The 144,179-nt window shown below is 38.7% G+C and overlaps 5 protein-coding genes across 18 annotated transcripts; 2 read left to right on the plus strand and 3 right to left on the minus strand.

The window, feature by feature from the left end:
- Positions 1-8,656: 8,656 nt before the first annotated feature.
- On the plus strand, positions 8,657-58,436 carry LOC134744288 (globin-like). 6 transcript variants are annotated; one of them, XM_063678046.1, is made up of 4 exons: positions 13,768-13,868; positions 21,253-21,417; positions 22,878-23,103; positions 24,287-26,302. In XM_063678046.1, exons 2-4 carry the CDS (start codon positions 21,263-21,265, stop codon positions 24,413-24,415), a joined length of 510 nt encoding a protein of 169 aa, XP_063534116.1. In that variant the 5' UTR covers positions 13,768-13,868; positions 21,253-21,262; the 3' UTR covers positions 24,416-26,302. The 6 variants fall into 6 exon arrangements, with proteins under 6 accessions (XP_063534117.1, XP_063534114.1, XP_063534116.1 ...); XM_063678043.1 differs by lacking the exons at positions 13,768-13,868; positions 21,253-21,417; positions 22,878-23,103; positions 24,287-26,302 and adding exons at positions 36,557-36,747; positions 51,554-51,714; positions 54,958-55,183; positions 58,198-58,436; XM_063678041.1 differs by lacking the exons at positions 13,768-13,868; positions 21,253-21,417; positions 22,878-23,103; positions 24,287-26,302 and adding exons at positions 49,497-49,620; positions 51,554-51,714; positions 54,958-55,183; positions 58,198-58,436.
- A 5,634-nt stretch (positions 58,437-64,070) lies between these two features.
- LOC134743994 (histone-lysine N-methyltransferase SETMAR-like) lies at positions 64,071-66,356 on the minus strand. The gene is made up of 3 exons (XM_063677626.1): positions 66,236-66,356; positions 64,776-64,957; positions 64,071-64,613 (listed from the first exon to the last, which is right to left on the minus strand). The coding sequence occupies exons 1-3, from the start codon at positions 66,354-66,356 to the stop codon at positions 64,071-64,073; spliced, it is 846 nt and encodes a 281-aa protein (XP_063533696.1).
- Positions 66,357-66,907: 551 nt separating this feature from the next.
- On the minus strand, positions 66,908-93,160 carry LOC134744290 (protein Gawky). 9 transcript variants are annotated; one of them, XM_063678054.1, is made up of 16 exons: positions 92,889-93,044; positions 91,940-92,036; positions 90,649-91,667; positions 87,275-87,376; positions 85,898-86,020; positions 85,190-85,359; positions 83,834-85,107; positions 83,559-83,715; positions 81,168-81,290; positions 80,187-80,321; positions 79,825-79,976; positions 79,123-79,258; positions 77,929-78,303; positions 75,568-75,687; positions 74,567-74,707; positions 66,908-74,518 (listed from the first exon to the last, which is right to left on the minus strand). In XM_063678054.1, exons 3-16 carry the CDS (start codon positions 91,433-91,435, stop codon positions 74,408-74,410), a joined length of 3,906 nt encoding a protein of 1,301 aa, XP_063534124.1. In that variant the 5' UTR covers positions 91,436-91,667; positions 91,940-92,036; positions 92,889-93,044; the 3' UTR covers positions 66,908-74,407. The 9 variants fall into 9 exon arrangements, with proteins under 9 accessions (XP_063534124.1, XP_063534122.1, XP_063534126.1 ...); XM_063678052.1 differs by having other exon boundaries at positions 66,908-74,707; positions 87,275-87,373; positions 92,889-93,138; XM_063678056.1 differs by having other exon boundaries at positions 66,908-74,707; positions 90,649-91,020; positions 92,889-93,135.
- Positions 93,161-97,845: 4,685 nt separating this feature from the next.
- On the plus strand, positions 97,846-107,457 carry LOC134744291 (transmembrane protein 104 homolog). Its single transcript, XM_063678058.1, has 5 exons — positions 97,846-98,052; positions 100,220-100,432; positions 101,811-102,055; positions 103,622-103,827; positions 105,170-107,457. Exons 1-5 carry the CDS (start codon positions 97,975-97,977, stop codon positions 105,928-105,930), a joined length of 1,503 nt encoding a protein of 500 aa, XP_063534128.1. The 5' UTR covers positions 97,846-97,974; the 3' UTR covers positions 105,931-107,457.
- Positions 107,458-108,947: 1,490 nt separating this feature from the next.
- LOC134744303 ((E3-independent) E2 ubiquitin-conjugating enzyme UBE2O) lies at positions 108,948-137,562 on the minus strand. Its single transcript, XM_063678076.1, has 25 exons — positions 137,214-137,562; positions 134,879-135,106; positions 133,758-134,000; positions 133,317-133,428; positions 132,839-132,970; positions 132,244-132,362; positions 131,778-131,950; positions 131,178-131,327; positions 126,744-126,945; positions 123,832-123,957; positions 123,342-123,442; positions 121,547-121,682; positions 120,948-121,034; positions 119,833-119,968; positions 118,950-119,128; positions 118,555-118,644; positions 118,202-118,372; positions 117,692-117,806; positions 117,184-117,289; positions 116,454-116,543; positions 113,905-114,011; positions 113,280-113,524; positions 112,940-113,137; positions 110,291-110,441; positions 108,948-110,047 (listed from the first exon to the last, which is right to left on the minus strand). The coding sequence occupies exons 1-25, from the start codon at positions 137,436-137,438 to the stop codon at positions 109,731-109,733; spliced, it is 3,939 nt and encodes a 1,312-aa protein (XP_063534146.1). The 5' UTR covers positions 137,439-137,562; the 3' UTR covers positions 108,948-109,730.
- Between the last annotated feature and the right edge of the window lie 6,617 nt (positions 137,563-144,179).

The following is a 144,179-nucleotide window of genomic DNA, read 5'->3' on the forward strand; positions in this document are numbered from 1 at the left end:
TTCTTATCCAAGAAAAGAATTATTAAAACATGTTAACAGATATGATCAAAATATCGTCTTGGCCGATGACAATTCTTTGTCCGAACGGGTAGACATTTTAATTGGGAATGATTACTATTATTCACTTATGCGTACTGAGAAAATAGAACTCGAAGAAAACTTGTATCTTGTGAACTCTGTATTCGGATGGATCCTCTCTGGCAAACCGAATGAAGGAAAGAATGATGAGCTGACGGTTCTCACATATTTCCAAACTTCCTATGGAAATAAACTGAATAAGCCCGATCCACCTTTAGATATGGGTAGTGTTAAGAATTTATGGGAATTGGAATCTATTGGAATAACAGATTCGCCAAATTCTAATAGGGATGAAGAAGCTATAAAAACATTTAATGAAACGACAGTGGTCGAAGATAATAGGTATGTAGTAAGTTGGCCATGGAATGAATATCCTCCAGACTTACCTTCAAACTTCGGTTTAGCTTACGGTCGTTTGGTAAGTCTATTGAATAGAATGGATAAGGAAACATTAGTGGTTTACGAACAAACACTAAAGGATCAGGTAGATAAAGGTGTGATAGAAATTGTCCCTAACAATGTTGAAGTGGATCATCCAGTACATTTTCTGGCCCATCATGGAATTTCGGCACCCGGGAAAGCTCTTAGGATCGTATACGATGCTTCTGCAAAAGTAAAAGACAATAAAAGCTTAAATGAATGTCTATATAGAGGTCCAATAATGTTAGAAGATCTAACAGGACTTTTAATCAAATTTAGATGTCACAAGATTGGAATGACAGCAGATGTCGAAAAGGCATTTTTACAGGTGGGACTGCATGACAAAGATAGGGATGTTACTCGATTCCTGTGGATTAAGGACATATCTAAACCAGCCACAAAGGAAAATCTAATAATTTATAGGTTCACACGAGTACCTTTTGGCATAATTTCTTCACCGTACTTACTGAATGCGACGATACGACATCATTTAATGAATTCCGATTCAGAACACATGAGAAAATTAGCAAACGACATCTATGTTGACAATTTGCTTACCGGAGCAAATAACATTCAGGAAGCTACACAAATATACGAGGATTGTAAATCAACATTTAAGCAAATCTCAATGAACATTCGTGAATGGAATTCAAACTGCAAGGATCTGAAAAATATCATCACCGACTGTAATAAAGATGATACAGTAAAAACATTAGGATTAGACTGGAATCTGAATAAAGATACACTGCAGATGAAAGTAAAGCTCAAGAATAATGCATTTACCAAAAGAGGATTGTTGAAGACAATAGCGTCAATTTATGACCCATGCGGATTTGCAGCACCCATAGTCTTACCGGCAAAGCTGCTTTTACAATCTTTGTGGAAAGAAAATAAGAAATGGGATTCACCTGTGTCAAATGAAGTAACGGAAAAATGGGAAATTATCTTGAAAGATCTTGACACAGTGAAAGATATATGTCTACCAAGACTTATGTCGAACAACAAAGATTGTGAACTTCATTGTTTCACAGACGCTTCAGTCGTGGCATATTCAGCAGTGGTTTATTTATTACATGAAAACAATTTAAAGTTTGTAATTGGAAAATCCAGACTAACTCCTATAAAAGATCAAGAAAACTTGAAAATAGCACGATTGGAATTACTAGGAGTTGTCATTGGAAATAGATTACTACAATATGTGGCGAAATATCTCCCAATAAAGGTAACTAAGCAAGTGCTATGGTGTGACAGTCAAATCGTATTAAGCTGGTACAAATCGAATAAGCTGTTAGTACCGTTTGTAGCACGAAGGATAGAAGAAATCAAACGTAATAAAGATTTGGATATGAGGTACATTCCATCTACATTAAATCCAGCGGATGTGGCAACGAGGCCTCTCAAGTCAAAAGAAGAATTAACCAAATGGCTAAACGGTCCAGCATTTTTGTTACAAGATCCAACTACGTGGCCAAGTTCACCCGTAGTAGAGAATACTCTTTTGACGCGGGAGGGTCTCTCGAATCATAACACACAAGCATCTGAAGAGAAGATTACAGAATTAGCAAGTGAAAAGGAAATAGTTACATCAAATAAAGAAGACATAATGACAGAAATATCAGATAAAGATCATCTTGCACAAACGAATATAAATAATAAAATAAAGTCAGAAGTACAAGAGATAATAAAAGTCCAAAAACAATACTTCCCGGAGGAAAGTGGTGGCAAAAGAACACACCTCACTAGAAACTTAGGACTATTTACCGACATAGATGGAGTACTTAGATCTGAAGGACGTTTGACACATTCAGACTTGTCATATGAAACAAAACATCCAATCTTATTACCTAGAAATTGTGAATTTACCAATAAGGTCATAAAAAGAATACATGAAGAAAATTATCATGTAGGAGTACCACATACATTAAGTAAAGTGAGACAACGGTTTTGGATTCCACAAGGTAGAGCACAAGTTCAGAAAATCATAAATAAATGTCCACAATGTGTAAAACACGGAGGAGGAGCTTACACTTTACCCAACACACCTGCTTTACCTCCAGAGAGAGTAAAATATGAGACACCTTTTACTTATGTTGGAATGGATTACTTCGGACCTATGGTAGTCAAATCAGATAAAAGTCAAGAAAAACGTTGGGTCTGTTTATTCACTTGTTTAGTGGTACGTGCCATTCACCTTGAGATAGTAAAAGATATGTCTACGGATGAATGTTCTTTGGCGTTTCGAAGATTTGTTGCAGCTAGAGGAACTCCTTCAATAATAGTGTCGGATAATGCACTTCAATTTAAACTACTGTCGGAAGTAGTGACTGGAATTAATTCATCATCAAAAGGAGTACAATGGAAATTTATTCCTCAATTAGCACCCTGGCATGGGGGAGTGTATGAACGCTTAGTAGCGATAGTGAAACATTGTCTTAAGCGAACCCTTGAAAAACATTTACTAGGGGACAATCAGCTGTTAACAATCATCAAAGAAGTACAGGCCATAGTAAATACTAGACCTTTGACTTATGTAGGAAATGATCAAGGACATATTTTAAAACCGGCGGATTTTCTGACACCTGGAAGGTGTATTAATATTGACAATTTAGAAGAAAGGATCTCATCTTCAAGTACCTCTACTAAGCAACAACTGTTAGAAGGTTGGAAGAGAGGTGAAATGATTATGAATGAATATAAAGACATGTTTATAAATCAATACCTACTGAGTTTAAGAGAACGATATAATCATTCACCAAAACAAGCTAGAGTAAAAGCAAAAATTGCGCCATGCATTGGTGACATTGTACAGATCAAAGGAGAAAGTAAAAACAGGGGAAATTGGAAAGTGGGTCGTATAACAGAGCTACTTAAAGGAATAGACGGATTATGTAGAGTAGCAAAAGTAAAAGTGGGTGAGGCAATATTCACAAGGTCTATTGCACATTTGTATCCCCTAGAAGCAGAAGAGTCTCTGTTATCTGAAGACCTCATGAAAGATCAATCGTGTATCAAACAATCGTTAAACTCACCATATGGTAGCAATAACCTAGATCAAGAATTGTCATTAAAAATAAGAGAACCTATGATTTCATCAGAGAATGAAATAGATAGAGCTATAATTAACGAAATGGATGTAACGAAGCATAAAGAAGTAATGGACGATACAGAGAGGCATGAGGACATAGATATGTTAAATGATGATGAAATAATGGATGGTTCAGATGAGATAAGCCACATGGACATCTCAGATGAAATGATAGAAAGTCCAACAGAAGTAAACGAAGTGATGGAAGACCATGAGCAAAAGGAAATACAGGAAGAGTCGATGACTGGAAAGGGAAACCATAAGAGGGCAGCGGCGGTTCAAGCAATGAAAAGAATAAAAGATTGGACGCGCCACTTAATGCTCACCTTAACTCAACATTAATTTTCCTCGACGGGTGTGTCGCGACATATCGCGAATCACCTACTATAAAAAACCTTCCTTCCGTTTCACACTGTCTATGGTAAGACTTCCTTCTGTTATATTATCTATGATAAAGGACGCTTTTTCCTGTTGCGACTGGTGTACAACTACTTGCTGTTATGAAAAAGTATTTCTTTGAGTGTGTCAATAAATATATAGTGAAGTACAAGACGCTACACTGCAAATTGAGAGCTAAGTATAATTAGTAAAAAAGATAATAATATAAGTCACAAGGGAAATAAAACAAATATGATTCCCTATGAAAGATTTGACGTTGATATACAAGTACATTATAGTTTCAATAAAATCGAATGATAAAGCCATGTACTAGCATAAGACGCCTTGTCTGCGGGAAGGCTGTCATGATAATCTTGCTTATATCAAATAAAGGAGTCTGGTGGTGGACAGACTCAAGTCAATATTTTACTGATTTCCTCTGGGTCGGGCGCTGTTGCGGTCGGAGGAAAAGCATGCCGGCCATAAGAACGCTCGACCAGAGATGCTGTTGCTAGCGCTGTCGGGGTCGAAGACATAAAGATTCGGTCGGTCTTGACAGCGTTAGATCAGAGATGCCTTGCGAGGTTTTGTCGGGTAAGGGGCATAGAAGTCCGCCGACTATAAGAAAGTTAATTCAATGGTGGTAACCTGCTCGGAGGAGAGGTTAATGATAATAGTTTCTGTTAGGAGCTAGCGCTACTCCTCATGGCTGACGAGCTATGAACAGACGATGTGTGGAGTCCAGCACAATAAATGGGATATTGTAACAAACAAGTTACTGTGTATATTACAATAATCAAATACATGAATGGGTCACGCACTACTAAGGTGCCTGATTGAGTCATGTACATACATAAACTGTTAATACATGTGCTTTGGTATAATAATAAATTCTGAGACATCTATAAATATAAAATCGTGATGTACTTAGTGACTATTGAGGAGTCAATGTGTACCTTTTACAATACAGGCCCAGCTGTTCTACTAATATGGTCATCACAAAGTACAAAGAGGAGCGCACATGGAGATTGCAGCCGTGGAAGTAAAATTATCAGGTATGAGTCATGTCTTTTTGCTACTGAACTGACACATATCGGAATAATAATAGAAGTAAATAGATTCCTTATTAGTGATGTTAAGATAGTTGAGTTACATCAGATGAATCTAGGCAAGATATACATTTTGTGGCTATCGTACTTTCCCCAGCGATGGGCACAGGGGCCACACTAATGGGAAACGCGTTAATTCGACGTTTTTCATTCGGCCACACTGGGATTATCGCGATCATCAACGGCGTTTCCCGCCGTTTCCCGTTAGTGTGGCCCCGGCATTAGTGATTGCATAGAAATCACTTTCTTAATTTTAGCTAACGGGTTTAAAAAGTTTCTCTATTCATAACATTTAGTCCTATAGTTGGTCAAACCAATTTGTCAGTCAGTAACAACCAGGAAAATTATACTCATCCCTTTCTTTTGGGCGCTAGTACTAGTATAAGACAAAGATAGTATGATTCTTTCTGTCTATGTTTCAATTGAGAAAGTCCTTTGACAAACTATAAATATATTTAGGAGAAAATGCAGAATTATAAGCCTAACGGTAAATAAAAATATAAATATAAACGTATTTAAAATATAAACATAAATTTTCAAATTAAAGGAAAAATGGAAAAGTTTACACCTCCGGCAGGGCAGGATTCGAACCTGCGACCATTGGAACACCAGTCCAATCGCTCCTGCCAACTGAGCACACCAGTTGCAATGTGCAACTGGCAGAAGCGATTGGACCGGTGTTCCAATGGTCGCAGAATCGAGTCCTGCCGGAGGTGTACATTTTTCCTTTAATTTAAAAATTTGGAGTAACGCTCGCAGAAGTTTTTGCTTCATAAAAAATAGTTTATAAACGTATTTTTAATTAATACATACCAATTTCCAACCCACGATTACCTAATTTAATCAAACCCTATAGATTTTCTTTTATTTAAATTCCATTTCTCCTTGAAGCGATCAGAAGATTCTAGGATGGAGTTAAAGTTAAGGTCCTAAATGAGCGTTTCTTAAAAAAAATGCCACTTATTAATTTTGTATGTTTTTTATAAATTTTGTATTATTTCTACTCAGAATTACTCTTTCGATCCTAATGGGATAAAAAATATCCCAAGGTTTTTTTTTCTATTGTGTTACCATTTCCCCATATACTTTGTATGGCGGTAACAAAAAGGAAAGTTTGAAAAATGTATGGTGGGACACTTTTTTTCTCCTATAAGGATGAAAAGGGCTCGTGATCCTGACTAGAAATAATAAAAAAGTGGCAAAAAAGGTCACAGTCACATCAAAAAATGGCAAAAAAAAGAAACGCTCAAATATATAAATAAATTTATGGAAATGCATATCGAATTAGGGCTCTACCTATGCTTAATACGGATAGGTAGAGCCTTAATGCTCTCAGCTACATAGGTAAGTTAGTTCTCTAGAGCTCGCTTGAGCCTTTTCTTAAGGCCCAAGACTATGCAGTTTTTTTGTACAAGAATCGGCAATTTTTGTATGTATTATTTTGTTTCAATAATAGCAAAGATAGATATAACTCCGTAATAGATGGATACAGTCTAAGGAAAAAACCTGCCTCGAAAATCAAGAAAATTTGATTCTCGTTCAGAGGGCGCTACTAGCTTTGGCCTACTGTCGTATATCGTTACTCGGCCAAAGAACCCGTCGGCGAATCGTCGGCGAAACAAAAATCGGCGAATTTTTTTTCGGCATACCAATAGGGCACCGTTTGTGGGATATTCGAAAATAACGATGTATAAAATGTGAAACGTTATTCGACTAAACATTGCTTAAACGAAAAGATTACTCTGCCAAATGAAAATCGTCCAGTAATAGTTCTGCTAATTTACACAGAAGCGAACTGAACTGTATGTGAACCAAAAGTCTGCGTAACGTTAGTCGACCAAAAGTTACATCTACAAATAAATCACTGCGAACCGATGTTCGGCGAATCTTTGTCTGCGAATCGATAATCTGCTAAAAATTATTCGAAGAATCATTAGGTACCCATGGGCCTTTAGAGTATGCTTTCTCTATCACCCTATTTCTACCTAGCAGAGAGAATAGAGTGTGTAGAGGGTTATGTCATAGTAAATTTTGTAGTCACAGCAAAGATAGATATAACTCCATAATAGATGGATACAGTCTAAGGAAAAAACGTGCCTCGAAAATCAAGAAATTTTGATTCTCGTTCAGAGGGCGCTACTAGCTTTGGCCTACTGTCGTATAGATGGCGTTGACGGTTTCGTTTGTTATTTAACAATTTTAACGCATATCAGTGAAAGAACATGCCTAAAAATCATAAAAATAATTAATGCAAATAAAAAACTCATTTATCCATATTTAAATACATTTTATCGTATTTTTATAAATATTTATTTTTAGTTTTAAAGTGTGTTGACAGATGGCAGTGAATTTACTGGGGTTACAAAATTTACTATGACAGTACCGCTCTAGTATAAGTTACTCTATGGTAACAGTAAATTTACTGCCATCTATCGACACAGGATTAAAACTAAAAAACCGGCCAAGTGCGAGTCGGACTCGCGCACGAAGGGTTCCGTACCATTACGGAAAAAAACAGCAAAAACATCACGTTTGTTGTATGGGAGCCCCATTTAAATATTTATATTATTCTGTTTTTAGTATTTGTTGTTATAGCGGCAACAGAAATACATCATCTGTGAAAATTTTAACTGTCTAGCTATCACGGTTCATGAGATACAGCCTGGTGACAGACAGACAGACGGACAGACGGACAGCGGAGTCTTAGTAATAGGGTACCGTTTTTACCCTTTGGGTACGGAACCCTAAAAATGAAAATGTATAAAAATGTCAAAAATGTTTATACAGGGTGTCCTTAGCCATTGGACAAAGCCGAAATGTATATGTATATATCATAACAACCGGTGTAGCAGTTACGAAGAAATTAACAAATTACGATTTTTTACTTTGGAGCAGCCTGTATATAGCTCCTGAGGTAAAAAATTGTATGAAACCTTCTTCGACCTTATTGATTATCTTTTTTATTTATGACATTAATAAGATTCTGACTTTTGACAAATGTCATCATTGCCGCACATTTTGTCAAAAACACCAATGATTAATACAGTATGTTTCTTTCTATTGTCGATCATTGGAATTAATTTTTGTTTGAAAATTAATTTTTTTATCTTGTTCTAATTAAAAAAATATTAACGTAGAGCATTCCTGAGAAGTAACCCTACGTGGGATTTCAGGGTTTTTCCAATGGTATACAGGGTGAGTATACCTGTTTTTTTTATATATTAAACAGTGACTGAGTATAGGTCAAAGGTATGGCGCCATCTATTCGAACATATTTTTTTCTTGATTTTCCGAGGCACTTTTTTCCTTTACTTATCCTTTCCTTTTCTTTTGTACTTTACTTATATATATTAGCTCCGTACATACTACCTAGTCTTTGCTACCTAGGGTCCATTACAGTGGCATCTTACTTCTACTGCTACTGTTGATTCCATCTCTCTTCCTTATTTCCTATAATAGGTTAATATACACATGCAGAAAAACCAGAGTTACATACATATTTCGTTTCCGAAACATAAGGATACTGGATTAAAGATAAGGATAATTTCTAACTTATGACTTATCGGGAATTAAAACCAAAATCCATTATTTTCCAGGATCGCCACTTAGAACGATGGGCAGTTGGTTGAGTTACCTGTTGTGGGGCGGGGACCCAGACGCGGTAAACTCGCTCTCAGGGCTCACACGGCGTGAGGTGCACGCCGTGCAACGCTCTTGGGCGCCCGTCTTTACACACCCAGTTGCTAATGGAACAGAACTCCTCAAAAGGTAACCTTAAAAAAAACTTAGAATATAAAAATTACCTAACACTTTTGGTAGCAACGATATTTTATTACATGATTCCGTGGCAAATCTAGCGCTACGTCCAACAGAGTTCCGAGTTTCAGTTCTCTAAGCATAACTCTTCGACGAGAGTAATCTCGGCCCAATTCGAACAATGCTTGTAAGATGTAACACCGATACGATACCGATCTGTCACGTTTGAGACTGACAGATCAGTATCGTATCAGTGTAATATCTTATAAGCATTATTTGAATTGGGCCGGTTATCGTGACATAAAGACATTTGTGTATGCAATGTTAAAAAAAAATAGGACCGGTTCCAAGCATTAAAAATATTCCTGTATAAAATCCATGTATTATACCTTTATTATATTCAACCGATCCAAATGTGCATATAAATATATTGACTGTACCTAATGACAGTTCGGCCCACAATACAGAGGAACCTTGGAGCCAAGTGTCACATCTTCTAATTGGTATTGAATGTAGTGTCCCCAATTGAATACAAGTCGATTCAATTCGCTCCCATTGAGCTGCTGGTTGAATACGCTTTGTAGACATGAATCAGAGTGGCAACTATACCTACTCGCATAGCTATAAGTTCCAGATGCCATCGGTAAACTCGTTCGATTGTTTACCATATTCCCGTGCAATAAATACACCGTTCCAATATGCTATGGCATATACCTATGGATATACATATAGATACTTAATTATTATGAGTGTTAGGTTAAAATTTTACGGTTACTATTACTATTTTACGGTACCAACAGCGAATGGACTTTGTGTTTGTTTCTCTTTCTTTTTCATTATTACCTACATACCTATTTAATATAGAATTTAATATAATCTCTCATACTTGGCAGCAGGTTTTTTCATGTATCAGTGAGTATGTTTGTTTAGGTGAATCCGTTTGCAAAATGGCAGACCTTACAGTCATATTCTCTGCAATACTTGTGAATCTTCATAATCTACTCTGGAGTAGTTCAACATGTTAATAATATAATATCAATTGGTCAAACTTACCACGTAATGACATAGTAAAACTACAAGTGGTATTAGTATTATAGACCGCATCAAAGCTGCCGACCGATAACGTGCAACATGTGCCTGCAACTTAGATCGAACTCCTTTCGAGATAGTTATAGTTATCTCTTATAAATATTGATATACATGCGTTTTAACCATAGAAACTGTACGATACTCAGCGACAACAAATTATATTTGGCTAAGAAGGTGGTCGTGTACGAACGCGTATGGCAAAATAGTTTTTAGCTTATTTAAATAGTTCAAAGGTAAAATCAAGAGCCGCAAAAGCGAAATTGATGTTTCCTTAAGTCGAATCCAAGGGAGTCAATGCAGTCAAATATTATGCAACAAGTAGGTATAGGTACGTACGACTAATTAATGACATAATGACTTTGAAACCTTTATTATTAAAGAAGGTACTTAATTGATTTTTACACTCGAACCATAATTTGTTTTTGCTGCATTCGTCAACAAAAATCAATAAGGACAACATTTTTTATTTTCATAGGTCATGAGGTCACAGATTTTTTGTTTTCTATCATCATATTGTTGAAAAGGTAATTTAAATATGAGGATGTGAATTTTTTGCTTTGCTTTGTTATAAAAATAACACCGATTTTTTTGCAGGCTATTCCGCGCCTATCCCGAAACGCGTGAGTTTTTCAAAATGGTCCGAAAGCTGCCGGAACACGAATACGAGTCCAACATGCAATTTAAAGCGCATGTTATCAACTTGATGAACTCCATCGATCTGGCGGTGGGACACATGAACCAGCCAGATATGGTCGCAGCTATGATGGAAAAAATAGGAGAGTCTCACAAAAAGAGGAAGATTAGTGAGCGACACTTTTTAGTGAGTTTTGCAATTTATCAATTGAACTGTATTTACGTGAGGTTAAGCACCTCCAAACCACGGGACCTAAATGTCGCCAAGTTGTAAAAGTGCACAGTCACAAAAAACTCGGGAAGTAGTGAGGTACAGTTAATGTGAGTGTTACCTACGATTTTTTAATTTAATATTATTGCAAAGTATTAAAAAAATACTAATAATTCGTTTACACGCATAATGCCTCGGCCAAGAAACGCACGCTTCACACGCTCAGAGCATGCGTTTCGGGTAAAAAACATAAAATCGTATTCCGACTATGAAAAAGTAAATGGTCACATTGGCTCCAGCCATTGATTGATTGATGCCAGCAAGTTGTTCAAATAGATCTATGCAAGTCATGTAACTAAACATTTTTTTCACCACGTTTTTGCTAATAATGTTTTCTTTTTCTCCTTTTTCCGAGTTAGAATACCTAAGTAATATGCTAATTAATTACCGCGCTTATATGAATCATCAGTACCTATATTTGTTTCACTCTGTAAGCATATCAGGCTGAGTTGAACAGGTGACCACTTTGCAGCTTTCATTATGCATGGGTTTTCCGGTCGTCCTGAAAACTAGCGCAATGACAAAAATGCTGTCGTAATTTGGTGTTTTTCTTGAATTGTAAAGAACTATCTTTCCCAAGAAAAACATTTATTATTCGTAAAAATAAATTACCTTTTTAAATATTATTTTGTGCCATGTTAAAATTTGTTAAATGGTATTTTCGAACGCCACTTACAATCGTTTTGTGTTGAATAAAATTTTGTTTTGTTACAGGAACTGAAAGACGTGCTAATAAAAATGTTTATTGAAGTACTTAAATTTGATGACTCTAAATTAGGCGCCTGGTCGAAAACCGTCGATTTCTGGTACAAACACATATTCACAAGCCTAAATTGATCTTATTCATGAATGACATAGAATCATAGATGATAGTAACTAGAATCCAGTGATATGATAGTAAAGCGAGTAAAGCAAACCCGACTTTTCTGTTTCTTAAAATTATTTATATTTTTTTATCTATGGAAGGTAAAAGTCCTAGTGCTCGACATGTTAGTGCCCAATAGGGAGATGACATCACTACAATGTAATCGTGCAGGTACCTGTAGTTAATACTGTAACAGTTATATTTTATGAAATAGTTTTAATTTGGAACAACATATATTATAAATTAAATAAACCTACAGTAAACTTATCACTAAAACTAAAACTAAATTTATAAAACATGCTCCCCAGGTCGCCTTTACGCGTTATGGTGTCCAGAAGGCTGGCAGCTGTACCTGTTTGGATGGCCAGGCTTTTTTTCTGGCCGAAGCAGGTAACTGCCAGCCCACTAGTCACCTGAGGTATCTGATCTATAAGGCGCTGAGAAGTCTCTTAATTGAAGATTCGCTGGGCCCCCACGGTCCGAGAGTTTCTTCACCAAACGTCGACACGCCAAATATATTTAGCCCCGCCGAGGACAGCCTACATATTTACGCCGTTTGTTCTGATATTATATTGTACCAATGTACACAATTATGGCTTTTTGTAAAATTAGGTTAGGAAATAACATTATTTTAATCGTTGACCAGTAGCAGTAGGTAGGTATTTTGACTATTTTGTTAATTTTGTTAAGGTAGGGTTTTGTACTTTGCTTTTTTTTTATAAAATGGCAACATCAGGTACAAATAAAATAATTTAATAGTTAAATGCATTTTTTTTTTGTCGACGTCTAATTGCCCTTTTCATCTTCTCATAAAACTATAATGGTATTTTCTGTATGACACTCCTAACTGATCTGAAACATATGACTGCCCAAGAAACTTAGTAAAGTACTCATTATATAATTCTTGATACTGAATGATAGTTATTTGTACAACAAGAGAGCAAAGTTTGATATATTTTCCAGTGCTTATTTTGAGTCCCGTGCAAGCGAAAGATCTTATAATAGAAAAAAATTAATTTAGAATCTTGAGCGTAGTAAGGGACTCAAAAGCGCACGCGATGTAAATAACTTTGATCTCGTGTAGTACATACAACTTTTCACCTCAGCAGTGAGAACATATTAGACACCCTGAAAAATGTAATCCTTCTTCATCACTTATTCACTAATGTTTTCTTAAGATATTCTAATAATTAAGTTTAATTGCCGCAATCAGACACAAAAACAAAAAGAAACAAATTTCAGTAAAATAATATGGAAATAACGAACATCAATTGACACTTCAATCGACAACTTTTTTTATATAAAAAAACTGTAAGATACGGGCCCTACGGGCCGAATTGCGGATACTAATTTGTCAACTATTGTAAAGATTGTTAAAAGTATAATTATTTATTTTGCGTGATAATCTGTGTATTTTTCAAGTTCATCATTTTAATTATACAATAAAATACGTAAAATATAGTGTTTTTATCAAATTTTAAACTTTATTTTCATTAATTAATTATTAAGAATTCGTACTCGTACAGTGCTTTGGAACGATGCGTGCAGATTATACTGACGTTTTTCAGGGGTCTATTATAATTATAAACCGTCAATATACCGTTGAATGTTGTTTAAACTTCTTTCTCCTAACGATGTGAAAGGTACAGAGAAAATAGAATCCGAGTATTTCGAACTTGTATTAGGCCCCGCATGTTGAAATTACATTTGAATATAAAGGTCAGTTAAATGTCATTTTGTCTCACTCAGTGAGCAAAATGCGATCCAGCCTTCACCACTGGAGGGCTTCATCACTTTTTCTTTAATATATGACATCTATTTCAGTTTATAATTTATATACAGGAGTGTGACTACTTAAAAACACAAATCAAAATATTTAATAAAATAATTTGATTTGTTCCCAAAGTTGTGTACTTTGTTCTTCTTGAAAGGTAAGTTAAAAATGGTAACTGCAAAAATGACTGCACTGCAAGTGCAAATATCTGTAGAGGACATATCGTTATTTGTCGGTTTACATGCTCGTAAAAACATAAAAGTACGTGATTATCAGCTATCCGCGATACACGGCCAGTATTATTTTTGTCACAGAGAGAGTCGCGCGCATTCTCTCCATTATAATAACCTCAAAATATTCCAGACAAATCGGGCGGGAAAAAAAGAGCACGAAAACAAACGTTAATCGAAGTGAGTATTTACACAAGCGTAATGATTACATGGATGTAATAAAAACTTGTTTACTGTTGAGGACGGTAAATATATGAGATTTTCATAAATAATGCGTCACTTGTTACAATAGATAATTTTCGATAGATTTATGAACATTGTAGTATACTTAGTTCAATTTGCCGCCAAAGAATCCTCAGGTCGAAAAGAATTGCTTATCCAAGCCTTTATCGTGAATGATAGAAAAGTGTTTCGTAAACAAACATTAAGGTCATATTAAATATATTAATGACGGGTCACTCATGTATTTTAAGTCGCAAAACGCTCGACATGTTTCACTCCGTACCGAGGAGTGTCTCACGTAGACGTAGGACGTAGGAGTATTATTAATATATAATAGTAGATTATAATTATATTATTGAGGGATTCAAGTGTGTTACGCCCAAGACGGAAATAATGTTGCTACCATGTGACACATATTGCTTTTCACATCACCTATGAGGTAATTATAATGTTTAAAAATATTATTTAAGCTAAAAAAATAATGCGCAAAATAATGTAAAAATTGTGTGCTAGAACAGAAAAGTGTTACTTAGATCCCTCCTAGCAGGGAAGAAAAGTGCCACTTTGATCCCTCCTAGCAGGAAAGAAAAAGCCCTTTTTCGAATTGGTGATGTGAAAAATATATCGCTCGCCGATCCCACTTGATTCGATTGTAAGATTGTGACCGATCAAATCAGGAGGTGCGGACGCAGTAATGCCGCATAAGTACTTAAATATGCGCGTACGGGGGATTTTTTAAATTTTGAGCGCTCGACTGCCACTAAGTACCTATAATCTAAAATTAGTGATTAAATTTTGTGGCTGAGGATACTAGATGAATTTAATTTCTGATCAAATGGTCTAAGTAGTATCTGGTTGTCCCATCTAGAATGGCTTTTACTCATATGATAGAGTTCATTAAACAATTCGAAGAAGCTCTTGTGTATCAAACTCGCAAATACCCAATAATAATAATAATGTGTTTAGTACTCGTAAATAGATTATATTTGGTAGGGTGCTTTACATAGGTATTTACTATTTAATATTATTTTAAAATCCTTCGATTAGGTAAATAGTCCGCACATGCTGAGCCGTGAACGGAGGTTGCATACGACGACAACCAATTCCATTGAAATTTAATAGACATTTAATCCGATTATCGATACTTCGCGCATTTGACGACGCATTTACGGCATTTACAATTGAATTCTGTTTATTTTATTCAAAGGATTCTGTTTATATTTATTTATTTTTATTTAGGATTATGTTTATTTTATTAGTAGCTGCCTTGTTTGAGGCAAATAGCAATGCGTATAAACGTAGATGCGGCAAACATTATGCAAATACGTATACATGACTCGTACATAATATGATAAACATGAAGCGTTATTCTGATCAAAACAACGAGTTTATCAGAAATAAAATTTTATAATCAGCTGCAAATATGTATTTAGTATGCTGTAATAGGGTATTTGACAACATTAAAAAGTATATAACGAATTGCTGTCATCCTGAAAGATAATAAACTAATAAAGTATATTTCACTATATTTGAATATAAATTATGTTTATTTTTAGGAAAATAAACGAATGAAAATTTAATATTTTTTTAAATTTCATCAGGGACGTGAACGCTCTGTGATTGGTCAACGCTCGGATGACGTCACACGCGGGTAAACATTCTTGATTGTATTGAGTGTTTTAACAGTTTGATTAGTATCTCCATAGTCCATACTGCACTTTAGTTTGAAAGAAAAAGTATGCTACTAACTACCTACTAATGCTGAAAGAGCTATGTTATGAGGTTATGTAGTAATACATCAAATACCTAGATCTTGTTTCGTTAAATAACAAAATCCGCTGCTTTAATTACCATATTTATTTACAGTTAAATATTACTTACATCAAAGTGGTCGTCACACATAAAAACATTTGTATGCGCTAAAATGCTCTTTGGGGTCTCTTCGCGCTAGTTTTAAACACACTTCTTTTTTTGGTATTCGTTGGAATGGAAACAAACGATTTGTCTGGATTTTTATAGTCGTACTTGAACATTGCGGCACTATACACCAATATATATCATTTTACAGTGAAATAATGAATTCAATGCACATAAACCATAAGATTAACTAAGGTCATTGACTGAGTTTACTTGGGCGTGACGTCACACGTGTCACGTGATTAGCCCCTTTGCAAAAACAGCGTTTAAGGCGCGTTCAAAATAAATAAACTTTAACATTGGTTTTTTTATATTTAATACAGGAAATTTCACGGAAATATCAATGTAGTGTAATTATTAAGTGATAAACAATCAATTAAAACCATTTTCAAAAATTAGTCAAATAGCCTATTATAGATATTATAAACATTCCACAAATCTTCTTAATAATGACTACTTTGATAAAAGTAGTTTCGCTAGTTATTGATGTTATTGTTTACGTTAGTAGCAATACTAGATTGTTAACCGAGGGATGAAAGGCACTCATTTCTGCAGAGGTAGTTTGGCGCTCGACCGCAGTGAGAGCGCCAATAGTCCGAGGCTGAAGTTATGCCTTTCACCCGAGTTAAACACTACCTTTCATTTCGAATACGAGGAAAGTAAAATGCATGTTTTTATGGTTCCGTACCTCAAAAGCGGAACCCTTATAGGATCACTCGTGCGTCTGTCTGTCTGTCTGTCTGTCCGTCTGTCACAGCCTATTTTCTCCGAAACTACTGGACCAATTAAGTTGAAATTTGGTACACATATGTAAGTTTGTGACCCAAAGATTGAAATGTAACGTAAACAAATTAATTTTAAACACGGGGGCCACTTTGGGGGGTAAATGAGAAAATTTAATAATAAAGTTTGTCAAACTATACATATCAAATGAAAGAGCTCATTGTGAGAATCTCAAATATAATTATATAATTTTAAGATAAATAGTTTAGGAGTTATTCAAGAAAATAGGCAAAAAATGACCGTTCCCCCCCCCCCCTCTGTCTCCGAAACTACTGGGTCAAAAATTTTGAAAAAAATCCACAAAATAGATCTTTATAGATCACCGGAAACCTATTAGAAATGTGAAGTCAAGCGTGAGTCGGACTTAATTACTTAGCTTTTTGATCCGACCGTTTTTAAAGACATTGCACATAAAAAATACATTGTTTAAATTGTGTAATGTACGGAACCCTTGGAACGCGAATCCGACTCGCACTTGGTCGGTTTTTTTTTAAACATGACTAAACTAGTATATATTTTTGTGTTCTCTCTTGAGAGTAGGTATGTACTTACAATTAATAATTTAGGTGAAAGTATCGTTATTTATGGAATGGGGAGTTAAAAAAGTATAAATACTTGTTTGTGGAATTCCAATCAATGGGGGGGCGCGACAAGAACACAGTATAAGTTTACTTTACATAGACCTTCTGTTAATTTGGCACTTTCCTCGAGAAACTCTTACATTATGTGCATTCGTATTTATAATAAATTACCTGACATTTTTAAGAATAATAATTTGAATATATTTAAATCACAAGTACATGCTTGGTTAATACAGAGATGTTTTTATAGTATTAGTGAATTTTTAAATAATGAAATAATGATTTAATGGGATTTTATTGTGTTTGACTTCGATTTTATATTATTTTATTTTATTTCATTCTGTTACTGCATGATGTATTAGGTAAGATTTTTGATTATGATTTATGGTTGTATTAATATTAATGCGTGACATCATTCATGTAAGAGTAGCATAGGAAATGTTTGTTTGTACACCTGTAAAGGTAGAGTCTTGGTGAGTCCACATAAAATTGTGGCATTAGTAATTACTGTGCAATGTACCCATTTCTCACAGACAATAAAGATTATGATTATGATTATGAAAAATCAGAATGGAAATTGTAGGTATAACAAATCCATTATAAACCAAATATCAATAATGAAAAAAATCGTACTTGGAAAGTACGAGTAAAATGCTCTAGTGCAGTAACGTATCACTTTCTGCACACTTTTTAGTACAACAATGACCCTCTTTGAGATGATGAGAAATGAAAATATTAATTTTTTTACTTGCATTTATTTCAAGTTCTTATATAATTTTTCTACGCAAATTAATAAATTAGAAAAAGTTTTTTGGTGGGTACTTACAGTGAATTTATTTCACATAGTTTCATTGATATGCTCTAGTGAAGAACAACATTTCTTGGTAACATGAGTCAAATACTACGATTAGTTGTAGGTAGCGTACGAGCAAAAAACCGGCCAAGTGCGAGTCGGACTCGCGCACCGAGGGTTCCGTACATTACATAATTTTAACAATGTACTTTTTATGTAAAACGTGAGTGAAAGGTAAATTGCGGTTTACGATTTATGACGTATTAAAAAAAAACTACTTACTAGATCTCGTTCAAACCAATTTTCGGTGGAAGTTTGCATGGTAATGTACATTAGAAACCTCAATATCATTTTTGAAGACCTATCCATAGATATCCCACACGTATGGGTTTGATGAAAAAAAAATTTTTTGAGTTTAAGTTCCAAGTATGGGGAACCCCCAAAATTTATTGTTTTATTTTTTTATTTTTGTGTGAAAATCTTCATGCGGTTCACAGAATACATCTACTTACCAAGTTTCAACAGTATAGTTCTTATAGTTTCCGAAAAGTGGCTGTGACATACGGACGGACAGACAGACAGACAGACATGACGAATCTATAAGGGTTCCGTTTTTTGCCATTTGGCTACGGAACACTAAAAAGTATGCGTCGCGTCGGATGTTATAGGCTACTAAATACACGCTGATATTATGATGTATCCACCGCTTAACGAGTTAGGCGAGCGTTCGCCTCGCCAGCATCTAGAGTAAGATAGCAATTTCTAAGAAGCATTGTACATTGTGCAGTAAGTAAAATTTATTATATTAGGTCTATAGTTTCACGACAACCGCAGAACTCTTTAAGCTACATACTTAGACTCAAGTTTACAATATTTTTACCTCCGGAGTTACACACAATATTTTTCATCACACTTGCAGAGAAAAAACTGAATGTTAGATCACAGAAGCCCCTTTTTTTGTGAATATCATGTAATTAATTCTGGTTCCACACGACGGCATACCCTACAATGCTCGATAGTGTGTGCCTTGACACTTTCTCGTTGGATTGAAATGTTAATTTCAAGTTCTTAATTCCGATTTAGGTCACAAGGTGGCAGCTCCTCCAACGTGTTTTATGCAGTTCGCCTAGGCAAAGCTTTCTTGCGCTCAGTAAGCAATAGGAACAACAGCCCAGGCTGTTACGCCGTTAATCCAGTAAGCTGCAAATTCGCAAGGTAATACCTACACGCGCCGGTTTTCCTCATTCAACCCATTCATTTGCCGTCTACGACGTCGTCTGCGCTTAAGTTATGGCTTAGAGTGGTATTTTGCGGTTTTACCGGTTACCCAGTTTGTTAAGGAGTACATTTAATTAAACAAGTATCAAGAATCGTTTTTAATAAAAAAAACTCGTGCTCTCAGGTTTTACAGCGGGTATCTTTATGTTTAGTAGGAGTTTGAGCATTCAAACAGTAATAGCAAATATTTCCCTTCGTGCCTGAATAACACATAGGTACCTAATTAGCACACATTTGTGTGTTCATGGGTTATCTACGGGTCAAAGGTCTTTTGTCCAGAATGGGACTATAGACAAACTGTATCTTCCTAATGCCCACCAAAAGTATTGGCAGTTGACCTACTTCGAGACATAATAATTCAAAGCGCCCATTTAGCTCTACCATCAATCGAATTTAAACTGTGTGTCGTGATACGTGAGTTAAACCGTAAAATTAGCTTAATGTTACCTCTACTATTTATTCGATAGAGCTCTTGAGAAATTATACAAAAGTTCCTAATGGTTTGAGCACTCAAACACATAGGATAAGTGACTATAGATCCCAATGGGTAGAAGTGTAACAGTTTGAGCACTCAAACACATAGGATAAAGTGACTATAGATAGATCCCAATGGGTAGAAGTGTAACAGTTTGAGCACTCAAACACATAGGATAAAGTGACTATAGATAGATCCCAATGGGTCGAAGTGTAACAGTTTGAGCACTCAAACACTAGGATAAGTAACTAAACTAACTATTAATAAATAATTTGACATCTTTACAAAAGTTTCATATTTCTTAACAATAAAAATAATTGCATTAATTAATTGTCCTGGTAATTAGCTCAAGTTACGATGATATTATTTTGTAAGTTTTGTAACTGACTTTTCCAAATAAAAGTATTGCGGAGAGAATATTTTGACACTTTTGACTTTTGACGACTAAAGTTCTGCCGCCAATGTAGCAGATTCACTACTTTACAATAGTTTCAATTTACGCCACTTGTAAGCACGAGTTTTTTCTTTGAAATTATCATTTTCTTATCTCGCCAAGACGAGCAAAGCGAAGCGCAAGGGCACTACAGTACCTTTTCTCGAAGCGCTTCGTCGTTTTTTGAACCCTCATAACTTGGGTTTCGATTATCGGGATATGATGTTATTAGTGGACTCATTAAACATAAAAAAACTTCAATTACATATCCCTTATACTTTAGATTTTATTCATATCTAAAAAAAAACCGATTTCGTCACTCACTCACTCACTGATGATCATCAAAACTTCCTGAAATCCTAGGAAGCTAAAATTTGGTATGTAAGATAGTCTTAGTATACAAACAACAGAAAAATGCAAAAACTTGAATTTTTTTGCCCCCAAGGGGGGCGAAAAGGGGGGTGGAATTTTGTATGGGGAATTAATAACCGCTGAACCGATTTAGTTGATATTTGATATGTATGTAGATTAGTTTTTGTTATGGGGAAGGATATAGAATAGTTTTTAACCCCAAAATCACCCCGTAAGGGGGTGGGAAAGAGCGTTAGGGGGAAAAGGGGGTTGAAGTTTGTGTGAGGAATCAGTAAAAAAAAACCGAACAATTGCGAGTCGCACTCGCCCACCGAGGGTTCAGTCTTTAGGCGGAGCATGTCACATTCTTAGGAGGTCAGTTTCGAGTTAGGACACGTTCTGAGTTTGTCATTTTCTGAGTACCTCACATTCTGAGTTTGTCACTTTCTGAGTTCGTCACAGTTTTATAGCATAGTAAGATTTAAGCGTATACCGGCATGAACAATGGATACCAGCAATCATAGTAGCTGTACTGACTAAAATGATTTACGAAGTTCGATAGAAATGGCATAACTCATAAGGCACAACGTAGTCTGGTGTACGTTTTAGACCAAATAAGAAATTGTTATGAACAAACGACAATATACTATTAATCAAACCCTATTTTACTATTCACTCCTATAAAAAAAAGGTTTCATCTGAATAAATATGACTGCATGTTCTCGCTACAGTTTCAGCATCATGGGGCACCTGTTAAGCCGCTGGTGGTGGGGCGGCGATCCTGACGCCACAAGCCCGGTGTCGGGCCTGACTCTGCGCCAGGTATACCAGGTTCAAAGAACCTGGCGGCCCGTGAACGCAGACGCGGGTAAATACGGAATAGAGCTGTTCTTGAGGTAAGTGACGTGACAATTCGATATTTTACAGCTCTAACCTCTAATATAAGAATGAAACTGAATATAGCTAAAGATTTGATGACACCTAATTTAAAAACATAATAGAGTTAGACCAAGACAAGTCAGATGTGCTAAATCCCTTCCCATTTTTAAAAATCGATTGAAACATATTTCGATTTAGACGTAATGTTTTTTAGTTTTAGGATATTGTTTGGGTTTCAGAATAAATTGTGATAATGATAATCCACAAATTATGGATTACTAGACTAGTCGGCGTCAACAATGATGTGAACTAGTTGGTCAAACCAAATTGTCAGTAAATAAGAACAAAAAAAACTATACTCATCCTTTTCTTTTGGGTGCTAGTACTAATGTAAGACAAAGATAGTATGATTCTCTCTGTCTATGTTTGAAATAAGGTACCTAGTCCTTTGACAAACTATAGGCAGATTATTTAAATTTAAATACGTCACATACAGTGAACGAAAAGTCACATATGACATGAAAAGACAAGGAAAGCTAAATAAAATGTGTTTTTTCTCTGTCTTCTTATAAAGGAACGCTTTTACAGTTTGAATTCCTCAAAGGAGGCCAGTGGTTATTATCAAACTCAAAATAGCACTTTTAAAAAAACATTAGGGGTCACTGACCTGTTCCAGTAAATTGAGATAGTGTGCGTGTTTGTGTTTGTAATGGGGTAATTTGACAGAATCTGAAAATTTTACCTCCTCTACCCCCTCTTAACCAAAAATTGAAGCTATATGTTCGTTTTCCCTTCGCGAATAAAGAGAGACCTTGGGCTCGTGTTCTACACAATGCCATTTTGCCACTAAGAATTATCGCATTCACGTTCTCGTGCCATAAAATGCGCACTAAATCGGGGCCTTTCGCGATACGGGGCAAAAGGTCAATGCCACCTGCTACGGCCCTTCATGAAAAGTACGTACGGCCCTTCATGAGTACTATTATTATTATTATGATCTTTGGTTATAAACCATGGACACAAATTGGACTTTTTTGAATAACATCGTAATGTAACCACCGTAAGGTTAGAGGGAACAAAATATTTTATTATTGTCCTAGATAAAAACAGTAAAACGTTATTAACGTTCCATGTCTCAAAACTAGGGCGGCAAATTAAAAAAAATACCGCAACTACAATTTTTTTATTTGACGCCACTACGAAAATATTTTACGTAGAGTGGTACCGAGCTAACTCTGCATGTCATTTGCAAAGTGTGGCAATGTCATCATTAATATCGAATTTCTATGAAAATACTGACACTCCCTTGTGTTATCTTTAAGTCGGTGGTAAGTCGGACTCTAGGCACTTATTAACTTTGATATTTTTATCTAGACCCTACCTTAACCTACCTACCTTAACCTTTTTAATCTTACTTATATATAGGTACTTGAGACTAGGAAATATTTCACAATTAAAATATCTAAACTATTCACAGGTTATTTCGTGCTGACCCAGAAACGAAGACATTTTTCAAAGCTATCCGCGATCTCGACGAGGACAGGATAAAAAACAGTTACCGGTTTAAAGCACACGCCATCAACTTCATGTCTGCTATTAGCCTGGCCGTGACCAACCTGAGGCAACCAGAAGTGGTTGTGGCTATGATGGAAACACTTGGAGAGTCACATAGCAAGAGAAAAATTTCTACAAAGTATTTTCATGTGAGTTTCAGTGCTGTGCCGACACAGTGTCGGCAAATGTTGTTAGTTCTCATGCTACACTTAATGTTATCACAGAAATGGTGATTTATGAGAGATACATCGCCAACAACTAAGGTGCAAAATTATGCGACTTTGTAGGTAGGTAGCTAAGTAACACTTTATTCCTTTATTCAATTAGATTGGCATACCGCGCCTCTTTGGACCTGCAATCGCGGCTCTTTAAAACACCCAAACAACTAATACTTAGAGGTAACCCCCTTTTGTGGTTATAGACCAACTTTTCTGGCTCCCAAAGTATAGCGTCTCGCTCACCCTTACCAAACTCCACAAAACCAGGGACATGCCGCCCGGACTCTTGCCGTTGACTCCAATAGAGCTAGCGTTGACGGTTGCAAGAGACCGGCGGATTTTGTCACTCAATTCGGATTGTGTCTAGAAAAGCGGGCAACACATAATTATATGTCTACATTCTAATTATATTATACAAAAAAGAAAATAAACTGAGGCCCAATTAAATGTTTGTCGTGTCAATTTCTACTTTGGAGAGTTTACTGTGCCAAAAATTCGTACCGATGCATTTTGTGTAATTTTTTCCTCTAGAGACCGCATAAATTTGACTTGTAAATGGCAGTTCGTGACATCGCGAAATGGGAGTGAGTCATTTGTGACAGTTCACAAATGATAAGTGACAAATAAGTGCACACTTTTAAAACCTAACTTATGAAAATGGATAACTTATCGTGGCAGAAAGTTATAATTCCAACAACGTAAAATAATAATAATAAATTATGGGGGCGACTCAACGTCCGCCGGAAATAGGCAGGCGTCCAGTTTTATATCCCAAAGATAGTCAATCTCTTTTACTTTTACCCTATCGGGCTATTGCCTAGTTCATTTTTAGATTACATCAACTCCCAATACTTAGTCCTTACACACTGGCGGGTGCTGCCTCTGCGTGTGTCCCATGACACGGGCAAGGGCAGCATCCGCTCGGTGTTCCTCTTACATTTCGTTAAAGTGTCAAAAGGGCCTCTACGTGTCCACGCTTCGGCTCCGCGCACGCCTCCCAAATGTCCGGAACACCATTGTTCCATGATGGGAAAAACGTACATTATTTTATTAATAATAACATTTCTTATTTTTAAAAATCCATCAATGCGTAATACGGTTTTTTTTATTGCAGGAAACAAAAGATGTCTTGGTAGGAATGCTGAAGAATGATTTAAAATTGACTAACGATCAAATGATGGCGTGGGAAACATTCATAAGTTTTATATACAATCATATTTTTGATAAGTTATATTTAACATAAGATTATTTTTACTGTTACTGACTGACATTTTTAATAAGTTTTAGGTGCTTTTGTTATACGTTTTAGTTTTTTTAATTACATTGTAGCTATTATAAAGCAAACACCCAAAATTCGCTAATGCAATTTAGAATAAAACAGCGTTATCTAATAGCTATAATATAATCATATCCTGCACCATAAAAAACTCGTATGAACGTGAAACAAAGACCTTAAATAAGTCTTGAGATGATTCTTCAGATTTTCATTAATAATTGGTGGATATGAAGAAGAATAATAATAAAATTTATTTAGTCAGGACGCATACAATATTTCTTAGGACTAAAACACTTGTAGTTAGTATAAAGTAGTTTAAGAAAATCAGTATGTGACAACACCACGGATAAAAGTAGGCCGTTTTGATAATTGTGAATTATTTTACCATTAATTAACCGATTGTGAAAATCAGGCATCTATATTTAAATCATAAAAATGCAGAATACAATGATGACGTTTATAAGATTAGTAACTAAGTAACTAAGGTGTGGTTGATTTTCTGTGAAATAAGACTATATTTCTTTCTTAACTAATATTATATTTTCTAAATATGGTGCAAGTATTAGGATGTCTCATTCCACTTACCTGTCATCAACATGTTTCTGTGATAGCTAAAAAACATTGCCACATATTTTTTTAATTCGTTGTTAAATTATTGCGCTGCAGAGTTTTCTTGGTCTAACTCTAGGTACCTGAATATAGTATTTCAACCGCATAAATTTCCCTCTAAAATAAAACCGATTTATAAGACCGAAAAGTGATCCCATAATTGTTCCGTGAATGCTGTTTTTCACCACACCAGCTGGTAAAGGCTATCTTGATTATTCAAAAACTGATGAGAAAGTTGCATTTTATTCACATGTGGGGCTAAATAATTAAATGTAAATTCTGAGTTGTTTCCTTATTTTGGCTGGTAGAATTGACTTTTAAATGATGGTTTTGAATGATAAAATTAAATATTTAATAACGTTAATTTTATTGATTTGCTTTGATTTTGTTTGATAATTTACAGAGAGTATTTTCCTTGTGTTGGTATGGTGAAAACGTTTGTGTTTTACTCGGTCGGCAAAATTTGTTTAACACTCGTGCCTTGAAACCCTCGCAACGCTCAAGGTTCCATTTTTCGAACCACTCGCTATGCTCATGGTTCAATTTTGGAATCTTTCGCTTGCTCGGGTATCAATATTAGCACGAGTGGTTAAACAACAACGCCTTGTAAAACAAATAACTATTGTGCGGTACACTAAATACTGAAGGGATTCAGGAAAAAGCAATACGTCATTCAGGAAAACTAGTATGGAGCACCATCCATGTTTTAAAAGTATGACATTAATTTCTTAGTGTATATCGTTTGCATGAATCTCAAATGGAGATCATATTTTAAAACTTGGCTACTACTTCAAAACGCCCACCGTAGCTACTATGTTTTATTTAAGAATGAATTTGTTAACCACATCCATTATTTATGAGGAAAATGTTACTTATGAATTTTACAAGCCTACCGTGCCTTCATCAATATTAATAGGACTGAGATTATTTACAACAGCTGTGGCTTGTCATCCAAAAATCATGTCACGCCATCGTAAATAGTTCAACAACAGAAAAGTTGAAAGATAGTCAAAAGGTAGTGAAGAAAGAAAGTCGGGCGCGGGCCAGCCCCAACCCCATCCTGCGTTTGATATCTAGCCGAAAGGTTTGACTGCCCATATATGAGGCACTGTGATGACATGCATATTTCTAGAAGGATTTATTATGTATAACCGCTACTTAGGTAGGTATGTACTTCTAGAAACATAACTTTAATTTGATTTCAATTTTGTTTTAATTTTAATGTTAATTTTATTAAAATAATAATTATATATATATATATATATATATATATATGTTAATGCTATATATATACATTTGGGCCAGGTAGGGAACAGTTCGGGACTTAAAAGGAAATTTTTGACGGGACTAGTTTGTGATTAATAAGTTTTTATACCTATATACTAAGTGTATACAGTTTAGGTTTAATAGGTTAGTTTTAATTTTATAATATTGTAATTTTATTTATTATAGTTTTTTTTGTTTGTTAATGCTTATGTTATGTTATGTTATGTGATTATGTTAATGTCAATGCTTACATTTATCACTATATATATATATATATAGTGATAAGTGTAAGCATTAACATAGATATAAGTTCATACTAACACAAGCTATGAGTCTGTAAAAGTTGCTCGAAATAAAAATAATTTAATTTAATTTAATTTCTCTTTAGCTTACAATTGTCATTTATTTTAATTGATAAATACACTTGTTTTGCAAATTTGTTAGAGATACAAGTAAGTACCTAACGACAGATTTACCCATCGTATCGTTCTGACAGATGTCTCACGGGACTCACGGATAAATCTGTCATTCCACAAAATTACGCACTGCTGATCTCTCAAATCCATAATTATAAATCACCTCTTTTATATTAATACTAGCTGTTGCCCGCGACCTCGTACGCGTGTATATGTATGTTGGTGGTTATATATTCTACATGAGCATAGAACATTATGTAGCAAAAGATAGTAGTTGAGACGGTTAATAATTGACAGTCAAGTGGTGAATTAAGTACTTATGGGCGTCACTAAGCACCAATGGACTAAACTTTTATGTATTTTATATAAGACCTAGTGCAACAGACAATTTGTATATGAAGTGATTTTGTAAAATGAGCCATACTGATCTTCGTAGACCTAACTTTGAATAATGCGTCACAAAATATTGAATTACTAGCTTTTGCCGGCGACTTCGTCTGCGTAGTTAGTAATTTGGGTAGCTTATTTTTTATCCAATCTGCTTTTTATAGATTTCCCATACGAACTTAACTCCCCTTTTCACCCCCTTAAATGAGGATTTCTGGGATAAAAACTACCCTATGTTGTGGACAAGGTGTACATTTAGTCACCTGCAATAATTTGCGGGCTGAATATATAGGTAATATTGAGCAACTTTTACTATGGGACCATCCCCGAAATCGCAAAAAAAATTACCCTCCGAAAATGAAAATGTAGAGGTCAGACAGTCAAAAATGTATGAAATAGCCAATTTTATTTTCGCGATTTCGGGGATGGTACCATAGTAAAAGTTGCTCAGTATGACCTACATATTCATAGACCCCGTAAATTATTGAAGTTGACTACATAAACACCCTTATGTGAGAACTGTTTAAAATTTTGTTATCATATTTAATATAAATAAAATGCGCAAATTGTAAAAGAACTGTATATTTACATAAAATAAGTACTGTGGATTGCCTTCCCTAAACGTAAACAATAAAATGTATTCGTCGTGTGATTATGGCGCGCAAGCTGAGGCTAATGCTAAATAACTGCTCAGCCTGCATATTCCCTACGCGTACAGATGTAGTGCATAATTAAAAGGCCGTAGTCGATTTTGGAGCAAAAATGTAAAATTGATAGATTTAGTCGTTGAAATTATACACGTTTTGTTACGTAATATCTAAATAACAAGTATTGATTTCTATTAGCACGTCTTCTCATCTTGCCTTTTAATAATGAGGTCGCGAGCGTGCGTCACCGGTAATGCATGAAGAGAAGGGGCAGTTTTTAAAAATTCATCAAAAAAGCATGGTGGTAAATTATACAAATTGATGTATAAGAATAGTTTCAGCAAATGTTGTAGATTGTTTAAGTAACAAAATTACGTTGAAATTAAGTCGATTTTTAGAGAAATTGACACTTGTTTTGAAGTAATTTCTGGAGAAAATTGATTTCGTCTAACTTTCATTTACACTACTTCAAAGTCATAATAATAAAAATGTAGTCTGATAAACGTCAAGTACAGGATATGTGTAATACAAAATTACCATGTTTAGCAGTCCAAACTTTACGAAATTTACAAATAAGAGCGACAAAATCAGTGCTTTACGCGCGTTTACCTAAACATCCATCAGAAAAGCAAACATTACTAATTTAGTGAGTCTGTTTTCAAAAAATTGATCTGATAAAAGGTAAGATAAGAAGACGTGCTAATAGAAACCAGTACTTTTCAATTAGGTAACAAAAGGTGTAAAATTTCACGGAATAAATCTATCAATTTAACATTTTTGCGACTAAAATCGACACCGGCCTCTTAATCCTTTACCATCATATTTTCTCGGAAACATTCGTATTTGTCATGCTACTTCAGTCAACCAGTGAGGACCCGAGGCCTTGATCAGAGTAGAGCGAAATGGGGAAAGCCTATAAAAAGAAAAAGGTAAAAGTTGCCATTTTGGCGCCCCCCTTGCCATCCGGCGCCTAGAGCGGCCTCTCCACTCGCTCTCCTAGATCCGGCCCGATACAAAAGTTCTGCACGAAAGTGGTGCGCTACAGTTATTAGTTTATAAACAACAAAACAAACTAATTTTATACAAACTAGTAAACTAATTATTTTTTCACGCATGTCACGCCTGTCCACGGCCTAAATACGCATATTTAAAAGTGTAACCTAATTATGTACTTTTTGTCTCGTTAAGCAGTCGTAATAACGGGAGTGTTTAGTATTCATTACCGAATGTCCGCCACGTTGGACAATGGGTCATTAGATGGTTCTTATCGATGCTAAACGCTGCATAATGTATATGACATTATGAATGCATATGCGTTATAATAAGATAAGTATTAACTCAATATCTTCAACGAAGCAAGTTATCATCTAAAATTTTCCAGTGAAAAACAATAAGAACATGGCTTTTTTGTTTTGTTTAACAATAAGGTCAAGAAGAATTGTCAATACATGAAGATGACGAAAAATTGTATTTTTTGGCTCAGAGAAACATTACCCACAGACTACAAACTTTTTTTTGGAACCAAACCTTGTTCCAAAATAGTTGAAACCATAAAACGTGATGAGATAAGATGAGACGAAGATGAAGACACCTGTGAACTTAAGTCTTTATAAATCGTTTATCAGCTTCTAACAGTGTCCTATCATCCTAAGGCCCATCAGCCATACAAGAAAAACCTCCAGTATTTGCCTAGTGAAGTTTGAACCTATAGTGTAGGAAAGGAAATATATTTGATTATGTAAGAAAAAAGTTAAAAACTTTGTACTGCCGATTTTCTGATGTCACAGTTATCCCACCACACTCTTAGAAAGTGACAAGTTCTTATTTCGTACTCAGTAGAGTCTACCGAATACAACGATACCACTTGTCGGTAGTATACTGTACAGTCACATTGAATGGTGTTTTAGGCCATCTGGCCGCTGTACTAAAACGCTAGACTCTGTAGTGTAGCGTTTATGCATTCGTTTTTGTCTGGTAGAAAACACCACAATAATATTTTTCTAATAACATGGTTACGTATAATATATAATATATCTAATTGTATATGTATAGATGACAACTTAAGTGGCTCCTGTGATGTTGCTTATGTCCATAGGCGACGATGACTGCTTCCCATCAGGCGGCTCGTCTGCTCGTTTGCTGACTATCACATAAAAAAAAAATATATATAGTGATTGGTGAGAGGTTTAGTAAATAATAAATCAGAGGTTTTTAATACTTGAATACTTATTTATTTTATATGAAACACATTATTTCGTGTACATTGAAAAAAAGCGGAGACAGAATGACAGGCAGATTCTACAGGATTCTTTCAGAGGATTCTTTCAATAGGTTGCGTTCAGAAACTAACTACAAATACTACAATTATCAAAATAAAATGTTTTTAACGTTTTACAGACTATTATTTAACATTCCCCCTTAATTGTAGATTAGTTCACAAACATTTTTAAACTTAACAGGCTCTAATGGCTTGGTTAGAATGTCAGCACAGTTATATGAAGTAGGTACATACTCTACACATAAATTACCTCTTACAACATTTTCATGAATGAATTTATAACGAACATCTATATGTTTAGAGCGTCTGTTCAACACTCCATTCTCTATCAGTTTTATAGCACTTTGATTGTCCACTTTTAAATTCACATGCAGTTTTATTTGTAACATTTCTTCTATTAAGCTTTTTAGATACAGCACTTCTTTACTGCATTCTGCAGCAGCTATATATTCAGCTTCGCAGCTTGAGAGTGCGACTATAGGTTGTTTCCTTGCACACCATTGCAAGGGACCTCCGCAGTACATAATAATGTATCCGGTAGTGCTTCTTCTTGATTCCAGGTCTCCAGCAAAGTCGGAGTCGCTGTAGGCTTCTAATTTGGTAAGGTCTGAGTTTGTGTCATAGCCGATATCTATATTCTTACTTCCTTGTATGTATCTTAGGGTTCTCTTTACGTTTTTCACATCAGTGTTGGTAGGTTTTTCCATGTTACGACTTTCAATATTAACCGAGAATGCCAGATCCGGTCGAGTCTTGCTACTTAGGTACATTAAAGAACCTATAGCTTCACGGTAGGGAAATCTCACATCTTCTGTATCTTCTTTGTCTTTTTCCTTCAGATCTTTTACTAATGGTGTCGGACATAGTTTAGAGTTTTCCATCTTAAATTTTTCCACTATGCTTTTGGCATATTCTTCTTATCCAATTCTTATTTGTTTTTCTGTTCTAACTATCTCCATTCCTAGAAAGGAAGTAGGACCTTCTACAAAAGTCATTTCAAAGTCTTCTTCAAGTTTCTTCAACAATGAGAGCATCTCTTCTTTATTTTCTCCTATGAGCAATCCGTCGTCTACATATTTATATTCCAAGGATAACATCTCCATTTTCTGTTTTGAAAATACAGTGATCTGTGTTAAGTGGGCATAATCCCTTCTTCTTTAGGGTCATTGAGAACTTTTGGTTCCACTTCAGAGAAGATTGTTTTAGTCCATATAGGCTTCTTTTCAGTTTACATATTTTTCCTTCTTCTTTTTCATAGCCTTCCAGTATCTGCATGTACAGATCTTCAGTTATCTCTCCGTAGAAGAAAGCAGTTTTTATATCCAGTTTCATGATATGGTATTGCTTATTTGCAGCAATAGCTAGCAAAGTTCTGATAGAACTGTTATTAATCACAGGACTGAAAGTTTCTCCATAGTCAATGCCAGGTTTTTGTTCACATCCTCTCACCACCAATCGAGCTTTGTACTTTCCATCACTTTTCTGTTTCAGGACCCATGTATTGCTCAAGATTTTTCTTGTTCCAGCTTCAGCTCTATCAACAAGTTCCCATACTCTGTTGTCTTTCAATGATTGTTTTTCAGAGTTGATGGCTTTTATCCATTCTTCTTTTTCAGAACCGGTTGTGGCTTCGCTGTAGGTAAGGTAAGTTTCATTTCATTTCATTTCTGTTTCATTTCAATTGTGATTACTCATAGAGTACGTCTGAATGTCTGCCAAATTAAACCAGTTTGACAGTACTGGCTTCCCTCGAATGCGGCTGACCCAAAATAGCTGAGTGAAATAGTCGTTTAGTTTTGCTGGCTGTTTTCTTATTCTTCCTGACCTTCGAATTGTTTCAGGTGTTTCTTCTTCGTCAATGGTTTCTTCTCTTTTCTGGAGGTTTTGAGTTTTGCTTCTTTCTTCTTTGTTTGGCATTTCTTCTCTTCTTTCTTGGTTTAGAGTTTCTTTTCTTTCTTCTTGTATTAGGTTTTCTTCGTTTCTTTCTTCTTCTCTTCTATCTTGGTTTAGAGTTTCTTTTCTTTCTTCTTGTCTTAGGTTTTCTTCGTTTCTTTCTTCTTCACTTCTATCTTGGTTTAGAGTTTCTTGTCTTGGGTTTTCTTCGTTTCTTTCTTCTTCTCTTCTGTTCTGGTTTATTACTTCCAGTTCTACCACAGGTTGTTGTTTTATATTTTTAGGTTGGAAAGATCTTTGTATTAGATTTGAGAAAATTACATCTCTTCGCTCTACGATACGTCGCTTTTCTTTATCCCAAAGACGGTATCCAGTAGGGGAGTATCCGACCATAAGGAATTTCTCAGATCTTTTGTCTAATTTACTCAGGTTTCCAAGTATTTTACTGTGAGCTTGACTTCCGAAGTAGCTCAGATTCTTCAGATCCGGTCTTTTACCAGTCCATAGCTCTGAGGGTGTAACCTCTTTTCCATCTGTAGGTAGTCTGTTGATTATATATGTCGCGGTTCTTGTCGCTTCACCCCATAGATATTTAGGTACGTTATTCTCATACAGCAAAGCTCTTACTTTTTCCAGAATTGTACGGTTTAATCTTTCACTCTTTCCATTAAGTTGAGGTGAATATGGGATTGTGTAATCCAGTAATATTCCCTTTTGTTTGCACCATTCTTTTATGTTATTAGAAGTGTATTCTCCACCATTATCACATCTTATCATTTTTACTTTCTCGCTGTGGGTTCTTTCCGCTTCTTGTATATATTCTTTCAGGTATTCAAACGCTTCATTTTTACTTTTCAGCAGGTATATTTTTGCAAAATGGCTATAGTCATCCATCACAGTGAGTATATATTTCTTTCCATCCCAGGTGTTGGGTGTTATGGGACCACATATGTCTGTATGTATAATTTCCAATTTTCTTTCAGCTCTTTTTCTCTGGGTATTAAATGGTAAACGGGTTTGTTTGGCTTCTAGGCAAACTTCACTGTTGATGAGTTGATCTATGTCGTTTTTAGTTATATTTATTCCATCTACTTTGTCTAGCATTTTTTTCAATGTTTCTTTGCCCGCATGACCAAGTTTTATATGCCAGTTTAATGCTGTATCATTTTAATGTGTTAATAAAGATGTCTCTTCTTTTTTAATTTGCAGTTTTATGAAGTACAGGCCATTTTTATTTTTCTCACCGGTTAACACTTCTTCATTGTTTTTAGAAATTATTACTTTGTTTTTAGTGAACAATACTTGTCCATCTTTTTCGGTGATTTCATTTACAGAGATCAGGTTTTCTGGTAGTTCAGGAACATATAGTACTTCTGTCAGGTTTACATTCTCCGAATTAATTACACCTTTTCCAGTGGATATTATCTTCTCATTTTCTTTAGCAATTTGGATGCTGGTTTCTTCTTTTTTAATCTCGGATAACATATTTTTGTTTTTAGTCATGTGTGAAGTACAACCTGAATCAACGACGAACTCTTCGACGTCAAGGTTCCTTGTTTTATTAAATGTTGTTAGAAATGCTACCTTTTCCTTAGTAGTAGTAGTAGTAGTAGTAGTAAACTCTTTATTGTACAAATATACATATTAAAAATTACATGGTACAAATAATAAGTCTTATTTTTCTTAAAGAAACAGTCTTTTTCTTCGTGATTTGTTTTTTTACAGATGCTGCATTTCTTTTTGTAAAAACAGTCTTTTTCTAGATGATTTGTTTTTTTACAGATTTTACACGCCTTAGTTTTGTTTTTAAATGCTTTGAAAGCCACTTTTTCGGATGAAGACGAATCAAGCTCGCTTTTGTTCAGTCTCTTTTCTTCACTCAGTATTCTGGCTTGTAGATTTTCTAGAGTTTTATCGGCAAAAGAAGTGCTTTCCCACGCAGTTATTAAGTTGTTATATTCGATAGGTAAACTTGATATGATTTTTGAGATAATCATTTTTTCTTCGATTTTTTCACCGAGCCCTCGTAGTTTAAATGACAGATTTTCTAAATTACCCAAGTGTACTGTCATTGAAGTGCCCTTTTTATAATGGCATTGAAAGAAATTCTGCATTAATTTGCACCTTTGTTGTTCATCAGATTTTTCGAATAGGAAACATAGTTTCTTATACATGTGGTAGGCACTTTCACATGTCATAATTAAGGTTAAGTGTTTTTTATCAATAGTTTGCATAATAATGCGTTGAGCTTGCGCATCTTTCAGGCTTTGTTGGGACGAACCGGCACTTTCGACGGCGTTTGTCGATGCGCACACAATTTCGTACAAACCGTAGCTTTTAAATAGGATTTCGACTTGAAATTTCCATATCGGGAACGATTCGGCGTCCTCCAGGCGTTGAATGTTGGCTAATTCCGCTGCCGTAATTGGTATCTCCATCGTTTTTCTTTATTTTAGCTTCTCTCAACACTGCCACATTTGTCACAGAGAAATCGTATTACTGTTGTTCTTGTTTTTACTTGTTTTACTCGTGAAGAACCACGGACCTCTGCTACCATGAGAGGTTTTTTAAATAATAAATCAGAGGTTTTTAATACTTGAATACTTATTTATTTTATATGAAACACATTATTTCGTGTACATTGAAAAAAAGCGGAGACAGAATGACAGGCAGATTCTACAGGATTCTTTCAGAGGATTCTTTCAATAGGTTGCGTTCAGAAACTAACTACAAATACTACAATTATCAAAATAAAATGTTTTTAACGTTTTACAGACTATTATTTAACAATTGGAATGGAATTAAATTCGTGTCTTATCAAGTGACCTATCATTTTGTCTCGTCTATTCTCTATGGTCCTCAGTAGGTTTCTCTTCTCTCCAAAAATTCGCAGCATTTCCTCGTTCGTTTTTTCCCCGTCCAACTTATTCTCTGCATTCTTCTCCACAACCACATCTCAAAAGCCTCTAATCGTTTCCTATCTTTCTCCCTCATTGTCCACGTTTCACACCCATACAAAGCAATGCTCCAGAAACAGTTGTCATTAGTTACTTTATACTGGTGATAACATTATTGTATGTATGTATGTATGTAACACATTATTACATATCCTCATTAAAAATAATTGCTTGGTTTTATTTTAATAACTGTTGCCAACCAGCGTGTTATTATAAAAGGGCAGTAGATTCACAAACATGTAAGTAGTGGTGGCAGTACCTTCTAAGCGAGGAAATACGTAAGTTGCTGTGCGAATCGCTGGTTCTCTCCAAGTTAAACTACGCAGATATTGTGTATGGGCCACGACTGTTGGAAAAAACTCGCCGTCTTATCCAAAGAGTCCAAAATGCTTGTTTCCGTTTTTGTTGTTCAATCTCGCCGAGAAGTCATATTACACCTTACTTAAACAAAGCGTCCATATTAAACATGTCCTCTCGTAGACACCTACATTTTGCGAGTCTGCTATTTGGCGTTTTGAATGACAAAAAGCCCGAATACCTGTTTACCAAAATTCGTATATCCTCTTTCCATAAACGACACGGTACTCGTTCCACCAGACGATGTCTCCTAGAAGCACATCCTCACAAAACCGTTGCTTTTACAGGCTACTTTCGGTATCTCGCAACCAGGTGTTGGAACAATATTCCTCCACCTATTCGTGTTATGAAAACTAAGCGTAGTTTCAAATTTCATTTCAAAAAAATCCTTTTAGAGAAGCAAAGTTTGGGAATTCCTCACGGTTACCTGGTTGTTGATTACCGAATTTAGTCTTAGTAATCCTGCTTAAAAATAAAGATTTTCTCTAAATCACATTTGACACTACATACATGCTAACCACACTGACACTTCTATGTCAACTATGTGCAAGCATTAAATGTCTCTATAGTTTAAACTGTGTTACTAGTTATTTATTAATAATTAATTAGGTAAGTACTAACTTTCGACTATTTCATTATTTTCCACTGTTTTTTGTTGACGTGATCAGGTCCTGGCAGAAAATCAGTGCTTTTCCTAATGGGTGAAGCGGAATATTTTGTGTGTATTGTTGGTAAATTGTGGCAAACAAATCAACAGTTTATCTATCTATCTATCTATCTATACTTGTTAACTGTTCTTTAAGCAGGTACTTACCCATATTTTGCCTTCCTACCATGTCTAAAAACAAAGTGAGGTCGATAACACTCTGACGCAGGTTATGGGCCCATCGTATGATTTTTACCATCGATATCATGAGAATTTCACCAAGGACAATTAGTGCTATATTTACATCCATTAGACATGACTCCTAAAAGTATTTAAGTGTTATTGGTTATTACTAACAAGTAGGTTAGTGTAAGTAAGTATGTATATTTCATTTCAAAATAAATTAGCGGAAAGCACAATTTATAAAGCTTTCTATAGTTAAAGATTTCTTTTCTGATCTTACGAAATGCCGTCGAATTTAACTTAACTTAATAATTCAATTAACTAGAATTAAATGTATTTTTATTTACGAGTAAGTAACGCGAGCAACGTATTAAGTTCGTATAAATTGCATCTACATCTAGAGCACATGGGATTCAATTTCCAGGTCTTAAATTGCGTCTAGACGTTATCAACTAACTTATGCATTCATCTAGGTTAGGTACTAAAGTGACGAGGCGATAGTACGGAGGGCGGGCGGCTGTAGTGAACAGCTGAGCTCAGTCTCTAACCACTCGCAACCTGAAACGCGCGTGCCTTGGCCCCGACCCGAACGACGAAAAACACAAACGTTGTCGTTGAAATAAGGGCGCCAAATTTTCTATCGGCTCTGTGGCGTAAATCGTAAGTAAATAGGTGCATGTTGTTCACGCGAGTTATGCTATCGTGTTTACGTTTAGTTTGTGCATTTCGCTGAAGATTTATGAAACAGTGACACGGTTCCGGCTTGAACGTGAACTTGACCTTGTATACCAGAAACATAAACAAAAGACAGCAGTATTTTTTTTATTCGAATTTGAATAAAAGTGTTGAATACAGTCTTGATAAACATCATACCTATTATAATCTACATATTCTATCTAACGAGGTACCTATAGTAGGAGATACGTTATATATGGTCGACCTTCACCGATACGTCTGACGGATGAAACTTATATTTTACTAGCTGTTGCCCGCGACTTCGTACGCGTAGATTTGTATGTTGGTGGTTATATATTCTACATGAGCATAATATAGAACATTATGCAGCAAAAGATATCAGTAGGGACGGTTAATCATTTGTTAATAATTATACAACGCATAAAATTTGTCTTTCACAAACTACGAAGTTTCAAGACCCTAACTGAAAAAAATTGTTCCCGATATAATCCCTCTCGACCCTCTTAAAAGATTTACAAGTCCACTATTTGAAAAATTTTCGCTCCCGAAACTATTAATACAAACTTTTCAAAAACGGTGTAAGTAATCAATTTTCGTCTATTTGGATATAATGCTCTTTTTACCAAGTTTCAAGTTTCTAGCTTAAAAGAAAATTTGTACCACATATAAACTTACATCCCCTTTTTAACCCCTTTAGGGGTTGAATTCTTAAGAACGTTGAAATAACTTTTTTGGAATCTTATACAATGCCTTTCTAAGAACTTAAAAAAAATGTTTGACCTCCATACAAACTTTCTACCTCTTTTTCACCACCTTAAGGGATGAATTTTCAAAAACGCTGAAATTACTTTTCTAGTATTTTAATAATATGCCTATGCTATACAAAGTTTCAAGTCCCGCACTCAAAAAAATTTATGATGTCCATACAAACTTTCAACCCCTTTTTCACCACCTTAGGGGATGAATTCTGGAAAACCCCTTCTTAGTGGATACTAACGTCATAAAAGCTATCTATTGTGAAAAATTCAGCTCTCTAGGTCCAACGGTTTGGGCTGGGCGTTGATTTAAGTGAGTCAGTCAGTCAGTTAGTCAGGACTTTTACGTTTATATATATAGATGAAAGAAAATATGTTCCTGAACATAAATAAATAGAGTTGCCTAAAGAAATATGGTCAAGGCTATCTTTAATAAATTTTTGAAAATATTTTCTTTTCTTCAAATTTCACCGATTTGTCTGACGAACGAAATAAGTTCCAATGGAAAGTATACAACTTGTACAACATGAATAAATTAGGTTGCCTATGTTTTTCCGGTCACTATTATGAGGTTGCCGTGTTTAAACAGGTGAGTTTAAATCGATAATTGCACCCATCTGTCTGACGCTTGAATTATATATCAAAATAATGGTAATTTGATTGCAAATACAATGGTATAGGGTTGCCTGCAAAAATCCGGTCACAAATAAGGGTTGCCAGGCTTTTAAATAAAATAAGAAGGAAAGACTTTTAGCGATAAAGCCCTACCCGGGCCGTGCTAGTGTGAGTTATCCTTTATGCCATTCATTTCTGTTCACTGTGGTACAATACAGCCGACTCTCCCCTATATCCTCTAACTAGATGCCCAACATGCAATGAAAATTTTAAAGAAAGAAAATACGTTTATTTAACGCCACAACATAGTACCTACATAAAAAAAGAAAGTCATGCAGACATAAAAAAACATTTGGACGCTAAATAGGATTCCCACTCAGCATAATGCCGCGGCAAACCGTGGCGTGGCGCTGGTTTTCTTGGCGACACGTACGTCGACACACAAATAAATTAACATTGATATAAATTTGAATCGATGGCATATAAATATGTAGCAAATGAAAGCAATTTACAACAAGTCAACCGATTCTCGTGAAATTTTGTGACCAGATTCTACGAGTAAATAGTTTTTTAGGGTTCCGTACCTCAAAAGGAAAAAACGGAACCCTTATAGGATCACTCGTGCGTCTGTCTGTCTGTCTGTTCGTCTGTCACAGCCTATTTTCTCCGAAACTACTGGACCAATTAAGTTGAAATTTCGTACACATATGTAAGTTTGTGACCCAGAGATGGATATCTAACGTAAACAAATTAATTTTAAACACGGGGGGCCACTTTTGGGGGGTATTAGACTATATATCATTGGAATATAATTGAAACTAAAGTTGAACCTAGAAACAAATTTAATAGCAATAATGTAATAACTAATAACAGATACAAATAGTTACCTTTGTAGTTGTAATACCAAAATTTGCATTTATCTTAATCCAGGTATATAAACCTGAATCTCATTTTTGTCCTCAATTGTAAAAATATCATTCTAGTTAACTCGCATGACATAAAAATGTACACCTGGTCTCCCGCGATACAGGCCTAGCCTAGTGCGGGGACTCCTGGAACCTCCGAATGTCAAGTCAGTTATGCACCAACTCTTTTCAATAACTTGTGATATGTACTTACTATGTACTACAATTGTATTCGTTCTGTGCAATAAAATTTTTTTTTAATCTCTCTTTATCTTTAAATGAGAAAATTAAAAAATAAAGTTTGTCAAACTATATCATGTTACATATCAAATGAAAGAGCTCATTGTGACACAATTTGTGAGAATATCAAATATATTTTTTTATAATTTTAAGATAAACAGTTTAGAAGTTATTCAAGAAAATAGGCAAAAAATGACAATTCCCCCCTTTATCTCCGAAACTAAAGGGTCAAAAATTTTGAAAAAAATACACAAAATAGATCTTTACCTTTAATATATCACCGGAAAACTTATTAGAAATGTGCAGTCAATCGTGAGTCGGACTTAAGTACTTAGTTTTTGATCCGACCCCTACGGGTTTTTTAAAGACATTTCACATAAAAAATACATTGTTTAAATTGTGTAATGTACGGAACCCTTGGAACGCGAGTCCGACTTGCACTTGGCCGGTTATTTTTTTTGTCGATCCGGTTTTTGGAAATGGCGGAGTCGTGATAGCTCGCGCCTAAAACAAATAGTCGTATCGATATCATAAGAGATTTTTCTTTTTGAGACATGTTTACGGAGTAAATGGTAAAAAATGCAGAAAATTTGTATCTCTGGTTTAGGTATTTAGATATTTAGTTTTTTCTCGAGAAAAAGTAGCCAAATTTCGTCAGCTTACCTAAGAGTTATCATGGCGCAGTTTGCAAAAATTCGCTTAAACCGAATTTAATCGAATTTAAATTCGTTTTATTTTTTAATTTTTATTTTCTTCTTCTTTTTCGACCTAGCGTTCTTCCGGCCTAGCGCCAGGGTCCGCTACTTCTCCACTTTGCCCGGTCTTCGGCATCCTCAGGAGTGAGATTGTTTTCTTGCATGTCCGCTATCACGACGTTGAGCCAGCGCTTCTTAGGCCTACCGCGGCCGCGTGATCTTTTATTTTCTAAATGAAAAAAATCGCATTGGTGATTGATCAAGCGCGGGCTGGCTAAGCGAATTAAAAAATATATGTAATATTGTCTTCGGTTACCGCGATAGTTACTCATGAAATAAAACTATGAAAACGGATTATATCGCGTATATTGAATTTATAATACGCGATATAATCCGTTTTCATAGTTTTATTTCATAAAAAATATATGTTTTTCTTTGTCATTTTAATTTTCTAATTTATTCTAAACGGCGGAGCCATACATTTATTCAATTTTAAGCTATGCTCGCGAGATCTACAGCTCACAGAGCCACTAGTACTATAGTTAGGACCGTGAGGTCCGTGAGAGTATGAGCGCGTAGATCTGATAATCGGATCTAATCTGATTAAATGCGGATCGCTCTCTCACCCGAGGGTTCCGTAGACGATTATTGTACAGTGTATATATTTTTTACTTAATTCCGTCTCTCTCTTGACCTTTTTTATCTATGTTGTTATACAGTAGTATGTTTGTACCTACTACCTAGTATGTTCATGTTCGATCGTTATAAGGATACCTACAAAAAAAAATACGTATACTGTATAAGGACTATTCATGTTATTATGTGTGTTATGGAAGTTGTCATGTTATTTGATTTATTATTTGTTGTGGTAGCGGCGATAGATATGTAATACACACTTTTTAGGGCATTTATTTGTGTGATGAACACAGATACTTGTTCCTGAGTCATGAGTGTTTTCTATGTAATTAAGTACGTATTTATAGATTATATATGTATATCGTTGTCTGAATACCCACAACACAAGCCTTCCTGAGCTTACTGTGGGGCTTAGTCAATTTGTGTAAGAATGTGCAAGTCAGAAAGTCAGAAGGGAGCTAGCACTCGTTACATATATCTTTAAGCTGCTTAGGGGTAAGATATACAATGCGGATATATTGGGGTCGGTGGGTATTTGTGTTCCGCGCACTTGCGGGGCGCGCCGTCAGCCCGGGCTGCTGGCCGTGCCGCGCGGGCGCACCAAGCTGCTGCGCGAGGCGCCGATGACGCGCGCCGTGCGTTCCCTGAACCTCATAGCCACGCATATAGACCTATTCTCATGTACGATGAGTGAATTCACAAAAGTAGCATAATTAAATCTTTGTTATATTGAATAGGTAGTTATGTAGGAAAAAAAATGATTTGTTAGATATAGGTACTTGTATTTTGTATGTTTATACATTTAATTTTTTGCTAAATTATCGCATTGGGTTCATCCCGTAATGATAATTGTATGTGTGGAAATAAAATAAAATAAAAAAATAAAAATATCTATTTATTTATTTTTGTATATATCACAATACATACTGTCTACTTTTTGGGGTTACTCAAGAGATAGAGCCCACGGAACGACATACATATTTAAAAAATCGCCAAAAAAATCACGGTTTTTGCCATGGGAGCCCCCTCAACTTCAAATTTTATTTCAATTTTATTATTGGTTGTAACAATAGAAAAATAAATCTCAATATAATATTATCTTCCTAAAACGATTTTTGAAATACTGCCCGCAGACTTGCACACGGACGGACAGCATAAGCTTATATCACCTAGTTAGTAAGGGTTCTGCTTATCACCTTTCGGATATGTAACCCTAATAAAAACTGCATTTGTAATTAGATATTGACGAGTGACAAGATACCAATGTAAAACTATGTATGGCGTTCAATCGCCTCTTTACTTAAACACTTTGAAGTGAGGGTTTAATAAATTACCTACTCTAACCACAATGGTATTATAAAAACAAAAGCTAACTAATCACAAAAATCCACTCGCGAAGAATAAACTCATAAAAGTTATTTATTTTAGCACTTAGCACACGGGCAATGAGTGAGCAAACAACAGACGAGACATTATCGGGGAACGCCGATCGTTATCGGCGGTCGAACTCTATGAGAAGATTGAGAAGTGATTAATTAATGTCGACAGATAAGGCGCTACTAAAAAGATGTGCCTGGTATAATATCAATTGGGTAATAATATAATTAAATATTTAGCGTTTAGGTTGTTACTATCACACGCGTTGTTATGACTCTTTTTAATTTATAGTAACTTACGTTGTAAGTGGTTCAGCAGTTTCCGTTTATTGAGGAACTTATAAATTCAAATAAATTATTTCTATGCGTTATTGCATTGAGTAGAACAATAAGCAGGACATATTATTGTAAACTGCCGCTGCCAGGGCTGCCACCGAAGACGGTTTTTCTGGTGGTGGTCATAGCGGCTATCACTTTGTCGTTTTAGAGTTTTAGCATGTCACTTGTCGTGTGTTGCTTGTCGAAGTTGACGTCGTGGATGTCTAACGGTGTCACTAGCGACAACTAACGTACGAAATTTGATATACAATATGCAAGTGACGATTAAGAGGAAAGGGTACGGCCGCTCCTCCATATAAACGCAGTCCCCACTTTCCTCTCTGGATATTGACATTATGCAAAACATTTTTGCATAACTTGATGTAGGTATATTAACCATAGCTATGCCCTAACGTTTGACTTTTTTCGATTTTTTCATTATTGAAAAAATTTGGAACGAAATACAGATTTCATACAAACTTTTTAAACGCTCCTAACTTATATAATAATTAAAAATTTGAAAAAATTAAACGTAGGGGATATCTGTGATTGATTTACAACAAATTGTGTCAAAATATTTTCAATAATGTCAATATCTAGAGAAAAATAAGGACTACGTTTGTATGAAAAGGCGATTTCGCGCAGGTCCTCCACTTTCGTCTTAAGCGACAGATGGCAAATACGTACTCCCTTTTGGCTAATATTTTAATATATTTTTTAGGGTTCTGTACCAAAAAGGTACAAAAGGAACCCTTATGGTGCGACTCTGTCCGTCTGTCACATCGCTAAATATCTCGAGAACTACTTAAAACTATCGATTTGAAATTTGGAATAGTCATGAACAACGCTAACCCAAACCCAAACACATCGAAAGTATTATTTAATATGCAATATTCCTAACCATGGCATGAAATCAGTATATCATACTCTGCTATTTATTTTTCAGTTATATCTACAAAAACTATTAAGAGGACTCTTAGTCCCTTTAAGCGCCATAATTTTACGACTTACATAAAATAAATTACAGTTTCACTCAAAATGGGCCCGTATCCCGTATCCCTCGTAGCACGTGCAAACCAGTCTAAAATTGTAACACTTAAAACGCCGAATATAACCATAGTCAATTATCATAAACGTTTACTCTGGTAGGTTTGACAAACTTCTTTGGAAATAGGCCAAGTCGTAATTTTGTAAATCTGGACGGTTTTAGCGACATTTTATGGAGTATTTATACCATTTATAGTGGAAGCCGTACGAACCCAATTTCAAAGAAAAACCGCAAATCGATGTACAGTTTAGCCATTTGGCACACTAGAGGTCAAAACAATATTTTTGACCCAGAGTTCTTAAAAAAATCCCTTAGGAGGGGAGTGCCGAGTAATTTTATTTGTATTGGAATTTTTTTTTTCAGAAACCTATCGTGTGTGGTATTATATGAAAGGGCTTTTTGAGGCGATTCTAAATGTTTTTTTTTTAAATTGCTTTCTTGGGGTTAGGTATGAGGGTATCACGTATGATATGTGCTATATTGTACAAGAAAAATCAGCCATATCGTATCAGAAGTCTGAAGGACCAAACCCAAACCAAACCCAAACTTGGTATGTTTTTAAAATTATTTTTGTTTTAATTGAAAAAAAATGGCTGAAATGTAATGATATGGTATGTTTTTAGAATCGCCTCAAAAATCCCTTTCATATGATACCACACATGATAGGTTTGTGTTAAAAAAAATCCCATAAAAAAAATAAGCAACCCTCCTAAGAAAAATTTATTTTGGAACTGCGGGCAGGGACCGGCCCGCTATCCCTTATCGGGGTTTTATAAGGGTATTGCATAAGGCTTAACTCACCATACCCTTTGCCAGACGAAACCCTTTGTTTTGGTTTTAAAAACCCTTATATAAAGCTACCACATTTGAGTAATCGGTAGCCCAAATACCCTTACAAAACCCTTATCATCCGCTCACCAACACCTTGCATATTGCTTATAAGGGTTAGCCTTATAAAGGGCTTCCCTTTTAGCATATAAGCGTGCTAATTTAAGTCGTCTACCTTGTTCATAAAGCACACATTACTTCGAATCCGAGCGATCGTCGGCGGCGACGGCGGCGTTCTTTGACTAGGCACGTATTTTCTTTCCTTTTCATGCACTACCTTAGATATATACTAATCCTGTCTCTTTCACGCAAAGGGAAACCTTTATAAAAAGCGCTTAATTATAAGGGTAACCCTTATTAAGAGCTAGCCTTATTTTTGGTTAGCTTTTCGGTAAGGGTTAGTCAAAGGTAAGGGTATGAATAGGCTTGCAGTTCAAAAGGGAAAGGGGAAGGGAAAGGGAAAGGGGGGAGGGTTCAATGTGTTAGCCGTGTTTAAGTGTCACCCATTGAAAGGGTTTTATCGCGGAAAGGGTTGTCCGGTCCCTGACTGCGGGTCAAAAAATTTGTTGTGACCTCTAGTATGCGTGTGCCAAACGGCTAACCTGTACATCGATTTGCGTGTTCTTTTGCATACAGCGTAAGCGTGACCGCGACAAATGTATATGATAGATAAGCCTTTTCTGTATAAATATGTGATTTTGTAAAGTTTGCTTATTATACTTTCAGTTTTTCAGGGCTTAAAACTTCAGCACCCTAAAAAATTAAAAATGCATACGGTATCGGCACTGAAGTACTTACTCGTAGTTAAAAGTTATTCTTGTTTATTAATAACAAATGACATAAATTCTAAAGATATATGATAAAAGTGAAAAACAAATTTTTGTTATAATTGGATACACAGTTGAAAACGTAACTTCATTGCGCTCAATTATTTACAAACTTTCAAAAACAAACATCCTATATTTCAAAATGAACTGTAGATAAGCAAAATAAGCAAGACCACTAATGTTCAATAAGGTAGGTACCTATACAGTCGTAGGTCGTAGGTGTAGTAGCAGGTTTAACAATCAGGGGCCCATTTCTTGAACGGTATATTAGTCTAATATTATTAGTGTGTTGCCATGGTAACCCATACGACTCGACAGTTTGTAGACTAATAATATTAGTCTAATACACAGTGATTACAACCCCTCTTTCTTAACAAATACAAGTAAATCAAAATCTTACATACCATTTAGACATACGCGTAATAAAATAATACCCAGTAGGTATATAGGTATTATAGATATGCCACATATATAGGTAATATAGCACTACAATATAACGCATATGAATGATAACAGGCGATGAAATAACTCGTAACGGTAAGGCCAGCTATTGAGCACAAAGGATAGTTCCTCTCACCAGTTCCAAAGGTTACTTGATACCGTTTAAAAGTTATAACTCAATAATAGAATATAAAGTGTCATATGTGGAGAAGAATATTGTTACTGTAAGAAAAGTTTTGACATTTTTCTCATCATACTAATTTTTTTATCTACTAGATTGTTCTTTATCCCAAATCCTCACTTAACGGGATGAAAGGGGGGAATTACTAAGGAAGTATCTTGCCCGAAGCGGTGAATTTTTTATTTTTTCCTTTAATTAAAAATTATTATAGTATCGTTTGCCGACGTATATCTTGATAAAAATTAATTGAAAGGTGGCTAAACTGTAATTAAATCACCTCCTCCGTAGCAGTAGCTTTTACCCGCGACTTAGTCATACACTTAACAAGTATGTTAATAAGCATAAACTCCATAATAATGAGCAGAGTAAACAATCATTTAACGTTTCCTGTTTAAAAGTTTTTTCCCTATTTGCAACGGTAAAACTCATAATGTAAGTAGCTATTTCTCTCATCGCGTCTGAATTTATTTCCCATGCGGATATGATATGATAGGTACCCAATAAAGGCCCTAAACCATGAACTAAAAAAGTAATTAGAGAATACATGTATACCAACATACACATAACCACACATACATGTAACCAGTCTGATTTTCTTAAAAAAAAAAGGTTTTATATTTAAATTTTTAGTATTGAGTTTTTGTCATGAGTGACACAGCATTCTGCAGAACTCGTCCCTGTCTGGCCAAACAGTCATGTCATTAAAGTTTCGCGCTTCAGGTACGTTTCAAGTTTTAGGGTCTAACTTTGATACTGGTGCTTTTGATCAAGATTTGAGAAATTCCTTCAATTCCTCATGGAACCCATCATCAGAACTGAACCTTGACAAAATTGTTTCTTAAAACCCTACTTGCTTATCAAATTTAACGAAGAAGACAAATCGCCAAACATGAAATACGCGTCGTTGAAGAGTTCCGTTTTGGTCTTCATCAGTTCTACTTCGTCAAAATGGCACCTTTTGAATAAAAATGCTTGATTTGTTGATGAAAACACAAAAAGCTCTATGTGTATACATTTGAGAAGTTCATTCAGTTCCTCATGGATCCCATCATCAGAACTGGACCAACTTGAAACTATACTATTGTATACTTTTGAACTTTTGAAAATATTTTTCTCGAGTTCTGAGGTTTTTACAAACAATTTTTAGTTTGTTAAAAATTAAATTATAATTATATAATTTCAACATAACGCGTTTTCCCTAGTTATAGTGCGACACTAAATAGTAGAAATTAAATAAAATGTAACTAAAAAAATCCATACCTACTAAATAGTTGCCATGTTTAAGTATTTTACGTCAAAAATCGATCGAATCGATTTGGTTAAATTTAGATAAACATGTTCCGGACTTCCAGATCTATATAAGTTTGGTGGCTTATTGACGATATTGCTTGTTTTCCCTATGAACGCAAGAACAATGTTAAATCACACCATATCTGATGTCTTGAACGAACCAATGACCAATGTACAGCCTCTTATCGATTTCCAGCCAATTTTCTAAAGTACGAATGAACGATATCGGGCTGCAATCGAATTAATTTACTTAGAGCTCCAGCACCAACTTACTTTGAATCAGCATGTTACAAAGTAAGAACGCAGGAACATGTGCATGCTGCATCAAATAGATAGTGAATGCTAAAGTGGCCACAATATATATAGGTATGGTATGGTACACACCTTGGTAACCATAAAAATAAGAAAGAGTTCCGATATACTTGGCTACTTTGGCCGTTACTATATCTTCTTGGTGCTGACTGTACCGGATTTGTCAAGTATGTTTTAAATTGCCAAAATGTCTTATATCTATTTTGATTTCAATCGAATATTCAATAGCAACAGTGAATCTGAATTAGTTTTGAAATTCCCAGATGGCGGTGACGAAGACATAAAACTCAATTAATTGACCGATGATCGACCAATTGCGTTAAACGAGCGGTCCCACCCCGCATAATGCAATTATTGGTGTTCAGGCGTGAGCACGAGGTCGCCGCAAACTCCAATTTAATTAGTGACCAGTGCCCGTGCCTCACTGTCAACCAAGGCGGTAAACATACGGAACCAACTCTGCGCGGAAGCCCGTTCAACTTTGTGTCATAAATTCGGGTATTCCATGACCATAGAGATTTTTCCATACAAAAACACAGGTGACAGACAATATCAGAATTTATTAAGATTCAGGCTCTGAATTTCTAAAAAAAAAATGTTCGTGTGTGATGTGCCATCGCAAAATAAGGAATTCTTCGCAAAGGATGCGAATCCACACGGCGCTCCAGCGAGGGCAGTGAGCGAGCGTGACATCGCTATATCCGCGCAGAGAGCTGTCTCACATACCAGAGCGGCGTGCGTATCCGCATCAGTGTCATAATACTGATGACCGCGTATGATAATCCATAAGGCGTAGGTATTTTGAGTACCTAGCCTATCTATTTATTAATTGACAGTATCCCTAAAACCATCAACACGTTTTACGTTGTTTTAAGATTTTGGTGCCAAAGTATAGTTAGGTGTTAATTTATTAAGTATATGCGTCTTTTACATAACAATATGAACATATAATTTTAAAAAAAATCGAATGACAGTAGATAAAGTAGGTTCAAATCAGTTCAAGGTCTAAGATAGAACTACACGATCCTAATATTCTGCCAATAATTATGTGATGCTGTTTACTTTATCGATTTTTTTATTTTATTTAAAGATTTACAAAGTAAACACACAAGTAAATCGTACCTGCTAAGAAATTAGGTCTCAAGTACATATTGTCTCAGTTAGTTTGCTTCGAGCATGTGATGCCGACTGCCGAGTTACTGCTCAAATATTATCTCTGCGATAAGTTTCAGCGAATGCTGTTTACCGAGAAAGGTATACATAATATATGAATGTGACCACACGTGCTTTTTGTAATGACAATGCGATTAAGTGCTAAATAGGGTTAGCTCTCGATCTCGAACAGATATGCTCGAAGTGTAGGTTTGTCAATAAATTATATGACAATTGCTCGAATCAAACCAAAACTATAAATTAAAGACAAAATTTCAGAGAGCCAGGTTAAAAGAACTGACAATTAACAAGATGGACATGCTACTACAAAAAAAAACTACAGACACAATCACAAAACTGGTAAATTTAATAATTAGGAATTAGGACTTTTCTCTACCGAAAGTATTCAACCGAATAGTTAAACGTCCAAAACAACTGTTACATGACGAATTAAGGGACGGCCCTACTATATAGGTAGCGTATACCTAGTAATAAAATGTTTACACTTAGATATTTTTATGGATAGAATATAAAAGAAACATATGACTAATATTCTTCAGTGTCACCTCCATCTTTTGAAAGGTCGGTAAGTAATAGAGGCAATTATTTTCTCCTTTTGTAAAGTTTTTTCCACCTCATAATTATTATTGTTTGCTTCCCTTCGTTATATAAGGGCTCGAATTTAATGAACAAAAAATATTGAGGATATTCCTGTTAACCGATATTTAATTTCAAATTTAGAACTAAGTATTTTACTGCTATTAATAGAAAAAATAAATTTAAAACTACGAAACTATTTTTATATTTTTTCATTGCTTTAATTGCAAAATCGGGGCCCACTTGCAGTATAAACATGACATAATTATTTTCGCGTATATATAGTCCCTAAAATTCAATAACATACATAGTAGTCATGCCTATGACTAAAGAATAAACAATGGAACAAATGCCTGTGTGTTTTACGCCAACATTGCATTCACAGTGTCACTCAAATTATGTTTTCCTATTTATTTTTGTTCCGTGATACAAATGATAAAACTGTTTTGAGAACACTATCGCTTAGTTAAATGTTGGACTTTCATACTTCATTCTAAATTGGTGGACACTAGAGAAGGCAGCAAGATGTTACTTTATGTGTATTTATCGTCAATCTTTTTTCTGTTAACGGCACTTGTTGTTTTAAAAAGACTGAAAAGCAGGCAAAAGGTTAGATCAAAGGTATATTACTTTATTCTCAGAATACAATTTTTAATCTTTTATCTATGTACTAATTTCTAATATTACTTACTTACTTACTTATGTATATACTTATGTAAACCATGTGACCATGAAATGTAAATAACTCATTTCCCATGCAAAATTATATCCCCATTTGTTAGTTTTCAGAATAATACACCTATATATTCTAATGTTAAATATTACATTATTAAATATAATGAGTACAAATTGAAAAGTTACTTTCATACCTATAGTTACCTATTTATTTTACTCATACATATTTAATTGGTTTGTGTTATTAAACGTTAAGTACAACTAGCAATTTCGTTACAAAATTTTACTATATAAATAATTAACAGTGAACTTTCTTTGATGTTATTTAAATGTTTGACATTAAAATTGTAGAGGCCTACGTAACGGCGTAGCACATCTACGAACTAAGTGCTAAGTATTTTTTTTAAACTGAATTGACATCTATTTAATATGAATAAGGTAAGAACACATTTATTACTGATTCTAATTGTCATAAGAATAATATAGGATGGTCCCACTGTTGTACAATTAATGTATTTAATAACCTTAAATAACAGTAACGTTCATTAGTCGTATGTTTATTCACAAACAATAAACATAATAATATGACTATGATCGTTACTGTTATTTAAGGTTAAAATACATTAATTTATTTAATAACCTTAAATAACAGTACGTTCATAGAACTTGGGGCCCGTTTTAACGAAGAAAAAGCTACCTTACTAGAATTAATATATTTACCCATGAGCTGAAGTCAATATTATTTGACTGAATTAAAAATAAAGGAGGGCTTGTCTAGTGGTTGAATAGTTAAAGTTTTCCCCAAACCGGCATGTCTAAACCGCCTTTCACGCTGATTCTATTTCTCACGAAAATCCGTTCATAATTAAGGAAATCTACTGAAAAGAAATTATTAAAAAAATAACATTTATAAATAAAGCATTCGCATATATAAGGTTTCATTTGGTGATTTGGAAGTGCTTAAGACTACACAATTACACATAAACGATCCATGGAAGTTTCTTGGAACTTGAAATAATCTTAATGGCATTTGAAACTGTTTTACGAAAAAAATATTTGTCATTTCTCATGCTCTGAAAGTGTTGTTCGGTCGTTGTTGTTCTAAAAAGTGTGCAAAAATTAAAATGATACGTCTCTGTCCTAGAGTACTGTACTTTCTGAGTATGTGTTTTTCTTTTTAGGGTTCCGTACCCAAAGGGTAAAAACGGGACCCTATTACTAAGACTCCGCTGTCCGTCTGTCCGTCTGTCTGTCTGTCTGTCACCAGGCTGTATCTCATGAACCGTGATAGCTAGACACTTGAAATTTTCACAGATGATGTATTTCTGTTGCCGCTATAACAACAAATACTAAAAACAGAATACCTAATATAAATATTTAAATGGGGCTCCCATACAACAAACGTGATTTTTTTGCTGTTTTTTTCCGTAATGGTACGGAACCCTTCGTGCGCGAGTCCGACTCGCACTTGGCCGGTTTTTTTTTACAATAAGCCAACTATTTAATATACTCTATGACGATAAGCAATTTAATTTTTGGTTTTAAATGAATTTGTTGTACAATTTCCAATGTGATAATTAATTCCCCATTCCATAAATGACGATATTTTTACCTAAGTAAATTGTTAATTGAAAGAACCCTCAATAAATACGAGTACTTAATACAGAAGTAACTGAGCCGTTTTTTTTAAAATGCACATGAATTTTACTTTCCTCGTATGCGAAATGAAAAGTAAAGTGTTTAACTCGGGTGAAAGGCACCTTTTCAGTCTCGGACTATTGGCGTGTTTTCTTTTCTTTTTTATTCTAATCCCCATTTACAATAAACAGTAAGTACCTTGATATTCAGTCAGAAGCCAAAAGTCACTTTGTTTTTACAGATAACAATGGGGGGCTGGTTAAGCTACTTGTGGTGGGGCGGAAACCCGGACGCAGTGCACGAGGTGTCAGGCCTGACGCGGCGCGAGGTGTACGCCGTGCAACGTTCTTGGGCCCCCGTCTCTGCAAATTCCGTTGCTAATGGGACGGAACTCCTCAAGAGGTAAACATCTAGAACATCCAACACTAAAATGCGGGCTTTCCACTAAAAAGGGTAATGAGCGGAAACGGAGCTAGCGAACCGAGCTGACCGGAGGAAATTAGCTGTGCATTTCCACTAAAAAAGAGTTTCAGCATTTGCCTTCCACTGCCAGCGGATTTTACGGAGCGAGCGAGGCTGGAAATGAGGCTGGGGTCAGATAAGCGAGTTTGTGAGCTTCCATTAGAAGCGGACTTTGCGGAGTAACGTGGCAAGCCAGTATCAGAGGGGTAGGGATGGTTGGAGGGGGCGGGGGTCTGAGCGGAGTCTGTTCAAAACTAGCGCACGACGCCATGACGCAGCGGACCCATTTTAACTCGCTCAGTCCGCTCCGCTTACTCGCACGCGATGGATGTACTTGTATGAAAATCAGTGTTGCGAGTCGAGCCGACTCCGCTCGACTCTGCGACCACTTTTGTGACTCTTTGAACTCGTTTAGTCCGCTCCGCTCACTCTTATTCAGTGGAAGCACTTATATGCAGTTCGCCATCGCGAGTTAAACGAACTCCGCACGGAGCTCGTCCCGCTCGCAGTGGAAAGTGGGCATAAACCTTGTATTAAATAAGTGAGCACGAACGCTGCATCGTCATCCGTTATGAATAGGTTTAACAAGGAGTAGGTATCTGCCACTTGGCCAAGTCAAAACGCAAGTCAGTTCGAAAAAATACATATATCGGCTAAGAAAACGTTTCAATTAATAATTTAATTAAAGTAATTTTATCAGAATTGCATAGTTCTTTACATATCCAATCAAAAATACGAAATTTCGGTACCGTACATGAAGAAGGTACTTTGCACATTTTCGATAAAGAAAAGATTTTCAATTCAAACTATACATGTAACTATATACTTAGTTTATGCAAAAATCTCGATCTTCGTTGCGAATGAAAGGCAAATCAACCGGCAACGAGAGACACGTCCCGCATTGATGCAAATGACAGATAGGGTATCAGTATAAAATTGTACTGTAATGACAGCTGCATTTGAAATAAACTGCGACGAAAACATTAAATGTAAGTTATAACGACAACAGGGGCCCATTTCTCGAATCCAAGTCTACTATTATTAGTGTGTTGCTATGGTAACCCATATGACTTGACAGTTCGTGGACTAATAATATTAGTCTAATACCGTTCGAGAAATGGGCCCCAGGTACCACTTGTAGTATACATACATAAATATACAATTTTGTATCTATGTATATTGTTGTATGTACTTTTATGCCATGTTCAAATGGTATTGATTTGATTATTCCAGACATTCTTAGTTTCTTGATAATGTTAATATGTTGTTGTATCAGCTTTTCTTACAAAAAGGGCATAGGTTCAATTTATTAATAGCTAATGTAAAAATTTAAAGCGAACATAATATATGAGCCATCACCTGTCAAGCTATGAATTTGATCGAAACATGGTTTACTACGGGTTTTACTGCCCGAACCGCCGTTCGGCGCCGGCGCGAGTGCTCGTAAAACTGAGTACAAACCGTAAAGTATTGGTATATTGGTGTATTTAAGTAAAATTAAAAAAAATATCGTTTAGAATTATGCATGTATGTGAATGCAATAAGACTAATTTCGTGGATTCAGAATGCAGATGCTGCCTTAATATAACTATTGTCACCTTACGAGGCTTACGAGTATTTAAAGTGTAGCGAACCGGTGACAAACCAAAACACAAGTAATGGTAATGGTAATCGGGTTGACTACCTCTACATGTTAATTTAACAAAAAATGAACGTTTATTTTTTTGGGAGTTTTAATCACCTTAAATTCTTTTACCAAATTTGTTTTGAATAGCTTAGTTTTTAAGTACAGGTACATACTTAAATATTATCTCATAATTTATGCGTTTCAAGGCGTTTTTTTTTTTCAAAGAGTGATGCAGAGATATTAAAATGCATATAGGCATCTTTACGGGCGAATGACACGTGTTGCGGTCGCCTTACACAATTTTGCTCTACAAACGGAATTTACTCACCACGCGTTAACTTAACACATTGTCGTTAAAAATAATTTTTACTGCATACTGGGAAAACCATACTACAGGATACGCTTTATAGAACTACGGGCGTAGCTCACCATTGGATAGCTTGTTCAACACTGAGGGCCAGTTGCACCAACCACACTTGACATACTGACCAACATCATTAAGCAGAGAACTATGAAAATTCCCATACAATAAAATTTAGCGAACGCTTTAACGATGACAGACGGTTTGGTGCAACCGGCCCTTAGAGTCCAAAACAGCCTCCTGATAATAGGTAAGTATAAGTATAAAGATATCCGTAAGCGATTGGCTCTAGCTAGGTACCATACTTCGCCTATATGTCGTTTATTTTGCCTCTAAGCAAGGAAGAACACGCTACTACGGGGAGCAGCTTAATTAATCCATTAGTATTCAGTTTGTTCGCGCATCGTTAAGCCGGAGCTGCTAATTGCAGCTCTCGTAATTAATTTATTGTCAAATTTCATTGGTTATGCGACTCAGTACAGCTAGAACCTAATTGGCGCCGGCTATACTGGACTTAATTAATTGTGCCTACTGATAATCTATTGGGCCAACGGAATCAATAGCGTTGCCATAAATGTTTTAATCAAGTGACGTACGGTTTTTTCTTACTGTTGGAATCAGAGCAGCATATTGATTGTTTTTAATTAAAATTATAATAGTAACGGTACACTAGCCTACTACCTATTTTCCCTTTTCCGATATGTAGGTACTTAGGTATTCATTAATACATCTGAAAATATGAAACAGCGCAACACTGTTTTTTAACTTTTATTAGATAATTAATAAAAACTTGTAATGCAAAATGGAACACGGGCACATAATATATGTATACTCGTAAGTAGGTAGTACTGCAAAAACTATCCATCAAGCACATTGTTTTGTAGGTTCAAAATGCTAATATGTAGGTTTTTATATTCTAAGTCTGGCCATATTATGGCGTCCTAATCGTGAAATGTTAATAGTAAATTCATACAGCATGACATTAAAATAATGGATATTATCTATTTGGTCGCAATTTCTTACTTTACATGATATATATTACACGTATAAATATAGAGAGATAGAGATCTTTATTTGCATACCAGTATGTTACATAGGTACATAATGGACCCTGGAAGGGTATGACAAAACATGGTATTCACTATAATATATTATATACTACTTATATAGACTAATCCGAAGCCCTCTTTCACAGATTATTCCGCGCATATCCCGAGACGAAAGACTTCTTCAAGATGCTCCGCAACCAGACCGAAGAGGACTTTTCGAGCAACATCCAGTTCAAGGCGCACGTCATCAACCTGATGAGCTCGCTCGACCAGGCCGTGGCCAACCTCAACCAGCCCGAGGTGGTCGCCGCCATGATGAGGAGGCTCGGGGAGTCGCATAACAAACGGCAGATTAAAGAGAGCCACTTTCATGTGAGTCATCAGAACATTAAAGAGGCATTTAGTGGTGTTGCTTATTATTATTGTTATTGCACGATTACGTAAAGTGTGCTGTTTGAAAATTTAATGGTAAAAATCACAAATCGGCCTATAGCTTTATTTTTCCTTTTTTTCGCCTTAGTATAATATACCTAATTAAACCCTTAGATTATTTTTACATGAGGCAAAAGACAAATTTTGCAGTGGTATTTTGTCAATTATATTGTTGCATCAAGTCAAGTGACACAAAAGTCTAGTCAAATTCTTTAAATCTGCCGACCGGTATGTCCACTAACCTATTTAGATATTTAAAAAAAAACGGCCAAGTGCGAGTCGGACTCGCGCACGAAGGGTTCCGTACCATTACGCAAAAAACGGCAAAATAATCACATTTGTTGTATGGGAGCCCCACTTAAATATTTATTTTATTATGTTTTTAGTATTAAATTAATAATTAACAACAACAAACACCAAACAAACACAGCAACACAAAACCCATTTTTTGATAAATTTAGTATTAGACCAGGAAATAAATGCCCAAAAAAAGGTATAGAGGGATATGCTTGGAACACAATTTTTGACTTCGTAGCTTTGTTTGGACTAGTTAGGAGGTGAACATATCAAAAGTCCCCGGCCATAACCCTGGTGCTGGGGGGGAGAGGGGGGTTTGAAGGTTCCAGTTTTCGGTTTTTCGATTATATCTCGGAAACTATGCGTCTGAGCGACTCGGCCACTTATACAAAATGAAAAGAGATTTAATTTGTTACAAGTTTTATTTAGTCAAGTTTTTCGATATTTTGTACAGTTTTGAGATATCCGCTCTTGAAGGTTTATTTAGGGCTCTCATTTTTATCTTGATTATCTACATCAGTGAAGCTGCTAGGCCGAGTTTGGGATCGTTTTCGTATAAATCGGGGGTGCTGAATTCATTTATCAACACTGACACCATTCCTAAGTAAAAACAAAATTTAAAAAAATTATTTTTTATAAAACGCCTCTTTACGCTTAAACCGCCGAACCGATTTCGTTGAAATTTGGTATAGAGATGGTTTGAGTCCCGGGACAGTTCATAGGATAATTTTTATAACCAAAATCATCTTTTAAGGGTGTGAAAAGTATGGTGGAAATTTGTATGGGGAATCAATAACCGCTGAACCTATTTAAATAATATTTGGGATGGTCTACATGTTTGATTTAGTTGATAATGATACCAAACATGACTTCAAATCTAAATTCAAATAGTATTAACCTCAGGAATTCAACTTCGGCAAAGAAGCTGGATTCCCCTCACACCAAATTTCACACCTTCAAAGTATGATTTTTGAGATAAAAACTATGTTATATCCTGTCTCGGGACTTAAAACACCTATTTTACCAAATTTCAACTAAATCGGTTCAGCGGTTTAAGCGTGAAGAGGAGTTAAAAAAAAGTTATTTGTTTAAAGTTTATATATTTTTACTTCGGAAAGGTGTCAATGTTGATACCATAAATGAATTCAGCACCCCCGATTTATACGAAAACGATCCAAAACCCGGCCTAGCAGCTTCACTGATGTAGATAATAAAGATAAAAATGAGAGCCCTAAATAAACCTTCAAGAGCGGATATCTCAAAAACTATACAAGATATCGAAAAACTTGACTGAATAAAACTTGTAACAAATTAAATCTCTTTTCTTTTTGTATAAGTGGCCAAGTCGCTCAGACGCATAGTTTCCGAGATATAATCTAAAAACCGAAAAATGGAACCTTCAAACCCCCCTCTCCCCCTCAGCACCAGGGTTACGACGGCCGGGGACTTTTGATATGTTCATCTCCTAACTAGTCCAAACAAAGCTACGAAGTTAAAAATTGTGTTCCTAGCATTTCCCTCTATACCTTCTTATTGCTTGGCCTATAGCTAGCGGGCGTATTGTATTGTACGTCGGGGATGTTCGCCGATGCCCGTACGGATGACTTTTACGCTATTATACGTAAAAGAGCGGCATCCCTATTGCATAGATTTCAGGGTAGCACCAAAGATAGATATAACTCCGTAATAGATGGATACAGTCTATCTAAGGAAAAAACGTGCCTCGAAAATCACGAAAATTTGATTCTCGATCAGATGGCGCCACTACCTTTGGCCTACTCTCGTATAGAGGGCGTTGACGGTTTCGTGTGTTATTTAACAATTTTAAAGTATATCAATGAAAGGACATAGGTTAAATCATATAAAAATAATGAATGCAAATAAAAACAATCATTTATCCAAATACATTTTATCGTATATTTATAAATCTTCATTTTTTAGTTTTAAAGGGTGTGGAGTGAATTTACAGTGAATTTACTGTGGTTACAAAATTTACTATGACAGTACCACTCTATCCTATTATATCCTCTTTGGTAGCACCAACGGTCTCCTAAACGCATATGTCGTCACTGGACTGCCCACTGATGAGGCGTTGGAACCAAGTCCATGAGCCCAGCGCATTATCGAAATAATTAGTGTTAATTAGTTTTAGGTATTTATTGTTTTACATATTGTACACACTAACATAGATATGGGTAGCATATTATAATTTTTGTACTAACACTATATGGGTTCTGTTCTATGCCTGAAATAAATATTTTCAATTTCAATTTCAATTGTGCTAGTCGAAAAGTATAGAGACAGATAGATAGAGATATTTATTCTTAATATCATGAAAATAACTACATCAGGTTTCCTTCACATTTGTCATTTTAAGCGTTAACGACGATATATAACTAATTTAGGTTACTGCTGAGGCCAAGACTTTTATTGGGGAAGTGGGCAGACGGTTGCGGGAGAGTGGTCATGACCCTCGCTCCGGGTCGTTCCTTATGCAAAGGTTGTCCATCGCTGTTCAACGTGGCAACGCGGCGACCTCCTTTGCATCTGGAGGGGCACGGGGCGAATTTTGTGAATAGTTTTTGTGTTTGTTAGTTTCTAGTTTAGGTTAAGATTTTTGTAATATTTAGATTAAACCTATATTATATCTTTTCCAGGACCTAAAGGACGTAATAGTGAAGATGTTCATTGAAGTACTGAAACTCGACGACGCTACACTCGGTGCATGGGGCAAGACCGTCGACTTCTGGTACAATCACGTGTTCGAGACCCTCAACGCCGAGGCTAGATAGCATGAGCTAAGCGGCTGAATCAACTGGGCTTTCAACGAATTCTGACTGATCATGTCATATTCGTACTGAAACACAAAATGTCCCGTACTCGAAAGTTAAGCACACAGGAGCCTATTTTGCGGCGTTCAGGTATTACGCGTAGTTTTAAATCAAATAGAGTTTACCTTTCGACTGCTTATTTAGATACCTTCTTCATTACACATATTAAATTGTCTCCAAAAGCTTATATTATGTACTTAATAAAACGCTAGAAGTGTTGTCTCTAAAAAACGACAAAATACTAACTACGCGCATTACGGTCGGCGTAGCGCTCTCGGTAAGCCGGACTGTTAATTCTTTAATTTGAAGAATAAGTTCTGCTAGGAGAGGAATCGATGCCATTCTTCTATGTCCTTAACTTTCGGGAAGTCTCGGGTACTTAGAAGTATAAAACTTTAAACTCTCGCGTTTTGTACACATAATTAGCATTTTGCTGGGACGTCAGTCTTTCGTGACCACTAGTGCAACCTAGCTGAAACATCGGAAAAAAGGTAAAATAATAAAATTGAATAGCGTTAGACCCGGTAATGACATAAATTACTTAGAAGTAGTGCACAAAGGCGTTCATTTTATGTTGAGACATCCAATATCAAAATAAGCCATTAAGTATATTCATTTCACTCAGTAGGCTCATAAATTGAAAATGAGGTCTAAAAGACTATTCTCCTCGCTCTATAGCAAGTATGGATGGTATAGATTAGATTATAGTCTCCATGATAGCAAGGTTGAGAAGTACATTACAAACATACCTACAGCTATAGTAGGTATGTTTTTGGAAGAACACTCAGCACACGTTGACCTTTTTTCTCAATCTTACTGAAACAACGACGCCTAACTTCGGTGTTTTAATTCGTCGCGTTTTCATTATTTTATAAAAATCGTGTATTTAGTATAGTGTCCATCGCCCAAATCTGTTCAGCCTTTTCAGCATAAATATGCAAACATGTGGTGTTCAAAACAACACACACCCTGCGGCGGTAGCACGGTCGCATTTTCATCACCTGTCACCATGCCTGTCACGTTCTAACAAGTATGTAAGTGCAAAATTGACAGACATAGTTACAAGTGATTTTAAATATTATTGACTTCTTGGGCCATTATTAAGATGTTTTACGATTATTTATTATCCAGCGGCGGTATCATGGTCGCATTTTTGTCACTTGTCATGTCATGCCTCACTTTAGCACTTACATACTTGTTAGAAGGTGACAGGCATGATGACAGATGATAAAAAACTGACCAGCTTAGCCCTACAGATGTTTTAAGATTTCAACATAAAAGATGTCTCTGATACTGGTACAAATTAAAATTTGAAAGTAAGTTTTTAAATTACGATGACGTAAAATAAATATTTTGTATTGTAAGTATAAATCAATGGAGGCTTTTTACACCTATATAGGGAGCTATTTGTAACTTTTATACAAATACTTAAATATCGAATATGAATAACCTTTTTAGTGGATATTTCGAATCATTGCAGAAAATAATTGTAACCATTTTTGTAACTACATATTATTCGCGCAATGGGGTTGGCAACTGTCAAAGGTTTGCATAGATGGCGCCATCATAGCTTGTTAGGGTTCCGTACGTCAAAAGGACAAAAACGGAACCCTTATAGGATCACTCGTGCGTCTGTCTGTCTGTCCGTCTGTCACAGCCTATTTTAACGGCGCACATGTAACGAAAACAAATGAATTTTAAACACGGGGGCCACTTTTGGGGGGTAAATGAGAAAATTAAAAAATAAAGTTTTTCAAACTATATCGTGTTACATATCCAATAAAAGAGCTCATTATGAAAATCTCAAATATATTTTTTTATAATTTTAGGATAAACAGTTTAGAAGTTATTCAAGAAAATAGGCAAAAAATGACCATTCCCCCCCCCCCCCCCCTTTATCTCCGAAACTACTTGGTCACAAACTTTAAAAAATACACAAAATAGATCTTTACCTATAGATCACAGGAAAAACTATTAGAAATGTGCAGTCAAGCGTGAGTCGGACTTAATTACTTAGTTTTTGATCCGACCCCTACGGGTTTTTTAAAGACATTTCACTCACGTTTCACATAAAAAATACATTGTTTAAACTGTGTAATGTACGGAACCCTTGGAACGCGAGTCCGACTCGCACTTGGCCGGTTTTTTTCTATGAGATTTGGCTTAAAGGGCTGGCATGCAGGCCATAAAATTCCATTAAAAAAAACAAAAAATTGACACAGTTCTAGGGATTCACAGGGCAAGCTATGATGGCGCCATCTACTAAATATTTCGACCGGCCAACCCCATTGTGTAGATGCAGGTAGGTGCCTACTAATGTAGTCTAACTAGTTAAGCATATGTACACAATAGGAATTAGGTTTAGCTATGGATAAAATGAAGTACGTAATATAAAAATGGACAAGTTTGTTACAAACGATTAAATATCGTCATTTTCAAAAAACATTTCCCGGTTTCTCGTTTTGTACAATGCCAATGCTAGGTAGGTACTTAAGTACCTATACACAGTAACGAATAACTTATGGAAATGTTTAGCACTTTTGTCTGTAGTGTCAACACAAATATAGTGTGCGTATAACGTTTAAAACTTTCGTTTTGAACACATATTAATATCCGACTATCGCGAATTTTGTTACCTTTATTTACCGACGTTTCGACACAGGTTTAAGGTTTTTACAGGTTAAAGGTTTTTAAAGGTAACAAAATAAATTTGCATTAGACCCGGTTGTAAATGTGATTTAATACATAGTATGCGTAGTTGTTACATATCTAAATATAGAATGGAGTCCGCGGCGGTAGCACGGTCGCATTTTTATCGCTTGTCACCATGCCTATCACGTTCTAACAGGTATGTAAGTGCGAAAGTGACGGGCATAGTGACAGGCGATAAAAATGGAACCATGCTGCCACCGCAGACCACTCACCTAACAACAGCAAAACAAGTACCTGGGTACTAACCTAGGTACTTGTTTTGCTCTAACGCATACAGTTACAGCATCAACTATTTTATTGACCCGCATGGCATATTTATGACCAATCCTTGTACTATAGGTAGATATACCTCTTATTATTATGACGTGTAAGTGTAAATTTGTTTAATCCACTCGCATAGCTGATATAACTGTAACTAAACAAGAGTACAGTTGTATCAGTTAAAAGAACTTTATTTTACAATGTTATAACGATTTATTTCATTTTTTTTGTAAATACTCCAATTTGTAAATCCATTCAGGATTGTAAATATTTTAAATATAAAATAGCAAAATTAAGACTAGCAGTTCACCAAATATGTAAATACATTTTCAGTAATGTAATTGTAATTTATTCAATAAATTTTGTATGAAATACAAATACCTACGTTTCCATTCGTAAATATTTTTAGCAATAATTAACGAATTATAGGTACCTCCTTAAAATTAATTCACTATTGTATGTAGGTACTTACCTATATAATCCCAACATATAAGTTTTATACCGCTATGGAGTTTCAATTACAGCCCAGGTAGCAAAATGACGTCATTTTGCTACCTGGGAGTAATATAAAAAAATAGGGTCGCCGCGACCAGTTATATAGGGGGATATACAGTCAGCAACTCAGCACCGATAGGTAGTAGCGAATGAAACAACCCGACAATAGTAGATTGTTTCACAAGGGAGCAAAATGACATATTTACGGCGAGGGCGTACAATTGAATCCTAAACGAAGCGAAGGATTATATAATAGAATCCTGAGCGTAGCGAGGGATTCAAGTGTTAATGCCCAAGGTGAAAATAATTTTGCTACCACGTGACACATACTGCTTTTCACATCACCTATGAGGAAATTACATACATATATTAGGTTTCAAAACATTATTATTTTAAGCAAAGATCGATACGGACAAAGTACGCAAAGCCAAACCGTGCCATAATCATAGTGCCATCATCTTTATTAGCAATAGCATAGCATAGCATAACTTAGTGCCTCAGATTTTGGTAGTGGCGCCCTGGCGCCCCCTACGCAGTTTCGCGTAATATTCCCTAAATAAAAAGATATCCATTGGATTCACAATGAATAGAGCTGCGTAAAACAAGTTTTAAAGTAAAAAAATAAAAATTGAAAAATAACTACTACCTACTCCACCCGTCCCTAACTTCGCCTTGTAATTTTTTTACCTATTTATTCCAAATCCTGTTGAACTACGTGGTAGGTCCCATAATGACCTAGCCGGAACCAAATATTATTATGCTAGCGAAATAATAGTTATTTGTTATACAAGGGTGCAAAGTTGTATTTTACCCGCGAGTGTGGAATTGAAACACGAGTACGCGAAAGGATTCTATAGTTGAACCACGAGCGAAGCGAGTGGTTCTAAAATAGAATCCTGAGCGTAGCGAGTGTTTTAACACACGAGAAGTAAAATACATTTGCACCCGTGTGCAACACAAAACTTTTCCCCTCACTATAGCGAGGAAAGTGCAACATCCACAGGCGTTAGATTATCTTCATCAACTGGAATCACTCATTTTTTAAAGATATTATAACAAAAAACTCTGGAAATTCTGTACTTTTACGTGAGAAGTTTTTAAGTAAAATTTTTGTTGACAATGTTGACATTTCTGACGTATGAAATGTCAATGATGCGTTTTGAAATTGCATCGACCTAACTTGTTCGTTCCGAATTATATTTAACATAATTATTAAAAAACAAACGTTTATTATGGAATTTTAAGGTTTATGACTCAAAATCAATAAATAAAACTAAATCTGGTATTTTTTATTAAATTCTCAAACCATTTATTTAATGATAATTAATATCGAACGAACCATTATTATGAGCGTTTTACGTTTTGTTATCTGTCAAGCTACTTAAACACGCTCCATCCAAGGTCAAATTACTTTCCCCACTAGTGGATAAAATGCGTTTTTCCCCGCTTGTTTTAAAGGATAAAAGACGGCTTTCCGAGCTAGTGAGGGGAAATAGTTATTTGTTATACAAGGGTGCAAAGTTGTATTTTACCCGCGAGTGTGGAATTGAAACATGAGCAAGCGAAAGGATTCTATAGTTGAACCACGAGCGAAGCGAGTGGTTCTAAAATAGAATCCTGAGCGTAGCGAGTGTTTCAACACACGAGAAGTAAAATACATTTGCACCCGTGTGTAACACAAAACTTTTCCCCTCACTATAGCGAGGAAAGTGCAACATCCACAGGCGTTAGATCATCTTCATCACTGGAATCACTAATTTTTTTTACGATATTATAACAGAAAACACTAGAAATTATGATTTTTACGTGAGTCGGTGAGAAGAACAGTAAAAATTTTGTTGACAATGTTGACATTTCTGTTCTGACGTATGAAATGTCAACGATGCGTTTTGAAATTGCATCGACTCAACTTGTGCGTTCAGAATTATATTTAACATCATTACAAAAAATGTAACGTTTCTTATGGAATTTGAAGGTTTATGACTTAAAATTATTAAATAAAGCTAAATTTGGTATTTTTTATTAGATTCTCAAACCATTTATTTAATGATAATTAATATCGAACGAACCATTATCATGAGCGTTTTACGTTTTGTTATCTGTCAAGCTACTTAAACACGCTCCATCCAAGGTCAAATTACTTTCCCCACTAGTGGATAAAATGCGTTTTTCCCCGCTTGTTTTAAAGGATAATAGACGGCTTTCCGAGCTAGTGAGGGGAAAAACTATTATTACTTTTCAATATAGTCGCCTTTAATGTCAACGCACTTTTGACATCTTTGAATAAGCATCTGTATTCCTTTATAAAAGTACCTTGAAGTTTTGTCTTCAAAATGACCTAAAACGGCCGCCTCCAGTTCTTCGTCATTAAAAAATTTTTTTCCTCGCAAGTCTCGCTTCAGGTTTGGGAATAAAAAGTAGTCACTGGGAGCCATGTCCGGACTATACGGGGGGTGGTCGACCTCAGTGAACCCGCACTCGCGAACTGCAGCCTTGGCCACGAAGGCGGTATGCACGGGAGCATTGTCGTGTAGCAGCAGTACCCCTTTGGCTAGTTTTCCTCGTCTCTTTTCTTTTATAGCCCGCAATTTATGGATCAAAGAAGCATAGTAAGCGCCATTTATAACGGTATTACGTTCTTTAAAATCGACCATCAGGATACCATGGCAATCCCAAAAGATTGTGCACATCAGCTTTTTGGTGGACTGGTGCACCTTTTCTGTAATAGGGGGCTTTTCGTTTTTAAAACGCCACTCCATCGACTCGCGTTTGCTCTAGGGATCATAATAAAGCACCATTGTTTCGTCTCCAGTCACCAGCCGTTCAATTATGCTTTTAGGGTTTTCGCCACAGAGCTCCAAAAATTTAGAGGCACATTTCACGCGTTCTTCTTTCTGAACAGCTGATAGAAGTTTAGGTACCCACCTTGCACTGACCTTACTCATGTGAAGATGATCGTGAATTATGCGGTGGACGGTGCTCTTAGAAAGCCCTAGTCTTGCTGCTATTTCTCTGATCTTTAGGCGGCGATCACTTAAAACTTTCTCTTGGACGCTGTTGATATTTTCAGGAGTGAGGACCTCCACTGGTCTTCCATCATGTCCCAGATCTTCGACAGCTTCCCGACCAAATCGAAACTCGTTTACCCAGTTTTTTACGGTGCTATAAGAAGGAGAACTCGCCGAATACGCCATCTAAACGATCTTTGATTTGAGCGGGAGATAATCCTTCTTTAAACAGGAATTTTATGACACTTCGGTACTCAATTTTGGACATTGTTAAAAATCTTGCGACAACCTTGACTTAACTTTCTCTAAAGCTGAAAATAAAGCGAACAAGTCGATGCTCTTCCGTTTAAAAACTACTGATTAGATGTGCTATCCAATAGTGCATAACATGTCATGACATGTTGCGCAGAAATGGGTCAGGCCAAGTCATTATGGGACAACCTGGTAAGTACTAAACGGCAAAACGGCCATGATGCAAGTTATACTGAAATTATGATTTAATGTTAGCTAAGGGTAACACGTATTTTTGCCAACGCTTATTTTCAATGAACTGCAAAATTGATGACGGGGTTTGTTCGTAAATCTTCTTAGCTAAATAAATGTGACGTTTTCAACCAAAAGGTACCACATTGTCGCTCGTCGATAAGGTTGATTTCTAATAGAAGCTATATGGAAATAGCGCCTTACTGACAAGCGACAATAAGTACCCTTTTGGTTGAAAATGGCACAAATAATGAATCTGCAAACCTTACCTACGTCCTAATAAGTCAATATATTACTTTATTGCCTGTATGTATACCAAAGATGTATACGAATCGAACTACTTTCGATTTAGGAGAAGGTTTTAATTTAGGTGAGGAAGAAAATAAAACCACGCATTTTTTTTTTTTTTTTTTACAATTAATCATATAACATACAAACCAGCCGAAGTATGGCTAAACCCATTTATTATCTAAACTTATGAACAATACAAGAAATTGATACATCTCAAATTCACCTTATTTTAAATATATAGATATATTATATATGCATTCACTCTACATATTAATCTACAACCTACTTAATCATAATCTACGTCTTGCATAAATTCAAAGTAAATATGCCCAAAAGAAATATTGTTGAACTATGAATATACATATAACTTTTTGGCAATTAATTGAGTATCATTTCTGTGCATAGCAAAATTAATTTTCTTTTAACATGTAACTTAGATCTTATTCATAAAGAGGCCACAAATATAACATGCGTTTCTGTCGTCAGTTCGATTACATAGGGACTTTTTGTTAAACATTATTTATTGCCTATATCTATAAATGTTACTCTTATGAAATGTAAGAAAAATATCCTTACGCAATAACTGAATTAGTCTACCAGTGCTGTGCAGTGACAGTCGAGGGTAGTGTCGAGGAGCGGCGCGGGGCGGCGCGAGCGCGGGCCTGCGCCTGCGCCTGCGCGTCGCGGCTCGCGCCGGCCGGCGCCGGCGCCGCCCCGGGACTTGTGCGTACACATTGCGCTAACGATACGATACGATACGATACAACACTTCACATAATGCTCAAAACAACTATTTTGTCATCTACATAAAATTTGCTCCAAATGTTTTTATATTAAAATATTTCTACTTATTGTAACTTCTAATTAGTTACAGCCAACTTTACAAATAATTGATACATTAGACTCTCAAATAGATCTCTACTAACTATTATTAATGGTAAAAAATAAAGAATAAAATACTTCTAAACATTGCATTTCAATCACATAAGGTTTAGTTTAATTACACATAATAATAACATCTTTTTAAAACCCGAACATAAGTATTACAAGAACATTGATATCGTTGAGTTCTGGAATGGAAAATAGCACACTTAAATTCACTAACTGTTACTTACATAATAATTATTGTTCTCCTGCTTTGTTTGTAAAATACATTGCTTTTAAGTAGTCCCAGAAAAATAACAGTAAAATACATCAACTAGTCATTACGCTGATAAGTCTGATGATGATAATAAACGCCTTAAATTAACTTAAGAGAGGTTAGTAATATGAGTGTGTACCAAATAACAGTGCAGTGCTCGTGATAAGTACGGAGAGTCGATAAATAAGTCTGATATAGGACACTAGGTGAGGTTATGCATGAGGTAAAGACGGAACGTGGCTGGCCGCTGCCGCGACGACGCCGCTACTCTATTATTTGGTACGGCTGTTCTCTGCGGAACATACAGGATGGATGGTGTACAGTATAGATTACAAGTATTACTAAATAAGGCAGCCATTCCTAAAACTTACTATTCGAACATCCTTACGCATGCCTCAATATATTACGATATTAATTGAGTTAGATCAATCAATTTTAGACACGAGAATACAAGGTTCAAATAAATACCCAAAATAGTTAATTCGAATAAGAACATAAGGAACACTAGAGCAGCAATCAAATTGCGAACACATTTGTACTACATAAAAATAATACACAACCTTTTGCGCGAAAAGACTGATAAGTTTAACTTTAAAAGTTACCATGAAACTGTTTCACTTTCGGCTAATACTAGATCTTTAGAATAAATTTTCCCATCACAGAGATTTGCACAGAAAAATCTCTTATTGTAAGCCTATTGATATTATAATTATGACGTAAATCTGTCTAATATAGTAAGTGTTCCAGTACATAGGGTACAATATATAACGAGGATCAATGTTTGGTAGATGCACGCGAGAGGAGACTGAGCTAGATATACTCTAACTTATCCTTAGTTACAGCTGATATCGTTACGATGAATACGTCACTGAGACGAGTTTACAACTACATTGTACTTTAACTCAAAGGTGGTACCGAAAAATATATACTTTTATTATAAAAACAACGCCAATCATTACTAGAGTGTCACTCACTACAAGGCATTTGATTTAGTACTCATTATTATAACACAAGGATTTCAATATCAAACTTAACGCATACCATCATGGGAATTACGGATATGAATAGAACAAAATTAATAATTAGAAATGTAGTAGATATGCAACGTTCAAAGATCAAATATTTAGGATAAATAAATTTCAGTTGACATCGGTGGTATTGACACTAGGAATATCAGTCTCCGGCGCGCCGCGTGTGCTCACGGCCGGCGCGGCCGGTGGATGTCATGAACATTCACTTACTAGTAATTATCTTTGATACACACATTGGGATAGCTACTTTAGACGTGGTGGGGTCATTGCTAGGTTAGCTTGTTCGTCTTTGTACGACGTAATCCAGTAACGGAAGTCATCCACTCGTATAATGCACTTCCAAATGTATACTTGATACATTATTAAGTAAAAAACATGCGAAGCGGTTGTCTTGTTACCTACATACGTGTCGCTGGCAGTAGGAAACCTCTAATAAAATAAATATTTCATCCGACTCACTGGATAATATTAAAAATATTTTCTTAATCACAGCTATCAGTCTGTCAAAATTTAAATTAAGTATATTTTCAGAATTGGATTAGTCGTTCCTCACTTACATAGGTTTATTATTCAAGTACAATGAAGGTACAAAAGTGACTAAATAACGAGCGCAGAGTATTGTCGACGCCGATACAAGTACGAGTCGGGGTGCAGCAGTAGAACTTGCACGGTATGAACTGTAAGCACGTACGTATTCTAATACGACGTCAAGTCGAGACCAGCACAGTTCTTTAGAGTACAAATGATTGAATATAAACAATTTCACACAGGTACAACAGAGATCTAATGAAAGAATAATACGAATATAAACTAGTTTCATATAGGATATGATTGATAATTATGCTCGATAACAAAAGCTTATTTAAAGCGATGTTTGAATGCGAGAGACTAGAGAAGCAGTGTTGTGTAGTTAGCGAGCAGCAACTGGAGTCTACTGCATCAATTAACTGGTGGTGGGGGGTTGGCCGTACGCGGTACATAACATATATTATTATACAACGATCCGCTCGTGGGACATACAACGCTACACAAATATAATGCAAGGACCGCGAGAGACCTAACAGATAATGGCGACTTACCGATCTACAACTATACATATAGCAGTTAAAAATATTCTCAGCAATCACATTCAAGTTAAATTACCACATTAAAGAGAATTTAGCTTAGTCAACATTTTTTTATCAATGGCCCTCTGTTTACACGTAAAGTCACTCAGTACATTTTTTTTATTTTGTATTAATCAGTTGTTAGTGTTTATCAAGAACACCCTTTTTCTTACAGCTATATACCAATAATACAAAAATCCATTCACTATAATTAAGGTAAATTTTAGATATTTAAACACTAAAATGTAAAATATTAAACATCCTAAATAAACTCTTGATATTCCAAATTTAGGCGTTAGCTCAATCAATAATTAAATATATGCTTGAGTGACTATGACAAAAGAGAAATAAATGCATATAATAATACTAGCCAACCATTCCCTTGTAACGTGTTCCTTTCCAAGCTGCTCGGGCCTCTAACATTAGCGCTAACACTACGTACGTCAAAGCCTTCGTTATTTTATATTTGGTATCTATCTCTTATGTGCACCACATAACAAGACTAGAGGAATGATTGCCTCTCTCGCGCCCCGCCCCGCCTCCACGTGCCGTAACGTCAAACAAGGAAGACTAGTTTTACAAGTAAATATCACTAATGTGCTTCTATTGATCGGGATCGGGATCGGGATCGGGACGACCCGACGACGAACTCCCTAACGTACAAAAATATTTATATATAAATAAATAAAGACAACAAGCAAAACTTTAACCTTATCAAATTAAAAAGGCCCTTCTGAATATTGTACACTATCACTATAATAAAGTTACGTTACAGTAAGTATTCATTAACAAGAGATTTTATGCGCTTGGAAAAACGTATTTAATATTATGGAAAAAATGGTTTTGTCTTTTAGAGGTCACCAAATTAATGCTCAGGCAGGATTTTTTGTAGAATGAGCGACCGCACACATATTTGGTCCCTTCGAGATGCGTGTTACACATATTTGCTGAGTTACAGTTAAAAATTCGCCAAAACACCGATTTCACGCTCTGCCGCTTGCCGCACCATAATACAATTATTTAATCTACAGGTAAGTGTAAAAATGAGATTGTAAATTCATGAGGATTGGCCGAATAATTAAGGCAACGTTGACTTAGCAAAATGTAAATATATATTATCTAGAGACAAAGGATTGTCTACGTGGAAACCATAATAAATGGTAAACTTGTGCATCTAGCAAGCAGCGCGGCGCTCGGCATCGTTCAACAGGTGACAGCGGTCTGACACGCAATCAGGCGGCATGTGTGATTTGCCACACAACACACAACTCTCGATAACGGTTCCTTATTACAAGAATTTTAAAAGCACTAAATAAGAGATAAACATAAAAATTAACAACAATATTATGAGCAAACTACTATTGAATACTTGAGCTAAAATAATACCAGAGCAGCTTGGAGACGCCCTCCGGCGGGCTCCGTTTTGTACGATCATACAGTATATTGTGATGATAGAGATCTACGTGGGACTATCTAAGAAAGTCAGTGGTCGTTATGTTTCAAATGGCAATTACACATAGACTTTGGCATAGTGTTATGGAATAGACGCAAATTTTGGATTGACATTCCACACGAGAGACAGACGCTAGACTAAAATTAAAAAGAAACAGATTCGAAAAAATTTAAATTACTTATTAATTCGGGTAAACTTCATGAAAAACAAATAAATAAACAGATAAAAATATTTACACATAGGTTTTATATAAAATATATATAACTATTAGATGTTGATTGATGACATAACACTTACGATAAAAGTAAAACATAGCTAAGCTCATTAATGATTACACAAGGCGAGGGCACGGGCCCCGCGGCCGTGGCCGAGTATAGACTGCAGCGCGGCCGAGCCGAGCCGTGCCGGACCGGGCCGAACCGGGCCGAACCGGGCCAAACGGGCCGGACCGAGACGGGCCGAGCCGGGGCTGACCCGCCGCCCGGCTCCCGCGCCGATTTCGCACAATTCATTATATTTCTCTCCAAGGAAACGTTTACACCTGCCATCGGTTACGGTAACGTACCACAGTTCATTGAGGCACAATCATTGGTTTCTTTTAATTGCTTCTTTTTTTATAGTTTTTTTTTGTTTTTTTTTTTTTGTTTTTTTTTTCTTACATCTCCTACCTATGATAATTATTATAATTACTTTTAGGTACGTAAATTTATTCTAAATAACAGAAACGAGTCACGAAAAATGTTTTTTAAAGTGAAAGCGTGAAGCGTATTAAATCTTTTAAGAATATAATTTCACAATATACACATATTACAGTATAGGTTTAAGTATAAATATACAACAACATAATAATAACATATACTAAAATTGCACGTGACGCAATCGTGTGCAGGAAATAATGATGCAGTCATTGAACCGAGAGGAGATTCAAGTGACGCGGCGCGCCGCGGGCCGCGTCTCACAACCTAGCTGCCGCCGGCACTCCACTCAGGGGGCCACTCGCGACCCTGCTGCCACTGGCACACCATAGGCAAACCGCGCTGACGCGACGCTTCTGGCGTCTACGTAAAGCGGGAAGGATGTGTACAAAACACAAGCGGGGGCGCCATGTTGGCGCAGCCGGTTTGCGAGAATTGCGAGTCTGGCGACAACGACTGGCTAACATAGTGCATGTTATGCGTCCCGCCCCCGCCACTCATGTGTATTGGAGTTTCTCAGTGACAGTAGGGCGAGTGCCGCGTGCGGCCGGGCGAGGCTGCCTCGGCGGCCGAGCCGCCCGGCATGCCGTGCTCACGGCCTATAACCCACACCTAACACCACTATAACGACGCCCCTACACTTACAATGTTTTATTACAATATTATACCCATTATTAAGTACTGATAACTTTTTAACTGACTAAACATTTTCAAGGCATGACTTCTTTCGTCTAAGTCTATGGACAACGTATTCTACAGGGCACTGGAACGTTATACTTTCCGTTATTGGCTTTATCTAACTTTAAAATGGAAAACGCTTTATAAAAATTATAATTATGTATGACATTTATTGCTGTATTATAAAAATTCACATTTGCACCAGAAAACTATTGCGATTGAGGCATTTCGAATTGGTGTAGACGTGGACAGAACAATTTCTGTTAAAAAATAATTATTTAAATTTAGTTAATACTTCAATAAACTGTTAAAAAGAACACGTTGATCACTTAAATTGAGCTTTACGACAATAGAATTGACGCTGATCTGTTGGTTGCGCGGACGCGCCGAGATAGGAACATCAGATCGATTACCCGTACCGCAAAAATAATTTCAAAACGATTTGGAAGATTGTCACTAAACGAAGAGATGCAAACCAATCGTCCCAGACACCTCTTACTTATCTTTGATACTCACTCTTTGGCACCTAACATTAAACGTCATGACATTGTCATAGTATCGGCCCCTCCGAGCCGACATTAAATTTGTAGGTCGATAGCAAAAAAATCATAATTTCGCGATCGTCGCCCGAAGGGGCTTAAAACGAAAGCTATACTTAAAAAAATGTTAAATTATATTGGTGTTACTTTACTTGTACTGTCAGTAAAAAATAGAACTCCGCGTCACACCGAGCTCGCGGCGGGCTATCGCCCTCCGCCGCGTAGGGTAAGTATAGGTAGTATATTTAATGAGAAATGCTGATCGTTTCCAATATGAACACATCACACATCAACACATTTAACACTAAACTACTACAGGTCCAAGCGCCTTATAACTTACTTCATTAATTTGTGAAAGAGTTCTCGAGCGTGCGGCTCGACAAGGTACAGCTTTACTTACACCTAACTTAGCACTACAATCGTTAATGTTTAATCGTAAGATCACTGGAAGATGCTCGAAATAGAATAGATAATGTACATTATTTATAACATTATAGTCAATCGCTTTTGTGATCGTAGGTCGGGATCGTAAAGCGTGGTGGGTCCGCCTCGCGACTTGGCTGTCCCGTAACGTATTGGTAATGATATATTTTGGCAGAGTATCTCTGTGGCACACCATCAATAAATTAAAAGTAAATAAAAATGTAAATAAATTTTATGATAACGAACATTTACACGTGCGATCGTTGCCGTAAAATATCAATAGTATGCTTACCGAAACCTACGATAGGACTTAAGTGTAATCTTATACCTACAATGATGTAATACCGAGACGCCTACTGCTACAATATATTATTAACAGAATATCTAAAGCATATGTCACTTTGAATAACGTTCAAATTGAGCCTATAGAAAATACCACAAATCTTTTATTAAATAGATATTGATATGGCTAAATTTAAGTTAGAACTTTATTCTTACCTATAGGTACACAAAAGTGTAATATTTTAAATTAGTGTCAATTATAGTACTTTATAACACTTCTCACAAATGTATGTAATATAAAATGATAAAACAATTTTCAATTTAATATATTAGGTTACCCTTACATTAATCGTATAATCTAGATAATCGTTTCATATATTAAACATAAAGTGGCACTTGAATCACAAATACTGGAAAAAATTTGGGGAAACAGTAGCATCGGCGGAGGCCGACCGCCGCCGGCGGCTCTACTCTGATACTCTCCAACAAAATAGATTATCCTTACATTAGGCAAGATACTTTACATCACAGGATTACTGGATTGCAAGGAGCGCGCCGCCCGGCCGTGATCCGTCGTCCGTCGTCCGACATCCGTCATCCGTCAGCACGGTAAGTACGGTAAGTACGGGGCCCAGCCGGCCGGGCCTGCCAGGCGGCCAGCGGCCAGCGTCGGCGTCGGCGTCGGCGTCGGCGTCGGCGTCGGCGTCGGCGTCGCTCGCTCTCGCGTACGTGTCTATCATTTCCGTCTCAGACTATACGGCTTAAAAGGAATTTACCACTACAAGAATGCACTTCGAATCTCATAATTTTCAAATTTTGTTATCTATAAAAATTACGAACTAATTATAAAACGTCTGTTAATCTGCGAAATGCACTTACTCATTTATTGCTGAATAAAAATATCACTAATGGAAAACAAAGGCTCATCGCGAGTGAGAATTCGAAACCGAATAAATAATTAAAATACGATCAGTATGTAAAACGAGAAGTAAAAACACGAAAAAAACTCGGAAACGAAACATCTCGACGGGCGAAACAGCAACAGCCCTCGAGCGCAACAAAATAAATACACACTAAAATAAGGCCACGGGACGAGTGACTGAGGTAGCCCGCGACGCAACTACTCTACTCCATGCCTAGCTCTATTTGGTAAGGGGACCGAGCCCCCGCGACCCTATCCTATATATACTTCATACAGGTATAACCGTCGATACATTATATGTCTGCCGTTGTATATGTATAATTCTTATGTACACTAAATAATCTACATGAACACTTACAACACAGTAGATAATAGTATTGTGGACAGTTGGCTACCGCGGGCGCGTCGCGGCGCGACGTGGACCGCGGCGCGACGCGGCCCGCGCGATGTGACTAGGCGATTAGTCCGTCCCGGGGGAGGGGACGAGAAGCGTAATTACAACAACTAGACGAGGGTCTAGATGGACTCGCCGCCCAGCAGGTCGGGCGGCAGGAAGGAGTTGAGCGAGGAGGGCGTGGCGCGCTGGTCGTGCTGGTCGGGCCACAGGCCGGGGAAGCCGGCCCAGTCCTTGCCGCCGCCGCCGCCGCCGCCGCCACCGCCGACGCCGACGCCGACGCCGACGCCGACACCACCGCGCCACGCGCCGCCGCCGCCGGAGCCCAGGTGCTGCAGGATCATCTGCACCTCCGACTCGGCCGGTGACTCCGCAAAGATCGTCGTGTTGCTCAGCACGCAATTGTTCAGCGCCATCTGAGCCTGTGCAACAATCGTACGTTCTACAATCCGTCCCTATTACTCTGCACACACTTTATAGTGACCAAGTGTTTTCATAGGATTTCTATTATTCTTCGTGAAGTTTCCACTGCAAAGTCTGTGCAGAGTTAGCTTGGTTCGACTCTCCCATCGGACATACTTACACAGGCGAAGAGTTGTTGTGAATTAAGGAAAGAAAATCATTGTCTGACAAATACACATAATTTAAGGTTAAGGGCTTTTTAAGCAAAACATCTATCTACTTTTACCAGATTGTCATTTTGGCCTGAGTGTGGGTTAAGAAATTCGACTTTCACACACTGTCGATTTTTAAGCAAGTATTCGACGATCCAGTATGAATAAAACATTAGGACGTTGAAGACATGTACGCGTATAATCGACATGCGACGGCTTCGCTACTCTTTCGTCACTTACCGCTTACTTCCGATTCACGTTCGTAGCTTCGCCGGAAACACGCTTCCATAACGGTCACAAGTCACTAAACAGTTTAGAGCAACAAGGCCCGTATTTATCAAAAAAATTAATTGAAATTCAATATGAATATTGTTGGTGACTGATGAATATTTCGGTTAATATGATTCAAACAAACCAAGTTCACGGGAGAATCGACCCGCAGATGCAGTTAGTTATATGATGTCCAATAGAAAAAATATTGTAAGAGAGAAGTCAATTTTTGTAATTGAGCGTCACTTACTTTCATTATAGACAACATGGCTGTTTAGCTTAGATTTACTTTTCAAATATATTGTTTTTTGTTTATTACTGCGCGTGTAGGTAGCGCTATTGAACTTATTTCAAAAAGATGAAACTGTTAGTAAGTTCATAATAGTAATAGTACTCACTTTAGCTGCCTCTTCGCGAGTAGAGTAGCGGGCGAGCGCGAGTCCCTGGTTCAAGTACAGGTGGAAGTTCTGCAGCGGCCCATGCTGCACGCACAGAGTCTTCAGCGTCGATCCGTCGATCTATTTCAACAACGTGTACAATATCAGCAAAAGAATAAATGTTTTATTTCATCGATAAGAGATACCTTATTTTCTATACATTAACAAACAAAACTTGCGTCACATTTTGCCGCCTTTTACTGCCTGCCTAACTGTCAAGCTCGTGTAAATTTCTTGAATCATCATCAATTTCGTTTAGTAGTACCTACAGTGCTGGACAAAAAGAATCATACACTTACACGAAAAGTTTACTTTCTTATACAACTTCTTTCGTGAACTTCGCCTCGTGTTGGTATATATAGAAAACTTATAGTACATGTAATGAGCTATATTAGTATTAAAACATATTTCAGTGATTATCATAATCTTGTCTTCTAGAGCGTGATTACTTTGACTTTGTCATTTTACTCTGGACAAAATAAACTGTAAATACCTATACGAACGCTTTACGAGAGATAATAAAATATACAATACAATAATTATTCTTGACAATTCTCAGCAATTTTCATGTATTACTTAAACGTTCAGGATGTCAGGAAAACAGATTTCCATTTATGTTCGCAATCTTTTTTTTTTATGAAATAGGAGGCAAACGAGCAGACGGATCACCTGATGGTAAGCGATTACCGCCGCCCATGGACACCCACAACACCAGAGGGGTTGTAAGTGCGTTGCCGGCCTTTAAGATGGGAGTACGCTCTTTTCTTGAAGGTTTCAAGGTCATATCGGTCCGGAAATACCGCAGGCGACAGTTCATTCCACAGTTTAGCTGTGCAAGGCAGGAAGTTTCTAGAGAAACGCACAGTTGAGGACTGCCAACCATCTAAGTGGTGAGGATGGTAATGTTGTCGCGTAGGGCGATGGCGAAAAGAAGCGGCAGGTATTAGTCCGAACAATTCCTCGGAGCACTCCCCGTTATACACGCGATAGAAAATGCAGAGCGAGGCCACATCTCTACGCAGCGCCAAGGAGTCAAGCCGTTCCGAAATACGCTGGCAGTCGACAATTCGAGTCGCTCTTCGTTGGATGCGGTCCAGAGGGAGAAGCTGGTATTGGGGTGCCCCTGCCCATAGATGAGAGCAGCATTCCATGTGTGGGCGAAACTGCGCCACCAGTGAGGGAGAACCTGCGCCACCAGTGTGGGCGAACCTGCGCCACTGCGAACCAATCTGGTTATACGTCATCTCTAGGCAAAAGAAAATTTCGTTTCGAAAAGTTGCCGTAAAATATTTAATCTCAGTTGGAGCTATCGGATAAAAGCATTAATAAAAACAGGGAACTGTGGCGAACTTGCCTAGAGCCGGTCGCAGGCGATCAACAAATCAATGGGATGATGCTAGTATTGTTCGATGCGTGCATAAAATCCTTAAATCATCGAGAGTTGTTAGGGAAACGATAGATCTTATTTAGTCAGTTCTCGAACTATACCTCACAGGAACAGAGAAAATGGTTTGAAAAACTGTTTGGCATCTAAGGAACCATTTATTAGCAGTACTAACAAAGAAAAGCGTCTTCCATTTGCGAAGAAACATATTTGAATTGGATTTTGGAGTACTGGAAGGCAATAATACTAATACGGACTGATTGAAGTAAATTTCAGTAATTTGGACTAAAAAGCCGATTTACGGTGTGGTGTAAGCCTTGCAAAGCGTTGGCAGAACGTAATATATATAAAAAACTGGTAAGCAGGTGGGGCAATGTTATGGTGTGGGGCTCATTTGCTTGGTCTGGAGTTGGCAGCTTTCCTCGAATTGATGGAATAATGACTTCTACAGGTTATATTAACAGTTTGCAAGAAAATTTTGATATCTCACAAGGATTCCCACTCAGAGCTCTGGAAGAAGCTTGAGGGAATTTTGACCCGGAACACATAAAATAATCATAATAATAATGGTCGAAAGCGTGCTTCGCAGATTAGCAGCAGACCAGCAGTGTTTATCAGGTTTTTTCTAATGCATAGGGTTATATAGGGGAATTCATAAAGTAGTACACATAGAAACTTTAATTTTCGTGCAAGTGTATGATTCTTTTTGTCCAGTACTGTATTGGTGTTGCACCGATCGTTAACTGTCACCAGGAAAAAGCATAACATTAAAATTTGTGTTCGCAATTCCTTAGGGTGGTATTCCCAATTCCAATTTCTTTGTCCAATGTGTATTTGCGTCTCACATTTTGTTGAGTGAAATTGGACAGGTGGAATACCAACCTTAGCGTGTATTTATACATTCGTCCCTCAATAAAAAGGTTGTATGTGTTGTGTACCTGCGCGGTAAGATTCTTGAGCAGCAGCCAGGTGGAGGCCTGCCAGGAGGGGAGGTTGTTGCGCGGCGGCTGCTGAGGCTGGAGGTGGTGCTGCGGCCAGGCCTTGTTGAGGCCGGGCGGCGGCGCGGCGCGCGGCTTGGCCCAGGCGTCCTTGCCGGCGGCGGGCGGCGCGTAGCTCCACGTGGACGACGACAGCGAGCGCTCGCCGCCGCCACCCCCGCCCCCGCCACCACCGCCGCCCCCGCCTCCGCCCGGTGGCGACGTCTTGCCCCCCAGCATGTCCGAGTCCTTGATGGCCGTGAGCGATAGCGGCGACCGCACCACGGACCCGGGCGTCATCGACGGGTCGTCCTCTACGTTTTTCATCTGGTTGCCCTGTATTCGTTATAGTTGTAGGTTAAAAGGAACTTTTTGTAGCGGTAATTGATAGGCTAGTCTAGTATGAGGACTGGTCGAATGAGCAACACTCTTCTTATGAAAACGGTAAAATAGAATCCTACTTGTAAAAACATTTTAACCTTTTGAACTCCAGATGGCGAAGGAACATGCCGTGCCCCGGACGACAGGCGATCGCGATTGTTTAAGCGAAATTGAACTTTACTGTAGCCGGCGTTGGCGTCCTTAGCAAAACTTTCCAATGACCCCACAGTCGACTATGGCGGTCAAAAGATTAAGCTATGATTCACACAAGTTATAATGTCAATTCCGGCATTCAGATTCAGATGTTTTATTGAGATAGAGATTATATCTGGCTTTTAATGTACCAATAAATAAAACAAGAATGTTTACCAATAAAGACATATGTCATTACAGATATAATAAATGGATTATTCAGCTTGATTAAACCTTTTGTATGCCTTTGTCAAATATTTGCTACTGAATTTATAACCTTGAAATTGTAAATTACAGTCCAAATTGTCGGGGACGTATACGGGACAGCCATACGAAAGGTTAAGTTAGTTCCCTCACTTTAAAAATTACAAAGTTACCTTTTTCACCTCTAACTAAGTCCACCAGTCAAATATTCCAGGGACATTCCAGGAATGTGCAAGCACGTTTAAAATAATCCAATATCATAAAATAAGGTAGTATTTTTAAGACAAGCTTTTTGTTAGTTATTTTAAATTTAAAACTGACTTTCTTCTGTTCAAAGAGAATGAAAGGGGTGTATATAGTGGCAACACGAACACCGACCTTCCAGGGCTTGCCGGGCTCGAACTCGGGCACCATGTCGAACACGGGCTGGTGCTGCGGGTGCTGCGGCCACGCGTCCTTGCCGTCCGCCACGTCCGCCTCGCCCCAGCCCTCGCCGCGCCCCACCGTCCATGTGCTGTACACGAACATATATTAAAGTAAGTCCATGCATTTACTTTGCGAAACGACTTTCAAGAATGTGTAGTCGCACAAGCACACAAGTCCTATGCGAACACTCAAAAACAAGAATTATAAAATTAATTCTTATGGTACCGTAAACCGTCTGCGTAATCAGTATTATGGTGCCTAGTCTACGTCATCATTTCCATACATTAATTAAGTTTGTATTAGCGTTTTCTATGAACGATTTTAATTTGGCTAGGCCCTCAGATATGTCGCTTGAATCACTCACGAATGTATTGTAAAATAGTTTTCAAAAACCGGCTTTTTCAGATATTAGATTTCACCTGATTCTAACTATATTTTGGAATAATTTTAATGTCTTACTTGAATAAATTAACGTAAGATAATCGAATTTAGCACGACGCTCTCAACCCTAAACAAGATGGAACAGGAAAAAACCTTTTAAAACTGATTTATCTTCCATGATTCGGGCAGAAACTGTTTTCCTCCTCATCATATACCGTCCAAAGTCTATATATGTATACTAAAGCTGCATAGTTGGATAGACATTATACTCACGGGTCGGGCTGCAGGCCGAGCTGGTTGAGCTGCGGGCTGGTGGTGGACTTGGCGGCGCCGGGCGCGCGCGGGAAGTCCGTGCCCTCGCCGTCCTTGTCCAGCGACGGCAGCTTCCACTGATTCAGGCGCGACTGCTGACCCGCGCCGTACGCCTGATACAGAACAAAACATTAAATAACTATAACGAAAATGCAACAATAAAAAACAACTAGTTTAAACCTTCGTTTGGTGTTCTACTAAATCGACTGAGACCAATTCAGATTAGTCATCTTAGGACTTTTAATTTAGTGTCTACATACAACAAATCTTTAAAAAAACTGCTGTCGACGTGTTTGGTTTTGTTAACATATAATATAACTGACGGCCTGCGAGTCCTTGGCGATGTCCATGTTTCCGAAGTTGTTCTGCAGCTGCGACATGGGGTCCGGGCCCTGCTTGAACAGGTCGCCGCCCGCCTGCTGCTTCATGTACAACGCCTGCTGCGTCGCAATCTGATTCTGTGACAACAAAAGTACCATTGTGAAACTGGGAAGACGCTAGTTTCTTTAGATCTAACCAGACGTTTTGATGGCAGGGTTACCTATGCCTTAAACTTTTTCTCACTTTTCCCTGACATCTCTGGAATTTCCCTCACTTTCCTTGACTTTCCATGACCATCATTGACTTCTCTGACTTTTCCCTGGCTTTCTAGAAAAATGGTCAATATTACCGGGCATTCTAGGGTCTGATACAATGTGACTCGAGGCCATTTGTTTCATCCAACAATCTTTTAAAATTTTGTCGTCTAAGGAATGCCTATTGTAGCTATATATTACTACTTAAGTCCAGTTACACCATAAAATATTGCGTATTTGAGCTAAATATTACTTTTACATTGACCTCATAACTTTTCTTGAAGTGACCGACTCAAACTACAAACATTAGTGCTAAATCAACATGTAAAGTTTTGAAAAATAACCTCATTATGCGCCGTTACGTCTCTCAGTCGTAAGAGGCACTTGAAAAAAGTTTATGATTGTTTAGATAGAAATAATCTTGTGACATAAGTCTGGCGACATTTTATGTCCAATAATATTGCACAATTACTATGTTTTGTACTGGTGCTGCAACTGCAGTAAAATACCATCAATATTTTATATTTTTTTGATAAATTAAGAGGTATTTCTAATTCAAAATACTAATGCATGTAGTAGCTAATAAGTCCGCGTCCATAAAGCAATATTTTACGATTTTAAAATTGCGACAAATTTGGGCCAAAAAAAGTCCAGATGAAGTTGAGGGTTGGAAAAGTGTAAATATGTCTATATAATAATGTAGAGACTGATTGTAAAAACACAACTTACTTGCAAAGCAGTGATCTGCTGTTTAGCCTTAGTGATCTGTACCGAGTACTGCAGTGCGAGAGACGAGTTAGCCTTCGATATGGCGAGCGTGTGCTGCTGCACCAATTGCTGCAATACTTTGATCTGCACAAAACAAGGAAATAATAAAGTGTCGCTTTTTTTTACAAATTATAATGTATTGTCAATTGAAGTAAACTAACTCTTACATTTCCACACTTGTTGTTATTACAAACTTGTAATACAAAGTGTGAAAATGTAGGTAATCATAGTCAATTTTTTATGAAAAGAAAATGTTTTTGTATTGGCTACACAAAAACACTTCAGTCAGAGTTAGCTTAGGATGGTATTGCACCCTGAGGCGGCAAAGAGGGGGTTTAGTGGGTAAACCACGGGTCTCATTAGCCTATATGGGAGTCCCACATAACCATCCCAGGCCTATCCCCGCGCCTGAGTGGTATGCGCAATGTATTCCCCCTCAATAAAAAAAAGCATGGTAATCCACTCACATTTCGCTTAATGAGAGAGTGAGACGCCAATACCAACCTTAGATGGACTCAAACAACATAACACTTAAAGTCGTTCTTCTATGTCTATGGTTTGTTTATGTTAAATATTAAAAGTTCAAACTTTTGCGTTTTCCTTTTATTTTTATTGTATGTAAGGTGTCTTTAGAGTAATTGTAATGTGTGTAATGCCTCCTTCACTCGCTCAAGGCCACGCGCTATATGCCTACCGCTCGGCGTATCGTCGACGATACAACCGACAGAGGGCCGCCGAACACCCGCCTGAGCGCTCGCACCGCACGTTTGCCGCGCTTACGCTTCAAAATGCCGAAACCACGTAATTATTGTGCAGTAGTCAAAAAACAAAGGAAAATTTGTCGTCTTTTCATTGCCGAGAGACGAAGAAAGGTGAAAATACTAATTTTAAATCTATCTTTATGAACTTTGTCACCATTTATTTCTTTGAACATAAGTAGGTAAATCGTAAATTAAGGAGTCTTTTGAGTCAGGTATTATTAGTGTTGTTTTTAAATATTTGATTGACTAATAAAAAATGTGGTTGACATTCGTTTTATTACAATAATCATCATAGGTACAACCCTAGCGCATTCTTACGATGACGCGTTGGCACGTGACTCGCACGGCGGGCAACACAGTCTCGACTCTTTGTGCGCGTACTTATGGTACATTTTTTCTCGTCCTGAGAATCAGGTATTATTAATAAGATTTTGTAGGCCCCCCCTGCCGCCACCGGCGTCCGCGCCGAGTCATCGGGCGCGGAGGGCTGCGGCCCGCAGTCTGCGCCGGTCCGTCACCGTCGACGCAAGCTCCTGATTACGCTCCTCGGTACGGAGTGAAACATGTCGTGCGTTTTCGACTTAAAACACGTGAGTGACCCGTTATTAATATTTTGTAGGCTATTATAGCGTAGGTATTTTCGTTTTTGTATGGGAATGATGTATCTGTTACGTAGTAACACTATACTATTTATTAATCTGTGGTAATGTTCTGTTTGTCGATATAATATATTTGTGGTGTCACATTAATTTTATTGACCAGCTTCTCGCTATAAATAAGTAGGCTAAAAGCATTGTGATTTTATTTACTTTAATAAAAAGGCGAACAGATAATTTATTTACTTTGAAGGTAAATAAAAGCAAACAAAAGTAACTATTGAGCATCTTTCGTGAATTTGAATTCTCGACAGTTGTACCTTATCATTGACTGCTTTCCAACAATACCAATCACAAATGATCCCTTTACAACAGCAATGATCGCGTAAACGAGTTTGTGAAGCGGAAAAAGACCGCTCGGTTGGGTACACAATTTCTCCGGTCGATAAAGTACAGCATGGGGTGAGTACTTTGTGACCTAGAAACGAGAGTTGTGTGCGTAATGAGGTTTTTAAATCGTAAATCTGAGTATACTTTTTTACTTAAACCTGCGTTTTTTTTTTGCTTTTAATTCCAACATGAATATTGACAGAAAATTAGGCCTTCTCTTTTAGGGTTGAAACTTTAGAATAGAATAGAAATTGTTTATTCGTTATAAAAACACAACATAAATTTGTATCTCAAACTTATACGTATTTTAAATAATTATAGTCAAACATCATAATTATACATATACATATATACATTACAATTTATTTAAATCTTAAACTATGGACAAATTATATTTACATTATTTTTTATTTATATCGACATATCATCATACATATTTATTTATTCATCGTCTTTAAATTAGGACAATGGGCAAAAACCACATCTAAAACGTCTGGAAGCCTATTTACGACTTCCACCCGTGACCACTTGTGTGAAAATCATAATTTGTTTTAAATGTGATGTGACACATTAGAACGTGAATTTTAGATGTTGCCTACACATACCTGCTGCAGCAACTGGTTGAGTAGCACGAGGGTCTGCGGCGCGAGCGGCTGGTTGAGGATCTGGTGGTTGAGGTAGCCGGCCGATACCGCCATCTGGATCTGCTGCACCAGCATGCGCAGCTGCGCCGTGCTCGGTTGGCCACTGTTGCCAGTTCCACTGTCACACGAAACAGGTTAGACAAGGAAAAATATAGAAATATATTTAAAAAATGCGAGTTGCAATACAACCATGTCTTAAAAATATTTGGTAACAACGCGTTGAAAATAAATAATACCTATTAGGATTGTAGGACTGATGATGATGCAGAGCCTGGGGCGGCGGCTGGTTAAGCAGCTTCTGCACGACAGCCGCGCTGACGGGCGGCACGGCGGGCGGCGGCTGGAAGGGCCCGCCGTGGTGGCCGCCGAAGTGCTCGTCGCGGCGCCAGCCGTCCCGCGGCGCCGCCAGCATCTCCAACGCTTCCTCGGCGTTCATGTCGCTTCGGCGCAGCGCCGCCTCCGCGTCCTCCTTCTTGTAACCCATCTCGACCAGGAATCGGAACTGCTTGCTGTTCCACAGCATCTCCTTCGGGATCTGCTTGCCGAGCGGCCCGCCGCCCTGCGGCGGCTTGGGGCCGGGCCACTCGCCGATGTCCTCGGGCCAGCCGCCGCCCGGGTTGGGCTTCGGTTTCGGAACGGGCCACAGGCCCGGGTTGGACGCGTCCGGCCAGGCGGGCACGTCGCGGTCGGGCCAGGCGGGCGTGTGCGGGTCCTCCCAGCTGCCGTTGCGCTGACCGTGGGCGCCCCACACGCCGTCGGGCTTGGTGGGGGTGGGCGGGATGCGCTGCGGCGGCTGCGGGCCCGCGGGGGCGCCGCGGCCGGCCATGCCCATGCCGCCGCGCTGCGCCCACAGTGACGTGCCGTCGTCGAAGCCGGTGGGCGCGCGGCGCGCGGCCGGGGGAGACGGCTCCTCCCAGCCGGTGCCCTTCATCGAGTCCTTGGGCCCCTGCGCGCCCCACTGGTTGACGCCGGAGGGCATGACCTTGTTGGAGGGCCCGTGCTGGTGGTGCTGGCTCCACATCTCGCCGTTGAGCCGGCCGGAGATGCCGCCGCGCAGGTCGTGCTGGCGCGGGTCGGCGGGCGGCTGGCGCGGGTCGGGCGCGCGGTGTTCGAGGCGCGGGTCGGCGGGTCGGTGGGGCTCGCCCCACGCGTTCCAGTCATCTTTCTTGGGCACGGCCCACTGCTGCGCGTGCTGCGGCGGGCCAGCGGGCCACTGCTGCGGCGGCGGCGGCCCGGTCCACACGTTGGCGGACTCGGCGGCGTCGTCGTCCTCGCCCCAGGTGCCCCCGATGTTGGTGGTGGGAGTGTGTCCCCATGGAGTCTTAGCGGCGGGCTGTGGCGGTGGTTGGCCGCCGTTCCTCAGGTTGGCCTCCCAGAGGTCTGTGCCGAGGAAGGCACCATTATTGACGTTCGGTTTCCAAGCGGGCGGGCCGCCGGCGGTGGGTTCCACCTTAGAGCCGGGCTCTGGTGATCCGGGCACGTCCCAATTCGTATCTTGGTTTACGTGTTGCTGTGAAAGAAATTGATTCATAATTACATGTTTCTGACAGAAAAAATATGACATTTCAGTTGGTTGAGGTGAGGTTACTTACACCGCCCCAGCCGTCCTGGCTGAACAGCGCCTCCCTCATGGAGTTGAGTTGTTCTATCTTAGCGGAAGACGTGGTATTCGATGTCCCGTTACCGTTGGCGGCGGGCGGCATGTTGGGGGCGGCCGAGTTAGGAGAGTTGCCGCCATTGTTGCCGTTGTTGGGGTTCGTGCCTATTCAAACAAAAAACATTTTTTTATATTGTTACCTATCATAGTATTAATTTACTTGATGCCCTATTTTCTCCATCATTTTAACGTAATAGATGTTTGGTTTTCAGCTTGCCTTATCAACGTGAAATATCCCCCAAACAGCCAGTGGAATACCTCCCTAAATTCAAATGTTTAATCAATTATTGCTGTGTTGCCTCTTACTAAATCTACCAATAAAAAAATTTATCCATGAATTTAGAATATCATCCTTTCTTGTACTTTGACCTCGATAGCGCAAAAAAATCGTATAATCAAAACGTTGTTTGGGAGATGTTGTTGATGCTACAATTTTCGAGAATTGCAGAGCGAGACGGACTTATCCCACTGTGTGGCTAGAATTACAGGAATGTTTACGATTCTGATATCATTCCTAGTCAGTATAATCGTTGGAGTTTTATAGCTAAGAATCATTCGATGAAAACGTCAGACAATGACTACATGTTTGTATGTATTGTTCAAGAGCACGTGTACTAAATAATTCGATCGGTATGCGACTAACCATTGCTTGGAGGCGCACCATTATTGTTTGGCTGTGCACTTGGCATGTTGGGGGGACTGCTCTGCCAACTCTGGGAGGCAGCGCTGGTCGGTGGCATCTGGGCGTTACCCTTGTTGCTATTCACTGCAACGAAAATCTCTTATCAATGCACGTGGAACGATTTGCAAGCTCGCCTGTAACCATGCGATGTTTTATGGCCTTTGATATTACTTCTTTATTGTTATGCGCAGCCTATTCGGTCTCTACGGAAAACGATAAGTATATTCTTACCGCTTAGTAAGAATTGAGACCCCGTTTGAATGGGTCTTATGTTATATGGTGATTACATACCCAATTTATTCACAATTCCATACAGTTCAGTCAAAAAAAAGCTAAGCCATTCTTACAAGCTCTTATTTAACTTGCCCTGTTAGTTATTTTGTTAGTGTGGGTCAAATCTTGGAAGCTAAAATTAACCCACTTCCCGATTTCCGATTGAGCTGAAATTTTGCAAACATATGTAAATCGGATGGCAATGCAATATTATGATGACATGGAGCTCATCTGATGATGGATACAGGAGGTGTCCATGGGAACTCGATGATAAAATAACGCAAATTAGCTATTAAATTAAATTAAATAATCATTTATTTCGGAATATAAATTTCCATGCTAGCTAGCTAGGTTTGGGGTTGTTAGAATTGTCTAGATAACTATTAGTTGCCTGTGGAAAGAAAAGTAGTCAGCGTAAAAAGTTTGTACCAAAAATGAATTTTTTGCCAAAAACTTGTTTAATTGCTATTGCCATTCTGTTTTTAGGGTTCCGTACCCTAAGGGTAAAAACGGGACCCTATTACTAAGACTCTACTGTCCGTCTGTCTGTCCGTCACCAGGCTGGATCTTATGAACCGTGATAGCTAGACAGTTGAAATTTTCACAGATGATGTATTTCTGTTGCCGCTATAACAACAAATACTAAAAAGTACGGAACCCTAGGTGCGCGAGCCCGACTCGCACTTGGCCGTTTTTCTATTTTAATTAGTTTAATAAAGTAAAAATAGTACGGCAAATAGATCGATACTAAAACACATCGAAAATCAATTATCGAAGGAATTGAAATTAGCAGATAATCGATTACTTAACCATAGATATTCATTTCCTATTAGGATATTTGATTGAGTGTAAAAAATGTAAACTTGTATTTTTACGAGTTCATAGAACACGAAGTCGCGGCCAGTATCGAGTTTGGTATAATTAAGCATTTTATTCATTAAGAGGGAAACATTGTATGGTAATTATGAGTTCCCGGTACATATTTAATTTAATCACCATCAATAACATAATTAGGTAGGTCGATTACTGATGCCGTGATGCCAACGTCATTTCGTTGGTACTTACTGTCAGCTTGAGAGGTGGGTGGGCGCTGCGCGGCGTTCCATTGCTGGTTGTTCGTGGCGTTGTTGGCTTGGCTGCTGCTGGAGTTGCCACCCCAGTTGCCTGCTGCCGATGAAAAAGACAATGAAGACGTGTAAAAAAACGCAAAGCAAGAGTTAAGAGGCATTTTCTAAGTTATGACATAAAATAAGAGGTTCTGGTTGTTTTTAGGGTTCCTTACCCAAAGGGTAAAAACGGGACCCTATTACTAAGACTCCGTCTGTCCGGTGTCTGTCACCAGGCTGTATCTCATGAACCGTGATAGCTGGGCAGTTGAAATTTTCACCGATGATGTATTTCTGTTGCCGCTATACCAACAAATACTAGAAAGTACGGAACCCTCGGCGCGCGAGTCCGACTCGCACTTTGCCGGTTTTTTTATATTTAACCCTATGTCTTTATATATCGAAATTAACATCTTTACTAATAATTAACACTAACTACTAACTAACTACCAAAGATAGATATAACTCCGTAATAGATGGATACAGTCTAAGGAAAAAACGTGCCTCGAAAATCAAGAAAATTTGATTCTCGTTCAGAGGGCGCTACTAGTTTTGGCCTTCAGTCGTATAGATGGCGTTGACGGTTTCGTTTGTTATTTAACAATTTTAACGCATATCAGTGAAAGAACATGGGTCAAAATCATAAAAATAATTAATGCAAATAAAAAAAATCATTTATCCATATTTAAATACATTCTATCGTATTTTTATAAATCTTCATTTTTAGTTTTAAAGTGTGTCGACAGATGGCACTGAATTTACTGGGGTTACAAAATTTACGATGACAGTACCACTCTAGTATAAGTTACTCTATGCTAACTACTAACAAATAAACAGCGTTTTCTAAGTAGGTATGATATATCTTGGAACTCATTGTGATTTATCATAAGGTGTGATTTGCAGTCAAATGCTTTCCTCCTCCCTATACCCCGCCCAAAAATATTTTTAACCGGCATACAAAATTATGTGATTGTTACATAGTTTCACTAAGCAGACCCATATAATTTGTATGGAAGTCGGAGCCCGCGTAGACCACCCCCAGGTGAGACTAGGGTCAACACCAACAGTTCGAAAACGAGTAGGTACCATGCGTTCGGTGATGTTGCGTTAACCTCATCTGGCAGAATATTTGTCAGAAATACAATTCGCATAACACGTATCGCAGAAAAACTTTTATTCGAATGAGTTTTTTATAGCCTTTTATCAGAATATGTGGTATCGTTTGTCGAAGTCGAATGATACTTTCGCATAAATATATACTTGTCTTAGTAGTCATTTCACATAATATTCATTTGGCAGAATTTTCTAAGTGGGGTTAGGTTAGGGTTTTCTGCAAATAATATTATGCGAAAAGAAATTCTACGAAGTAATATCATGCGAAAAGCAGTATGCCAAACGATATTTCTACCAAGTAACATTATGCAATAGGTACAAAATTGTAATGAAAAAAAATCTGCAACATATTATAAACCGGTGATGTTCGATATTTGGCGTGAGCGGAGTGACATCGGTGCCATTCATTTATTACGTAAGACAATTTAGGGGGCAGGGGGTTCGATCATGTGTTATTTTTTCTTACAAGGGGGTGGGAGGGGGTTTTGATAGTCCTTACGTAAGATCACAGAAATACACGAAGTAAAGATTATATTTTGAAAACCCATTGTTCCACAGATGTTCCAGTGGCAGATCCACTTTCTGAGTGGGTTCTGCGCCCCTGGGCAGATCAAACTCGTATGTAAAGACGAATGATAAAGAAAACTTTAAAATAAAACCAAAATAGATTCTTATTTTTTCTTATATAGGGGAGAGAGGGGGTCAAAAACTGGCAAAAATCGGCTTACGTAATAAATGAATGGCGCCATTTTGCGTCCTAGGACCTCGTGTTCGAACTATAATAATTGTTATCCATACTAATATTATCAATGCGAAAGTGTGTCTGTTACCTCTTCACGCTTACACTGCTGAACCGATTTAGTTGAAATTTGGTATAGAGATAGTTTGAGTCCCGGGGAAGGACATAGGGTAGTTTTTATCCCAGAAGTCATCCTTATAGGGGGTGAAAAGGGGGGTAATTACTAACTCCACCCACGCAGACGAAGTCGCGGGTAAAAGCTAGTAAAAAAATAAGAACAGGACACTAACGGATGATGTTTATACAATACGATATCGCTGCGGCCCAGTTAGTTTCGCGGTTTGTATACCTCAAACGGTGCCGACTCCGTTTCCGCACATTCCGCCGCGTCAACACAATGCAACAACAGCAATATAATCAATAACACTGTTGCAGGAAAATTATATTTATATAGTAACTCGAGATTGTTTATTTTAGGATCACATAGTTCAGACTTTATCCCTCATTATTATGCGAACGCCGAGCCTCATTTTGAGGCCAAAACAATATGTCTGTCGTAGGTAATGAAGTTTATGTTTACTAAGTTTGAGTTTGCCAGTTGGCTGAGAAATGGAGTTTAATGATAATGATAAATAAATTATGATAAAATAGTTAAGCTCATTTTCCACCAGAGGTGCTAAGCTGCATAGCTAAGGACGTTTATAATATTTATTGCTAGTTATTTAATAAAAGTTTTATTTTATTAGCTTAGCTAACTTTAACATAACTCTCGTGGGAATTTTAAAAAAAATCTTAGGTATGGTAGCACCAACCACAATAGGGGATATTATTGCAATGTTCTGCCACCAGAGTGCAGAACTAGCCCGTTTAGTAAACCATAGAGTAATTTATACGAACTGTGCCTTTAGCAGGTTTTTGACAAGTTTTCAGAGATAATAAAATATGACATTGATGCATCAAGGCGGTTTGTTTACAGAGAACCTACCAGAAAACGCGAATCCGAAATTTCGCTATCTGCCTCTTTATCGCTCGAATATGCAAGTGACAGAGATGTTAGATAACGAAATTTCGAATTTCTTGTTTTGCGATAGATTCTCAAGTTTCGCGTAATATTCCCTATTGACAGACAGGGCAGTGTTGCATAATAAACTACAACAAATATTACAAGCGGAACTCCTTTTCCAATAAGTGGAATTAGAAAAGGAGTTCCGCTTGTAATATTAGTTGTAGTTTATTATGCAACACGGCCCTGATTAACAACATCAACATACCTCAGCGAGTAATTAGGAGATTTCCCATGGAAAATAATTTAAGTTAATCTAGGTATTAAAGATTACTGATGGTTTGGTGCAACCAGCCCTGTACAAGGCTCTACCTCCGCGTTCAACAATCGACACATGCTATAAGCACAAGCTGTCAACTGCTGAATAAGACAGTCAACCTAGTCTAAACACGCCCTCCAGTTATTCAAAGAGACTTACCGTTATTATTGGAAGCGGGCGGGCTGCCCCAGCCGGAGGCAGCGTTAAGCGAGCTCTCTCCGCCGCCGCAGAGGCGCATCCTCCGTGGCACGCCCCAACTGTTTGTTTCGCCCATCTTGGCTTTGGTAACATCCTCGTTCCTCATCAACTCCAACATCGCGTCCAGTGTGAGATCACCGTTAGCAAAAGTCTTCAAGGCGGACTGAGAGTTTGATGTTACATCGACCTCCGAAACATTATTGTCATGGTTTATCCTTATAGACTTCTCGTCATTATTTATCATTCGAGTTTTCGTTTTGCATATCATATGAGCAGACTTTTCATTTAGTAGTCGCGTGTTATCCATGCAAGGCTCATCTCGTATAATACAAACTGAAGATTTAAAAGCGTAATCAGACTTGTTCATATACTTGGGCGCTCCAAACGCCATCTTATATTTTAAGTTAAAGCTACTGAAATACGGGTCACTGTATGAGATACCCTGGACTGTTATGGCGTTAATCGTTAAAGGAATGCAGTAGTTAGGCGTATCGCCAATCATTTGGTTTTGTTGGATACTATCAACAAACTCTACATTATAAATATTATTATCTACCATTTTTACACTAACTCGCTGACTCTCATTCTTCTCTTCGACTCGCTTCAAAGCACCAAATTTATTTGTGTTCGCCACCAGCATTGAGGTGGAGATTTTACATTGCATTGGTTCGGTAACAGTATAAATATTGGAGTAACAATTATCCTTAATTAGATGTGGAACACATAATATTACAGAAACATTAGACATCAGACAATTATCATAAATACCCTTAATAGAATAATTTTCTACAATATCCACCTAGAATTATACTTATTTTCACAGATTGCATATTGTTTCAATTATAGACTAAGTAACAATGGTTCGTAGTGATGCAGTCAATAAAGCAGGTAGCAGTGTTTAGTGCCTCTGTGGCAGAGGGCAGGTGAGATCACCGCTTGAAGCTGCTGCGGACTCGCCTCTAGCCCCGAGTGGCCCAGCCCTATAAAACACATCAAGTCAGCACAGCGCCATCTCTCGGCTTAACAAGAGCCTAATGACGTACAAATACAACTATTTCTACCAGTACCAGCTTCAGAAAACCTGCTGCTAAATGAAATAATTTAATTTAATATAAACTGTTAAGTACATATCAAAACGATATGTTGCTTTTAGGCATTGTATTCAAATTTAATCAAATAGGCGTTATCAGACCAACATCGTTTTCTGTAGCTGAGCAAGAAAGTATAAATTTTGATTTTTCGATTTACGCACCTTATAGGACGGACGAGAGGCTGAGCTGTATCACAGATAATGCGGGCTCGGCAGATCCTTTAAAGCAGCTTCGCAGTCAGCTCGACGTTCAGATTATCTGCAGAAAGCACAAAAAACCAATCTCATTACTGAGAAACTTCGAATGCACTCCTAAAAAAATCACCTAAAGTGCTTGTACGACAAAATTTGAGGTTATCTCAAGGACTAATAAAACAATAGTACGGATTATGTTCTTGTGCCAACCAATATGAACTTTATTTACGTATGCACGAGCGTTCGAGCGCGATAAGAAGCTATTCTACACTTTACTAAACTAAATCAAGCACTGGGTTGGATATCAAACGGTAGCTAGGTACCTACCTAGCTAATACGCCATTCGACAAATGGAAGCCTGTGTACTTGTGACTATAAAGATCAAGATTGCTCACCAGATAAAAAAACTTATCAGAATTTTATGTTCGTAAGAACCTCTACAACACTATTATGTTCTTTTCCAATGTATATCATAGATATTTGTGTATTTCGGCCTTGAGACTGCGACTCGATGTTATACCTGTACTGTATCTACGTATCTATTATAACATCCACAGTGTATATATATCTATATGTAGAGTGAAAGTTAGCACGACCTATATGAAACGATGGGAGTAGTCTACTTAAAGCAAAACATCATTACGTGAAAACAAACACACTATTAAATTGATCACAATAAACTATCACTTAGAATTTTTACTGCTAGCAAAAATACAAAAAAAATCTTACGTGACACGACCGAGCACAACGGTGTTATATTACTAGAATGAGACGGAAAATTAAACATTATGCTAGCTTTCCGTTCACTGAAGCGGGACAAAAGATACGCTTGAGAAAGCGATGCCATAAATGCCAAAAGCAATTGACCACTATAATGTTCACAATTTCTGATAGATTTAGATTTTTCAAGGCATACCTTCGTTTTGTGTACTTGTTGGCACTAGAGATTTACACAAAAACACTGTTTCAAACCCCCCGAGAAAACAGCTTCGACGGCTGGATGGAATGATTTCGTCGTCGATTGGGGTTCGCAAGATGAGCGGGACACGCGATAAATTTAAGAGGTCTGTTGAAGGCATTGTAATACATATAACGTCAGGACGTTTTATCATGGTCGTGTAATAGCAATTTGCTATATAGCTATAGATTCCTAAGCATATATGTACAGTTGTACCTATTCTCTACATACCTATCTATACTAAAAGGTACTTACAGTGTCTTGCTCTTCTATAGCATAGCTATAGGCGCATTATCGTGCGAATACAAGCAAGCAATACCAGCTATAAACGAACGTATAACTACTTAATACTTTTATATTGTGTGTGGTGTGTGTATTGTATACGACAAACAGAACACCAATCTGCTATAGGTACCTACCTATTCCACGGGTGTAACTAACTTCATCTTGTTCATTCTTAATAATGAATTGATTTAATAGACATGTAGTAGATACCTACCTACCTAGTGAATATTTGCTGCATAGATAATAAAATTGTTAATTAAATATTATTGGACTGAAATAGCCCCTCACATCACAACAACAATGATTTTTTGTTAGGTATTATCTTTAGATAATGATTATAGGTGTATATTAAAGTGGTGAAAAACAATTAAAAAAAACAGTTATCTAGTAATAGTAAAGTAAGTGGTATAAGATTATGACAGATCATTTAAGAAATACAATTTTATGTACTATACTTACATACAGTTTTTACATACATAATCAATAAAATATATACCTAGGTAATAAAACAATTTAGGTATACCTAAGTACCTAACTAATGATGCAATTTTAAACTGTACCTATCTACCATTATGTACAATTAGGTTCATATACCTACAATTGGCTTAAAATAATATGTTTTTAGTTACTAAATCAGAAAAATAGTCCTTGATTCAGATATTTTTTTAAACAATACCTATACTAATAAAATTGTAAATAACACAACTTTTTCTAAAGCTTAGCTTTTAAGCTAAGGCTAGGTACCTAAGGTCTTTCTTGAAGCTAAGCTGAATGCATGATCGTGGTCCCGGTGAAAGGCGAACGAGTTCAATGTTCCGTTCACTATAACGGTGGTTAAATATATAACATTACAAATAACTAAAAATAATACATTTTAATTTAGATTTTTTAAGACGGAAATAGGGAATTTAAAACTGTCATTTTATTTTATTATTGACGATGACTACTTAGGTCTTTCCAGACCGTTGTCGTGAATCACGGCCTATATATTATACTACTCTTTGAGCGAACGTATCCCGACGTTGACTTTAGTTAATAATCTGTGACGAGGGCCCTGGAGATGGACGAATGAGATGAGGGCCAGAGGGCTAAGCTATTAGCTAACGCGTATGAATTCGCCGCTAGGGGCGCTAGTGTAGTGGTCTTCGCAAAGTTCGAAATGTCAAATGTCACTTGTCACTTCAATGACTGACAGCTGTTCTTTAGTCTTTAAGACCACCATCGAGACTTCCGGTTCGAGCGCCATCTTGATAGTTAGCATCGTGATTAATTACTTTGTTTTTTGCTTATTAATATTGTTTAAAGTGTAATATCGATAGCTTATTATACAGTAAACTAATGTGGTAGTGTGCAGTGAATGGAGAATTAATTTTGAAGCGCGTTTAACCACCATCTTGGAGTCAACGGCCGGTAGTCCACGTGCTTCTTGTAAAGACTAGCTATCGATTTACAAGAGCTAACAAATCACCGTACACTGTCTTGTACAACCGTACAATTTTTGTCGTTTGTAAACCTCTCAATACCTTGATACTGGCGAAATAGTCCCACTGGGCTGAAGCCATAATTTTAAAAGAAGAAGAAGAAGAAGACCACCATCAACAGAGGTGCCAACTGGTGAGCAAAAAAACGATAGCCCTCATTTAATTAGGGCTACCGTTTTTGTGCTCACCAGTTAGCGCAACTGTAGATGTAGGTCCCAAAGAGTATATAACCGACATGTTCTACTGCTTGATGATGCTTTTCCGCCATCTTGGCGCGATGCAAACTACGAAATCGCCGACATCGCCGTGAAGTTTGCGAGTGTGGGGTCAATACGTCAACGTCGCGATATGTTCTCTCTGGGAAGTCGCGCCGCGATTCACGCACATAGTCTGGAGGGACCTATAGATTATATAGTTTGTCAAAGGACTGTCTCATTTCAAAAGTAGACGGAGAGAATGTCTTACACTAGTACTAGCACCAGTAGCACCTCAGAATAATGACTAAAGCATAGAAGTCGGGCAAAAATGCTTCGCAAATATGTATACCCGTACTTTACTTCCTTACGAATTAGATAATGTGCCGAAAAGAGATGCATATATGCTTGTTATTTCTCATTTACGTACGGTGTCATAAGTTTGATAATTTGCTAGGGATGTAACTGTGTCGACTTTTTATATCGATAAATTATGCATAAGTTTATGTGCCGTGTAAAAGAATAATCACGAAATTGGCAAATTGATAATAGTCTGGCTAATGAAAGTTGAACCTGAAAAAACGCGGCATTTTCAAGAAATCTGTAGCAGGCGGCTCGTTGAAATGAAATGAAATGCGTGGAACACAAGGATTGCATAACTTTTATACTTTTTATAATTTTCATATTCTAAAAATCATTAAAAAGTATAAAAATTATGCAATCCTTGGAATCAAAGAGCCGCCTGATATGAGGATTAATGCATGTACCTAATATAGCTTTTATCTCATTTGCAGTCTACCACCGTCTAACTATACCTCTCGTTTTTTTATCATTAGAAAGAAGGCGAGCGATCTTAACGTGTCGTTTTATCGAAAAACACTTTGAAAATAAGTCACAACAAATATAATATACGATCATTTACATACTTTTGCTTTCATAAGTAAAATATTGCTATATTTATAAAAAAACTTGTCAATAAAAAGACACGTGGAAATGGTTTACCGTTTTTTCTAATGCTAAAAGACTAAGTATAGTTTCTAGTCATGTACAGTCAGCTGCAGAGAAAAGGCACCCCCCCCCCCCTGCATACAAAGTTCTGTAAATTAGTATGGACGTGGGGTACCTTTTCTCTGCAGCTGACTGTACCAAATAGGAAATGAAAAAAAAACGTTCGTGTAATATTTTTTTTTTTATTTAATAATAGGTAATATTACGCGAAACTCGGCGTAGGTGGCGCCACTATCACAATCTGAGGGTCTATCGCGAAACAAGAAAATCGAACTTTCGTTATCTAACATCTCTGTCACTCTTGCGTATTCGAGCGATAAAGAGGCAGCTAGATAACGAAATTTCGGATTCGAGTTTTCCGGTAGGTCCCCTGAAAACTTGTCAAAAACCTGTTAAAGGTACAGTATGAATAAGTTACTCTACGGTGCACTAAAAAAGCCAGTGCTGCACTCTGGTGACAGAACATTGCAGTAATACCCCCTATTCCTCGTCCTTTGGAAATCTGAAATAAAAAGTTGAGTTTTGTGACCAACAATATTATTAAAAGGAACATTCATCAATGATCATTAATGTCTTTTTTATTAGGGTTCCGTACCCAAAGGGTAAAAACGGGACCCTATTACTAATACTTCGCTGTCCGTCTGTCTGTCACCAGGCTGTATCTCATGAACCGTGATAGCTAGACAGTTGAAATTTTCACAGATGATGTATTTCTGTTGCCGCTATAACAACAAATACTAAAAAGTACGGTCCCCTTAGTGCGCGCGTCCGACTCGCACTTGACCGGTTTTTAGTATTAAACTATAGTCTGGCAAACACAATCTGTCAGTAAGTAAGAACAAAGAAAACTATAGGTACAGTCGAAGGCAAAAATATCGATCCAGACAAATGGCTTAAAATATGTGAACACGATTTTATTGTCTGAGCGTACACATATTTTTGAGACTTTGGGAATGTATATATATTTATGCCCTTGACTGTACTCATCAATTAAAATGAGACAGTCCTGGGCCAAACTATAAGAAAGCTGTAAATGTCGATAGTTTATTGATCTGAGGTCGATACATCACTATGCCAAAAATATAACCTTTCATACTTAGCAGAAAAGTTCGAAAATATATGCAAAAATCTATATAGACTTGAATGCAAGTAATAATTACATAAACAACATATCGATTACTATGTTTAGGGTCAGGTCCTATAAATTAATTTCTTCAAAATTGAACAAAACACCGATTAAAGGTTATCGGTTCGTGCGTATTTTCTTTTCTTCCTGTATGCGATTTACAGCCCTCGATCACACAAGACATTATCACAAAGGTAACTTCAAATCATTACAAATAAAAACTCAGCACGTTTTTCAACAATCTTTCAGGAATAGCAACAATATAAATAAAATAAACCAAGATGACCGCTGAAATTCCCGAAATATTTCAACTAAAATAATACGACTATGTCAAGTTGTTACAGTTGACACCTACCTGTGAAATAACGAACATATATTTTATTTGGCTGGATTATATTATAGAACCACATAGGACCATTTGACATTTCCCTCAGTTCATCTTATGACAATACTGAAAAAAACGAAAGAACTTGCGGATTGTTGTCTCACTCACTCATAGACAAAAAGTAATAGCGTGTTGTGAATACGATATCTTTTACCAAGCTTTTATTTTTGCCCGGCTTCTTTGCTTTAGTCATTATTCTGAGAGTAGCACCCAAAAGAAAAGGATGAGTATAGTTTTTTTTTTGGTTTGACCAACTATAATCCGTAACACACCGTCGCACCGCACCAAGGTAATTGTGCGACGCACACATAAGTAAGAGCGAGAAAGAGATATCGCTTTCTCGCTCTTACTTACTGATAGAATATTTCGCTCAAATAACATTTAAAAATGTCATGTTGACGTTTGCGCTCAAATTGTTGATTTGATTCTGGTTTCATGTTTCATTAGTGGCTTTTAATTGGCTTTTACGTTATCGAAAATCTTATATTAAGCCTGATAACTGCCGTATTTGAATCATTGCTGCTCGACTGATATAGTCAGAAATGGCTTTGGTTAACTTATTGCTATGCCGCGTCGTTTCTGGGGAATAAGACGGTTGCTAAGGATGCCTTTGGCGGAGGCGGGGGATCAATACTCAATATGGGTAAGCTCTTTGTTATTGTAAATCAAACATTATCGACGAAGACAATAATTTGAACCACATGTTCCACGTATGGCATAATACAAATTTAGGATCGTGGAAGTTCGGCGATACTGATACTCCACTTATAATTCTATAATTCTTTGTTTTATGTTGAATTGACTTTCATTTCGATGTTTATAAATAAGACTTTTCACCTACGCTATTTTGCTCTTAATACCCTGTTTTAAATAGTACTTATAGTTTCTATTTATGTTATTAAAACCTGACCATATAAGAAAATAATTTGTGATGTGGAATTTCAATTTTACACATAATTATACTTTTATGACCAGGCATCGTAAACTGCGAGCGAAATCCATTGAAATGATGTATGACAACTTGACTTGATTAAGTAACAACCCTAGTACTTCAATGGATTTCGCTCGCAGTTTACGATGTATGTTTATGACTCATTCAATGCTAAGGATGCACTTGTGTCCACAAACTAAACTTCTGTAGTCTAATACAACTACATAATATTATTAAGGCATAATACACTAAACAAGTAGCTTAAACATGAACTTATTTCTATGTACAGTAGAACCCGCTTAAGACGATTCTGAGGGGGGACCTAGTAAAAAAACGTCTTAAACAGAAAATCGTATTAAAACGTGAAAAAAAAATTAGTGATTTTTCATCTTAAATTAAATATGGTTAATTTTTCTTGCAGTGATAATGCTTTAAGAATTTAATAAGACAACAATTGAAACTTAAAACAAAATAATTATAAAACAAATTAAATCTGCAGCGGTGATAATGAGCAAATTAAATCTAAGTGTAGGTTGGTACAAACCAATTATAATAATATAATTTTAGATGGCATATTAAGTGGGACGCAATTCGTATTAACCATGTAAAATGGATGAAAACAGGCCTAAAGTTGCAGGGACCGGCGTAAAATGGCGTATTATGCGGGAAATCGTATTAAACGTGACCGTATTAAGCGGGTTCTACTGTACATTATATAAGAAGGTACTTTATTGTGATGTCATTAAGACTACAGAGTATGCCAAGCTTTTGTGAACAAGGTATTACAGAACATGTTTTATACTTAAAAGAGGCTAAAAGTATTTCCAATACAAATTTATTCCATTAATTAATACTATGAAAATTTGCCGTTTTTAATCAAAAGGGTACTTATTGTCGGTTGTCAATAAGACGCTATTTCCATAAAGCTTTAATTTGAAATCAAACTTATCGACAACCGACAATGTGGTACCTTTTAGTTGAAAACGTCACAAATTATGAAATACTGACTGTCCTTGAAGATTTAAATTAATCCTGAAATTGCATAAATCTTAAGGTTGCCTTTTGATTAGCAAATTTTGACTGGCTGCATATGTAGGGTTAATCTGTTTATGGGGAAGTTAGAGTCTGAGTGTCATGAGTAATTTAATTATTTTCTTGCAAGTAATTATGAAGTTGTTCGCCAATCTACATAACTGTAAAATTGGTAGCACAAATTCTTCATAGATTTTACACATGTTATTCAACAATGAAGCTTTTGTATTAACTGCATATTAATGACCCTTTAATGGGCATAAGGGTGTCAGAAATTAAAATTGATATTATTCTAAATTGAATCCTATCACTTCAAGTTCAAAATCCTAATATATATTTCCTCTGCCTTATAAAAACTTAAAACTTGCACATGACGCACATGTCTAGTGCTTATAGGTACTTAATTCCATGCTCTAATATTGTCTACCCTTCTAATATTGCTTAATGGAAGTGTGTTCACCATATACGATATCCTTATATCGAACTGATGATCAGGGTTGTATAACTTCTCGTTACCAATTGTAAAGTCATAGCAAAAATGAAAGAGATAGATGTATTACCCCAGTTTATAGTATACTGTGCAAACTAAATGGATGCTCATGCGATGGCGACCAGTGGGGTGTGCGGCGCAGTGTCCATGTTAAATAAATGAGTGGCCTCAGTGCACACTGCTCAAATCTCTTGGAAGCTCTACGCTACCCACCATGCCCCACTAAACGCGCCACTTGACTCTCGCTACTGGCGGCCTTAGTCCGCGGACTGGGCTCACGCGACAAGTGGGGTGGCGGGAGGCGACCGCCGGTCGCGTGTGTTCAGAGCCATACAACAGTGTTAAACTACTTTCCAGGTTGGCCTAATATACGTATTCAACCTGATCGTGGGCACGGGCGCGCTGACGCTGCCGGCGGCGTTCGCGCGGGCCGGCTGGGGCCTCAGCACCATCTCGCTCGTGTTCCTGGCGTTCATGAGCTTCATGAACGCCACCTACGTCATCGAGACCATGGCGTGCGCCAACGCCGTGTACAAGTGGAAACTGCTGCAGTCTATTAAGAGGGACAGTGTAAGTTAAGTCTTAGAAATCAATTGTTAATGTTTTTAGGGTTCCGTACCTCAACAGTCCGTCCGTCCGTCCGTCTGGCTGTCAAGCTCCTTTATCTCAGGAACGCTTGGAGGTATCGAGTTGAAATTAAGACCATATACCCAGGTATACAGACCCTTGAAGCTGTGAAAAAACTCAGTGATGTGCTGCCTGAGCAGGAGCACATATCTTCCTGGCCTGAAGGGCTTGGGAGGTTCACCGAGTTAGTCTCAGATTTGCGAGAAAGGGGACATATGGGTAGTGAATGTAAACACTTAGAGTCAGGGACCGGCCCGCTATCCCTTATCGGGGTTTTATAAGGGTATTGCATAAGGCTTAACTCACCATACCCTTTGCCAGACGAAACCCTTTGTTTTGGTTTTAAAAACCCTTATATAAAGCTACCACATTTGAGTAATCGGTAGCCCAAATACCCTTACAAAACCCTTATTATCCGCTCACCAACACCTTGCATATTGCTTATAAGGGTTAGCCTTATAAAGGGCTTCCCTTTTAGCATATAAGCGTGCTAATTTAAGTCGTCTACCTTGTTCATAAAGCACACATTACTTCGAATCCGAGCGATCGTCGGCGGCGACGGCGGCGTTCTTTGACTAGACACGTATTTTCTTTCCTTTTCATACACTACCGTAGATATATACTAATCCTGTCTCTTTCACGCAAAGGGAAACCTTTACAAAAAGCGCTTAAAGATAAGGGTAACCCTTATTAAGAGCTAGCCTTATTTTTGGTTAGCTCTTCGGTAAGGGTTAGTCAAAGGTAAGGGTATGAATGGGCTTGCAGTTCAATAGGGAAAGTCTTTCAATGTGTTAGCCGTGTTTAAGTGTCGCCCATTGAAAGGGTTTTATCGCGGAAAGGGTTGTCCGGTCCCTGCTTAGAGTACACTGTTATAGACGGGGCTTTATGCTTTATGGACGTTGGCCTAGCTCCGGGCTATTACGGGTTTTGTTTATTATTATTCACAACGACGGGACTTAATAACGGAGGTCTTCCCCGAGACCACGGGGACCACGCCGTCCTCGAAACGTCGGAGGTAAAAAAACTTATTTTACGCTTATTTAAGTCCCGTCGTTGGGAATAATAATGAGTATAAATCGTGAAAGTTTAAATCCGTGGTTTTGTTTGTTTATATATTGTTTTAAGTTTTATTGGAATAGACTCATGAAGGTGTTTATGTATTGCAAGCAGAACCTTATTGTTTTCCTTTTCTTCATGGGTTATACTCATTCAATAGTAAAAGTGCCCACAGCTGTCTTAATTTTGATAAGCCATTGGGAATCGACTTCTATGGATGCTCACCACTGATATCTACCTTAGTATATGCGCAATTTGATTGCAGGTGCAAGAGCATGAAGGCCACGATTCAGACGAGCCGACAAACGATATGGAGGAGCCGCTCGTCTGTGCTTCCGTGCCTTCTCGTTACTACAGCCTGGACCGACGCGTCGAGCTCGGCGAGATGGCCAACCTGTTCCTCAACCGCACCGGCAGAACCCTGTTCTACTGCACGCTCTGCGTTTATCTGTTCGGCGACCTGTCTATATACTCCGCGGCTGTTGCAAAATCAGTCATGGATGTTGTTTGGTAAGTGTTTAAATTCAAAAACAAAAACGCATGAAGAGTAGGTAGTTGTACCGACAAACGACATGGAGGAACCACTCGTCTGTGCTTCCGTGCCTTCTTGTTACTACAGCTTAGACCGGCGAGTCGAAAAATTTGTATGTAAGAAAAATAAAAACAACAAATGTATACCAAAAAAGGGCAAAAATACATTAAACAAGCATTAATTTATAATCATACTTTAAAAACGCCAAGTTCAGTGTTTTTGTAAACATTTTTAATCTTTGACTTTGGCCATAGTTCCATTTGTATGGAAATCGTCACCGCCACGCGCTATAAATTATTTTTTTCCTACAAAAAAATGCATGAATGTTTCCTTTGAAGTGATGTATTCCAGAATGAAGAATAATGGGCAACATTGTCCAATTTTTTATTTAGTGTTATGGGTCATACTATGATTGTAACAACCAAAATTGTCACAAAAAAATTCATGACGTTTTCATATAATTTTTTTGTATGAAAAGGTATAATAATTTATATCTAAAATTAATTCCTTGTCCCTAAATTACACGAAAATGATATATTACTTGCCCTAGTTGCTGATCGACCCTCCTCCCCTCTTTTTTGGGGGGGTAGGCACGGTAAGATCTCGTGGCTACCGGGCCAAATCAGTTTTGTTTGACTTAAGGATCAATCATGCCAAGCGGCATTGCCTGAGACTAAAGTGCATACTGCTCCATACATTTACTGTCCTTACTTACCCTACTAAAGAAATAGTAATTTAAGTAAGTACCTATGTAATACAAGTATATCACGTGTTGTTAATATATAGTTAAATAAAATAAATCAATTCAATATAAATAAAAGACAATCTTACACAAATTGATCTAGTCCCACAGTACTAGTAAAGTTTGTTTGTTATTCGGAATTTTATCTGGGGGCACAGCCGAGCATCCGCCAAGACCCGACAAAGGGAACTCCCTTTACCTACCTTTTTTCGACGCGTTTCGTCGTATTTTCGAACCCCATAGTTTCGGTTAGGATAACGCTAGAGAGCTCAAATATTTAGGTTATTATAATATACTGTAATGAAATGCTGAATAAGTGTATTGTATCTTTTTCCGTAAAGTATGACCATTATTTTTTAAACAATACATTGCAGTTGGTTGTGCACAGTTTATTTTATTTAAAAAAAATTACTACAGTGAGATATATAACATACTAAACATAACACAGTACAATTGAAGCCAGTAATTTAATGGAAATTATTAACCATAATAAATCAGTCTGGTAGACGCAAGTAGATAACAAATATTGACACAAGTGCCGATATTGTGTTATATGACGCCATGCCATATTTAACTTAAGGCAAGATACTTTCGGAAGGTCAAGTAATGGAGTTTCAATAAAATGGATTAAATTTCTAATAATAATAACATTATTTTTTTTAGTTTAAGAAAAACTCTTTCAATGTAGCGACGTTACGTTAAGTGTTTAAATTTGTAATATTTGCACTGTTTGTTAGAAAGTAACAAAATTTAGCTAAAATGTATGAATACGGGGGTATATCAGTGTCACGTTTGTCCACAGTTCATCCGTCCCCACGAACCTGACGAACTCGTCCGATTGGGACGCGCTGCCGTGTTTCAACAGCACCAGCCCCGAACCGTACACCCGACTCGCTTGCTACAGAACCGCTCTGCTCTCCTTCACCGCCGCCATTGGGCCGTTCGTCTTCTTCAACGTGCAGAAGACCAAGTATCTGCAGCTGTTTACAACTGGCATGAGGTGGTTAGGTAAATAAATTAAGTTATTCTAAGATGCTTAATACTTAATATAAGAATCGCGAGTCATATCATATGTGTCATACCTAAGTGACCAGGGATTGAGTCAAATGGTGAGTGGCCGAGGCCGGATTCGAACCAACGTCTTACGTTAACGGTATAACGTTAGCTTTGCGGCTAAAGCACGAACTGTGAACAGTGTGCGCCCTTACAATGTGGTCAAAGGCGCCGAGCCTTTCAAGGATTATTAAATACTCAAGTATGTAATAAGGACGGAGACGGGAACGATAATGAAATTGTTATATCGTTACTATACTTTGAAAAATCTTGTATCTCGGGTACAGGTATGGATAACATTGCGTGACAATAACTTTCAAACATAATTTTCATTTTTTTAGGGTTCCGTACCCAAAGCGTAAAAACGGGACCCTATTACTAAGACTCCGCTGTCCGTCTGTCACCAGGCTGTATCTCATGAACCGTGATAGCTAGACACTTGAAATTTTCACAGATGGTGTATTTCTGTTGCCGCTATAACAACAAATACTAAAAACAGAATAAAATGAATATTTAAGGGGGGCTCCCATACAACAAACGTTATTTTTATGGTTCCGTACCTCAAAAGGAAAAAACGGAACCCTTATAGGATCACTCGTGCGTCTGTCTGTCTGTCCGTCTGTCACAGCCTATTTTCTCCGAAACTACTGGACCAATTGAGTTGAAATTTGGTACACATATGTAAGTTTGTGACCCAAAGACGGAAATGTAACTTAAACAAATGAATTTTAAACACGGGGGCACTTTTGGGGGGTAAATGAGAAAATTAAAAAATAAAGTTTTTCAAACTATTTCGTGTTACATATAAAATGAAAGAGCTCATTATGAGAATCTCAAATATATATTTTTTATAATTTTAGGATAAACAGTTTAAAAGTTATTTAAGAAATTAGGCAAAAAATTACCATTCCCCCCCTTTATCTTCGAAACTACTAGGTCAAACATTTTGAAAAAAATACAGAATAGATCTTTACCTATAGATCACAGGAAAACCTATTAGAAATGTGCAGTCAAGCGTGAGTCGGACGTAATTACCTAGTTTTTGATCCGACCCCTACGGGTTTTTTAAAGTCATTTCACTCACGTTTCACATTAAAAATACATTGTTTAAACTGTGTAATGTACGGAACCCTTGGAACGCGAGTCCGACTCTACTGTACTCTACTAAAAGATAAGACCTTTTCAAAGTAGCGACGATATGTGACCTACGTATTTTATAACAAGTCCATACTCGTATCTCGTACCTCAACTCCATATCAACCAGAGGCAATCACATTAAAACTGCTATATCTTTCAGCATTCACCATAATGATATCGTTCGCGATCCACCTGCTGGTGCACTCGGGCGCGCAGGGCCACCCGCCAGCCTTCGACTTCAGCGGCATGCCGACACTCTTCGGCGCCTGCGTCTACTCCTTCATGTGCCACCACTCCCTGCCCGGCCTCATCTCTCCTATCAGAGGCAAACAACGCCTCGGCTTACACATAGCTCTAGACTACGCTCTTATAAGCGCCTTCTATCTACTTCTAGCCTTCACTGGAGCCTTCGCGTTCGCACATTTAAACGATCTATACACCTTAAACTTTATACCCACACACGATGACAATCTATTCGTTAAAATCATTGAGTATTTCTTAGCTTTATTCCCAGTGTTCACATTGTCTACCAGTTATCCAATAATAGCTATCACTTTGAGGAACAACTTGCAAAGCATGTTTCTTGATATGACTCGTTTGGAGTCCTATAACTTTGTTTTACGTAAATTATTGTTTCCTATAGTGGCAGTCGCGCCGCCTCTAGTAGTTACATACTTCTTAGAAGATATAGGTGTACTTATTGAGTTTACAGGGTCTTATGCGGGTACTGGTATTCAGTATTTGATACCCACGTTTTTAGTATTGTCCGCGCGTCGGCATTGTACTAATTTATTAGGTTTAGGGGTCGCGAATCAGTACAAAAGCCCGTTTTCAAATAATGCTTGGGCAATTTTTGTGTTAGTGTGGGCTATCGTGTGCGTAATATTGGTATCAGTAAACATTTTCGAAAAGAATTCATGACCGTAGGCTTGTACGTATATAGAATAAAATAGAATATATTTTATTTGTAGTAATTGTACATACTACTACAGACAAATGCCTAATAGACTCAATGTGGAAATTGTGGAGGAATATAGCGTCAGCTTTCAAAAGCACCCGAGGCCCATTTATTTACAAGAACGGTTTACGCCAATTACACTTGCTACTATGCTAATGGTAGGCATAGTTACATTTTGCTATATACCTACAATAATGCAAAATCAGTTTAATTACGCACGCTCGACGCTGTCTCCCGCCGATATACATTTGTTTTATCTAATGCGTTTGGCATCAGCGTCGATCGTACGTTTCGTGGCCGAGTCAATACTCTTAAGTATATGCTCAACTCCTTGCGTCTTTTCGGTCTTTTAGCGCCACTTGCACCAACCCACTAATCTGGGGTTAATCGGTTAAACCTGGAGTTACCATGGTTACCAGTACAATTAGACACTGAGTTAACGGTTGACCGGTTAACCCTGGGTTAGTGGGCTGGTGCAAGTGGCGCTTAATGTTCATCTGTTTATGGCATGTTGAAATAATTGTATTAAAAGATGTATTATTAATAATGTTGTTATTGTCAAAGCGCAAAGATAATAATCGTGTAACCTAAGACTCTGTAATTAAACTAAAGAATAAATAAGTACAATAATTTATTTAGCTTTAGTTGTCTTTTCATAGTTTTGTAAATGATTATTTATGTCTGCGCTCAATGCTTGAAGTCTTCCGATTGTAGTCTTCATGTGTTTATTACCCGACTAACAGAAAAAGGAAGGGTAATGTTTTGTATTATTTTACTTAATACTGCCAAAGTTGGTGTAACTAAGAATTTTATATAATTTCTAACTCTGTACAGTGTTTTAAGAATTTGTTAACTAACGATCAATGAACCTGGTCAACAATAGTAAGTACATTGTGCATCGAGGGGGGTAAGTAACATTTTGCTAACGAGGTCTATATAATTAGACTCGAGTTAGCAATATTTTTACCCCCGGAGTTACACACAATGTTTTTTATCACACTTGCAAAGAAAAACCTAAATTTTAAGCGAAATAATTCTTAAATACGGTGACATTCGTAAGGCACGGACCCGTTCGGCATTCAGCCACGATTGAAAATTGTGTAATAAATATTTTAAACGGCTATTACCTAAATAATCAAATTAAATACTTATTTTCAAACATAAACAAAACAATTAAATTATAAACGTTAGTATTTTGAAAGTAAAACTCATTTTATGCCTTGACTTTTAACAAGTATGTTACTTAGATCCTACTTGGTTCGTATGAGTTAGTGACCCAATTAAAAATAAAGCTTTAACTCCCGTGGGAGTAAAAATGATTTTAGCTCCCGCTGCTCATGCATAAACTTACAGCTAAGGATGCCAAAACGCATGCGGTAGAGACAATAGGGTATTCTCCAATCATTAGTCAAATCAGTTTCTTTTTTAGAACTGTCAAAACGATTTGCTAATATGGAATTACACAATGACGTCAACTTTTCTATCCTACTTATTAAATAGGACTTGTGTTTAAAAATAACTCCTATCTATGTTTTTCTAATAATTATCTGGTGCTTTATTTCATGCATGGTGTGAAATAATTTATTTTAAATACAGTCAAATACCCAAATACCTATTGAGAATTAAATTAAACAAAGTCAAGAACTAAAACATTAAAACAAAACAAAAACAATTAAATAAGTCTTATTGCGCAAGTGTGATGAAAAGATATTTAATGCATTTACAGGTATGTTAGCGTATATTATAATAATATAATTATAATTTTGTTCCTGTGATAGAGCAACCTTTGTATTCGTGTTAATGTTAACAAAGATGAAGATTTATTTTATTTAAGATAAAAGTATATATTAATAAAGATATTTTTTTTGTGAAATCTTTGATGTTTTACTTAAACTCGTACAGTACCCGGCGATAAATATTGCACATCAGTCTTTAGAAATATATAATTGGAAACAACGAGACGAGAGAGAAAGAGACAACGCTCTACGAATCCGAAATTCCTATGTGCAATATTTATCACTACTGTAAATGCGTGTTCTCTGGCATGGGGTCAGTGACATTGCGCTAATAGGACTTTCCATCTCTTTCTAATCATAACTAAGAAAAGGATAGTAGATTATAACATAGGGTAAATATATTAGGAAAAACTCCAAAGAAGGTTGAAGAATTATTTTATTTATCATCACCATTATACATAGTTGTCACTTACTGCGTACACAAGCGACACAAGCCTTCCATAGCTCAATTGACTTTGGCATGAAACAGTTTTGTGCGGCAAAGGCTTCGAGACCACATATCCAAAAACCAAATTACCAGTCCCAGACTGGTGTTACAAAACAAAATTGAATTTAACAGAAACTTTCTTCGAAATTTGGCATCTGGTACTGTAAGGGAAGGAAAGGCCCGGACCCTTAGAGAGGCCAGGCTATTAGAGAGGTAAAGTCTAAGATAAAAACGTGCCCCTTAGTTAGACCTCCAAAACAGTGCGGTCACTGAATTGTCAGACGTCAACTTTTGACAGTCGGAGTTACCGCAAAATGTATGGAGCTGTACAGCACCATCTCATTTACCTGCCAAATTGGAAGCACGAAATCGTCTTATATTTTACACATTACTATTACAATACTGAACGAAATAAAACTACTGAAATTGAACTGATTGGAAGGTAGTAGGTAAGGTCTCGAAACAACACTATTAGCTTAGACTCACTGGTTGAGAGCACTATTATAATTTATTTTGCATACGTATGAAGTACACATTAATACACGGCGTGAAGGTGTACGTACGCCTACAGGACTTTGCCGCCCGAGAGAAGTAAGTTAACTATTGTGAGCCGGGTACGGTCCCGCTACGTGGAAACGTTCAATACATTTGGTAACAGGAAAGCGGCTGATCGATTTCATTAACTAAACACATGTCTGTGTAACAAGTGCCATCCTAAAATATACGTAGGTACCGAATTATAGAACAAACATGCGCATTTTGATTAAAATAATAATTCTCGCTATATAAAATAAAAATAAGAAATTACAATTACATAAAAAACAGGAGTTTAAACACGCCACGAAACATCACACGTTCACAAAATAACATTTGCCGAGATACACTAGTTACAAAATTCATACATCCATCCTTATAACAGGTTGTGACAGTTGCCAAAACTCGACAACGACTCTCGGCTTTCCGAGAGGTTTATTTTAAATAATCTAAAAATACGTGTCTTTATCGAATTTATAGCATGCTGCAATAATATAACAGCACAAGCGTCGTCTCGCAAGAAAATTGTAATAAACATTAATCTATTGTAACATTATAGGATGACGCATGAAAAGTAGCTAGATTACTTTAACAAATCATTTATAATAATTTATCAATTATTAAATCTAACAATGATTTAGGTATTTCGCATAAGATTGAACATTCATTTAGAATTTGATTGAATAATGAGACGGACCCCGTGGCGTCATATTAGACCAGTAATACGAAGGACGGAGCCGCCGGCATGCATAATACTAACGCGACGCCTCGCGCAGATTCTTTATATCATTCAAAAGTGAAATAAAACGAGATAAACAATACAACTACCGCCGGTTCGGACTAAAATATTCCTATAGTCGAAAAAGTACATCACAATAAATACTATAACTACATAGATTTGAGAGGCCCGAGCGCGTCCGGCGTATTTTTTTGCTTTCGTACACGTACGAGCGCGTATAAATAACATTTTAAGTACTAATCGCTATCTAGGCGTGCGTTACTCGGGCTATAACTCTAAAGCGATGTCGTTGCGACGGAGCGCGGCGCGGAACGATTCGAGGGAGGATTTTAAGGTGAGGCAGAAGCCGCGGGAGGCGGGCACCAGGGGGAAGTCGGGGGGAGGGATGTCGGCCGCGCCGTTGGACAGGTCCACCCAGCTCTCCAGGCGGTGGCAGAGCGAGGCCGCGTGCGCGCGCAGGTGCTGCAGGATCTCGTCGCGGAACGGCTCGGGCGGGTTGGTCAGCATCTTCGTCATGGACTGCACCAGCTTCAGCAGGACCATCTCGTTGTACATGCGCGAGTTCTCCGTGCCCTGCTGTGTGCCTGTAACATATTGTTGTATGCAGTTGACAGTTTATAACCCAAAAACTCCATCCTGTTCGGTGACGCCGCTGTGAGTGTAAATGGAAATCCATCAAATCAATGTACGCCAGTCGATCCGTCATATTATTCCACCATAAACTGTTTCGTTTGGGAATTGGTTGGTTACTAGAAGAAATACGTTACATAAATCAGTCTGTCAATTGTAGCTGGTGCATACGGTCCATATTAAAGTTGGCCGCTTACCCTTCTGCTTCTCGTAGCCGGCCTCATTGAAGTAGGGCTCTGCGTTGAGGATGAGCCCCTGTAGTGACACGATCACTTGCAGCAGCGAGCTGTCCTTGCCCCACACTTCAACACCGCGTCCTGACCATGTGCCCAGCAGAGAGACGCACACCTGTAGAAATTTAACAAATAAGCAATCATTGATATTAAACAGAACCAGACTACGCATGTTACCAAGAGGAGCAGACTGCCGTTTCTATTACTTAAGTCCTTGTTGGTAGATGCGGCGCGAGCTCCACGCCGAACACTAACAGCCCCCCTCGTACGTACCTTGCCGTCCTCGTACAGGTTGGGGTTGAGGCGGTCGGTGCAGTAGGAGTGGTAGTGGCACAGCGGCGGCGCGCGCGGGTACTCGCCGCCGAGCTGCACGTCGAACACGAACAGCCCCCCTCGTACGTACCTTGCCGTCCTCGTACAGGTTGGGGTTGAGGCGGTCGGTGCAGTAGGAGTGGTAGTGGCACAGCGGCGGCGCGCGCGGGTACTCGCCGCCGAGCTGCACGTCGAACACGAACAGCCCCCCTCGTACGTACCTTGCCGTCCTCGTACAGGTTGGGGTTGAGGCGGTCGGTGCAGTAGGAGTGGTAGTGGCACAGCGGCGGCGCGCGCGGGTACTCGCCGCCGAGCTGCACGTCGAACACGAACAGCCCCCCTCGTACGTACCTTGCCGTCCTCGTACAGGTTGGGGTTGAGGCGGTCGGTGCAGTAGGAGTGGTAGTGGCACAGCGGCGGCGCGCGCGGGTACTCGCCGCCGAGCTGCACGTCGAACACGAACAGCCCCCCTCGTACGTACCTTGCCGTCCTCGTACAGGTTGGGGTTGAGGCGGTCGGTGCAGTAGGAGTGGTAGTGGCACAGCGGCGGCGCGCGCGGGTACTCGCCGCCGAGCTGCACGTCGAACACGAACAGCCCCCCTCGTACGTACCTTGCCGTCCTCGTACAGGTTGGGGTTGAGGCGGTCGGTGCAGTAGGAGTGGTAGTGGCACAGCGGCGGCGCGCGCGGGTACTCGCCGCCGAGCTGCACGTCGAACACGAACAGCCCCCCTCGTACGTACCTTGCCGTCCTCGTACAGGTTGGGGTTGAGGCGGTCGGTGCAGTAGGAGTGGTAGTGGCACAGCGGCGGCGCGCGCGGGTACTCGCCGCCGAGCTGCACGTCGAACACGAACAGCCCCCCTCGTACGTACCTTGCCGTCCTCGTACAGGTTGGGGTTGAGGCGGTCGGTGCAGTAGGAGTGGTAGTGGCACAGCGGCGGCGCGCGCGGGTACTCGCCGCCGAGCTGCACGTCGAACACGAACAGCCCCCCTCGTACGTACCTTGCCGTCCTCGTACAGGTTGGGGTTGAGGCGGTCGGTGCAGTAGGAGTGGTAGTGGCACAGCGGCGGCGCGCGCGGGTACTCGCCGCCGAGCTGCACGTCGAACACGAACAGCCCCCCTCGTACGTACCTTGCCGTCCTCGTACAGGTTGGGGTTGAGGCGGTCGGTGCAGTAGGAGTGGTAGTGGCACAGCGGCGGCGCGCGCGGGTACTCGCCGCCGAGCTGCACGTCGAACACGAACAGCCCCCCTCGTACGTACCTTGCCGTCCTCGTACAGGTTGGGGTTGAGGCGGTCGGTGCAGTAGGAGTGGTAGTGGCACAGCGGCGGCGCGCGCGGGTACTCGCCGCCGAGCTGCACGTCGAACACGAACAGCCCCCCTCGTACGTACCTTGCCGTCCTCGTACAGGTTGGGGTTGAGGCGGTCGGTGCAGTAGGAGTGGTAGTGGCACAGCGGCGGCGCGCGCGGGTACTCGCCGCCGAGCTGCACGTCGAACACGAACAGCCCCCCTCGTACGTACCTTGCCGTCCTCGTACAGGTTGGGGTTGAGGCGGTCGGTGCAGTAGGAGTGGTAGTGGCACAGCGGCGGCGCGCGCGGGTACTCGCCGCCGAGCTGCACGTCGAACACGAACAGCCCCCCTCGTACGTACCTTGCCGTCCTCGTACAGGTTGGGGTTGAGGCGGTCGGTGCAGTAGGAGTGGTAGTGGCACAGCGGCGGCGCGCGCGGGTACTCGCCGCCGAGCTGCACGTCGAACACGAACAGCCCCCCTCGTACGTACCTTGCCGTCCTCGTACAGGTTGGGGTTGAGGCGGTCGGTGCAGTAGGAGTGGTAGTGGCACAGCGGCGGCGCGCGCGGGTACTCGCCGCCGAGCTGCACGTCGAACACGAACAGCCCCCCTCGTACGTACCTTGCCGTCCTCGTACAGGTTGGGGTTGAGGCGGTCGGTGCAGTAGGAGTGGTAGTGGCACAGCGGCGGCGCGCGCGGGTACTCGCCGCCGAGCTGCACGTCGAACACGAACAGCCCCCCTCGTACGTACCTTGCCGTCCTCGTACAGGTTGGGGTTGAGGCGGTCGGTGCAGTAGGAGTGGTAGTGGCACAGCGGCGGCGCGCGCGGGTACTCGCCGCCGAGCTGCACGTCGAACACGAACAGCCCCCCTCGTACGTACCTTGCCGTCCTCGTACAGGTTGGGGTTGAGGCGGTCGGTGCAGTAGGAGTGGTAGTGGCACAGCGGCGGCGCGCGCGGGTACTCGCCGCCGAGCTGCACGTCGAACACGAACAGCCCCCCTCGTACGTACCTTGCCGTCCTCGTACAGGTTGGGGTTGAGGCGGTCGGTGCAGTAGGAGTGGTAGTGGCACAGCGGCGGCGCGCGCGGGTACTCGCCGCCGAGCTGCACGTCGAACACGAACAGCCCGCCCTCGTACGGCGTCTTGCTCGGGCCAGCGATCATCACGGATAGGAGGTCGATGCGGTCCTCGAAGCCGCGCACCCATACCTGAAATATACGGAATATTTAAAGTTTCATGTCGTCACGTTTCACGAGTGTAATATACAATCCAACAAGAGAGCCGGAAGTGGTGCGCGGGCGCGGCGTCGGCTGTGTGCTGGCCTGTCGTGTTCATGTCATGTCCACTCACCCCGGGCGGCAGGTCGCTCTTCAGCAGCTTGATCTCGCGCTTGACGGCCGAGTAGAAGCTCCGGGGCTCGGAGGGCTGCAGCATGGAGAGCCGGAAGCGGTGGTGCGCGGGCGCGGCGTCGAGCACGCTGAAGCCCTCGCCGCCCTCGGCCGCCTCGGTGTCGCCGACCAAGGGCAAGGGCAACGGCAACGGCTCCACGTCCAGGGGCTCGGCGGTCGCTAGAGGGGCTGTCTCCGTTGTCGCTGCTAAATATATATATTTTATAGTCTCTTCAAAAAAAATTGTTTTTGGATGAGAACCAATTACCAAGTGAATTTGATTGCTGTTCAGACACACATATTCATATATGTGTGTCTGAAAGTCTTACTTGACCTGGTTTTCGAGTCATTGTTGACTGCTTGACAACAAAAGCGAGCATGACGTTTCTATCACTCACTTGACATAATTCAAATAATTGTGGCTTTTCACAGGTAAAGCAATAAAACGGTCATTTCTTCAGTCTCAAAAGAGCGCGGGCTCCTTGGCCTGTCCGGTCTCGTCCTCGCCGGCCGCCTCCTGGTCCTCCATGCTCACACCAGCGGCCGTCTCGGCTGCACACGCACGGTCGATAACGACTAGTACTTACGGACGCTCTCCGTGGCCTGCACCGGCGCGGGCTCCTTGGCCTGTCCGGTCTCGCTCTCGCCGGCCGCCTCCTGGTCCGCCATGCTCACCACCAGCGCGCCGTATTGACTGCACACACACACCATTTTTAATGACGAACACATAAACTATAGAAATAGTATACGGCTATCGACGAATCGAGGACTTATCATACATATAACGTGTAGCGCCCAAGAACATTGACACTAATAACATCTTCAATACTTGCTAGAACGACGTCATATTTTGTGGTGCTTGGATTACTTAATGACATAATCGATTTTAGTTTTTTGTTTTGTTTGTTCACCAGAAATATATATCTGATCTGATAACAGTTTTGTTTAAGTTACTCATCAATTCTGCAACTGTATAACCACTGTACTATACAAATATATAACACATAATTTCACAGTCAATATCTAAGAGTATGTGTGTATACGTAATTATTTTAATCTAGTCACAAGTATATTTTTATTTATAAATAAAATGAATATAATTAAATGTGTGTCCTTCAGACAACTAATGTTTTAATAGTAGTTACTGCACAGATATAATATATACGCTAGATGACGCAAATACCACGATTTGTATTGAAACCAAGCGTGCCGACTTTTTCATACAAAATGTACGCATAATATAATTTTAAAATTACTTATCTGTGATAGGAAATATGTGCTTGCCTTTGGGTGCTCGCAATTTTTGGGCTGTTGCAGTTAAGCATTTTTTAAGTTTTCACGGACGTCCGGCTGCAACAACCGGCGGCGTGGACTGTAAAGAGCGACGGTCAACCTCGACGCTTGGTCGGGGTTCGGACACGCGAAGAAGATGCATTTGCGTCTTCTATGGTATATTTATTTCTGTGAGTTACTACGTTTAATAAAATAAAAATATTAAACAAAATAATAGTAGGTAGTTACAATATTACAAATTTAATATAAATAGAATTTATATAATAGCATTTCAATAACTCAACCTCCCAAATTATACAAATATCGACAAACACTATAAACAACATGCTGAGAATCAAGTCCACCTCACAAATACATACAACCAAATATAGGTATCACGCAAGACTCACATTAAATAATTCAAATACTTTAAAACTACGCGAGGACTCTAAATACTAATCAACAATTTCATAAAACAACAATTCGAAAACAGAGAAATTAAGTTACCACTTTTTACAGTTTTTCTACTTGATAAAAAGGCCAATGCATAAAACTGAAAGTAAAGGGTTCGGAGTAACCGCACACTGCACACTGGAGGGACAAGTCAATCTACGGGAGTTTAGTACGTACCCATTTACTTCTTCCTTTGCCCACATGATGCTAAAAGTATCGGAAATTAAATGATCAGTGTTCACCTAAAATATGTGACAATAGAGTATTTGACTGCTAGTCAAATCAGTTTCTTTTTTCGAACTGTCAAAACGATTTGCTACTATGGAATTTATACAAAACACTAGCATGTGACGTCACGATCAAATTATACTCTTTATAGTTTTATACGGGTTTTAAAATAGAAATTGTATTAAAAAATAACTGCTGTCTACGTTTCTCTATTAATCTTCTGGTGCTTTATTTCTTGCAAGGTGTAAAATAGTCAAATACCCTATTTGTGTGTGTAGTGTAGAATCCATCATGCCTTTGTAAATTACGAGTTTATTATAAATTGTATGAATTGTTTATAAATTTTATAAGGTTATACATGAGGCATTTATTAAGCCTTTTTTTCACAATACGTGCTCGCTAGTATCAAAGATATATTGGTATACATAATAGAATTAATTAAATAAAAAGAAAATTGTCCGCAGTGTACGGTTCGGGTAGAAAAAAAAACAACGGTAAAAAAATAAAAAGATGACTTGAAATTGCTGGGTAACAAATCTGGGCCAGAAATTGGATTATTTAATATAAGTATTGCGATATGGGTATAAATAAATTATACAAATGCGGATATTCCTTTTAAATATGTAGATCACTATAACACCAACATTGTTCATCTCAAGCCGATTTATAACATTGTTGATACAATAGTAAGCGTCATGGTAACATTGAATTTACGTGTAAGCACAGTAAATGGAAGTGAATGATGTACTCAATCAAAAAATAATCCTGCCTTGATAATACAGTTTCATTAAAGCGCCAATACTGAGCCATACATTGTTTGGGTGACAAACAATATAATTTGTCACTTGACCAAAAAATATATCGTGCCCTATTAGCGATTAAGTAAAACTGTCACTATCGCGACAGGATACTTGATTGAGGACAATCATTACAGCAGTTGTATTTATTGTGTAAGGGAATTTTCGTATAAACAACGACGGAATACGAAAATAATGGGTTAACTAAAACATGTGAAACAACATAAATGGTATGGAATTTTGTACAAAATGATTGCAAAGCAAACAAAGAGTGCGTTCAAATATGCATATGTTATGTGTTATGTATAATGTACGGAGTACCATGTCTGTACAAGTACAAACTATAGAGCAAGGGAATGACAAATAAAAAATAAACGTAAGCTCACACTGTAAAGTGGTAGGGTAACTTCTCTTCATTCACGTTTTGCTTTTCCATTAAGCCGTTTAGAAATTCGGCCAATTCTTGGGGCCTTCTCCTGCGGAAAACAAATAAGTTTTTATTTATGCCGCACTTTGTAACGTAATCTATTTTTAACCTGTCAGTTTGAAAGGAGTCCTTATGGTGATCTTGTAGAAGTGAAAATAAAACATATTTACTTGCTTCAAGGTGTAGAATAAATGTCACACATAGAAGTAAGCAGCACTCTTGTTGTGATTTATATTAAAACATCTTCATAAAACATAGTAGATTCTCTAACTAGTCTCTGCCCGAGATTTCGCCAGTCGCTAAACAGAAACTACATGGCACAGAAATCCTACTCATATTCAAGGCTCGGAACTGGTTGAAATAAAAGTGAAAGTTTGTATTTTTGGATATCTGGATGTTTATAACAGTATCGCAAAAACGGCTGATAAAATTTGACATATACATATAAATTTGACATTAGCTTACGACCTTCATCAGGAAATAGGATACTTTTTATCGCGTGAATCATCCTTTAAGGGGGTGGAAATGGGGGATAAAGTTACGAGAGCACTAAGGGGGCAGTGGTGGAGGCTAGTTAACGACTTCCACGCGGACGAAGTCACAGACTGAGGCTAATCTGCAACGTTTTATGAAGATGGTTGTATACAGCATGCCTCTCGCCAGCCGCGGGTGTAAGGGTGCGTACATACCGGCTGACTTCCTTGTGCGCCTTCACGAGCTGCGAGTGGATGAGGGAGCAGAGTTTGTAGCACACGTTGCGAGTCGTGCCGTCCACATCCGAGGGCTCCACGGCCGCTGGACACATAAGGATAAACTAGTTTTTAATCGACGTCTAAGTTGAGTAGGGTGTCAATTAGCCGGGGTATATGTTTTTTTCTCAAGTTACTACAGACCTAAATATTATTTTTGGTTTGAAAGTTTCACAGTTGGACTTATTGTCATTAAGTCAGGATCTGATGAACCAATCGGAGTAATCTATACAAAATCTATGGTGATTTGAGTATTTTACTCGTGTTTCCGAAAACCCACATTAGTTGAAATGCAACTGCCGGCCGATAAAGAGCAAAAAATATTTATTTTTTGTTAAAAATATCAACTTTCTAATGCATAAAAGATCTTAAGGACAGAGAGCTCTCTTACGAATTCTATTTAAAAATGTAACGACTGACCGTCAATTTTTAATGTTGGCCAACTTACGGGTGTCCGCTATGACCGTTATGTCATCATCAGTACCGGCGTCAGATCCCGAGGGCTGGAGGGAGATGGTCTCCATGGACAGTTCCGGCTGCTTCTTAGATGTCGTGTTTTCCACCTGAATAAATTAATAAAAGGTTATTTTAACAATCATAGCTAAAAGGAAAATTATTACAATCATAGACAATTAGACACTGTAAGGCAAATGTCTTCTTGAAGGATCGAAACGAATAATATAGGTTCGTTGACACGCTTATTCAGCTAGCTCTCGCAACCTTTACTTTAAGGTAACATTAATGAAAATGAACTATATAAGTAACTAATTGTATTTTGTGATATCAAACTGACACGCTCAAAATAAATCTAATTATGTTGAGCGTATCGGTACGTTCGTGAAGCGTTTCCTATATATTATATTGTATGGGAAGAAGCTCCACAGTTGACTGTCGAGTGACGTCGACCAGTCGGTGCGACTGGCCACAACACGCTCTAGTCTAGAGGCTAGACGCTCACCTCCATGGCTTCGACGCAGACGTTGGCGGTGATGATGGCGCGCTCGTCGGGCGGGCGCTCGTCGTCGGCGGGCTCGGCGGGCGCGAACAGCCGCGCCAGCTGCTCGTGCACGCGCCGCTCGCCCGAGCGCGGCGTGCTCGCGCCGCGCTCGCGGACGCGCTCGAGGAGACCCTGCGTCAGTTATTATCAACATTCCGTGGTGTGGACCAGCATACTATAACAGTTTGCGTGCGCGTGAGGCCGAGACCATAGTATATATCAGATAGGAGAGTCTTTTCAGTACGTCTACTCTTTCATTCGTGAAGACTGTTTGCAGAACATAATCAAATTTAAAATGTCTGTTATCGACTTACCAGAAAATGATCTTCGTGGAAGAAAGATGTGCCCATCAAACGATCCAGAAATCTGCAATCTTTGTACAGATTCAGTAACTTGCGCATGATCTGCAAAACAAAGAAGTATATGATTAGAACAACAAGTAACACACTGAAAGCAAAGGTTTTACATTAGTTTTGTAGTTCGGCGAACATCTCCTCAATGCGGCGCATGGCGACCCTGACGCGCTCCATGTACGCCGCAACTCTCGGCTTCAGAAGGCATGGAACCGTTAGTGTAGTCTTCTCTCTGACCATGACCGCAACAGTAGGCCTAGCACAGGGTTGAGATAAACTACCCGTCTTTTTCTAAATAATTACTATTAGAGAGAGATGTTATACAATAGACTGAAGCATGATCTGTGTGGCCTTACCTCCTGGCTTTGCAAAGTAGGGTGTTTAGCGAACATCTCCTCGAGGCGGCGCATGGCGACCCTGCCGCGCTCGATGTGCGCCGCTACCCGAGGCTCCAGGAGACGGGGGACTGCTGGGCTGGTCACGGTCGTCTCGCCGAGCTTGATCGCAGCCACGTTCTCGAACATATCACGGCGCACTAAAACGCCAACAATCATATTAAGGGGGCATTTAGACGGTGCGAGAATGCGCATGCGATTTTCGTTACATTGCAGATTATTGAAGAACCCTATTGATCAAGAGGTCTCTCATAATAGTCATAATAGCTCCGACCCATTTTCTTCTAGTTACATATGCATGCGAATAGTACGACACGCATATGTAACTCCAGAGGTCCTATCGCGAAAGACGAAATTTATTTATCCGTCTCTCCATTACCCGAATGTGCAAGAGCGATAGAGAGGCAGATAACGAAATGTCGATTTTAGTTTTTCGCGGTATTCCCTTAGGGATAACCCTACCCTACCCCTATCCCTTCCGCGAGTATAAAATCGCGGAAGAGGCGAATGGCGAGAGATGCGTTTTGCCCGTGTCCACAATTTCGCGTTCGCTATTCGCCTATTGACTCGTCGCATAATTATGTAAATACAGCACTGGAGCAGAGTAGCATCGTCCAAACTCTGAACTGGCCATTCTGAAACTTTATTGCAAAGACATAAAGGTATACCGATGGTCAGAGTTGTTGTCATAGTTTGTCAAAGGACTGTCTCATTTCAAACATAGACAGAGAGAATCATACTATCTTTATCTTACACTAGTACTAGCACCCGAAAGAAAAGAATAAGTATAGTTTTTTTTGTTATTATTTACTGCCAATTTAGTTTGACCAACTATAGTACTCACTAGTCATGTCCGGGACGGGCGCCAGCGGCGTGCGCGGCTCGGCGTCGTGCGCGGAGCTCTGCGTCTCCCAAGAGTCCTCCGACCCAGATCCGTCCGAGCCCCACAGTTCACCCTCTTCAGAGTCGTACTCGCCCACCTTAGGATATTTATCGTTACTCATTTTCTATTCTGCTATAGCTGTCCCAACGACCAAGCAGTAAATATTAACACATACCCTGTCACTCATACAAAAGGACAAGTAAGTACGTAAGCCCAAACAAATCAACAACATCGACTTATCGTAAATAATCATGTCCATCTTAAGTAAACATTGTTTACAAAACATACATAAATGGCATCAAAGAGGATATAATAAGATAGAGCGGTACTGTCATAGTAGATTTTGTAACCACAGTAAATTCACTGCCATCTATCGACACACTTTAAAACTAAAAATGAAGATTTATAAAAATACGATAAAATGTATTTAAATATGGATAAATGATTTTTTTTATTTGCATTAATTATTTTTATGATTTTGAGCCATGTTCTTTCACTGATATGCGTTAAAATTGTTAAATAACAAACGAAACCGTCAACGCCATCTATACGACAGTAGGCCAAAGCTAGTAGCGCCCTCTGATCGAGAATCAAATTTTCTTGATTTTCGAGGCACGTTTTTTCCTTAGACTGTATGTAAACACTTTATTGTACATAAGACAGATTACAAACACAATAAAAGAACAAACATATATACAATGTACAAAGGCGGACTTATCCCTATAAGGGATCTTATATCTATCTTTGATGGCATAGATACTCTGTTATCAATTTTGCAGTTTTTTTATTATTATTTATTTTAGCGTTCAAGCTGAAAGCGAAGCAAATTAAAAGACAGAATTTCAAGATTTGATTTCTGTCAGCTTTTAGTATAACAACATACTGCTTTTAGCATAGCATTATTACCTCACATCAGTGTTAAAAAATGTAACAACTCTGTTACGCCACATACACATTATTATTCGACTCTGTCAAATTCCGATCACTGTTTAGCAAAGCAAAGAAAATAAAGTAAAAGCAAAAGGAAAATAAAAGATTTCCGGAAATGAAAGCAGCATGCACACCTTGGTTATTACCTTGTAGAGGTCTTGCGGCCAGCACATGCTCAAGTGGCCGTCCACCCACCACACCTTCACGCGCCCGGACGGGAAATTGTCGATCACCTGGTAGGAATAATAGTTATCATATTTAATGTAGGTCATATTTTTTATATTAAACTCTAACCGCTCACCATGTAAAACAAAACTTTAACAACCCAACTTCCAGCACTTTGAAAGGTCCCGGGCATTCGAAAGGTATATTTTCAGTAGGTCACTTTTCTTCCGACACAATATTGCAACGGTAGAGTTGAGGCGTCAAATCAATAATAAAAAACCTGCTTTATTTTGGTTATTATCGTCCGCTATATTATCATTCCTCGTCGCAGCAATACTGGGGATTAAATTAGCCGAACCTGTATCGCCTGATACCACTGATACGTTTACCCCAAACCAATACCAATGACGAATTAATTAATTAGGAACGTGCAGAAGAATTATTTCTTTAGATATTTGCGTAACGTCAAAATTTGGATTCGACGCTACGTGACGAATGAGGATGTAACATGAAAATAGAATTGTTTTTTCAGCAGTAAGGAAAGGTAAAACTGTTAAAATTGACGCGATAAGTTCCATACCTGTCCCGCGGTGCAAGTTGAGTCTTCGCCGGTAAAGTTGGCCACTCGTATGACGACTGTCCCCGGTCTGTACTGGAAATCGGGGTGGTCCTTCAGGTCGTACACGCTCATCTCGCTCTCGTGCAGCATTTGAGGACTGCAACAAGTAAACAAACATATATTATTGTTATGGACACGGATTGATGTTAGACGCAAACTTTTGTCATCGCATTAGGGCAAGGAAGAATGATGAGTCTAAAACAAGTAGTCGATTGGCAGCAAACTATGAAACAAAACTCACGCTGTGACAAATTTCAAACCAAGAAACACTGAAGTCACTAATTTCAAATACATTAACCTGTACGCGCTAGCCCTTCAATGTGCGTTTAGCCTTAGCACATAAACAAGTCCCCGGCAAGATCGGCCGAATATCACCTTCCCATACAAACGGAGTTTCGTTCTCATTTTAAAACTACGTGTTTTGTATGAAAAACTTAAATTCGCTGATTTTTTTTTTACTTTGGTATCTGAAGCTACATAAACTAACTATACTTTATCTTATTGTAAGTACAGTTTCAGAGCAATCTAGCTAGTCGTTTTAAAATGAGAGCGTAACTAACTACGCTTGTATGGAGAACCGAGCTTGCTGGGGACTCTTAATAATACAGAAAATGAGGGCGTAACCGACCTTATGAAAAGTGCTTATGGTCTAGATTAGATCAGGTGCTGACTGCACAATTATGCATTAGTCCATATATTGTGGATGTGAAGAACGAATTGAGGTATATGCTTTTATGTCACGATATTTACTGAAAAACAAGAACAAGCATACAGTCACACAACTATAAAGTCTCAAAAGATACTTTTCGAACTCCCGCGGCCACATGCGCCACTTAAAAACGATCAACCACTTAAAAATCCTTCCACTCCGTAGTGTTCGGACAACTACTGAAAACCATTTTAGTAACAGCAATTTTTCACCACAATCCACTTACACACAGATTTCTTCCAAGCTTAGAAGGCCGAAACAGCTCGCAACCAACAGGAACACCACGATTGCACAGACCAGTATAGCGGTCGTGAGCGTCTTGATTTCTTCAACCATCGTCGTATCACTTGTGTCACTGCCTCCACTAGCTTGGGCGATAAGTACTTCTTTGAGATTCTCGAACCATTTTTAACGATAAGGATACAGTAAATGAGAACCATGCTTGTGATTAGGCCACATAGATCTCAAAAACTAAACAGACCTACTTGTAATGTTTATAAAGTCATATAACTTCGACTTAAGTATGATTGTGTATCGACATGAATGTATTTGACTGATCAAATAAGTAATGAAACGTTATCATTTAAGGCAGGAGGCAGTTATCATTTGAAAAAATGGACAAATTCACACTAAAGTGGAATTCAACCCTATTGCCACTTTCCAATCTTGCGTTCGTACATGAAATTCCTCAAGAACTGCAACCATGTGCAACCATAAGGATGCTATGATATAAATTATAAAAGCCTCATGATGGCGACACGAGTAAATGGACTTACGAAAGTTGATGCTTAGGATCAAGCAAGGTGGAGAAGAGCGAGACAGGGAATTGGACACTAGTAGAATACCCACTATCGGAGAATTGAATCATGTTGAAGAATTAAAGCGTGCGTGTGTCAAAATCCTATAAAACCGCACCGTGCGCATCCGCGCGTTATGTTATTAGACGTTAATGAATAAAAATTTGCGAACGAGGACGGCCAGGAACGTGCAAGGTAAAGGAGAAATGAAAACTTAGTAGAAAAGTTACTAGTTTCATGTAATACTCACACAGGCTCGTCGGCGCTGGTGTAGGTGCGGTACCAGTGCACGATGGCGGTGCGTCCGTGGTGATCGACTCGCTGCACTACGCCATATTCTCTGTGTTTCAGCTGCACGGACAGACAAAATTATAGTTTATTATGTAACAAAGATAGATATAACTCTGTATTTGTATTTTGTAAACAAAATGTATCCCCTTGATCGCCAAAAATGTCAACTGTCGCGCGCGGCTACAGTCCAATATCAACCTAAGTGCATTACGATTACGTCAAGATTCGCGATAACGCGCCGCGACTTTAACCAGATCACTAATAGCTGCTTAGTTGCAAAACTTATATAACCGAAGTTTGTGGGAATATTAAGGAATGAAATCGGTTAATTAAATGAGTAAATAAACCACCCGACTAACGGTAAGCGTATTCAATGAAATCTATGAATAAAAAAATCACAGGTCGATTGGTGATTGGAAATAAATAATACATATAATCCTTATACATACATGTTGGTTCTCCTCAGTGTTGGCTGCGCCGCTCACAACAAAGTCTCCCGGGAAGCACTCCTGCCCGTCCAGATGGTGGATTGGGTACAACTGGGTCGATGGGATCCCCATCTCTATGGTGCCATCCTGCTCAGGAGAAAAACAAATGTACATTTTAAACGATAGCGGCGACCACTGATCATATCAACATTAATAATATTATGCGCAAGCGATTAACCGCGTGGTTTGGCTGTAATATAGCTAGCAGCCTTGGCTGCTTGTCCTAATGCGCATAGGCTTGGCTCGGCTCCTCGCGGACGTGGACGCGGTCGTACTCCATCGCTTCTGCCATACATAATGTATGGGCACATTGAAAATGCGCTCCGGCGCGGCCCGACTCCAGCCAGTCGTATCGTATCGATCGTATCGTATATTAGGGTCATAATTTTTTTTTTACATAAAATATGGATAGCACAATATGGATAAATATGAAAACACTGTCATCACACAATAGTTTTATACAGGTTGTTTTCTCAATTTGCTCTCCTATTTTCCTTTAATTAAAATCGCTATACTGATTATAATTGAAAATATCAATCTCACAATTTTCCTGTGAGATCAAATTCGCCAAAAAAAAAGTTTACTGTTTCATACATTTTAGCCGTTCAAGTGCCTATTCAATGGGACATAACGTTTTTTTCATGAATTCCGTGTCGGTCCTATAAAATTTGTCCAGTACGAGCTTTCATTTTGCAGAATATTTTCCAATTTCTTGGACCAATGTGCATTGCGTTTCACTCTCTCATTAAGCAAAATGTGAGACGCAAATACACATTGGACCAAGATATTGGACAGATGGAATACCACCCTAAGGACTAAAACAACACCTAGATGACAATTTTTTATTAATGGTATAAATCGATCAGGTTTGTTTTTGGGATCAAATGTCTATATGGGACCATGGGCATTACAGCAATACAAAAGTCAGGAATGATAGTCAAAGTCCGACAGTCGTACTTCACTCGCGAAACGCTCCTAACGTGACGTCAAGGTCACTGAGAGCCCATCTTGAATTTATGGAAAATAAGTAAAATTGCGATTTTGTCGGCAACTATTGCGTTTATGCATATAGTCGCTATACAATCTTTTTTGGATAAAGTGCATGGAATCGAATGGTATCTTTATTTTATTCCTTTTTGGAAGTTAAAAAAAACTTTAAATTTTGAAACTTAGATTTTTTATTATTATTTCCATATATTATTTGAATATAATAAATTGCTGATTTGAATGTGATAAATTGCTTATTTACTAGATAATATTGTCTTCGGTTACCGCGATAGTTACTCATGAAATAAAACTATGAAAACGGATTATATCGCGTATATTGAATTTATAATACATCCCGACGTTTCGAACTCTTTACAGCGTTCGTCACCCGTTGACCACGAACGCTGTAAAGAGTTCGAAACGTCGGGATGTATTATAAATTCAATATACGCGATATAATCCGTTTTCATAGTTTTATTTCATATTTACTAGATTTTGTTATAAATTTCAACATGTGTCATCATCCGTATCGAGTGCGGCGCACGAGGGCGGTGTTGTGTAGGGTACGGTAGGGTAGGGTAGGGTACCTGCCACGCGACGTTGGCGCGGCTGGTGGTGTGCAGCGTCTCGACGACGACGCGGTCGCCGACGCGGGGCGGCGGCGCGGGCGGGGCGCGGCGCACGAGGGCGGTGTTGTGTAGGGTACGGTAGGGTAGGGTAGGGTACCTGCCACACGACGTTGGCGCGGCTGGTGGTGTGCAGCGTCTCGACGACGACGCGGTCGACGACGCGGTCGCCGACGCGGGGCGGCGGCGCGGGCGGGGCGCGGCGCACGAGGGCGGTGTTGTGTAGGGTACGGTAGGGTAGGGTAGGGTACCTGCCACGCGACGTTGGCGCGGCTGGTGGTGTGCAGCGTCTCGACGACGACGCGGTCGCCGACGCGGGGCGGCGGCGCGGGCGGGGCGCGGCGCACGAGGGCGGTGTTGTGTACGGTAGGGTAGGGTAGGGTAGGGTACCTGCCACACGACGTTGGCGCGGCTGGTGGTGTGCAGCGTCTCGACGACGACGCGGTCGCCGACGCGGGGCGGCGGCGCGGGCGGGGCGCGGCGCACGAGGGCGGTGTTGTGTAGGGTACGGTAGGGTAGGGTAGGGTACCTGCCACACGACGTTGGCGCGGCTGGTGGTGTGCAGCGTCTCGACGACGACGCGGTCGACGACGCGGTCGCCGACGCGGGGCGGCGGCGCGGGCGGGGCGCGGCGCACGAGGGCGGTGTTGTGTAGGGTACGGTAGGGTAGGGTAGGGTACCTGCCACACGACGTTGGCGCGGCTGGTGGTGTGCAGCGTCTCGACGACGACGCGGTCGACGACGCGGTCGCCGACGCGGGGCGGCGGCGCGGGCGGGGCGCGGCGCACGAGGGCGGTGTTGTGTAGGGTACGGTAGGGTAGGGTAGGGTACCTGCCACACGACGTTGGCGCGGCTGGTGGTGTGCAGCGTCTCGACGACGACGCGGTCGACGACGCGGTCGCCGACGCGGGGCGGCGGCGCGGGCGGGGCGCGGCGCACGAGGGCGGTGTTGTGTAGGGTACGGTAGGGTAGGGTAGGGTACCTGCCACACGACGTTGGCGCGGCTGGTGGTGTGCAGCGTCTCGACGACGACGCGGTCGCCGACGCGGGGCGGCGGCGCGGGCGGCGCGCGGCGCACGAGGGCGGTGTTGTGTACGGTAGGGTAGGGTAGGGTAGGGTACCTGCCACACGACGTTGGCGCGGCTGGTGGTGTGCAGCGTCTCGACGACGACGCGGTCGCCGACGCGGGGCGGCGGCGCGGGCGGGGCGCGGCGCACGAGGGCGGTGTTGTGTACGGTAGGGTAGGGTAGGGTAGGGTACCTGCCACACGACGTTGGCGCGGCTGGTGGTGTGCAGCGTCTCGACGACGACGCGGTCGCCGACGCGGGGCGGCGGCGCGGGCGGGGCGCGGCGCACGGCGCGCTTGAGCCGCTTGCCGCGCAGCAGCCGCACGGCCAGCTGCGGCGACCGCTTGCCGCGCGTCGACGCCGCCGACGAGCAGCGGGACGACCATGTCGCGCCGCTATGCATGTACAACATATTACATTACTATGTATAGAGTATAGAGGCTGGGAGATAGCAGATAGCCGGCCAACTAGTTACGACTCCGGAGATCCTTTTTCACGCTGACGTATGTATAGTGCTTAGTGCTGCTACGTAGCGTCACAGAATAAGTAGTAGTATTATCATACTGAAAAAGGTTGTGTATTTTGTCCAGTATTGGCAGTATTTCTCGACAATTTCAAGTAAATAACGACTTTTGCTTCTGCCACATTTCTATAGTTGCGCCAAGATATTTTCAACTGACTGCCCTAAGAAGCTTACGCACACGTTGACGCGTGTACAGACATGACGTGCGCACATAGATACACAAACGGCTTCCGTAGTATGGCGTGTCCGACCAGTGGTAGCGAAATCCTTCCGTCACGCGCGATACGCGCAAGCCGGTGTACAACCCTAGCTGTTTTTAAATACATGCAAGAAGTATTAAATATAATAAATAACAAGGAATATGCAATTGGAATCTTGCTTGATATGAGTAAAGCTTATGATCGGGTCTTATACGAAATTTTACTGCAAAAGTTACGCGGAATTGGTGTAAGAGGACTACCTTATGATTGGTTTGTTTCATATCTTTCAAATCGCAACCAATGTGTAGAAGTTAACTACCACAATAATGTAACTGGCAACATACAACAAATTCAATCACAGCTGACAAGGGTTACTCAATCAATACCTCAGGGCAGTGTTCTCGGATGCATTTTATTCTTAATTTATATTAATGATTTGCCCAAAACGATAAATTGCTCCTGCACTCTTTTCGCTGATGATATATCATTAGTAATTTCATGCGAAAATACTATTACTTTAAGAAATCACTTAGATGAATCAATATATAGTATTGAGAATTGGCTTAGCGAGCATAACCTAAGAATAAATTTCTCCAAAACTAAACTTTTAGAGTTCAGACCTTACCAAAAACGCAGTTTGAACGTAGACTATAGCTTCAAAGATACAAAACTTGAATGTGTAGATTCTGCCGCGCTTTTGGGTATTTATATTGATGCTACAATAAACTGGCAAGAACATGTCCATCAAATATCCCTTAAATTAAGTCGATTTATCTATGCCTTGCATGAAATTAAGAAATGCACCGATATAAAAACAGCGACTTGTGCCTATTATGCTTACGCATACGCATGGCTAAAATATGGAATAGTATTATGGGGAAACAGTACAGATACTATACAACTGTTTATACTCCAGAAACGTTGCCTAAGGATATTAGTTAATGTGGATCAAATGACAGGCTGCAAACACTACTTTATAGCACAAAAAATGTTGACTCTACCATCAATATACATCTTGGAAGCTTCTATGTTCGTGAAAAACAACCTGTCATTATTTCCACAATACTCACACGCATCTTCATTACGACCTAAAAAAAAACTAGCTCTACCTGAGACTAAATTGAAGATGGTTAGCACTGGTCCTTCTGCCATGGCAATAAAAATATTTAACAAAATCCCAAATAAGATCCAAGAACTGAGTAACATAGGTGCATTTAAAACCCAACTCAAAGCATATTTAATTGAAAAAGCTTTTTACTCTGTACTAGAATTCTTAAGAGGCCTTATTCCTACAAACGAGCGTATTTTGCAAAATGCTTCCTTTTTCATTCAACATTACGACGTAACTATTAGTATTTATTCAAAAACTGTTAACGTTCTTAAATAATCATTTCCTAAACTAGCGGCTAAAATAATTAAAGTTAGCATTTTCTCTTTTTAAACCTAAAATAAATGAGTTTTCCTGGGAGTATTTTTCAAAATTTGCAGTGAAAGGTGTCGTTTCGGTTGCCAATTTTGCAGTAAACAAGAATCATTTGGTACATGAATGATTACAATTCAATTCACCATATCTTGTACGAGGGGCTGAAATGATTGAAAATCAAAGATTCATTTAAAAAAATTGATAAAATACCTACCGAGTTTTCTTCATTTTTTCGGTGAAAACAGGGTCGCATTATATTTTTTTATCGCAAATTGTACTTATATTTTGCCCTTAAAATAATATTATAGCAAACTCTAACTTTATGTGAACCCATAAAAAAATAATCATAACTATAGGACCTATTTTATCGTAAATTTAAATATTTTTAAAAGACGTATAAATCACGCTGCACCGACACTGCGCGCTCAGTCTCCGCCGGGCGCGCTTAGGGGACGGACCTGTGCTCGATCGTCAGGCGTTTGTTTCGTTCGTAATCAACGAGCTAGTTCCGAAAAGTGGTGTATACTGCGATTAGAAAATCTTGATCCTTAGGTGATCAATGTAATCATAGGTACATTTTATAGCACAAATATTAAATTTTTTCGCCTAGGTGATCGGGTCTGTTCAGGGTGCCTAGCCAAGATGCCAACCGTTTAGGTACCTATAGTTTACATTAAAACCAAATCTGTAGCTGGCCTCTGAATGGGTAGTAGAAACGGGTTCCGTATGTGTTTCCCTTTCCAGATGACCAAGGTGCCTAGCCAAGATGCCAACCGTTTAGGTACCTAGAATATAGTTTACATTAAAACCAAATCTGTAGCTGGCCTCTAAAATGGGTCGTAGAAACGCGTTCCTTGTATCTTTCGCTTTCTAGATGACCAGGGTGCCTAGCCAAGATGCCAACCGTTTAGGTACCTATAGTTTACATTAAAACCAAATCTGTAGCTGGCCTCTGAATGGGTAGTAGAAACGCATTCCTTGTATCTTTCGCTTTCTAGATGACCAGGGTGCCTAGCCAAGATGCCAACCGTTTAGGTACCTATAGTTTACATTAAAACCAAATCTGTAGCTGGCCTCTAAAATGGGTCGTAGAAACGCGTTCCTTGTATCTTTCGCTTTCTACATGACCAGGGTGCCTAGCCAAGATGCCAACCGTTTAGGTACCTATAGTTTACATTAAAACCAAATCTCTAGCTGTCCTCTGGATGGGTAGTAGAAACGGGTTCTGTATGTCTTTCCCTTTCCAGATGACCAAGGTGCCTAGCCAAGATGCCAACCGTTTAGGTATCTATAATATAATTTACATTAAAACCAAATCTGTAGCTGGCCTCTAAAATGGGTAGTAGAAACGCGTTCCGTATGTGTTTCGCTTTGCAGATGACCAGGGTGCCTAGCCAAGATGCCAACCGTTTAGGTACCTATAGTTTACATTAAAACCAAATCTGCAGCTGGCCCCTGAAATGGGTAATAGAAACGCGATCCGTATGTCTTTCATTTTCCAAATGACCAGGGTGCCTAGCCAAGATGCCAACCGTTTATGCTCCGTAGCAAACGAAACGTAACTGTCTCTGTCGCACTAATATTGAAGAGTGATAGAGAGAGATTCCCTGGTCATCTCTAGGTACAAGTATGTATATGTTCTTAACATAATAAACTGAAATTACTACTACCATGCATATAAAATAAAATAAAAGAGTGGCTATAACAATAAAAATAATGTTACTTGCTATTGAAATCGACAAAGATCAAGATTATTCTTCTCTGCGTTCAAAACGCGTTATAGTTGCCGGCGCTCGCGTACCGCGCGTCAACGCCATCTATTGAGTGTTATTTCGTGAAATCGATGAACGCTCCAGGGAATAAGGGCTCTTAAATGAAGATGTAACTATATGAAATATAATGTAATGTTATTAACTATGAAATATAATATAATAAAATATTTAATATGTAATTAATCGTGATGTAAAATGTAATATGTAATCTTCAATCGTAAGGTAAATTTAACAATATTTAATCTCCAATCGCAATGTAAAATTCCATTTTAATGTAAGTTTAATAATATTTGATCTCTTATCTAATGTGAAATTCAATAACATGTAATATAATCTTTAATTGGAATGTCAAATTTAATATATTATGTATTGTAACCTATAATCGTGATCCTTAGCTACTTATTACTAATTACTTAGTTAGTAAGTTACGTAGATAAGAATGTAGTTAATTAGTGAGTATTAAGTTGCAGTGCCCTACAGGGTTCATAGCTGATCAAAATTATTATGTAACATCTTATTATGTACCTATGAAGGCAATAAATGACTGAATACTGAATACTGCTTAGGCTGGCAATGTTGAATGAAAATCTAATCAACTGACTGAGAATTTGGCAAGCTCGTGCCATTGGGATTCAATGGATGCTCTGCTGTCTCAAAAACACGATATACAACAAAAATGTATTCTATTCTATATAGCATACGACCTCACCTATCGGTGTCACTGCCATCGCTGCTAGTATTCTCCCAGTTGTCCGAGTCGTCGTCGTTGAGCCCGAGCTCCGACTTGCTGTCGCCGTTCAGCAGCTCGCTGTTCTCCTTGTTCGGCTCGGGACTGTGGATGTGCGATTTACTTAGCCCGCTGTGGATGAAATACATTCGCTTAGCACTTATTGTCTAACTAGTAAAATATAGAATAGGACCACGAAAATATATTGCGCCATCATATCACAGTTCTACAGAGTTATCGTATTAGCATGATGTGTATTTCGTATTTCTAGTTAAGTACTTGTAAGTGTTAAAGAGGATACCTAAATGCAAGGGTGCAAAAGCGACACTCAACAAGAATGAGAAGACATATTTAGAGTCCCAGAAGAAGGTTTTATTTTTACTTAAAACACAATAGAATTTGATCCAAGACATCAACCTACTCCTGGAGTTGTTCCCGTTCCAGTTTAGTAGCAGTAATTTTTTAGCTAATTGGTAACCGAAGTGTTGACACTGGGATCCCGCATATATTCTATAGCATTCATGTAATACTGCAGTTTCAACTTAATCCTCAACACGTAAGGCCAACATTTGAACAGCTCACCTAATCCCAGAGTCGTTTTTCTCCTCAGTAACAGTGTCTTCCTGACTGCTGACGATAGGCAGAGACACGTCTGCGCTCGGCTCGATCTTGATGCTGGGGCAGTTCGAGTCCACCTTCAGCGCCTCGTCTAGAGATTCTAGAGTGTTCTCTGAAGGGTCCACCTCCATTTCGTTCTGAGGATTTATTAAATATAAGTTATCCAAAACAACTAATACGGTGAAAGGAAGGGAAGCAAAGAAACGGCTTAGGGACGACTGTGAAATTTAAAGGGAATGGAACCCTTTAATGCGTGTCGTAAATTATTCACCTCTGCCTTATAAACACTTAGTTTTCGTTCGACAAAGATGTTCCTGACCACTTTTATCAGTCACCTACTTGCATTTTATATGTCCATATTGCACTAAGTGTCTTCTTGTATTGACTTGAGGATTTAAGAGAATAAAAGTGGGCGTGGCAGTGTACTTACATCGACGGACTTGAGTTTGCGATGTGCAGATGCGCGCTTCTTCGGCCGCGAGGGCACATGCTCCGAATTCTGCTTCTTGCTGGGTCGGGTTTGCTTGCGAATGCTCCTGTAGAATTTACCTGAGGCAAAACATTTGATTAAACCTTTTGGACGTCAAGAATGTGTATTAGTATTAAACAACCTACTCCGGTAGTCACTGTAGTCCTATATGTACATTTCAAGTAAGGTAAGGATAGGCTCGCTCGCGCGCTTAATCTTGGCGTTACGGTAACGCTTTTGGCGTTTAATGGGTTAGGGTTAAGATTACATTTATTGAACTTGTAGGCTTATTAGACACAGTTTATTTGTCTCGAGTACATAAATTTAACATGAATAGAAAAACTTTTTTCAGACATGGAATCAGTGAAAATATCTATACCTAGTACTTCAGTTACCAACACTATAATGATATTCATTATAATTTTCCATTCGATTTATGATTTTTGTAAGATTGTCCCAAAATTCATCGTCATCATCTTCAGATAGCAGGACAGGATTCTATCGGCCTGGTGAAAAAACTCAGACACACACTAAAAAAACACTTGGATGTTCTTACTTTGCTGTTTCCGCCATTGCTGTTTGCTGACGAAAGTGTCTTCGGCACCAATAGTGAGGAAGTTCCGGTCGCCGACCTGCAGCGTGCACGGCTCGAACACATTCAGCAGTTTTAAGTTCTTCAGCTCATCAGCTGTGAAGGAATATTTACTTTGGGTTAAAGAAATACAACTTGTGTGGCTGTAATTACTCATATTATTATTATTTGTAAAAGCTTCTGGTCTGTTATCAATTATCATATTCTTATGAAAATGGCACAGGTCTTTTATAAGTGCGAAGATAGCTGTTCCCTTCCATCCCTCCAAACTAGTACAACTCCTATTCAGTCTGTTCAGTTATAATCCACTCTGTATCACACTAATTATAGATTTAATCCGCATTTAAGTTTACATAAACTTCTACATATCTGTAGCTGTCACACTTATAAGTAGCTGATATATGAATGTCAGCCACTTCAACTAGAAAGTAATAAGGCTCACCTTCCACAAGGTACTTGGGTTGCTGTGGCGCTGCCTCTTTGGTTTCCTTGGACAACGCGCGGCACTGCCAGTGGACGCCAACGCTCTCCGTGACCACGGCTTCCACAGTGAACTGTCAAATAAATATATAAATTAATACAGTATAGGCCACTATACCATAAATTACAATGTGTCACGCGCAATGACTTAAGCAAACATAATCAAAACCACGTTCAAAAAGATGACGGTAAAGGTGCTAAGCGTTGTTAACTACCCATACACAACTTGTTCTGGATAAAGCTCTGAAGAAGTGTGGATAGAGAATAGAGTGCCAACGGAGCAAAGATTAATCTTTCAGAGGACAATTTTCTAGGTCTGGATCTTGCCTTGTCGGTCATTTAGAGCCAGTTGAAGCTGGTGATTTCTCTAAAAAATCTTTACTCTAGAAGTATGGACACTCACCTTATGATCGTGCATCTTATGTTTCCTCGCAGCCTTCATCTCCTTCGTCATGTGGAGCCAGTTGGCGCTGTCGAGCGCTCCCAGCGGCCCGTAGACCACCTGCCCGGGGTAGAACTCCGAGGAAGAGTAAGGCGTGGAGCGTCGACGACGCAAAGAGTAGTCTTCCAGGGGACAGTTCTCTAAGTCTTGGTATTCGAGCCGGGACCCGTCTGCTGATACCAGACGGAGTTTGCTGTTCACTGACTGTAATAAGGATTTTCGTCAATTTGGTTATAAGTCGCGAGTCGGTTTGGTCGCGAAGTGAATTAAAAGTCTAACTTAAAAAATCAATATTATACTGGAACAATACTATTCTATTCAACTAGAAGACACGCGAAAATAGTAAGTATAAGATACACACTTTACACCGTGATGTCGGGCGTTTTCTGCTATAATAAGCTCTGACCATAAACACAATCTAGACCTTTAGTTTACAGAATATTAATATTATAAAAGGCAGACCACTTACACGTTGGGAAGATGACATAAAAGGAACAGCCGGCACAGACTGGATGTCATTAGCACAGGACAGGGACAAATGGGCAGCACTGGAGGAGGCCTTTACCCACTAGGGATTCATGTAATTAAACACTAATTTTAAGATTGTTTTATTTTTTCAAATTTATATGTAACCGTTTTTTACATCGAATAAAGGGCTTTTTTATTTTTATTTTATTTTATTTATATTAATATTTTAATATTTTTATATTATATTATTATATTTTATTCATCAGTTAAAAAATAACGCCTAATATAATAATAACATTTATCAATTTATGAGTTTTTTCAATTTTTGTTAAAATATATGCTTAAATAACACAGTCTCGACACCAACAAAAGGCTACTATGCAGGTTATTTTCAGGGCCCCAAATTCGAATTCGAGGGTCACACACACTCAAGGACTAAAATGTATGAGGGGCTGTATTGGTTGTTGTCGAATCAAGATCGACCTCCCTTACGTACTAAATTTTCAAATTATACGGGAGTGGTTAACATGCAACACCGCGGTCACTTCTCGAGCAACTGGGCCGACTAGCCATGACATGCATGCTGGTGATGACTCGGTCACTTGGCGACTTACCTTAGAAGTTCCGACCCACGAGTCGAGACAAACAGCCAGGTCGGGTGTGAACTCCTCAAGCGGCTGTAGACGCTCACTAGCCACACTTGGGATGACGTGTTTAGTTCCCACGACTTGAAGCGCGGCTGTCATCACGATGTCGCGACAGTAGCCACGTTGCGTGTCCTTGCCGGCGATAAGGCGGCGGACCACGTCGCCCGGCATCAGGGAGCGATCGGCCAGACCAACCTGACGAATATTAAAGTTTCTGTCAAAAATTTTACTGTTGTCGTGCGTCTAGCTAGATCTGGCAAATGCACACCACTAGCGGGCCATTCAAGAACCGCTTGCACTGCTTGCAACTTTTGCAAGCTATTTAGCAGTTTTTAGCGGGCCTTTCAAAAACGGAGCATTCGCGGTAATAAAATTTATTGTCTCCACAATGCAAACTTTTCCGAACCTTTTTTCAATTCCTATAGTCGAAAATAGTAAGATAAAAATGGTGGATTTCCAAGTATTCATCATTGAAGGTAACTCTGAGAATACGCAATCATGCCAATGATTGATTGCATCGCCTTTCGGACTTCCGTTGTTTTAACGGAGCTTCTCATGAAATGAAATAAATTAAGTTAATCATATTCATTTATTTGCGTTAAAAAAGGTTATATACCTAGCCTAGTCGGTTACTAAGTTCTGTTACTAGGTTTTCAACTGATTAAATATAAAATAAAGCTCAAAATAAAAAAGTTTTGCCACAGTTTGATAGCTTATTTTGATTGTAATGATCAAAACATGATATAATAATATAAAATTCAGATGGAGAATTTATGGGAATCCTTGGAAAACTCCAGATTGCCTGAAGATGTAAACACGCGGTCAATTTATGAAAATTATACTTTACAAAAGCGTGTCCAATGCAAACTTGCATCTTTGCCAGAAGGTTCAATTGCATGTTTTAGTGAGGCCTCTATATTACCGCAAATTTTGTGACTACCATTTTTAGGGTTCCGTACCTCAAAAGGAAAAAACGGAACCCTTATAGGATCACTCGTGCGTCTGTCTGTCTGTCCGTTTGTCACAGCCTATTTACTCCGAATCTACTGGACCAATTATTCATGTATACAGTTGTAAAGCTTATTTATAAGTGATAAGCTTACAATACAACCTAATAAACGGCCTTAACTTGAAATCTAAGTTTATAATTGAATTTTAAATGGATTGTCTTAATAAACCTGATTCGGGCATTACTGGCCGCCTTCCACTTCGCAACTTATCTTGCAATAAACTGCAATTCTGTATGGTCGAATTGACAATTATGGGTTACTGTTGTTTAGCCATAATCAGTTAGAATGTCACGCTATCTTTCTATCTATCTATCTATCTAGCCCTTTTATTCTGAGCTAGAGTATGTCCCGTAGCTCAGTGTGCCGCTTGGCAAAGGCCTCCTCTAGCTCTTTCCATTGAGGTCTGTCGTGGGCCACTCTTCTCCAGTTCGGGCCCGCTGTGAGTTTGAGTTCATCCTCCCATCTTGTTCGAGGTCTCCTCTGGCCCTGTGTACAACCTCTTGGATACCAATCTGTTACTATTTTGCTCCATTTTTCCCGCCTGTCTCTCAACATGTGGCCAGTCCATCTCCACTTCTGCTGATCTATTTTAGTGAGTATTTCGGTCACTTTTGTTTTTTGTCTCAGGTCTTCATTTCTCACTTTGTCTAGTCTGCGTGTTCCCGTCATACTTCTTTCCATTGATCTCTGGCAGTACTTAAGCCTGTCTCGGTGCTCTTTGTTGAGTGCCCATGTCTCACATCCGTATGTAATGCAGGGTAAGATACATGTGTTAAATACTTTTCTTTTTATGGTAATGCTGAGATTAGTGGACTTCAGGCCTTCCTTCATAGACCAATATTTTTTCCATCCATTGGTAATTCTTGTATTTATTTCTTTGCTAGTGAGGTACTATCTTTAACATTAGTTAATCTCGTGTACAGGTGTCAATTTGTCAGAAATAATACTAAATTGTGTGGCAGAATATTGTCCGAATAGAAGCTTATTAATTTCAAGTATTATTAAATACTTAAAAGCTATCAACTTTTTCAAAGTTACCATGATTGCCATTGCTCATTTCCCTCAAACTGTGGGTAGATCAACATGCTAAATGAGTCCTCATAATTGTTGTCCTTACCCCCACAACTGACATTCATGCATAATTAGATTATTGCATGCATAATTCAACCCTTACTCGCTTTTAGGGGTTGATGCACTTTTCTCGACCTAATTCGATGTTTTTAATGAGAATGAAACACCACATGTATGCAAAGACATGGAAGATACAAATGCGATTTCTAGAAGTCACTCACCGATTTCTCTGATATGACACGTTCGGTGCCTGACGGGTGCCACACAACACGAATTTCGCCTTTTTGAATGGGTGTCTCCATATCGCTTTCTTGGTCGCTGGAGTTGGCTTCATAGTTCTCGAGCACCAGACCGAAGATCACTTGGCCGTGATTGTTGATTTTATACACTTCATCCTCGTAAAAGTACTGAAAGTCAGTCGGCGAACCCGGATTTTGACCCGCCATATTGACGGGAATTATCTAAAGACACAAATAATTTTGTTTTTTACGTGATTATGTTCTTTCTGACAGCTGATTGCAATTGAATTGTGGCGCATGCGTCAATGTAGTGATGCGCGTAAGAGTGAAGAGTCGATAAAAAGCAAAGCTCTATCGATTAATGTTGTTTTTCCATTGCAATGCAATATTCTGTCAGTTACTTTTGTTGAAATAAGGTTGCAAGCTACAGGCCACTTAGAACATATTTCAAATATATAATATAAAATTGATCTGTCAAGTCAATGAATTGTCATTCGATAAAAACAGTCTGTGCTGTTATTATTAATATTATATTTAGATTAATTGTGGTAACTAATTTACTAAATATATTCATTGAAGATTCATCCGTTGTGCTCTATTCATAACATTGCCCTCTGCTTAGCCTCACCCCATCAGGGTTATGGGCGAACATTATTCAGAACAAGCATGAAAAATGTCAACGGGCTCTGGCGATTCTTCTAGTGAGGTGGATAATAACAGAGGTACTGGAATTATGAATAGTACGATGCTCTTCGATAAACTGGACGGCTGCTCGAACTATTCAACATGGAAATTCCAGATGGAACTATATCTAATAGATACAGACTTATGGGAATACACGAGCGTTACTCCCGCGATTACCGATTTACCAGGTACGAGAAAGGATCAAAAAGCAAAAGCTAAGATTTGCTTGATGATAAAACCGCATTGCCTAGTGCACGTCAAACACGTGAAGACAGCTAAAGAGGCGTGGCAAGTGTTGAAAGATACCTTCGAAGACAAAGGTTTGAATAACCGCTGTAGATTACTCTCTAGACTAGTGAGTTATAAACTAGAGATGTTTACGACAGTAAGAGAATATGTAACAGCGGTAATGGAGACATCTCAGGAACTGTCAGACCTTGGAAAGGAAATAGATGATGAGTTGTTAGCGGCTTTGATGCTTCAAGGCCTCACGAGTGAGTTTCAACCTATGCGGCTGGCTGTAGAAAACAGCAACATTATATTGACATCTAATTATGTCAAATCGAAACTTTTTCAAATGGAAGAGACGTATACGTCACCGAGCACGAGTGGAACTTCTACAACTTCTGCATTGCTTACCAAGCAAAAAGGCAAGAAACTGCCGAAATCTAAACAGAAGAAGATAAAATGTTTTATTTGTGATGGTCCACATAAGGCATCAGTATGTCCAGAGAAACCTAAAAAGCAGAAGGAAGCTTTAATTGCCTATGCATTTGCCATGACTGGAGACCGAGAAGAGGAATGGGTCCTAGATTCCGGGGCGTCCACACATATGACAAATCGAAGACAGTGGTTTAGAGACTATAAGGTTACAGATCATGTTCCTGTAAATTGCGCTAATGGTGGTAAGGTATACGGAGAAGGACGAGGTACGGTACTGTGTAAGTCAACTGGAATGACTGTAAGTAACGTCATGCATGTCCCAAAGTTAGCAACTAACTTGATGAGTGTGAGTACTATAGCAGAGAAAGGGTATGTTATAGTATTTGGTCACAAGCGGTGTGAAATTTATAGAAGTGATGAATGCAAAATAAGTGGTACGGTTCTTGTCAAAGGTATAGAAGATAGAGGTGTATACAAACTTAATGAGTGTTGTTTACAGAATACGGCCCTTAATACTACGTCGGAACGCGGTGATGCACTGAATTTGTGGCACCGCCGTATGGGACATCTAGGTATTCGAAATCTTCTACTTTTGAAAAACAAGATGGCGTCTGGGGTAAGTTTTCCTAACAGCAATTCAAACCTGGAATGTGTATCCTGTCTGAAGGGAAAACAAACCAAGCAACCGGTGAAGAAAAATCGTGTAACACGAGCAACGGAAGTGTTAGGACTAGTACACTCCGATGTGTGTGGACCCATCAACGTACAATCCTTTGGTAAGTGTCTATACTTCCTCACGTTTATTGATGACCTTACGCGCAAAACTTTTGTTTATTTCTTAAAAAATAAAAGTGAAGTCTTTAAATACTTTCTAGAATTTAAAGCATTAGTTGAAACGCAAACCGGTCATAAGTTGAAAGCGTTAAGGACAGACAACGGAAAGGAGTACGTCAACAAGCAGATGGAAGATTTTCTCAAGCGTCATGGCATTAAGCACCAGCGCACGGTTGAATATACTCCAAGTCAGAACGGTGTCGCAGAGAGAGCGAATCGCACGATTTGCGAGAAGAGCAGATCGATGCTGCAAGAATCAGGTCTGGAAAAGCGTTTTTGGGCTGAAGCCGTTCACCACGCAGTATTCTTGAAGAATAGATCACCTACAATTGCAGTCAAAGACAAAACGCCAGAAGAGGCGTGGACGGGGAAGAAATGTAATTTGGACAACATAAAGGTGTTTGGATGCAGAGCTTTTATGCATATTCCTGATCAAAAGAGGACAAAGTTTGACCCTAAAAGTTTAGAATTGGTATACACAGGTTTTGCAGATGATGCGAAGGCATACAGACTGCTAGATCCAAAGACTGGTAGAGCATACAATGCGAAGGATGTGGTATTATTTGAAAACCAGATGTACCGATCCCAGAGGCAAGAAAGTCAAGGAACACCGACCAGAGATATCCCGGTTTTAAAAATTATACAAGATGAGGAAGATCGAACAGAAGTAGATGCAAGGGCTGAGCAACCAACAGTCGAATTTCTACCTGATGTTCTCGAAAGTCAACCTCTCTTCGTAGAAGAAGACATAAGGGTAGAATCCCCAAAAATAGACCTCTTACCAACTGTTCAGGAAAGTCAACCTTCCTATATAGAAACAGTAGAACAAACTGAAGAGGATAGAGAACAACCAGCAGTTGAACCTGTCATGGAAGGAGTTCAATTTCCTCGAGTGGAGATTGAAGTGTTTGATGATGAATCTGATGACTTCATGTCAGCGGACGAGAAGGACATAGAAGAACCTGCGCAATCACGAAGGTATCCCTTAAGGAACAGAAAACCCAAGCAGTTTCCGGACTATGACCTTTATCACACAATCGAACATGATGAGGATCCAACTACCCTGAAAGAAGCCTTGTCAGGTCGAGATGCTGACAAATGGAGAGCTGCGATTCAGGAGGAGTTAGACGCTCTCAAGAAAAACAATACATGGACTCTTGTGAAGCCTCCTAAAAAGTGTAACATCGTTGATTCTAAATGGCTATTTAAAATCAAAGAAGAGGCGGGAAATAGATGCAGATACAAAGCCCGACTGGTGGCAAGAGGCTTCAGTCAAAGGTGGGGCATTGATTATAATGAGACCTTTTCGCCTGTTGTACGCCACAGTTCATTGAGAATGCTAATGGCTTTAGCAAGCAAGATTGGACTGAACATAGATCAGATGGACGTTAAGACTGCTTTCTTGAATGGAAATCTGAGCGAAACTGTTTATATGAAGCAACCTGAAGGCTTCGAAGTCAAAGAGAAGAGGGACTATGTATGTCAACTTAATCGTTCGCTTTACGGATTAAAGCAAGCACCTCGAGCGTGGAACAATAAGCTTGACAGTGAATTGAAGAAACTTCAATTTCAACAGTCCAAAAATGAACCATGCATTTACACAAGATCAAAAGGAAACAAGATCATCATTTTAGCAGTTTATGTGGATGATTTGTTAATTTTTTGGAATGATGAAGACGAGCTTCGTAAGGTCAAGAGTGACCTCATGTCCAAATTTGAAATGAAGGATCTTGGAAAAGCTGCATTAATTTTAGGAATGCAGATAACTCAAACAAAGGATGTCATCAAAGTTGATCAGGAGAGGTACATTGAGAAACTTCTCAAGATTTTTGGAATGGAGGACTGCAAGACAGTAGCAACTCCGGCAGTTGCTGGGTCTCACTTAAAGAAATCAGATCACAAGTCTGATGACAGGATCCCATATCAGAATCTTATAGGATCTCTGATGTATTTAGCAGTATGTACGAGGCCAGACATAACGCATGTAGTCAGTACTCTGAGCCAATTTAATACTTGCTATACAGAAGAACACTGGGTAGCAGCAAAGCGTGTGCTCCGCTACCTAAAAGGAACAAAATCTCGTGGAATAGTGTACTCCAAAAGATACAGTGCTGACAGATTCATCCAAGGATATTCAGATGCAAGTCACGGAGGTGATGAAGATAGAAAATCATGGACAGGCTACACCTTTATAGCTCAAGGGGCAGCTGTCTGCTGGCAAAGCATCAAGCAGAAGACAATAGCACTATCTACTGCAGAGGCAGAATACGTAGCTATGTCAGAAGCTGCAAGAGAGGCAATATTCCTCAGAAGGTTAATTGCGGAAATCACCAGGAAGGACGAGGAACTGATTCCTATCCTCAGTGATAGTCAATCCGCAATAGCGATTGCAGACAATCCAGTGCATCATTAGCGGACGAAGCACATAGACGTACGTTATCACTTTGTGAGAGAAGCGATCATGAATGAGCAGATAACTGTTACGTATGTCCAGACAGATCGTATGATTGCCGATGCACTAACTAAACCTTTGCCGAAAGGAAAGTTTGTATGGTGTACAAACAAGTTAATGGGCATGCAAGGTGATTGAATGTTTTGATGACAGTTTTCTATATTAAGGAGGAGTGTTGAAATAAGGTTGCAAGCTACAGGCCACTTAGAACATATTTCAAATATATAATATAAAATTGATCTGTCAAGTCAATGAATTGTCATTCGATAAAAACAGTCTGTGCTGTTATTATTAATATTATATTTAGATTAATTGTGGTAACTAATTTACTAAATATATTCATTGAAGATTCATCCGTTGTGCTCTATTCATAACATTGCCCTCTGCTTAGCCTCACCCCATCAACTTTTTCAAAATTCAAATTATTGAGTATTAAATTATTTCGGAAAACTGGCCTTGTTTGAGAGGTCAGAACAGGACAATACCTACATGGTTCCAAAAAATTGCTGAGATTTACACCAAGGTAAGTCTGCAGCGATTTTGATAGCCCAGACTGTGCAAGTGTTATTTTAAACGTCAAACTTCTATGAAATTATTTATTTATTTAAACTTTATTGCACAAAAGAACAACTTAATGTACAAAAGGCGAACTTAATGCCTTGAGGCATTCTCTACCAGTCAACCTTAAGGCAAAGCAGAAAAGATTGTAGGCGGTGCATTTGAAAACCAAAAGAAAACGTTATATCTAACATCATATACAATGTACACACATATTTACATATATCACATAGTAACACTTAATTATGACGTATAAATAACACTTGCACAGTCTGTGCTCAGTCACAATAGTTGCAGAGTTATCTTGGTCTAACTTTAGTTGTGTGTCAAAGTTTTTGAATCACTAAGTAAATATTATTATGTTGTATGTTTAGATCCGTAGCAAGTTTGAGTGTAATTGTTAAGGCTCCTACTCACCTTGCAACAAATCGTATGCGATTTTTAATACATTGCGGCTTTTGAATCTCTTGGTCGAACAATAAAATTTGAATTCGTTGAAATTACATAGCCGGTAATATATCTAAAATCGCTTGGGTTATGTTGCAAGGCGAGTAGATGCATTAATGATAATATTAATTCGTCAATATTCAGTCCAAGCACAGAATAACTAATAGTACTACCGTACAGAAAATTCACTCCTTCACAAAAGCCAGATTTAGGTATAAAATTATACCTACACTCGCCGCCTGCAAGCAAAATTGAAACTTATAACCGCGCACGAACCGTGAATCTTCTTTGCGCGCCGCAGTTTTATGACCGAGCTGCGAATGTCGGCACAGGGTTGTCACTTGACAAGTTTTTGTACCTATACCTACTGATTTATTATTTTTAAGATATATATGTAGGAATTACAAACGTTGATTCTACAGAAACATAAAATTTTTAGCCGAAGATAGTATGTCTGATTCTCACGGAAATAGGTATGCCACAGAAGTACTTATTCCTTTGAAAATATGTCGGTCAATATAGTCCGGAAAGAAAGAAAATGCTTTTTCTGCTTCCTTGTCCTTCCGTTTATTCAGACATCCGTAAAGAGGACATTATCTTTTATACAGATTAGATCGCGATTTAAGTTTCGAAGTCATTGCGTATTTTCAATTTTGCGCGAGCGCCACGTGACACGACTAGTGTGCGAGCCGAGCGGCAGCCCACTGCCATACACCTGCCCGGGCGGTGCGCCGGCCAAATATACCTAAACTGCGCAGTGACACCCCCCTGGTCCAAGCAGGGACCGGACAACCCTTTCCGCGATAAAACCCTTTCAATGGGCGACACTTAAACACGGCTAACACATTGAAAGACTTTCCCTTTTGAACTGCAAGCCCATTCATACCCCTACCTTTGACTAACCCTTACCGAAAAGCTAACCAAAAATAAGGCTAGCCCTTAATAAGGGTTACCCTTATCTTTAAGCGCTTTTTATAAAGGTTTCCCTTTGCGTGAAAGAGACAGGATTAGTATATATCTACGGTAGTGTATGAAAAGGAAAGAAAATACGTGCCTAGTCAAAGAACGCCGCCGCCGCCGCCGACGATCGCTCGGATGCGAAGTAATGTGTGCTTTATGAACAAGGTAGACGACTTAAATTAGCACGCTTATATGCTAAAAGTGAAGCCCTTTATAAGGCTAACCCTTATAAGCAATATGCAAGGTGTTGGTGAGCGGATGATAAGGGTTTTGTAAGGGTATTTGGGCTACCGATTACTCAAATGTGGTAGCTTTATATAAGGGTTTTTAAAAGCAAAACAAAAGGTTTC

Source organism: Cydia strobilella, chromosome 9, assembly GCF_947568885.1.
Source record: "Cydia strobilella chromosome 9, ilCydStro3.1, whole genome shotgun sequence".
NCBI lineage: Eukaryota > Metazoa > Arthropoda > Insecta > Lepidoptera > Tortricidae > Cydia > Cydia strobilella.

Coding starts and splice junctions, on each gene's coding strand:
- LOC134744303 (XM_063678076.1), bottom strand. CDS start 137,438: ATGGCGGGTCAAAATCCGGGTTCGCCGACTGACTTTCAGTACTTTTAC. Junction 131,328..131,777: donor AAAAACGACTCTGGGATTAG/GTGAGCTGTTCA, acceptor TTTCATCCACAG/CGGGCTAAGTAAATCGCACA. Junction 119,129..119,832: donor GCCCGTCCCGGACATGACTA/GTGAGTACTATA, acceptor TTGGCGTTTTAG/TGCGCCGTGATATGTTCGAG.
- LOC134744291 (XM_063678058.1), top strand. CDS start 97,975: ATGCCGCGTCGTTTCTGGGGAATAAGACGGTTGCTAAGGATGCCTTTG. Junction 100,433..101,810: donor AGTCTATTAAGAGGGACAGT/GTAAGTTAAGTC, acceptor ATTTGATTGCAG/GTGCAAGAGCATGAAGGCCA. Junction 103,828..105,169: donor AACTGGCATGAGGTGGTTAG/GTAAATAAATTA, acceptor TATATCTTTCAG/CATTCACCATAATGATATCG.
- LOC134743994 (XM_063677626.1), bottom strand. CDS start 66,356: ATGTGTACGCACAAGTCCCGGGGCGGCGCCGGCGCCGGCCGGCGCGAG. Junction 64,958..66,235: donor CCTCGACACTACCCTCGACT/GTCACTGCACAG, acceptor TTGGTCGGGAAG/CTGTCGAAGATCTGGGACAT. Junction 64,614..64,775: donor ATCATCTTCACATGAGTAAG/GTCAGTGCAAGG, acceptor TATGATCCCTAG/AGCAAACGCGAGTCGATGGA.
- LOC134744290 (XM_063678048.1), bottom strand. CDS start 91,435: ATGTCTAATGTTTCTGTAATATTATGTGTTCCACATCTAATTAAGGAT. Junction 81,291..83,558: donor TCAACCAGTTGCTGCAGCAG/GTATGTGTAGGC, acceptor TGTTTTGTGCAG/ATCAAAGTATTGCAGCAATT. Junction 75,688..77,928: donor TCAAGAATCTTACCGCGCAG/GTACACAACACA, acceptor TTGTTGAAATAG/ATCGACGGATCGACGCTGAA.
- LOC134744288 (XM_063678041.1), top strand. CDS start 49,525: ATGTTACTTTATGTGTATTTATCGTCAATCTTTTTTCTGTTAACGGCA. Junction 51,715..54,957: donor GGGACGGAACTCCTCAAGAG/GTAAACATCTAG, acceptor CCTCTTTCACAG/ATTATTCCGCGCATATCCCG. Junction 55,184..58,197: donor TTAAAGAGAGCCACTTTCAT/GTGAGTCATCAG, acceptor TATCTTTTCCAG/GACCTAAAGGACGTAATAGT.